The sequence below is a fragment of the Talpa occidentalis genome, unplaced genomic scaffold, assembly GCF_014898055.3.
Source record: "Talpa occidentalis isolate TD23 unplaced genomic scaffold, MPIMG_talOcc4v2.1, whole genome shotgun sequence".
NCBI lineage: Eukaryota > Metazoa > Chordata > Mammalia > Eulipotyphla > Talpidae > Talpa > Talpa occidentalis.
In genome coordinates, this window is record NW_026555331.1 from 17,343,681 (window position 1) to 17,487,859 (window position 144,179).

Genomic DNA, 144,179 nt, shown 5'->3' on the forward strand with positions numbered 1-144,179 from the left:
CAGACCACTCTGGCGTCCAATGAAAAGAAGGCAACTTAAATAAGGAGAGACTGATATCTTTGTCCAATCAATTTGAACTCGGAGCGCGCCCGCACCAAAAATGCCTTTTAGTAGCCAATGAGTAATTGCCAGCTTGTTTCAAAATTTAAGCCTGCTTGTAAACCTATAAATACCCTCTGTTTCCCCGGTTCGGGGCTCTGGATATCCGCCACTGCGTCAGTGTGTGTGGTGGGCCCAGACTCGAGCCTGCAATAAACTCCCTTTTGTTCTTGCAGCAGTTGTCCTTGATCTCTTGGGGAACGGTTGTTTGATCTTTAGGCACAACATTAAATATTCATTGAGTGCACACAGCTTTAATAGTTATGCTGAACAGTATTCATTCACAAATGAATGAGTCACAAATCATTTCAACATATCGCAACCTTAAAGATCATCATTAGAAAACTTCTGTTTTACATTATTATTCAAAATTATTCAGCAGTTAGTGTCCTTTGAATTGTATTTAATAATTTAAAAATATACTTCTCATTTTAATTTTTAAAAAAATATTCTGTGTAACTTGCAAGTTACTACTTTAGAATATCATACCTAACGTTTCTTAAAAGGAATAAAATACCATGAGAACTTCCATTTACTTTTAAATTATTATTTTCAGGGCCTCCCCAGTGGCACAGCAGTTGAGCACTGGGTTGCAAAGCTGCCCACAGTCTCTGCAGCACCAGTTCGATCCCTGGCCACCAGGTGAGGGTCCCACATGGCGCGCAGACCTCTCCTGCCTGCTCTGCTCTCCCTTCTGGCTCTGGTGAATTCTCTCACCCTCCCACACTTCTAACTGTACCCAGTGCTTGTATAAATAAATAAATAAATCTTTAAATTATTATTTTCAGTACTTGATAATGTGTCAGCATAAACACACCTATTAAAAATACTAAAATAAGTATAAGACAAATTATAGCTGAGTTATTGCTTTATAATAGATTTATTAGGGTGGGAAAAATCCATAATGGTTGCTAAAAATCCATAATGGTTGCTTCTGCTTTTGTACATTTATTAATGTGGTTGATGTTATTTGGAGTAAATTAAGAGTGCTTCTCTATTAAACGTACAGATAAGGCCATTTTACAATGGTGCCTGTTAAAAAGTTATCTTTGTGAAAAAAGAAATAATTGTTAGGGGGAAAAGGATGTCCTAAAGCTAATTCCATACAGGCTTTGTGGACTCCACCCCCACCCCAGGCCAAAGCCAAAGACACTGGGAACTCCAAATCCCATCACCACCAAAGGGAGGTGGCTGGGACCTGAGGGTGGGGTTCAGCAGCCAGGTTGGTATAAAGCCAGACATGTGGTCTTTGGAGGGGTCCCCCATTTTGACCCTCCGCCAGCTCGCAGCGTCCAGCCAGCTCTGAGAGTGCCTTTGGGTTTCCAGGTCGACGGATCGGGTAGGACGCATTAAAGACTTTATTTCCCTATTTTCTCCCTGAGTTGTACATTTTCCTTATTTCCTTTTCCCTTGTAAATACACCTTTTATGAACCTTTTGTGTGTGCCTGCAGTGGAGTATTAATAAGTCCCTTGTAAGTGCGCGGGTGAGGACCCACAGCCAGGCAACCCATCCAATATCGGGGCTGCCCTATGACAGCATGTGTAAGAGGAAGTAACTTTTTATTTTTCATGCTGAAGGCCGGATATGCCTCTGTTAAGTAGAGCAATGGGGGAAGGCATTTCAGATGGATGAAGAGCAAAGCACAGAGCTTAGCTTTGTGGAGGGATGAGAGACAGAGTCTGCTCAGGCACTTGAGCATCAGTTACTGTGGGATTTTGGAGGAAGCTGGGGAAATGAGCACAGGGGTTGATGGGGTTTTGTAGAGTGCGGGGTCCTTGAGTTCACTCTGGAAATGGTTTCACCAGAGCTCCCATTTTGGTGGCACGTGGCGAGTTCCCCAGGCGAGTTTCTCCATGAGACAGAGATATTCGTTATATTTAAAGGGCAGGTTTATTAGGGAAATGGAAAGGGACGGGTTTTGCTAAGAGAGGCCTGCATGGTTGCAGGCAGTCGGCCTTGAGGAGAGCGGCCTCCTCTGAGGGAGGTCAGTGAAGAGAAGTCCTGGCAGATCACAGGCAGGCAGGAAGCTGCTGCCCTGCAGAGGGAGAGAGTTGGTGAAAGGAAGCACCTGCACAGTCACAGGTGGGCAGACTGAGCGCTGCCCCGAGCATGTGCAGAGACTGCACTGACACAGTCCTCTTCTGTTTGGGAGGGGTCACTTCTCTGTGGAGAGGCCCATTTGTTGCTGGTTTGGGATAACCAGGAAAAACCAGGAAGGGACCAGAGATTCCAGGGTGGGCCCAATCTCCATATCTTTACCCTCAGGCCTGTGTGCCACTCCCTATAGCATCTGATCCTGCTTGGGTCTCATGCCTTGTGATAAGGCCCTGGTGCCTAAGGGTCACAACCTCTACAGCTGGGTTAATGGTCATGTTATTCCCCTCAATCACCACCTCCTTGTGTGAGTCAGGTTTTAGTCTTGTGAGGCATCCTTTCCAGTTTTTCTATTCTTGTCCTCCGTCAGGGTTCAGATCATACAAAGACATGAATGGAACATAAAGCCTTTGGATCTGTGCGTTGGAAATGGGGGTTGCAGATTTGACTCTAGAGAGTAATTAGATTTTGATTTCAGCGTCAGATCTCTGGAATGAGTGTGGAGAAGACTGGAGTCATGAGTGGTAAAATCTATCATAACTGAGGAAAGAAGAAGGCATAGAGAATGGGAGAAAAATCCCAGGGACACTTTGTGCTAAGTGTCACAAAGTGAGATTTTAACAGATTTAAGAATAACAGAATGGGGCCTCCCCTGGTGGTGCAGCCGTTGAGTGCCGGGTTGCAAAGCTGCCCGCAGCCTCTGCAGCGTCTGTTCGATCTCCAGCCACTGGCGAGGGTCCCACATGGCGCACAGACCTCTCCTGCCGCCCGCTGCTCCCCTCAGCAGTGTATTTCATCAGCCTGCCTGTTCTGTTCCTTGCTCTGGCTCTGGTGAATTCTCTCACCCTCCCGTGCTTCTGACTGTACCCAGTGTTTATATAAATAAATAAAAAATAAATAAAAATTAAAAAATTAAAAAAAGAATAACAGAATGTAGGAGGTGGGAAGGATGAGAGAGTTAAAGATTTTACCTGTGTGCCTGGATAAAATGCTATTAGCCAAGGGGAGAAATACAAGGAGAGGAGCAGACTGGGGCAAGAAGAACTAGAGCTTTAATAGCTACTTGGTTAATGCTGCTTTTCTTGGGAATCAGTGCAATAAAAATGTAAAACCATAAATTAAAACAAATTATTGCTCTTCAAATGCTAATTAGAGTTATCATTGTGTCTCAATCTTTTGTTAGATTCAGAGTCCTCTTTCTCTCTTCTCACCTGATGGGGGCGCCAAGGTTTCTTGAACCTCCAACCAGAGTAATCTACCAGGCAGGGCGCGTTTCTCAGTAGTTTCCATTCTAAACTGACAACTGCTCCCAATAGGGAGCCTCACTTTGTCCCGAGTTACTTAGGAACAAAACTGACTCAGGAATATACTAGTGCTACAGAACTGATCACTTTAAAGAGGTTAATTTTATGTTATGTAAATTTTACTGCATTGAAATAAATAAATAATACAGCAACACAGGACTTTTCCCTTGTAATCCCTCCTCTTCTCTGAGCAGAAATTGTGGTGGGTCCACCCACATGGCTCTGTTTCCCTGAGGGGGACATAAGGGGGTTGTGGAGTAAGGGGTTCACATCACATTTTGGGAAGCAGGACCTGGGAGAACAAGAGGCAGATTTCATTGGCTTGACGATGGGCTTGGGGCACAGGAATGTGGGTTAGGCAGGAGGTCACTGGGAAAAGAAGACAGTTGGGGGCAGGGGGAGACAGAAGTGCAGAGATGGTTGCATTTCAGCCCATGTGGAGAGAGGTCGTATTTATATTTTTTTAATTTTTAAAAAAGACTTATTTATATATTTATGCATACAAGAACTGGGGTACAGGCCGGAGCTATGGGGGGTGAGAGGATTCACCAGAGACAGAGTGGGGATAGAACAGAAAGATAGACTGAAATACACTGCTGAGGGGAGCAGTGGACAAGTCAGGAGAGGTCTGCTGCACAATGTGGGTAGCTCCCTGGCCAGCCAGGACTCGAACTTGTGCTGCAGAGGCTGTGGATAGCGTTATAGTGCTGTGCTTAACCCCTTGCACCACCAGGGAGGCCCTTCCTGTCTTTTTGGTTCCCTGTCAATGAACTCTTGGTTCTGGCTGTATGACTCATAGCAAGCTTCACACCTTTTTGTTTCTGTGAAAACTGACTCTGAAGGTAGTTAGCCATGGCCAACTGTCCTGCTGATAGGGTGAGGGGCCATGGTTTCAGGATTTGATCTAATTCTTTTTTTCTAATTCTTTTTTTTAAAGCTTTATTTATTTATGCATACAAGAACTGGGGTACAGGCCAGAGGTGCAGGGGGTAAGAGGATTCACCAGAGACAGAGTGGGGAACAGAACAGGCAGATCTACTGAAATCCACTGCTGAGGGGAGCAGCGGGTGAGTCAGGAAAGGTCTGCTGCACCCTGTGGATCGGCTCCCTGACTGGGGATTGAATTTGTGCTGCAGAATCTGTGGATAGCTTCACAGTGCTGTGCTTAACCCCTTGCGCCACCAGGGAGCCCCTGATTTAATCTAATTTTTGACTGGGTTTGTTGAGTGTGTTTAAAGCAACTAAATGGGGCCTCCTAGGTGGCCTAGGGGTTAAGTCTCAGCACTATCACTGCTATCCCTGGCCACAGAGGTGACCCACATGGCACAGCAGACCTCTCCTGTTTGGCCCCCTGCTCCCGTCAGCAGTATATTTCAATAGATCTGCCTGTTCTGCTCCCCACTGTGTCTCTGGTGAATCCTCTCACCCCTCCCCCCAATACCTCTGGTCTACATTCCAGTTCTTCTACGCAAAAAAAAAAAGCCACTAAATGCAGTAGATGTCATGCACATTTACATCCCCAGAGTCCAACTAAAAACCTGTATTTTGATCCAGGATCCAACATGACATATGTTATCACATATAATTCTCATAGCAACCTTGTGAGAGAGGTCTACTGTGATTGTCATTTTATAGAGCAATTTTAATAGACAAGTGTTGACTTAGGGAAATCGGAGTCAGAAAGAATATTGAGGATTTTCAAACAGCATTTCAAATACAGTAGTTAACAAGCTGACTGTGAGGATGTGTGAACACTTAATTTGGAAGATTATTGAACTGCTTGAAGGAGATGTGGTGTGTGTGCATAGAAGGGAATATGCAGATACAGTTAGAGTCAAGAATAGAAACTTTGATGATAGATGTAAAGGTCACATCATTTGTATCCGCAGACACGAGGATCTGGTGACTTTGATGTACAGCAATGCTGGATCCATGGAGTAATTTGTGCAGAACTGATAAGCCATTGATCTGCAGAAACCTGAGGAGACTTGAATATAGAAAGTTAGAGAAGGAAGGACTCTTAGAGGTCATATACTTTAACTCTCTGGCTTAAGTTTGAGCACTTCTTTTGCTAGGAAGGGCAGTCATCGCCTTCATACTGGTCTCACAATGAATGATAAAAAAAAATATCGTATGATTACTTAGAAATTTAGATTTATTAGGGAATGCAAATGTTCTTCAAACATCTCTCACACATTTCTCTGACATTAACTAAAACTTGAGATCAAAGATTGAGCCTATAGACAGTAGCTTAATATTTTGGAAGAAAAATAATGGTTATTAGCATAAAATAATATGTTACATAATGGATGGGATCTGACTATAGGATTTTATTTATTTATTTTTAAAGATTTATTTATTTATGCATACAGGAGCTGGGGTAAAGGCCAGAGATGCGGGGTGGGGGGGAGGTGAGTGAGAGTGTTAGGGGGAAAAGGATGTCCTAAAGCTAATTCCATACAGACTTTGTGGACTCCAACCCCACCCCAGACCAAAGCCATCAGGACATTGGGAAAGACAAATCCCATCACCACCAAAGGGAGGGTGGCTGGGACCTGAAGGTGGAGTTAAGCAGCCAGGTTTGGTATAAAACCAGACACGCGGGCTTTGGGGAGTGCCCTTTTGGCTCTCTGCCAGCTCACAGCTCTCGACCAGCTCTCAGAGTGCCATTGGGTTTCCAGGTCGGCGGATGGGGTAGGACGCATTTAAGATTTTCTTTCCCTATTTTCTCCGAGCTGTACATTTCCTCATTTCCCCTCGCTTGTAAATAAACCTTTTATTAACCTTTTGTGTGTGCCTGCAGTGGAGTATTCATAAGTCCCTTTTAAGCGCGCGGGTGAGGACCCACAGCCAGGCAACCCGTTTTATATAGGGGCTGCTCGGTAACAAGAGGATTCACCAGAGACAGAGTGGGGAGCAGAACAGGCAGACTGATGAAATACACTACTGAGGGGAGCAGCAGGTGAGTCAGGAGAGGTCTGCTGCGCCATGTGGGTTGCTCCCTGGCTGGCCGGGATCAAACAGCAGAGGCTGTGGATTGCTGTGCTTAACCCCTTGCGCCACCAGGTGTTGTAGAGCAACCCTGATACAAAACGGGGTGCCTGACTGTGGGTCCTCACCCGCGCGCTTAAAAGGACTTATCAATGCTCTACTGCAGGCACATGTGAAAGGTTAATAAAAGGTTTATTTACAAGGGAAGGGAAATGAGGAAATGTACAGCTCTGGGAGAAAAGTGGGAGACAAAGTTTTAAATGAGTCCTACCCAATCCGCCGATCAGGAATCCCAAAATGGCGCTCTCACAGTTGGCCACCAGCCAGGAGCGGTGAAGCCAGGAGGCGAGCGATTGCGAGCCAGCGACCCCAAGGCCCACGTGTTTGGTTTTTATATCCAACCTAGCTGCCCAACTCCACCCTCAGGTCTCAGCCACCCTCCCTTTGGTGGTGATGGGATTTGTCTTTCCCAGTGTCTTGATAGCTTTAGTCTGGAGTGGGGGTGGGGTCCACAAAGCCTGTATGGGATTAACTCAGGACATCATTTCCCCCTAACAGATGTTTGACATTATCTCATTCAATCCACATAGAAATGTAGTGAGTATCACTACCTGCGTTTTGTGTGTGAGGGTACAGAGATCCAAAAGAATTTCTTCAAAGTTACATAGATAATAAATGGAGGAGCCGGGCCAACCCGGTGGCACAGGCCGTTGAGTGCAGCGCTGTGAAGCTGTTTACCTCTGCAGTGTGGGTTTAAATCCTGGCTGGCCAGGGAGATAACCACATGGCGCAGCAGACCTCTCCTGTCTCACCCGCTGCTCCCCTCAACAGTGTATTTCAGTCAGTCTGCCTGTTCTGTTCCCCACTCTGTCTCTGGTGAATCCTCTCACCCTCCTGCTCATCTGGTCTGTACCCCAGCTCTTGTATGCATAAATAAATAAATCCTTAAATAAATAAATAAATGGAGGAGCCAAGATCAAAACATATGGCCTATTCAGTTTGTCTTGCCAATATTCAATCCACCTTGATCTAATATCACTTCAATTTAGATTCTTTTTTTTTTTTTAAAGATTTATTTATTTATTTATACAAGCACTGGGTACAGTCAGAAGCACAGGAGGGTGAGAGAATTCACCAGAGACAGAGTGGGGAACAGAACAAGCAGACTGACGAAATACACTGCTGAGGGGAGCAGTGGGCGGCAGGAGAGGTCTGTGTGCCATGTAGGACCTTCGCCTGGCAGCCTGGGATCGAATCAGTGCTGCAGAGGCTGCAGGCAGCTTCACAGCCCAGCACTCAACCGCTGCACCACAAGGGGAGGCCCACAATTTAGATTCTTTTTAGGGAATCAGTGCTTTCCCACAGTTGGGTTTCCTTGGGATGGGTTGATCACATCTGCAATGCCAGTAGATAGTGTCTTATCTATCTAATCCAAACAATTTTAGCATTATCCAGTCAACCATGAGACATCTTTGTCTCCTCTTCTTTCATCAGGCTATGAAATTTCAACCAATGAAAGAAGTGTTACAAGTTCTCACTCCTCCATCTAGCCTGAGTCTGTGCTTAATTTATCTACCTTGGCTTCTTTTTATGGATAAAATGTCTCAATGAACACCTAAGGCCAACTCTTCTGTTTGTGCGTTAGAAACCACAACTCCAGCAATTCTTTTCCTGCAACACCTCCTTCATGCTATTTTTTACCTCTGCCAATAGTGTAACAGGGTGATCCCCAGGAAAGGGGAAGGTTCCAGGTTCCCTGCCCCACCCAAAAGGAGGGTGGAGCTAAGCAGAGAGAGAAGAATCTGCAGAGGAGACTGAGGAAGGAAGAAGCAGGATGGAGCCAGAAGGAGCCCTGGAGGAGACACAAAGAGCTGAGAGACACATGAAGAAACTGCGCTTGCCTTTTGGTTGTGGACTGGGTGACACAGATGTGGGTGAGAGACCCGTGGGGAGGTGACATTGGCAGTTTTTGTCTTGATTTTGATTTTGCTCTTTTCCTTCCAGACTTGTCTGGTTGTTTCTGACCCTTTTCTGTGGGTCCCCACTGGAAGATGCCTTAGACTTGTGGCAGGCTTTGGGGTCTTGCTCTGGGCCAATCCTTCTTGGGTGGACTTTTACCCATGAGGGGACGGGTAACTTTGGATGCTTGATTTGGAAACTAGATTCTTTGCCTTTCCTGTATTGTTTCCTAATTGTATTAAAGTTCCTTCCCATTAAAGTCCATATATTTTGCATTGATATGGCGGATGGCAGAACCCATTTAGAGTAGGCAGGTTTGCAGGGTCTGGGGTACCCCTCTCCCTGCCCTGTAACAATAGCACACAGATTTCTACAACGTCCTTCACATTAAAAACTACAACAAAACACTTCTTTGCCCTACATCATTTTCTTTATGTCTCTTTATTGCAAACTCCTAAATGTCGTTACCTGGAATCACTGTCTCTAATTCATGTCCACTGATTCTCTGTTGAATGCAATCCATCCAAGCCATCACCCATTACACCATGAAACTGTTTTAGTCAATATTTCCATGTTGAGGGTGATTGCACATCTGCATTTGTACAGAACAGTCCAGGCCGTTAGTTATGAGACACAGGGCAAGCTAGGGTTATTAGGCAGTTTTAGGGACAGTGTAGGAGGGGACCTCTGAAGAATTTAGGGAGGCTTCAGAGATAAGGACAACCAAGGAAATGTAACCAATTCCACTGGGAAAAACAAACATCCCAGGACCATTTTTAATAATAGGGGAAAAACAAACATCCTAGTGTTATAGAGCAACCCCGATAGTAAACGGGTTCCTGGCTGTGGGTCCTCACCCGCGCGCTTTAAAGGGACTTATGAATACTCTACTACAGACACACGCAAAGGGTTAATAAAAGGTTTATTTACAAGAGAAAAGGAAATAAGGAAAATGCACAACTCAGGGAGAAAATAGGGAAATAAAGTCTTTAATGCGTCCTACCCGATCCGACGACCTGGAAACCCAAAGTCACTCTCAGAGCTGGCCGGACGCTGCTAGCTGGTGGAGAGCCAAAATGGGGAGCCCCCAAAGCCCACGTGTCTGCCTTTTGTATCCACCTGGCTGCTTAACCCCACCCTCAGGTCCCAGCCACCTTCCCTTTGGTGGTGATGGGATTTGGAGTTCCCAGTGTCTTTGGCTTTGACCTGGGGTGGGGGTGGAGTCCACAAAGCCTATATGGAATTTGCTTTGGGACATCCTTTTCCCCTAACACTAGGACCATTGTTAACAATAGGGGAAAAATCAAACATCCTAGGACCATGGACAATATTGTTAAGGATGGTCCTGGTTTTCTTCAGATGATAAGATAAAGTGTAGAGATGCTCACTTGGAGGACTAGACCATAAAGGTAAAGCGATAAGCATAACGAATGGGGAAAGAAAAAACTGTTAGATAAGGAATGTGAATTCCCCCACTTAGTACCCTCTGGGAGTTAGCCAATCAGGAAGAGAGACTGAAATTTTAACATAATGAGAGAGAGGAAGTATATATTCCTAAAGTAATATCCCGAACCGGCTCATCTCAGCCCCTCCCAGGTACCTTATACCTGAGAGTCTTTCTTTTTTTTTTTTTTTTTTTTAAAGATTTATTTATTTATTTATACAAGCACTGGGTACAGTCAGAAGCGTGGGAGGGTGAGAGAATTCACCAGAGCCAGAGCAGGGAACAGAACAGGCAGAGTGACGAAGTACACTGCTGAGGGGAGCAGAGGGCGGCAGGAGAGGTCTGCGCGCCATGTGGGACCCTCCTTCGGTGGCCGGGGATCTAACCAGCGCTTCAGAGGCTGCGGGCAGCTTCGCAGCCCAGTGCTCAACCTCTGCGCCACCAGGGGAGGCCCTACCTGAGAGTCTTTCTTCTTTGTCTCTTTTCTTCCTAAATAAAACTCTTCTTTCAAAGACAAGATTTGTCTCTCTCTGCTTACTTACTCCAAAAAGTCTGTGAATTCCTTTCTACGGTTTTGCGAGACAAGAACTCATGGTAAAGTGGCAGCAGTTGTTACACACGCCGGCATCAGTTATATCCAAAAGGGCAAGCTTATTTTCAAAGGGAGAGAAGAATAAAGGACACTTGTGGCCAGAAAGGGCTGCCCCCAAAGACAGATCTGCTAAGAGAGAGGCCTGCATGGTTGCAGGCGGGCAGCCTTGAGGAGAGCTGCCTCTGCTGATGGTGGTCAGCGCAGAGAAGCCCCAGCATGGCACAAGTCATGGACAGGAAGGAAGCTGCTGCCCAGCGGAGGGACAGAGTTGGGGAAAAGAAGCAACAGGATAGGTACAGGTGGGCTGAAGAACAGTTGCCCCTTCCCACAGCAGAGCGCACTGACATAGTCTTTCTTCCCTTTGGGAGGGGCTGACTCCTTCCTGGAGCAGTTTATTTGTTGTCGACTTTGAAAAAAATACATAGAATTTGAAAGGCGCCAGATTTATAGATGGCCCTAATCTCCATATCTTTACCTCAGGGCTGCCCCCTAAGACACTAACATCTGACTCTTTACTTGGGCCTGTGCCTTGGGGCCTAGGGATTTTTAGTCCCAATAGCTGGTTTAACGACTATGTTAATCACTTTTAGCCCCACCTCCAGCTTTTGGCATTGTGTGAGCCAGGTTTCTGGTCTTGTGGCGCTGCCTTTCCAAATTTTCTATCCTTATCCTTCATCAATAAAATATCCAAAAGCCAACTGAGGTTATCTTACCTTTGCCCATTTGCTGTTTGTTCACTTCTCTCCTGTCATAAGGACTTAACACTTGCTGTCATCCCTGGTGATAATTTCACTTCTCAAGGAAATTTTTCTTTATTTTTTCTCCAGTGAAAATTTTCTCCTTCTGTGTCAGTTTTTTAGGCTGCTGTAGCCAAGTACCATGGCCTGTGTGGTTTAAAAGAACAGAGATTTATTCTTTCACCTGCTGCAGGCTAGACGGCTGTTTTCAGGTTGTCCTCTGGACCAAGTCCCCTCGGAGGCCACGGCTAGAGTCCTTGCTTGCCCCTCCAGCTCTGATGGTGGCAATGTTCCAGGCTTTCCTGGGCTGGTCACAGCATCCTTGCAGTTTCTTCTCCTGTCATCACCTGGAGGTTCCCGGGGCGCCTCTCTCTTCACATGGCATGCCCAGGACACTGGTCACATTGGACTGGAGTCACCATCATGATCTTGTAACAGGGTGGTCCCAGGAAAGGGGGAGGTTCCCTGCCCCACCCAAGGGAGGGTGGAGCTGAGCAGGAAGAGGAGAAGCTGCAGAAGAGACTGAGGAAGGAAGGAAGCAGGATGGAGCCAGGAGACCTGGAGGAGGAGCATGGAGCCTAGAGACATGTGAAGAAACTGAGCTTGTCTTTTGGTCGTGGACTGGGTGACACAGATGTGGGTGAGACCCGTGGGGAGGTGACAATGGCAGCTTTTATCTTGATGTTGATTTTGCTCTTTTCCTTCCGGGCTTGTCCGGTTGTTTGTGACCCTTTTCTGTGGGTCCCCACTGGAAGATGTTTTAGACTTGTGGCAGGCTTTGGGGCCTTGCTCTGGGCCGACCCCATATGGATGGAGTTTTACCCACGAGGGGATGGGTAACTTTGGGTGCTTCATTTAGAAACTAGACTCTTTGCCTTACCTGTATTGTTTCCTAGTTTAATTAAAGTTCCTTCCCATTAAAGTCTCCTATGTTTTGTGTTGATGCGGCGGATGGCAGAACCCATGTAGAATAGGCAGGTTTGCAGGGTTTGGGCTGACCCTCTCCCTGTCCTATAACAATCTCACCTTACCTAAGTTGCATCAGTAAAGATGATTTCCACATCATAGCATATTCCTAGGGCTTATCTAACAGTGGAGTCTCCATAAAAAGGGGAGGGTCCAGGGCCTTCCCGGTGGCGGTTGAGCGCTGGGTTGCGAAGATGCCCACAGCCTCTGCAACGCCGGTTCGATCCCTGGCCACCGGCGAGGGTCCCACATGGTGCGCAGATCTCTTCTGCCACCCGCTGCTCCCCTCAGCAGTGTACCTCGACACTCTGCCTGTTCTGCTCCCTGCTCTGGCTCTGGTGAATTCTCTTACCCTTCCACACTTCTGAATGTACCCAGGGCTTGTATGTATGAACAAACAAACAAACGAATAAATCTTTTTAAAAGGGGGGGATTCAGTTCCATGCCCACCTAAGGAGGGGCACAGCTAAGCAGCTATGTGAAGACATAGAACACTCGGAGAGGCAAGAGGAATGACAGGAGTGGAGCAGAGGTGTTGGGGGAAAGGTTGTCCTGAACAAACTCCACACAGGTTTTGTGGACTCCACCCCCACTCCAGATTCAAAGACCAAGGCCATCAAGACACAGAGAGCTACAAATCCCATCATCACCGAAGGGAGAGTTGTTGGGGCCTGAGGGTGGAGTTAAGCAGCCAGGTTTGGTATAAAAGCAGACTTGTGGGCCTTGGGAGTCCTCTTGGCCTCTTGGTTCTTGGCTTGACTCTTGGCTTTTTGTCAGCTCTCGGGCGTAACTTTGGGATTCCAGATCAGTGGAACTGGTAGGATGCATTCACCAATTTATCTCCCTCTGTTTCTCCCGGAGTTATTCATTTCTTAATTTCCCCTTCTTTTGTAAACAAACCTTATATTAACCTTTCTTTGTGTGTCTGCAATTGAGTCTTAAGTCCCTTTAAGTGCACAGGTGAGGACCCACAGTCGGACAGCCTATTTCATATCGGGGTTGCCCTGTAGCAGAGGGACACATGAAGTCCCACTTGCTCCTCGGCTTTGGGCTTGCACCAGAGACATGGGAGATGTGGAAGGAGACACATGGAGCTGAGACTTGTAGAGACACTTGGAAAAGATGTGGATGTAAAACACGGCGGGAGGCTATACCTTGGCAGCTCTACCTTGATTTGTACTTTGATTTTGCTCCTGTAATCTCAGACTTGCCTGGCCCCTTCTGCTTTTGCCTATGGTTTCCTGCCAGATGGTGTCTTAGACTTGTGGCAAGCTTTTAGGCTCAACAGCCCCATTTTGGGCCAACCCTGTTTAACTGGGCATTTGCTCATGGGAGAATGGGTAACTGGTTGTTTAATTGGTTGTTTAATATCCTTTTTTTCTCTCTATGCCTACTAATCCTGTTAATGTTTTTGGCTTTTTTTTTTTTTTTTTTTTTGCATCAAGAGAATGCTTTGTCTTTCTGCAGTATATGGCAGAACTCATTTACAGTGTGCACCCACTTTAGGTGGGAGTCCTGGGGAGCCCCTCAATCTACACACTAACAATATATCTTTCTAGGAAACAATTCAACCTTTAGCACTTCTTCGATTCAGTATTTCCTGTCCTGATTCCTTTTTGAAATTTCCACAAGAATACTATTGATTTACTTATAATACATTTTATTTCTGTATTATATTACTGACTATAAACATAAACTTGACAATGACAGCAATTTTTGGCTGTCTTGTATCTTGCACCTTGACATTTAGAGCAGTGCCTGGAAAATAGTCATATACCTAAATAGTTGTACAATTATTGCTGGCTTGATTTTGATGTTTCTTCTTTCTGCAGTGATTCTTCTGAGTTTCTTGAAATTTGGAGTGGTGAAGGGGGTGACTGCATGTGTGTATTGAAAGAGCATATAGATTCTAACTGCTTTTGAATTGACAAGCTATTGCCCATTGGCCAAATCTGGTCTTCTCTCTGCTTTTGTAAATAAAATTATATTGTCCTAATCCCTGCTCTTGTGATTACATATTGTCTAATGCTGCTTTCACATGATAATGGCAGAGTTGGGTAGATGCAATAGAGGACATATGATCCACAAAAACTAAGATAATTACTATTTGGTCCTTTATAGAAAATAGAAGTGTTCCAGTACCTTTTCTTTCTGTTTCTAATGCTGTAACGGTGGGATTGTTGATCATTAAAGAGGATAAGATTTAAAAATTAATAAACATTTCTCAAGTGCAAATAAAATGAACGGGGAGGTTTTCAGGAACTCAGTTGATTTAGACCACTGGGTGTCTCTCTTCCCTAAACTTTACAAGAAGCTGTTGAGCCAGACATCAGCCAACTGGGGCCGTGACATACCAGACAAATATTGACAGTTGCTAAGGCAACTGGGATAAAGTATTGGCTCAAGGATAATATAGGCGCCAATTGTGCGTGCCATGCTTCTCACATAGGGGAGAGACAGGAAGATGAATGAAAAATATATTTCAAGATCTCTTTTCAACTGTGGCTTAAGAAAAACTCACAGCTGATGTTTATCTTAAATCCTCTTTCAGTTTTTTTGGAAATGAGCACCTTTGGGACTTGTGGGTCCTTAAGTCTGCTAAAATATGTCACAAGGGGGAAATTTGGGTGTCAATTTTTTTTTTCAGTTATCTCTGGAATTTACTGTTTAAATTGTGTTCTAATGACCGACTGTAAGGCTACGTGTAGTTTTTGGCTTGCCTGATCTTGTCACAAAAGCAGTTTCTACAAGACCTCCTTTCAGATATTTCTTAGTCAACATTGGAGTAATTAGCCTGCCCTTTCCTTTGCTTCCTGCAAGATGGTATGAGGGAGTGTTTAGTCTGTTTTCAAAGTGAGATTTTGCTGTAGATTAAGCTTAGGCTTTTGCCATTATGCTAGCACAAGTCTTCTTAATAGTGGTGCTTTTGACATTTTGGTTTATATAATTCCTAGTTTTAGAGATTGTCCTCTGCATTGTAGGATGTTTAGAAATATCCCTGGCTTCTACTGACTAGGGGCCAGTAGCAGCCCATCTGGATCAAAATATCTTTGGATATTACTAAATATCCCCCAGGAAGCAAAATTACCTCCAGCTGAAAATACTGTGCTAGTAAATCCTAAGCCATATTTTCCTCAAATTATCCTTAAAGCATCCATAGGTAGAGCTGAAGTTCCAAAACACGAAGTGGAGAGATGGTGGGAATACTGGATTTTCCAAATTGCAAAGGATAACCCCCTGTTTCCACAAAATTAAAAATCCAGAAATGAAAATATTGATGATAAACCCAAGACATCAGTGACCAGGACCTGCTTTCATTTAATGAGATACAAGATAAGATCTCCCAGAAGAAACTCTGAGGTGCCTTTCTGCCGGGAATATTTTAGGTCCTGCTATTATGTGCTCTTAGATAGTAAAACATCATTCAGGATGCTCTTTGAACATGCCCCAGCTTTGCTGCCCCCAAACCTTTGCAATGACCTAGTTTGGCTCTCAGAGCTTAGAGCAGCTGGGACTGATTATGACATGGCATCTAGGAAAATTCTACATCTGACATTTGTCTTCTAGAAAACCATCAGCCTGTCCACAGCCCCTGTGAACTGCCTAGTCTTTGAGTCCCTGCTTGAAGGCTGAGTAATCCCATTTTCCCCACTGAACAGGAGGGGCTGGCTGAGGTCATTATGACGATCTATAAGCAGCATGTTGGGCTGTAACTCCCAAAGGAGCTGGAAATATTGATTTGATGCAGGTCATGCTAAAGATCAAGCAGTTGTAATCCTGCTTTGTATATTATTTATTGAAGATTTAAGACAAGATGGCTTTACCAGCAGCATAACTGACATTTTCTAATTAATCTTTATGAAATGAGTTTGACATGTTTAAATGAGCTCATCCAAATATTATCAGTTATCTTTCTCCGACATCAAGTATAAATGGGAATGAAGCATAATTTAGAAAGAACAGAAATCTCACTCTTATTTCTTGATTTTTCTTGAGTAGGTCTGTCATCTGCAAAATGGGCTATTATTTATAAAGTCTATGAGAGTGTGTTGTATCACGTATTTTGCTATACCCTATAATGCAGAGGAATAGGCTTACTCCCGGTGTATGATGATGTCCAATTAATAAAGATTGTCTTTTCCAAGTTCTCTAATGGGTACTGCTTAAGAGCATTCTAGAAAACGCTGAAATCCACAAAAACAGCAGGATACTTTAGTATTCCTTTGGAAAATTTAGGCAATTAAAGGCTTACGTCATTTGTGGGAAACATGACTGATGGTTCAAATGAACTTATTATAAGTTATTTCTTTTGAGCTTACAGTTTGTATATTTTTTCCTCAAATGCCAACATCATTAAATAAAATGTGAGAGCACGAGAAATCTAAGGGATCTTAGCAAGTTAAATGGGCAGGAAAATCAGTACCTCAGTGAGTACTTACATGCATTGAATGGGATAACGTGTGCAAGGATATTTGGAATGGAAATCAACCTAATTAGAGCCAAAGCTACCTTGTTCATATAGGAGATAAATCAGACCAAGGAAAGAGTGAAAACCCCTCTCTCAATAATTCTAGGGTCACTGTTTCCACAAAGGGTGTGGTCAAATTCATGCTGAAAGGAGATGTAAAATGTTTCAATGTATAGAAAAGACTGTTCTGAGTTTGTTTGGTTTTTGAGGAAATATCAGTGCTTGCCTTGAGATACTCCCTTTTCTTAGATAAATTCACGAGGTATTAGCTGCCCCTCTTGATGACAAAAGATAAAACTCAGAGCACTCATTTTGTTTCACTACTTCTGATTCAGTCCTGTCCTTTCAGTCAAACAGGACTCTATAGAGTGGAACCTTTATTAGCCTCAGCCCAATGCTGCAGTTTGTACAAGCTAAGTAGAAAAGGAGGCACCTGCTTGGGGAAGGGTAGAGTGGTCTGAGAGACCAGACTAGACATTGGAGTGGAGCAAGTGAGGGCTGGATGAAAAAAGAAGAGAATATTAAGGAAATCTAGAGAATTGATTTAAAGCACCCTTCTTTCGAGGATTTTCTTTACTCATGAAACATGAAGAAGTAAGCTGGGCAAAGTTAATCTCGTCTCCTGTGCTGTTGTGTTGAGATCTACCCCACCTGTGATGTAGTTTTGAGATCCACCCCAGCTGTCCCTGTATATGCTTCCAGTAGAGTCCAGTGGATACTTGGCTTGAGGAAGAAAAGCTGGTTCTCAGGGAGAAATTATTTGTCTCCCAGCCATCTTATGGACTTTCTTTCTTTCTTTCTTTCTTTTTTTTCTTTTTATTCAAGCACTGGGTACAGTTAGAAGCGCGGGAGGGTGAGAGAATTCACCAGAGCCAGAGCGGGAAACAGAACAGACAGATTGATGAAATACACTGCTGAGGGGAGCAGTGGATGCGGTAGGAGAGGTCTGCGCGCCATGTGGGACCCTCCCCGGTGATCGGGGATCGAACTGGCGCTGCAGAGGCTGCGGGCAGCTTCTCAACCCAGTGCTTAACCGCTGCGCCACCAGGGGAGGACCCACCTTATGGACTCTTATGGCTTTCTTGGGAGAGCAAATTTCCTTTATCTTCTCCCTTTCTACACGGAGATTACCAAATGAAACTATTATAAGATTGGATAATGGCAGCAGATCAGATCCCCAGAATCTGGTAATAGTAGCAGAGAAGTTCCTTCCAGGTTAGAGAAAAATAACAATTGAATTCATTCTGAGTACCCTCTACCGATTAGAAGCAAATATCTTCTAGGACAGAAAAGGATATCTTGCCATATTTGAATTTCATAAGTGCTCAGTAAATGTTAAAGTAATTAATTCTCACATAATGATATACAACATTTTCTCGGGATTGAGTTTGGGGACTCCACCAAAATCATGGCACATTTGCATATCACCTTCATGAGAATGACCTTATACACAGTAGTTGCTTAGCAAATATGTTTTATTAATTAAATCAGGATAAAAAAAGATATTGTGTATTGAACTTCCTTTTACCACCATAAAGAATAATTGTAGCAGAAGTTATACTCTAAAATATTTGATAAATTCTTCTGCAAAGCATAGAAACATATCTAAAAGCAATATAAATGACAGTTATTCATTTATTTTTATTTTTTTAAAGATTTATTTTTTTTATGCATGCAAGAACTGGGGTACAGGCCAGAGGTGTGGGGGGTGAGAGGATTCACAAGAGACAGTGGGAACAGAACAGGCAGACTGACTGAAGTACACTGCTGAGGGGAGGGGAGCAAGCAGGTGAGTCAGGAGAGGTCTGCTGTGCCATGTGGTAGCTCCCTGGCCGGGGATTGAACTCGTGCTGCAGATGCTGGGACAGCTTCATAGGTTGCATCTTAACCCCTTGTGCAACCAGGGAGGCCCTGGTTATTTATTTTTTTATCCAAATGACTCACTTTGACCATTTCTGCACATAGTCAAAAATTTTAAAGTTAAACCATATTCCTTTCCTTTCTGTAACACAGTCCAGGTATATAAGGTTTATAGGGAAAATGTCACAAGATGACAAACACTGACTTATCCATATACTATTACTCATTAATCATCAGAGGGTTGAAACTACAATGCCAAATGGACTTTTTCAAATATCAAACATCAAAATGATGAAAAACTGTAATTTATATTCAAATGTCTTGGTGTTGTATAGACAGGTAATGAACCCTGGTAATAACTTATTCTAAATGGGGATTTAGAGTTTGCAAACTATTTTTGTACACATCTTCTCCCTAGAGTTGAAGAGAGTGCTATCTTTAAGCCACTATGGCATTAATCCTGAACAAAATTGGGGATTTAGTGGCAAGAAGGACCTCTAATACATGATATATGTCCTTTGTTAGTCAGACAAGGACAGAAGGAATCTACAGAATAAATTAAAATTGTGCTGGTTTTAAGTATAACAACTTGAATAAATTATCCAATTTTCATACCTTGAGAACTAGGTTGGGATAGAGTAGGACAGCCTAACGGGGCATGCTTATAACAATGAAAGCATGGCTGGGAGAGCATGGCTGGGGAAAATCCATCAAAAATTGGGTCAGGTTAAGGCTAGGAACAAAAATCAGGTACAGAAATAAAAGGAATATTGCTCAAATTCAGAGAGACATGAAGCAGTTGGTGTGGGCAGGTGTGAGCAGGTCTGATCATGAATAGGACTTTTAGCATCACTTTTGTAAAGACAAAACTACTTTATTTAAAGATTCAGGGGGTGACAGAAAGTTCCAGTTCTTATGTGTTGGGCATATAAACACAATACCCTTTTCAAACCATCTATTTCCTCTATCACATAGTTCTTTCATCAATTCATCTTTCTATATAGTTTTACCCCACATTTATTGATTACCCTTTTTGTGCATATAATTATTTAAAATTTTATAAAGGGGTGAAGAGAGTTAAATACAGTGAATTAGGAGTGACCCATGAGCTGTAATGATAGTAGTGATAATTTCAGGCTGAGCATGAGGCTACTCAATGGATTTTATTATCAATGGGAAAAGGTTTGTTCTTAATTCTGCTTATCTAGAAAATTCTCTTATGTTTGCTTCCCACCCTTCAAGTTTAGGGATGACCCAAGGGGTGGCTTCCTAACCTGGTTGAATGCAATTTAATAGTTTAGCCTTGGTTGGTGGCCATCACAGGGTACACAGACAGAATGTTAGAACTCAGTGCCATCCCAGGGAACCAGTGGATTGAGGAGTGCCTCTACATTCCAAAAATCTTTTGGAAAAAAAAAAAGAAGGCAAGATATTGATAAGTTGGAGAAAGGAAAGAGAAGGCAAACATGGAAACCAGGAAACAGCCTTTTAATATTCCTCAAGTGGTTCCTTGTGAGTTGTCATGCATCCACTACCCTTTAATGCCAAATCATGTAAACTGTAGGGGAATCTGAAATAGCCAAGAACATATAAACAGGCTTTTAGTCTGCAGAAGACACCAATGCAAAGAAATTTAAAATTTGGCCACATGCCTATAAAAGCCCTAGATGAACATTAAAAGCAGTTTTGCCTCTGGGCTTACCGCCCACTTATAAAATACTACATATATCTAGTTAGCTAGGGAGGGGGTGAGAATTTGCAACAAAAATCAGGGGGGACTGACTAATGCTATATTATTCACGGTGAGACTATAGAGTTCAGGGAACACCCATGACAACTAATGCCATTTCTTCAACCACACCCTCTGAATACAATAAATTTACCTTCTCTGGACATTTTTCAGGGCTATTCATCAAAGAAAAGAAAGACATAGGTCTAAAATAGTAGTAGAAAATCTGTGGGGGAAAAAGTGTGCGTTCTATAATATTTGAAAGCCTTATAATATTCAACAGCTAACTTGAAGAAATGTATAAATCAATACAAAATTTGGGGGAAAAGATGCCCAGTAAAATGACTTTGTGTCATTAGGGAGGGCCACAGGAAACAAAACTTGGACTTTCTTTGTTTCAAGCTTGAGCAATCTGCATTGAATTAAGTGCAGTGAGTGACGTATGTTCGGCTCTTTTGTTAAAGAATCTGTGTCTAATGTTGAAAGAGTTTACCTGTGATGGCCAGCCTATCATGACAGCAGGTATGTGTCAAATTTTAGGCCACCCAAAGTTTGGTGACAGAATAGGAAAGGCTAAAAAGGATAGATAATTTAGTTTGAGGAATCAAGGCCTTAGGAAAAGATCATAAAACCCATCAGGCTGTAAGTGTCAAGTAAAGGAATAAGGACGATATTGCTTGTTCATAACTCCACTCCTGGCTCCAGCACATTACTTGAGATGTGGTAGATGATCAAAGCATATTTGTTGACTAAAAGGACATGTGCTTTAATCTCAGTAATTGGTGGAAATTTCTAGACCATGTTTCCCCGAGAGATCTTGGTTTCAGAGTTGTTACCCAGAGTTCATGTTTTTGGTAGCCAAAGAGCTGCATGTGACCTCCCACCCACCCATACTCCCTACTCCCAACCATGACTTGTATTAGGGAAGTTCTGGGGGGACTGACCAATGTCCAGAGCACAAATCCTTCAGAGCTTAGTAGTAGCACATTCATCCAGTTGACTTTCTTGAACATCTAGTGCTTTTTTTTTTATTTTTTTAAAGATTTATTTATTTATGCATATAAAAACTGGGGTGTAAGCCAGTGGTGCAGGGGAAGGTGTGAGAGGATTCATCAGAGAGAGTGGGGAGCAGAACAGGAAGATTTACTGAAATACACTGCTGAGGGGAGCAACAGGTGACCCAGGAGAGGTCTGCTGAGCCATGTGGGTTGCTCCCTGGCTGGTCAGGGATAGAATGGCCAGGGATAGAATTTGTGCTGCAGTGGCTGGCAATAGCTTCAATAGCTTGATAGCGCTGTCTTTAACCGCAGGGCCCAGGGAAGCCCTCTAGTCCTTGTTTTTCCAGCTAGAGTGTATGCATCTCAGGATGTAGACAACAAAACAGAGGGAATAAGTGCATAAATTCTGGAATAGGAATGTAAGGATTCAGATCCAGGCTTTCCCCCATAATAGATTTATAATCCTATGCAGACTATCTTTGTCCTCTTGATCTGTAAATTTGAGATTAATAGACCCATGCTCATGGGATTTTTATATGGACTAAAGTAAATGGGGTGATATAAGCACTTAACTTATTGCTTGGTACCTAATAGTCTTGATAAATACTAACTCTTCTCTTTCTCCATCTCCTCCTTTTGTATTTTCTTCCCAAATTTCATCTATTCTAAATTAAACTTTAAAAAATATTGTTTACATTTCCGAAAGTGGCATGAGTCTAACAATTGCTGGTGAGTCTAACAATTGGCAGAATATTCCTTTTTGATGGACGAATGAGCAATAATTAGCATAAGCAATGGCTCCCATAATTAATTCAAATTAGAAATTATTGATATTGATGCTAATCTAACTATATGAAGTATGTAAGGAAATACAAGATGATTCAGTGTAAATGTCACACATCGTTGTCCAGCATCAACTTCACTTTAATATTTGGGGGTGAAACGTTAAATAAGCCAGACAATTTTAGTGGTGAACTTATTATGTACACATACTGATTTTCAATGGTGAACAAGTGAAATTTAGAGTATTATAATGCTGTGCTACTTCAATAAAAAATAGATGCCAATTAGAAATTCTAATGCTAATTTTATATTATAACAAACATGGACATATTAAAGAGAAGTGAAAATTTATCCGAATTTTGAAGAGAAAATGGGGCATGTCATGAAACTTTGGTGTGAAATGTTGAGTTTCTGTTGTAAATTTTCATTATGTTTAATTGTTTGGAATATTTTGATGGAAAAGTTCCAGAAGCTCTGGTAAAGCAATGGTGAGAGAACCAGACAAGGTCCCTGCTGTTGTAGAACTTAAGAGTCTAGTGGGAGCCAGACATGAAAGCAAATAACAGAGTTCAGGTATTTTAGCCACAAGAATAGTAATTGTTACAGGGAGCAGGTGGGCATAAAGGAAGGAGTGTCAGTTCTGCGGGGGTCAACAGAGTGCCAGTCAGGAAGTCTTCTTAGAAATGAACTTGAAGTAGGGCCTCCCTGGTGGTGCAAGGGGTTAAGCACCACACTATGAAGTAATCTGCAGCCTCTGCAGCATGAGTTCCGATCCTTGGCCAGCCAGGGAGCAACCCACATGGTGCAGCAGACCTCTCCTGTCTTGCCCGCTGCTCCCCTCACCAGTGTATTTCAGTACATCTGCCTGTTCTGCTCCCCACTCTGTCTCTGGTGAATCCTCTCACCCCCCGCATCTCTGTCCTGTACCCCAGCTCTTATATGCATAAATAAAGAAATCTTTTTTTTTTGAAAAATGAAATGAACTTGAAGTAGACTCTTCAACCAGTATAGAGGTTTGGGGAATGTTAGGGCGCACCCAATGGGATGCTCAAAGTCTTTATCCTTTTTCCAAGGAATTGAGATGCTCTGAACAGCATCCGGGAAGATTGTCACTGCTGAACTTGCAGAGAAACTACAATAGATCACACATTTATTGGGATCGCCTCTGTCTGGGTCTTCCAGGATCTTTAGGAAGGCCTTGCTTAGTGGACAAAGCTGGATCAGCTTGGATCATATTGGTTTGTATCGAATCCAAGCTAAGGACTTGGTAACTTTTCTCAGTCTTTTGAATCAATGCTGCAAACAGAGCCTGCTTCTGAGACTTCGCTAATAAAATATAAATACAAACAACGTCCTCTTTTGGATTACAAAGCCTGTACTCCCAAACCCTTTCAGTAGATCCGAAGGGCTGTTCCTTCTGGAAACTCTGCCCTTCCAATGGAACTGTGCCCTCTGTATGTTCTTTTGCAGAGCTTGCTGGGCTGAAATGCGGACCTTCCTTTTCCTGTCCACAGGAGAAAGATACACATCCTTTAGGAAGAACAGTACAACTTTGCCATCTTTATCCTTTGCCCCTCCTGATTATCTCCAGAACATCTGGCTTAATGTAACAGCAATTTTCATCCTCATTGGCTGGCTGCAGAAAATCCTTCATTATTTAGAGTTCAGCAAGTGCCGCAGTGTTATTGAAGCGGTAATTGAATTTGGTGAACTCTGTGGTCAAGACCACATAGCGATGCCAGCATGAACCACGCAGTGTGGTTAAGATGAATTCATTGCCAACAGTAATGAGTCTTCAAACTAAGCTCAATAGCACACAGCCAAAAGGACATACTCTCTGATGATTTGACCTTGACATTGAGCATTTTGACGTGAACTCTACTGGGAAGCATGGTTATGTGTACCTACAGGGGAGATACTAGTTGAGAAATCTAATACTGATCAGAAATATCCATTGGAAACCTTATTGATCATCTCATCAAGTCCAGAGAGGTATGTGACAAATTATTTCCTTGTGTGGTTAGAGGTGCCCTGGCCATCTGGTTGAATTGCATCTTTCTGTGGCAGAAGAAAAGAAAAACATATCCCCCAGAAATGTTCAATGAAGTGTGCCTTATCACTAAATAGCAATTAAATGCTGTCAGAATTTCACATTCACAGAAATGATATCAACAATCTCACTCTTTTGCAATGCTGTTTCTAAAAGAGAATATTTATGGTTTGGGAAAATAGCACAAAAGTGAAAAACATTGGAATTGTTTTGGTTGCTGAAAATATCCTTGGCCTCATACATGAAGGAAAGCGCTTTGGCTCTGAGCTCAGGCAGACCCGAGTTTGAATCCCAGCCTTTGCACTGACTATGTCCTTAATAGGCCATTAGTTTCTTTGGGTCTCCTTGCTTTCCTTTAAAATGAGGTCAGTGATAATCTACCTCTGAACTTAACACACATACAATAAAGGGCAGCGCTTGGCTCTACTAGATACTTACTAAATAGTGACTGTCACTTGCAGGCCTTCTCTGCCTGGCACAGCCAAGTGCTTATTATCTTACAATAAATATGTTAATACTTAGGGAGACCAAATCATGCCTGTTTGCCTGGCAATGTCCTGATTTTACAACTGAAACTCCTATATCCCAAGGACAAACTGCATTCCAGACACAGGAAAGGGGCTGGTCACTCTCTGGATATTATGGGCGCATCTTACAGTTGTGGAAACTGTAATTCAGAGGGTAGGTGTGAATTACCCAACATCCACAGCTGGGAAAGGGTAGGTATGGAATTCAAGCCCATCTTGAACAGCTTCCAAACCTGCGATCTTTCTATAACCCTCAGCTCTGCTCAATAAATATTGCTTTCCTTTCTGTATTACTAGAACATTCTGGATTTAGCAAATATTTTTGCAGATAGGATCACATTTTTCAACTGTCTTTCATTATAATTTCAGGAATGTGTGTGTGTGTGTGTGAGAGAGAGAGGGAGAGAGAGAGAGAGAGTAGGGGAATTGCTTTCCCAGTGATAATGAAAATGACATTAAAAGTCTGATATTTATTTCAAAGAATGTTCTGTCTTTTGCCAATGTATTATAAGGATTATTCATTCAGTCACTCAACATATGTACAGTGAGGTCCTACTGTGTGCTAGTACTGGGCAGCCACAAAGAAGGCTAAATGTTTGTGGTCAAGCTAGTCAATGTCATGGGGTTTTAAGAACAGTTCTCAAATAGTGTGAGAATTATGACAGGGAGGCAAGCCCTGTGAGGTTGAGCCCAGTCCATTGTTCAACCCCTATTGCTTCCCATGCACTCTTCCTGCCATGTAGACCTTCACTAGAAAAGCTCCACCCTTATTCCAGATCCTGACTTTTTTTTTTTTTTTTTGCTAGTTTTTACCTATGCTTAGAAAATTCTTTCTCTTAATCTGAGCCATTCAGGTGGAATAACACCTCTTCAGAAAGAACTTCCCGAACCATCTCTGAGTTAGCCACCCAGAACTCTCATGATAGCACCCTGTTAGGATGACCTTCATAAGGTTCGTCACTGTCGACATTTCTTTCTTGATTTTTACTGCTGTTTGTCTGTTTTGCCAACAGCTGTAAATTCTAGGGAGAAGTGACTTATTTTATTGTTTGTCTTATCTGAGGCTATATTCTCAGAAGCTAAAACAAAAGTAGTCAGTATTTTTTGAATGAACTAAATGAATGAACGAATTTGAGACGCTGGATGCAAAAGTCCCATTGCCAGAAGGAGTAGAGGCATGAAGGAGCTGTGCTTATGGGAATATCCAAAAGCCCTTATCTTTCCCCCTCTTGGCTATAAAGGAAGTATATTCTCAGTTAAAATAAAGCTAGTAAAGACACCACAAAATGGGGGAAAATAGGGCTTACTTGATAGGCTCCCTAAAAATATTTTGTTGCACAGTCTTTTCTAGTTCTCTTTATCACATGTTCATAGATGCTTTTGGGGTAAATATTTTGACAATTTTATTTTTAAGATTGTTTTGTTCTTCATCATAAAAGAGGCACTAGAATTTTTCTAGCCAAATCTGTGTTTTTGGACTGTGAGGTTTCCATTTTTGTCATGATGAGCAACATTAGGCTGAACAGCCTGGCTGTTCACGTGTGGGTATTGCAACAGGACTTTGGTTTGAGTTCTAGATCTCTATTTCTTTTAACCATTTATTTTTAAATCTTTGAAGTCTTTTCCTCTGTAAAATGGGGAAGACTGTACTTTGTAGGGCTACTGTGAATATTAAATAAAATAAAGTGCTCAACATAAAGTGTGGGATAATTGTTAGCGATCCTTGATAATTCCCTTTGAATAAAAACTTAGAAGACAAGTTTGTTTTCCAAGCTGTCTTAAAGGATACAGAGAAACTAGCTTAAGAGATGGGTGGCAGGAGGCTGCACATAAGGGAAGTGAAGTTGGGAATACAAGAATAGGAAATTTTTTAAAAAGATTTATTTATTTATGCATACAAGAGCTGGGGTACAGGCCAGAGTTGCGATGCGAGGGTGAGAGGATTCACCAGAGACAGAGTTGGGGAACAGAACAGGAGGATCTACTTGAAATACACTTGCAGGGGCAGGATGGGCACTGAGCAGGTTTTCTAGGATCCAAGCAGACCCGGTGGGTAAAGGAGGAGTCCTAGAGCCCTCAGTGGCTTTCTCAGCTTTACATGCATCGCAGCAACTGACGTACATGGCAGGCAGGAGTGTGTGGGGGGTGTGGGTGTGTGTGGGTGGGGGGCCAGTAGGCAGGCAGCCCTCCAAGCCCCCAGCAAGTCTTCACTCTGGGTTTCTCTGGCTTCTTTCCCCCCTTCTGCCCTGCCTCTCTCCTGCTGCTTCTTCTCTTAGTGACTATCCTATACGCCTCCCATGGCTCACAGAAATAAACAGGTTAGCTTGCAGCAATGTCACAACTGCAGGTGTCCCATCAGGCAGGGCAATCTTATTGGTGGGAGGGCAGAAAAGCCTGAAAAACCATTTACCCTACAACACTGCTGAGGGGAGCAGCGGTGAGTCTGGAGAGGTCTGCTGAGCCATGTGGGCTAGTTCCCTGGCCCGGTGGGGATCAGGATGGAACTTGTGGCCTGCTGCAGTGGCTGCGGACAGCCTCACAGTGCTGCGACTTAACCCTTTGTGCCACCAGGGAGGCTCTGTAAAATTTTTATTTAGTGGAAGAACTTATACACTCACTGCATCCACCAGAAACTAAAACACAAAGCTCCCATTAACTCAGAAACTCACCCTGCCCAGCTGGCAGCCCTGCCCAGGGCCCTGCCCTGCATAGCACTGGGAATAGCCTTTTCTGGCCACACCGCAAGATCAGGCTTATCAAAATAATGCTAGAAATTTAAGCTGGGTAATTGGGAGGATGGTGTGTCCTTTACTAGATAAGGAAGTTAGAGAGGTGAATTTCATTTAGTTCAACAGCAAGTTCAATTCTGAATAACTAGAGGAGTTTAGCAAGTTGCCCAGAAAAAAAAAATATCATGGAGGGTACTATGTTTAGTGAAGTAAGTCAGATAGTAAAAGAAAAACATGGTGTAGTTTCACTCATATGCGATATAGAGAGAAAATAAACAAATGAGCAAGCTAAATAAAGCAAACACAACTGTTTAGATTGCATGACTAAACAAATGGTTACCTGAAGGGGAGGGGATGTAGGGTAGAAAAATCAAATAATAGAGCAATGGTATAGTAAGATAGACACGGACATGTTGATTTATAATGACGCAGACCAGAAACTTCCCTAATGTTATAATGCAATGTTACTTAAAAAAATTATGAAAAAATATCAGGGCTTGAGGTATTCGTTTTAGTTAAAAGTGTGGAGAATATTTGAGATCTGGGCAGTAGAGATCACCTAACTCAGTAGTAAGACCTGCCTTTTGTTTCCCTTCTGCTAAGACGTTTTAAGCTCATCTAAAAATAGTCACTGATGACTTTCAATTGATGCTGTCATTGTGTGTCTGATTTAATTCACAATTTTTAAATTTATTTCTATTAATATATTTGATAAACAAGTGACAAGCACATGAATAACAAAGTCACACATTGATAAAGATAATGTTTATTTAGTTATATCTAACAAGTAGAGGAAGTAAAAAGAATATTTTATATAATTTACATTTATATAAATACTTCAAAGGAGAAAAGCTGAACACATATGGTGACATGAGAAAAACGTAAACATTTAAGTTTGCACCTTATCTTGTAGCCTGACAGATACATGTGTACATATATATCTTGTGGATGAGTTTGCATAATTATGGCCCAAGGATGAGTTTTGGACATGTCTATAGTAATTCTAAGCTCCTCTAAAAGTTGTGGTATCTTGTCACCACAGCCACGTCAATTTTGTTCTTTTTCAAAATTCCACTACAAACCCATTTGAAAGTCATCCAAGGTTGTCATCAGGTGCTTTGTGCCTCAGTTTCCTTATAAGAAGAAGAGTGGCTCTCTGCTGACATGCTCTGCTTCTTCTGATTGAAAAATGAGGGGCCCCTAGTGGACTCAGGCAGGCAATGTAGGAGGCTGGTCAGGCCCCATCATCTCTGTGTTAGGGGGAGTTTTCTGTTAGCTGCTTTCTACTGGAAGAAAGGAGTTCATTTATCTGAAACGGAGCATGTTATGGCAGCGTTCATTTAATTCACAATCATCGTATACTGTAGATACAGCACGTTTTCTACTGTGCAATTAAACAGGAAACCAATAGTCTCTGGATTTGAAGATGAAGAGCTCTATGTTTCCTCAGACCCTGGACTTGGAATTTAAGGGTTGAGCTATTTCATAAGAGAGCTCAGCAGAGAGCCCTCCAGTCAAATCTCAAAATACTTGCATGATGGCATGTTTTGAATGATCTTGGACTTCACTATGTCATTCCTTCCAGTGACATTTTCTTAAAATTGCACTAATGGATGACAAAATGAGTGCAATGTAATGCAGTCTACAACATAAAATTTCTATCTGATTTTTTTAATGCATAGCCATCTTATTTTGTAGCAAATGTCCCAGACAAGTTAGTCATTCCAAAGACAAATCCTGAGCTTACTTTGATTCCAAGTTTACAGTTAATCTTATCTTTCATTAAAAAAAAAAAAAAAAGACACATATAACTGACCTCATATGACCACAGAAAATACATAGGGCTCGGGGTGAAAGAATAATTCTTGGCAATTTTTGACTATTCATATGATGGTGGGCATGCCAAGTGACCATTTGCTTCTGTAGCTGTGCTTCTCGGAGGGGGACAGATTACATGCCCCCTCTGCTGGTGTTTGGCTTCAGGTCCTGGAGGAAGGCTTCATTGTTTTGAGGACAATTAGAGTGACAAGTGCAGGTCCGGATGGACATCACTGACTTCCTGACGAGCTCTCCTGGGGCGCACCGGAAGTCCACATCCATGGTTCTGGTGTTGTGGGGGGTGCAGCAGCGGCCGTCACTGCAGACACCACAGAACCTGGGCTTGTAGGTTTCCAGGCTCGTGCAGTTCTCAAAGTGCAGGTGGATGGCTTTGAGTGACTTCGTGGTGCGGAGGCACTTTTTTCCTTTCTACGAAAGAAGTAAAAGAGTGATGCATGGAATGGCTACCGTTCCTTGGAGCAACTTTTATTTACTGGTAGGGAGTAACCTGCTAATTGCCTCCTTACACCTATTGCTCTTTCTTCTTTGCTAAGGGGACATTCATTTCATTTGGGTAAGTGGTCAGCTAAAAGTAGTTGCTGGGCCTTCCTGGTGGAGCAAGAGGTTAAGTCTCAGCCCTATGAAACTATCTGCAGCCACTGCAGCATGAGTTTGATCCCCAGTCAGGGAGGTGGCCCACATGACACAGCAGACCTCTCATGTCTCACCCGCTGCCCCCCCTCAGCAGTGTATTTCAGTCAGTCTGCCTGTTCTGCTCCCCACTCTGACTCTGGTGAATCCTCTCACCCCTCTGCATCTCTATCCTGCACCCCAGCTTTTGTATGCATAAAGAAATAAATCTTAAAAAAAAATAAAAGCAGTTGCTTCCCCAGAATATCTAAGAGGTTTAATGGCCTTTTAACAAAGTTCTGACCAGTGATACACAAGCCAAGGGATTCCTGGAAATCCTTTTCCCTTCAGAGAGACAGATGCAGTTTTGTATTGGTTATGCATTCATTCTCTTCCCATCTAGAATGTGGATACTGCGCCTCATCAGATACAACTATCTTGTGATAAGCTTGAGGATGAAACCAGATGGGTAATAAAGAGACCTATTTTTTAATTCAAGTTAGGGTAACAAGTTTTGTTATTGTTTTTATCTAGATGCTTTCTTAGATGTTATAAAGAGGAAGGGAATACCTCTGGCATCATTGCAAATACTAATATTTCAAATAGTTTTCAGACCTTAATTCACTTAACCATACTAACGACATAAACTCATAAAAAGAACAATTATTCACAGGAGTGATTGTCCAAGTTTTGTAGATCAATAAATGGAGTCGCATAGGGCCAAAGTGAGCTGGAAATAATTAGACATGGAATTTATCTTATGCAAAGTCCATTCTTTCTATTGTACTGTGACCTTGGGGAATTTGAATGGAATGTAAGATTATTTTCCATCGAAGCCAAATAAGTGGAGAATTTACTCAATATTCCATTAGTAATGGTTGATGAGGAACACCAATACAGAATTGGCCATATATTTATTTCCCACTTAGATTTCTCCACCTACTAATTTGTCATAATTCACTGCTCTTTACCATCTTAGATACAGCTTGCAGAATGATGAGATTTGGAATTCTCTGAAAGCAATGGCTCTCAAACTTCGTGTGTATCAGAATCACCTAGAGGGTGTGTTGATACATAGAATGCTGGGCCTTATACCCAGAGTTTCAGATTCAGTGAATCTGATCTGGGCCCCAGGAATCTGCCTTTTAACATGTTTATAGCTCATGCTGTTGGTCTTGGGACCACACTTTGAGAAGCACTGTCTCACAATAAAGAACTTCTTGGTGACAAGGAAGTAATGTTAATAGTATGCTAATATTTCCCTACTTTCTGGAATACGTGCGTGTGCACACACACACATACTATATAGATAAATATCATCAAATTATAAGAATAAACACAAATTTTGGTAATAGAACAGAAGAAGCAAAATTTCAGGGGCATGACATGAGCCTTACTTAAATGAAAGTTAGTGTGTCCTTGACAATATTTAAGGATTCCTTGTTTCTTCTTGTTTATTTATGGATCGATCTATCTTTAGCTCTCCAATAATGGTTATAGATAACTTTTTTCTTGTTCATTCCGGCAACTGGCTTTATTTAGGAGAGACCCTGAGGTTCGTATCATCACAAGTGTATATCCCAACACGTCATGCAGACGTCTGGAGTGACTTAGCTTCACTATGTTGGGGGAATATCTGGAAGAATCAACTCTAACCAGACAATACATTACACAGAAGTGATTTATGGGAAAATTTTATCAATAGGGTAGAAATGAAGCAGTGTGATTGAAGTCTGCCATATTCTGAGGCTAGACTAGTTATTTACACAGGAGGAGGAAAGACCTGTAAAAGAGTGCTTGAAATAACTAAAATCAGAATTAGAATCATTCTAATGCTAGTTTTCAAGGTCTTTGTGGAATCAAATAGTCACTATAAATTGTACTCATTAGAAGTCATGACTTTCTGTCATTGATGATAAAGACCTAATCTGCCTGGAATTCCTCAAGTTCACTATGACTAGGGCTCATATCCTTTTTCATTTGTTTGTAATATTTAATGTATATTGCCAACATCCACAAAATAGTCAGCAACATCTGTGTGTGTGTGCACATGTACAGTGTATGTGAGTATGTGTGTGTGTGTGAATGTGAGAGAAAGATTGCATGATTCTTACAAGAAAACTTGCATGACTGTCTTACACATATGGAAGAATTCCCCAAAGTCAAGAGATGTGGCTTCTAGCATACACTTTTAGGGATAAGGTGTTTCAAGGTGTTCTTTCTAAATTGGTGGAAGAAACATAAAGTTAGGATGGATCTCAAAAAGTCATATAGCTAAGTAGCAGTGTTTGTAACTAATGCACTAAACACTAAAGACTTTAATTTTACAAATAAATAGGAACTTTAATGATGTCTGATGTTTATAGAGCACTTTGTAAATTCATTCTGTTTAATCATATGACAACTTTGTGCTAGAGAAAGCCATTGGATCCACTATTTGGAGGCAGGATTGAGGCTTATGAGGCATTGTCCCAGATCACGCAGCTAGTTCACCTGGGGAGCCAGGACTGAAAGTCAAGCTGTCTGGCTCAGGACTTGCATGAAACAGGAGATGATCTTGCCTCATTGAGGGGATATATAAGTCATTCATTGCACGGGACTGTTCTATTTTGGCCACAGGTTTGTACAAGGGTCCATGTAATAGCTCAACCTGGATATTACTTTGTTAGGTCTATGACTCTGGGAACAAGCCTGTGATGTCATTAGGGACCAATCAGAGCTTCTGATCTGCTTATCTTGTACTCAGTGTTACCACACCAAGTTGATATAATTCTAGCAAAAAAGGAAAGAAATGTGCTATTTTATTTGGCACACACCACCTTATGCTGGCAAGTGTACTGTTCCCACTAGGCTTTTAAAAATATTGAAAATAATTCCCAGATACTGATTCATTGATTCATCAATTGTTTATCCAGCACACAGCATATACTAGGTAGAATGTTGGGAACTGAGGAGTAAGTGAGTAAGGCAGAGTGTTGCTTTCTCCAGAAAACCTAAAGAGAGGCGAAAGCTGAGGCCAGAAATGACCTCTCCCAAATCAACCATGCTTTAACAACCATGTAGCTATTCCTAGTTTTCTTCAGGAACAGAATGAGATTTGCTAGATCTTTCTCAATTGAGGAAATTATTATATTACCCTTCCAGTCTCTTTACTGGTGGAACTATTGAGCTTCTTGGAGGGGGATTTAAAAAAGAAGGTAGGGGCTTCCCTGGTGGCACAAGGATAAGTGTCAGCACTACGAAGCTATCCACAGCCAATGCAGCACAAGTTCAATCCTCAGCCAGGGAGCTGACCCACATGGCGCAGCAGACCTCTCCTGTCTCCTCTGCTGCTCCCCTCAGCAGTGTATTTCAACTGGCCTGTTCTGCTCCTCACACTGTCTCTGGTGAATCCTCTCCTCTCCCCTCCCCACACCTCTGGCCTATACACTCCAGCTCTTGTATGCAAAAATAAATAAAATAAATCTTAAAAAAAAGAGGTAAACTCACTCCCTGCAGGAATCTCTCTGCCTTTTCTCTGAATGTCCAGGTAGAGCTTACCTCTGGGCCTGGCAGTATCACAGTGACCCTCCACAGCACAGGCCCCAGGAAACAGGGGCCCTCCTCTGTGAGGGAAGGCACCTCCAGGCTCTCCTACCTTATCTCGTGGTGGTCTGTGCTCTTGCCCACAGGGCCGCACCATGCACAGCCGGGTCTGCTTGGCCATCTCACACTGCTGGTTCTTGTTGGTCACCCGTGTGGACACCCCCATGCCGCAGCTCCGGGAGCACGCGCTCCACTCTGTGGTCTGTTCAATGCAGTTGACACTCGAATCAGAGACGGCCACTCCTACAGTGGCTTCTGACCTGTAGGCTATGGAGGTTGACATAAAGACAGCATTACTGAATAAAATATGGGGATCACGAAGTGATGCTTTGCAAGCATCATGAAAAAGAGGGGCTCATTCAATTCTGTATCTACTAAACTCAGGTGCTTTCAGGAGACAGGATTGGATCAGGTAGCACACTGCAGACTCTTAAGAAATGTTACTGTCGGGCCTTCCTGGTGCGCAGGCAGTTGAGCGCAGTGCTGTGAGCTGTCCGTGGCCTCTGCAGTGTGAGTTCAATCCCGGCGGCTTGGGAGATACCCACATGGTGGGGCAGACCTCTTCTGTCTCGCCCGCTGCTCCCCTCAGCAGAGTATTTCAGTCAGTCTGCTGCCTATTCTGTTCCCTGCTCTGTCTCTGGTGAATCCTCTCACCCTCCTGCACATCTGGCTTATTACCTGGTTCTTGTATGCATGAATAAATAAATGTTTAAAAAAAATGTAACTGTCCAACCTGTCTTTAAGAAGCTTAGTGGATGTCAGAATATAGAACAGTTTAGCATCAACAACCATTCCAGAAACCAAAAGTTTCAGGATGTGATTTTGCACAGAAATGGGATCATGATAAAATTCTAAGGGATGAGTAAGTAGGGCTAATGTAAGGATGATGATGAAAGCAATACTGTGCCTCCAGGAGGCGGGACTGGGTGTTTGGGTTAAGGGATATAGGCCCTTTGCTTAGGAAAAATTCTGTATTGACACTTAAAATGCAGGATGTGGAGCTCATCTCTGCCACATGGCAGTTTTTCCTAGCTGTAAGGCATGGCTTATAATATTCTGGCATCTGAAAAATCGTGAAGCTTAGCATATTGCTGTTATAAATAATCTGACTGATAATGGCTTCAATATTCTCTACTGGCTGTTAAGTTTTGTTACCATCTCCCCCCTCAGAAAAAAACTCCAACAATTTTTTTCTTATATAAAATAAAACAAAACCAAAAACAAAGATCCTCCCTATAGTGTCTGGAAAGGTGACAATTTCCCATGGCACTTGCTCACAGGTAAAGTAAGCCTCTTTAGGAAGACTGGGCTCGAGACCACACAGGTAGATAACAGCATCCAGCAAAAAATGGCTTTTTTAACTTTTCATCTTTGTCAAGCTACTAAGGGTCCAGTGAAACACACTAAATATAAAAAGGGCCATGTAACAAGACAAAAGCAGCCCTAGTGCTGAAAAGAGCCTGGCAAGGTCTTGTAAGGAAAAACCGTGCAGACGTCTCTAAGTTGACTGAGATTCAAACTCGTGATGTGTCTGATCTCAGTGGGGAATGTGGAATCCACCACCGAATGGCCAGAAACCGAGACAAGCGTCTCATGGCAAATCCGAACGGACACACCTGCTTCCTGCCTGGCTTTCTCCTGTTCCACGGTCACCTTCGAGTTTCTCACCTGGAAGAGTCAGGAAGTCCTGTAACGTGTCATTTGTGTCACAGACCCACTTTTCACAGCACTCGCCGGGCACCTTGACTTTTCTGGGGGCCGGGCACTCGGGGCCTGGCATCAGCACATCCTCGTCACAGCGGGGCACGCAGGCCACCTGGCCGTCTTGGCAGGTGCACTGGAACTGGCAGTTGGGCTGGAAGGTCTCTCCGCTTCGGTAAATGACCCCCGCGAACACACAGTTGTCTCCTTCTATGGCTAGAATGTTGGGGAAGCAGGGAGAGAGGGACAGGGCGGGGGAGAGAGAAATAAGAACACCATACATGGAGAGGCTCTATAAGATTTGCAGCAGGTGCTCGAAGTCCTGTCATTTTTTTTTTTCTAGTCGAGGCAATTGGGTTTCTTCTCCTTCTCAAGAGAGAGGTGTCCTCAGGGAGGACTCCAGCTGGAGAAGAAAACTTTGAGACCACCCAGTCCTGTCACTCAGGGCACAGCTGTCGAGTGACACTTCTGACGCTTCACAGCTGTTGTTCCCAATGATTAAGCCATTTTGCCAGAACCTTAAGTTCTTCTACTCAGCACTTTAGAATTAAAAAGAAAAACAAGGAAACTTCTTATTCTTCAAATAGATTGACTGGTCAAATGGGGAGGGCGTTAGAATTCCCAGGCGTGCCAACAGGAAATCATCGCTAGCTCAGAGAAGAAAGTAAAGCTATTCCAAGCCCTCATATCCAGCCAAGCAGGGACAGCCTCCAGCAAGTGGTGCGCTAGGTGGGAAATTGACCCCTGATTCATTGCGTTTCACCAGCTTGAACTGGCTGGTTGCCTGCATTTCATTTTACTCACAGCCCAGACAGGGCTTACATAGTCACCCCAGGAGACCAATTGCATTGGCGGTAATTGGACAATTACAGGTGTGCAAACAGACCTGCTGGGTTGCAATTGGGGGTACTGTGAGCTTGCGAGGAGGCAAAACTTCCATCATCCCCACCTGTGCCCCCTAGAAATGTCCAAAAGAAATGACTTCACCAGCCTTAACTCTGCTGTCTCCCTGTCCATCCACATTCTTATCTAGGGAGGCAAGTGATGGAAGTTTCTCACCTGCGGGTAGGAGCACCTTCCCTCTCTGGCTGTTTGGAGCTCCCCAAAACCCCAGGCAACCCTGATGGTGCCTGAGGCACAGTAAGCGCTCCATAAACATCACCTACATCATCATCTCATCACCCTCTGGGAAGAGGGAGGAAAAGGAGAAGCTGGGGATGCTCCAGCTAGCTGCAGGCGAGGTCACGGGGAGAGGGGCAGGATTACCCATGCAGATGCCAGTTTGGTTGCTGGGGTCGGCGCTGTGGTCACAGAAGAGGCCGCTGCTCTCCTGGCACGGATGCATCTCTGAGCAGCTCTCGCCGCGCAGGCGAGCGCACACCAGACAGCAGGAGCAGCGGTCCCTCACCACGCTCACCCCCGGGTCGCAGCGCGGTGCCTCCGGGCAGGAGCTGGGGCACGGAATGGGACAATGCCCGGTCCCAGCGACCTGGAGACCGACGAGACAAGAAAAAGAAACCCTTCACCAGAGACTGTCGAAGGTGGAACAACCCGGGGAACAAAGGAACCGGGGCACCTGGGGGCCTTACCTGTCCCAGGAGGTGGAGGAGCAGGAAGGCCAGGCAAAGGCACTGCTTGGGCAGACAGAGACTCATGGTCTTTGCACTCTGCATGCTCAGGCGTTTTCCTCCCGTTTTTTTTTTTTTTTTTAAACGGGACTTACTCCTCTGTAAAGATTGGCAACTGTCGCCTGCCTCGCTCCAGGCTTGCTCCGCGCTCCCGCCCAGAGGCACCGGCGCAGGTTTTATAGCGCGCTCCAGGGACGCGCACAAGCCGGTTGGCTGCAGCGCAGGGGGGAGGGGGGATCGCCTGGGTGGGGAACGGAATGAGCCCCGGGGTTGCCATAGCAATTGGCCTGGGGTGCAGCTCTCCTTAGGGCGCGGCGCAGGGGCCTGCGTGTGCCTGTGTGTGGCGACCGGCTTTTCCCAGGGCGCCGGGAGGGGCTGGGTGGAGCGCGGAGGCCAGGACTCGGGGCGTTCTGAGCGCGTGGGAAGGAAACGCCCGTTTCCTCCTGGAAGCTGCTTTGCCTTCCCCCAGGAGGAAGACACCGCCACTCCTCACGGATTCTCCTCCCTGGCCCTTCCAAGTCCGGCTGCGAACACCGGGGCTCTCCTAACGGGATGCCTTCAGTTTGGGGCCATCTGTGGGGGCTTGGCTGGAAGCCCAGGGATGCGGTCATAAGGGAAGCACATGCAAGTTTGTCACCGTTTAGGGCACTCTCTGAATGTGTGGAGAGAGGCGGAGGGGAGCGAGAGAAAAACCTAGAGAGAAAAGGGGGGTCCACTGGGGGAGGCTGTGGAAAAAATCGCCGTGCTGGGATGGAGGATGCGATGTGCCCAATGCAGAGTAAGTTCACTAATCGTTTCAAATTCTACTGATTCTTCAGCTCCAGATGTCACAGGTTTAGTAGAAATAAAAATAATACAATTTTCAGCACAGGAGCCCGAGGTGCGTATAAACCTGCTTCCAGGAAGAGCAAAGTCTTGAAACACCTGTTGTATCTGGCCTGACGTCATGCAAGACCTGCCAGCATCCAAGCACCTTTGGGAGGTTATTAGGTGGGGTCTCAGGGAAGGAAGGAAACAGCAAGGCAGGTATTTGCATTTCTTGGCTCACCCCGCAGCAAATCAAACCCCTCTCCTTCCTGGCATCTGCTTTCAAAAACCTTTTGTCATCTCTCATGAGGACAAGAACTGGACTGTTCCAGAGGTGACACTGCTTGATGGATTTAAAAGCAATTCTCCCTCTCCTGCACTCCAGCACTGTTGCTGCCTCCCTCTGGGATAACTAGACCCAGCTCCTTGGAGGATAGTTATGTTGGAAGGAGACTTTATAAGAAAAATTATATGGGCCTGTGATGTAACTCTAGACCTTAAAAAGAAACAAATTGCCTTGACCTCATCCACTTCCAGTATGAAAAAAATCAAAGGCAACTGGTGGAAGGGACCAGGCCTGCCCTGGCTCCCCCACCCCCACCCTGCCCTCCATGAGGTCATTTCAAAGTCCCTTCAGGACTGTTCTCTGAGCAGCTTGGAATGGCTCGCATGGACTTCCAAGCTTTTAATAATTCTGATTTCCTTGAGCAAAACCGGACTGAGCAGTATTCAAAGTTGTGTGAGAGACTGGACAGCTTGTGCCATATCTTGCATATTCACCTAGATATCAGAAAATGGGTTGTCTGGCCTAGTGAGCCTTCCATCAGAATAAACTTGAGCCTATATTTAAAAGTATAGGTTCCTGGGTCCCACCCTTGATGGACTCAGTGGGATTTTCTGGTGAGTGCTCTTGTTAGACAGCATTGATGTACTTTGAAATCAGAGCTGGCTTTGGGAAGCTGAGATGTAGAGCTAGCAGCACAGCTAATGGGGAGGTAAGAATATTGGCCATGGTTTTTCTAGGTGTGAATAGATAAAACAAGGAGAAACTGGCAGCATGGCTGTCAGACAAACTCTTAAATGTAACTTTAAGACAAAGTTGAGACTGAAGAAATCATGGCTGATGTGAGTTGCTAGTAAGACTTCTTGATCTCAAGTTATAGAAACCAAGCCGGAACTAGTTTTGGCAAGAGGATTTCAAGGAAAGGATGTTGTGTTTTCTTTTTTATTTAAAGATTTATTTATTTATGCATACTAGAGCTAGGGTGTAAGCCAGAGGTGCAGGGGGTGAGAGGTTTCGCCAGAGACAGCAGGGAGCAGAACAGGCAGATTGACTGAAATACACTGCTGAGGGGAGCAGTGGGCAAGATAGGAGAGGTCTGCTGTGCCATGTGGGTAGCTCTCTGGCCAGCCAGAGATCGAACTTGTGCTTCAGTGGCTGCTGATAGCTTCATAGTGCTGTGCTTAGCCCCTTGCGCCACCAGGGAGGCCCTGCTGTGGTTTTTCATGTAGCAACAGAAGGGGAATGTCTCTGTGAGGTCTCAGAGGCAACTAGGAGCAGGACCAGGGAGCCACCAGGTTTCCATTTCTCTATCTTCATAGTTTTCCTGGGTGCCAGGTTTAGCGTGACCCACCAAAGACCAGCTTCTTCCAGGCAAGGGAAGTGCCATCCTTAATTTCTCCCTAATTATGTATATACATTCTCTATAACCTTATCACCACAGAGAAAATGCCCCATTCCCTTGTGTTCAATTTGGAAAGTTCTAAGCAAGGAGTTGGATGATGAGCTCATCCTGGGCCAGTTGAAGGAGATAAGAAAGGTGACATATGGGGATTAGCACATAGTGGTAGTGGGGAGGAAGGACCTGCTGTAAGTGTTCCTGTGTAAGAATCTCCATAGTCAGCAATTGAAATTTGAGAGTGAAGCCATCTGATGATGGTTGGATCAGGTTATGTGCTTTGCTGATTCCAGGACATCGCTTGAATTCTCATAATGGGGTAGATTTGGTCCTTTGTGTAGGCCTGCTACCCTTTGCTTTTCTATTCTCTTAACTCATTGAATTACTATGATACATGTTTCCAACTCATTGAATTATTATGATATGTGTTTCCATGTCAGTCTTCTTTTTTTTTTTTAATTAAAGATTTATTTATTTATTCATTTATTTATTTATACAAGCACTGGGTACAGTCAGAAGCGCGGGAGGGTGAGAGAATTCACCAGAGCCAGAGCGGGGAGCAGAACAGGCAGATGGACCGAAGTACACTGCTGAGGGGAGCAGCGGGCAGCAGGAGAGGTCTGCGCGCCATGTGGGACCCTCCTCTGGTGGCCGGGGAGCAGCCGGGGATCCAACCGGCGCCGCAGAGCCTGCGGGCAGCATCGCAACCCAGTGCTCAACCACTGCGTCACCGGGGAGGCCCTCCATGTCAGTCTTCTTGTCAGGATCTTTGAGGACAGGAGCAAGTCATGTTCTCCATGGCACTCCCAGTGCCTACTTCAGAGATGGACAATTGGGGCCTTTTGAGATTTTTTTTTTAAAGATTTATTTTTTATTTATACAAGTGCTGGGGTACAGGTCAGGGAGGGTGAGAGGATTCACCGGAGACAGAGTGGGGAACAGAACAGCAGACTGATGAAATACACTGCTGAGGGGAGCAGCGGGCGAGACAGGAGAGATCTGCTAGCCATGTGGGTTGCTCTGAGACCGATGGGGATCGAACTGGCACTGCAGAGGCTGTGGACAGCTTCACAGTGCAACGCTCAACCACCTGTGCCACCAGGGAGAGGCCTTTTGGGATATTGCAAACCTCACTTTCAGTTTGTCATTTGTTCTTGCTCTGCTTAAGATGAGTGAGCAGGAGCTGGAAGCTGTCTGTTCTTCCATATCAGTAGAAGCTTAATTGGTCCTCTCACACATGACCCATCTGTTTCCGACATGTCCCTTCTCGTTGACTTTCCTGGCACTGAATGTTAGAAGGTTAGACTAGAGATGGTGATCTTCTCTTGTTTTAAATAAGCCTCCAGTCAGTAAAGTCTCTGGGGGAAGCCAGGGGATACTGTGTTCGAGAATTTTCATAACTATTGGTCTTGGTTGCCAACCATGATGGTGATTCCATTAATACAGTGGAATGAAGTGCAAGTACTGTTGTTAGTTTCCCCCTTTTTATTTCCTCTCTTCTCTTTCCCTCACTACAGATGTGCACCAGAAACTAATTTTTACTTCTCTGTCTCAGAGATGCTATGAATTGATTTATTTGTATTTTTATTACTTATCAATCAATACTCCTACCAAGAACACATTAAAAGAATAGTCTGCATTTTAGAAGGGTAAATTTTGTAAAGGTCTGTTGTTTAATATTTTTTATTGTTATGAGATTAAAAATATATTGGCACTTACTTCTACAGTTGGCAAGAGGAATATAAAACTCAGAGCCCCATATTAAAAATGAAACAGTGACTATGATGTTATCACTTCCAGAACAACTCCATCTCTCTCCACTCCTCCTTTGTAGACTCATAGACATTCATTGCTTCGTTGTTCAGTCATTGTTTAACCAAGCCACATGTACTTCACTTTCGTAATGTTCCTCATAAATCAACCTCACAGCTCCTTAATAATGTTTTTGCTCTTGTCTGAATTTCCTTCATCTGTCCCTCTTCTGGGGCATGTGGGAGCTGGTAGAACACAAGGTAATTTCCAGGATATGTTAGGCAGGCCAGCCCTACATGATGTGCAGTTATGTGGCTAATTTCAATCACACCCGCTTGCTTTTCTGACACATCTCTTGACTTCTTGCTTTTCCAGAAACGATGAGGAGCAGAGAAGAAATGGTGTTGGGAGGTGAAACATTAATCTAGAATGTTTTGTGCTATTCCCATTGGACACACCTTCTATTGCCCACATTTTAAAAATTTATTTTTAATGCTTGATTAAAGAGAATAAAGATTCAGGAGGTTAAATTAAAAGACATTCATTTAGAAATTCAGCAGAAATGTGAGATGTAAATTAATTTCCCCCACTACTAAATGACTTCCTTAGAGGAAAACGAGCTCTTTAGGCATCGAATAATGTTTTGTGAACTGGAGTGGCATCTATCAAACTAACATACATTCCCTATTGCCACCCCCAATTCCACGCCCCACCCTCAGATCAGGACTCAAATCATACCCAGGGGAACAAAGTGGCTGAGCAGTTCTTGTTGTGAGTTCTCTTTGACTTGGAACCACTAGGAAGAGTGAAACCAGTTTTGTTCCACAGACCAGAATTCTTTAGACCAATATTTGGTGGCAGAGACAAAAGCACATGTATACCGACTGATCCATAGTGGCCAAGGGCCTCTCGGGGGCGCTCCACACCTGCTGATGGTGGTTGAGCCAGAAGTCCTGGTGGTCAAGTGAACAAAGGAGAAGGGAGTTAGATGGCTACAGACATGGTCCCGAGAAACTTCAAATCATTGTTCCTGGAGAAAGAAAAATATTTAGATTATTTTTTGAGAAAGTCTTTTTACCAATGGTACCACAGAGCCTAAATAAACTTGTGTAGCTGCTCCCACTCAGTTTCTGAATTCTCAGCAGCAAATAATGAAGACTTTCAGGAGAAGCCTGACCAGTGGGATGTGTAGGACAGGGTGGGTGATCATAAAATGCAGTTTGTTTATTGATGACTATTTTACACTGTATAGCAGGAGTCAAAGATGAAAAAGATGAGATTTTATAAGCTAGTAGCAAAATAAAGTAAAAAATAATTACCACATAAGGCAGAACATGATCATTCCTATAAATACAAAACAAAAAAGCATGAATTCAATTTCTTAGTTGTGAGAACATGGGTGGAGTGGAGGCTAGGAAGGGGGTGTAGGAAAAGCTATCATTTCACCTTCATTGTTTGTCTTTTCATTAAGCCACACATTGCCTTGAAGACCAACATTGCCTTGAATTGGATAAAACGGGTAAGATTTTGAAACCTGATGTGGGTTGAACAGAGACAGTAGAGCAACGGCAGAGGATGGGAAAGGCATGGGACTGGTTCAGGAAATGAACAGTGGCCTAATTTCTCTGGAGCAGAGGAAGGTAATGTGAAATAGCTGCAGCAGCCAACTCTTGGAAAATTCTCAATGTCAAACTACAGAGTTAATTTTTTCTGTCTATATATCCATCTGTCTGTATGTCTGCCTGTCCATCCGTCCTTCTATCCATCCATCCACCTACCTGCCTATCTATGAGGAATTGCATAATCAGGGTTTTATTTAGAAACATTGTTCTTCAGGAATGTTTGCTTGGTCATAGGAGGAGGTGACCTGATGTAAGCATTACAGTTTTGTTGGCAGCCGTTTAAGGAGGGAGAGTCACCTCTCAAATAAGTGGAGAGGAAATGTACATGCAGAGGCGGTTGAAGGTGAGAGGTTTGCCCTCAGTGGCGCTCTAACAGACTGTGGACGGTCAGAGTGCTTTGGATTCGAATGGTTTTTGTTTTTAATTTTTTTAAAGATTTATTTATTTATGCATACAAGAGCTGGGATACAGGCCAGAGATTCAGGGGGTGAGAGGATTCACCAGAGACAGAGTGGGGGACAGAACAGGCAGACTGACAGAAATACACTGCTGAGGGGAGCAGCGGGCAAGACAGGAGAGGCCTCGCCATATGGGTTGCTCCCTGGCTGGCCGGGGATCGAACTCATGCTGCAGAGGCTGTGGATTGCTTTGTAGTGTGTTCTTAACCCCTTGAACCACCAGGGAGGCCCCTGATACCAGGTTTTAAGCTGAGATAACTATGTAGACTGTGACTGTGTTTTGGTGAAAGGCAAATAGCTTCCATGATAAAATGCTCACAGACTCCCAGGGTTCACGTTTTTGGAACTTAGACTACGTGTTTGGCCAGTCTGTGCCTCAGTTTCTTTCTCTGTCTGAAAGATAGAAATGATTAACATTTGTCCTTTCTGTCTAGGATTGTTGTTATGGTTGTTATGTGAAATAAGTTGATACATGGAAAGTCCTGCTGTTCTTCTCAGTGGGATTCTGAGAGAATTTAATCTTAATGCTCTAAGACATCCATTGCAATGAATTAATTTCTCTTTTCTCCATTGTGAATAATACTTGCAACCCAAGCCGCGGAGACAAAGGCACTTCTCATAAAGAAGATAGGAGGAACTTACTGTAATATTTGGGCTTGGAGTAGGTGATCTGAGGACAATTCAAGGAATTTGGGTTCTGTTCTGGATTGGGTGCTGACAGGAAGCAGAAGAAATATTACAATTGGTTATATTAATAATCTTTATTTCAGAGGAAGGAGGGATGTGAAAAGCTCAACTCCTCTTGCGGCTGCACAGTGTATTTTTCAACTGTCAGGCATGATTAGAGAGTGGGCTTGTCATGGAGAGTCCTTATTGGGTGTTCATAAGCTGTGAAATTCACAGCAGGGGAAACTCACAACCTGGCTGGTAGCAATAGCTCCCTGCGGTCAAGGTGGCTTTTTTCTTTCTTCCTGCTTCTGGCTCATAGCTTTGATTTTTTCTTTGAGATTAATAGGAGTAGAATTATCAAAGCAAAAGTTTAAGTAATTTATAGTTTTAGATGATCAGTTTGCTTTCCAGGAATGTATGATAGTGGGATAAATTTCCAGAAAGCCAGTACTTTGAATTGGCATGTTTTCTTAGGGTGACCCAAAGCTCTTATGCTTTTACTGGTTCTTTCTACTCACATTCTCTTTCATTTGGTTTTACTGCTGAATTTGATGATCACAGGAGATCATTCATTGCCTTCCCTTCACACATATTCCTTCTGTCCCCCAGGAGCTCACCTCTCTCTTCTAGTTGACTGAGATCAATGATTTTACCCAACATTGGGACCCACTTTCATCCTTGTTGCCAAGTTCTGTCTGTTTTGTTCTCCTCACCTATTATTAATTGTGAATTGGTTAAGTTCCTTCCTTCCAGTCATCTCTCCTGCAGGCTACTTGGACAAGATGCCCAAGCTTCTCTTTCCCTTTGTCTTTCAAAACTCTCAAGTACGGAGCTGAATTTTCAGAAGAATCCCTTCTTGCTGGTCCTAGCCTGTGAACGCGAGGTCATTTGTCAGTCAACTGGGACAGTGGCTTTCAAATATTTTTGACCATGATGCTCAGTAAAAATGTTGGCATTTTGCACCATGGGAAAATATGTGTGTGTGTGTGTGTGTATGTGTGTGTGTATGCATGTTCACACATACATATATCAACCCCCACATTTCTAGAATTCTATACCATACACATGTTCAAAATTGGAACAAGAGTTTCATAAAGCAAACACCTTTACTGCAAACCTCGTATTTAGATAGTTGCTGTTCTAGTCTCTTTCATTTTAAAGATACTTGGTGTGACCTGCTAAGTTAACATTTTAACTTCTTGGTGATAGAGGAGTGTCTTCTTGGTTAGGAGTCAGTAGGTGCTAATGTAATAAGTCCGTGCCTGCCTGCCTATCCTCACTCTCTTAGAGTTTCTTCCTTTCTCTTGTACCGAGAAATTTCAGCTCGTTTGGTGTAGCCCAGCTGAGTCCAGGTGTTCATTACTCAATCCCAGTGCCCAAGCTAGAACAGTCCAGAATCTCTGGTAAATTCATTCATAGCCATAAATTCAGCGTGATGTAAAATGATGTTTCCTGTCTCCTTATTTGGATACTGTTAGTCACCATCCTCATAAATGTAGTTCTGCTTCTTTGCCCAAAGCTTGGCAGTTATGTTACTAACTGTAAATCTATACTTCCTTCTTCTGTAGTCTTTCCTCCAAATTTGCTGAGATCTGACTCTGAGGAGTGGGGGTGGAGCAAGGAGGGGATCTGGACACCGGGGCAAGGTTAGACTCTCAGGTGAAAGGGGAGGCCTGCTTTTAAGTAAGGGAGAAAAGCCCTGTACCAGACCAGAAGGAGGAGAGCCTTCAGCTCATAAGGCTTTCTCGGAGGAGATGGTAGTCCCTGAAGATCCTGAGTCTTCCTATTTCCAATTCTACTTGATCAGTATCCTGCACTCTCTTTATCTCTCTGACACTGTGAAGTCTCTGATAGGACTTTTCCACTGTGAAAAGTTGAGTTTTATTTTGGTAATCTCAGATATGCATCTAAAAGAGGTGATTCTTTTAGGTCTAACTGTGAAGAGGTAGCCCTGTTCATCCTCTGTGATCTCCTCATACAAAATGCAACTCTCCCCCAAATAGATCGGTTCAGTGGTGAAATAGACAAATAGGTATTGTATATATTCTAAGTAATTTTCTAGCTTGTCTTTTGTGTTGCACAGGATTTTTAAAAATTATGTCAACAAATTTATAGATATTCCCTTTCTGTTTTTACATTCAGGTAATCATTGAAATTATTCTTTTTGGTTTAAACCTTCTAACTAAAAATCTTGTGACTTTTTGTTGTTAATTTTTATGAAGTAAAATTGTGCTTATTCTAAAATGTCAACAAGTGATACATAAAATATAAGGAAAAAGGCTTCAGCTCTACTTCTCTCCAATATTAATTTTCTTTTCAAAACAGTTTTTAAAATAATTTAAAGGAAATGTAAACTACAATAATATTACAAAATCTAAAGCAACTGAATTTTTTGCTCCAGTGTTTACTATCTGTTTACTAATGGATACATTTTTCAACACATTATTTTTATTGTAACTTTTGCTTTTTAAAAAAAAACATTTATTTTTATTTATTATGCATACAAGAATGGGGGTGTAGGCCAGAGGTGTGTGTGTGTGGCGGCGGGGAGGTGCTGAGAGTATTCACCAGAGACTGAGTGGGGAGCAGAACAGGCAGATCTACTGAAATACACTGTTGAGGGGAGCAGACCAGGTGACAGGAGAGGCCTGCTGCGCCGTATGGGTCAATTCCCTGGCCTAGGATTGAACTCATGCTGCAGAGGCTGCTGATAGCTTCATAATGCTGTGCTTAACCTCATGCACCACCAGGGAGGCCCTTGGGACGTCTCTTTGGCACATTGGATGTGCCGATTGGATTTCTATTTTGTAAATCCCAGGCATTACTTTTCCTTAGTTTACTCCCTTGCTTTAATTTACTCTCTCTAGTTTTGCCTTTTCAAGAGTATCTCTACTACTACATTTCTTATAAAGAGTGCAAAGAAAATAAACTTTTTATGGCCGACTATATATTTAAAGGTCCTTTTCATTTTGATTGGTAATTTGGCTGGGTATATGATACTACATTTGCATTTTTGGAGGCATATCTCTGTTGCCATCCAGCTTCCTATGTTGCTCTTCAGAAATTCAGAGACATTTTGTGTCATAATCTTGTACCTGGTATGTAGTCTTTTCTCTCTGAGTTTCAGAAACTTAAACTTTACATCATTAAATTTCATGAAGTTATGGTTTGTTTGCTCTATCTATCTATCTATCTATCTATCTATCTATCTATCTATCTATCTATCATCAGTACTATTATATGCCTTGTTCCAGTTGATATACTTTGGGCATTTGGAATTCACTTAGAGATATTTTCTTGTATTATCTGATAATTTCCTTTCTTTCACCTTCTCTGTTCGCTCTTTCTGGAAATCTTGTAAACTGAATATATGAAATGCCCTAAACCAGTGATCCAATTTTTAAGATACTTTTCAGCCCATTTTCACTTTAGTGTATTTTTACAAAATCCATGCATTAAACTCATATGCCAAATACTTATTTTATAAAAGTCAGATTTATTGATTATAATTTACATACAATACACACATTTCTGACAAAAGTTTTACAATCATTACTGTCATTTACAGAACAACTCAATTACACTCAGTGTTTCATTCACTTTCAGCCTTAGAAAATGTGGGCGGAGGGGAGCCTTCCTGGTGGTGCAAGGGGTTAAGAAGCAACCTATGAAGCAATCCACAGCCACTGCAGCACGAGTTTAATCCCTGGCCAGGGAGCTACCCACATGGCGCTGCTTCCTTCAGCAGTGTATTTTAGTCAATCTGCCTGTTCTGCTCCACTCTGTCTCTGGTGAATCCTCTCTGCTCCACTCTGTCTCTGGTGAATCCTCTCACCCCCCACACCTTTGGCCTGTCCCCCAGTTCTTGTATGTGTAAATAATCTTTAAAAAAAGAAAATGTACCTGTGGAGAATAAAATAATCATAATAAATAATAAATAAAAAAACTAGCAGGCAACTACAAATCAGAGACATTCTGCAAGGGAGGGGAGACAATGATGAATGCAATGAACTGATTTTCAATTGTTGAATCAGCTTTCTTTTATCCGATCATGATATATATTATGGTAGATTCAATTTGCCGGTTTTTGTTGAGGATTTTCACAGTAAAATTCAAGAGAGATAAGGCTGGTATCTTTTATCTCTGGTTTATTTCTTTTTATGGTTTTGGTGTCATGAAAAATCTGAAATCATAAAATGGACTTTGGAAGTGTTTACTCCGTCTCTGTTTTCTGGAAGAGTTTGTATAGTATTGTTATTATTTCTTCCATCTGTGTTCAGTAGGATTTAGCAGGGGCGCCATCTGGACTTGGAATTTTCTTTGTGGAAAGATTTTAAACTATAAATTCAGTCTTTTTTTTTAATTAGATGTAGAGATGTCTAACTTATTTATTTCTTCTTAGGTGAGTTTTGGAAGCTTGTGTCTTTCAAGGAATTTGGCAATTTTATGTAATAGAATCGTCCCTATTCTATTAATGTCTCTCAGATTTATGGTCATATCACTTTTTTTCATTTCTGTTCCCTTCTTTGTTGATCATTCTGGCTACAAGTTTATCAATTTAATTAGTATTTTTAAAAAAACTAACCTTTGGATTCTTTGATTTTCTCCATTCTTTTTGTTTTATTTTGTTTTTGACTTTATTGTTTTTTGTTCCTTATTATTCTCCCCACTAATTTTGGGTTTCATTTGGTCTTCAACTTATAGTTTCCTTTTTTTTTAAAGAGTTATTTATTTTTATACAAGAACCGGGGTACAGGCCAGTTGTACAGGAGGGTGAGAGGATCCACCAGACACAGAGTGGGGAACAGAACAGGCAGACTGATGAAATACACTGCTGAGGGGAGCAGCAGGCAAAACAGGAGAGGTCTGCGCACCATGTGGGGCCCTCGACGGCTGGCCAGGATCGAACTCGCGCAGCAGAGGCTGCGGACAGCTTCACAGTGCGGTGCTCAACCGCCTGCACCAACAGGGAGGCCCCAACTTATAGTTTTCTAAGGAAGTTTAAGTCTTTTATTTAAAATGTTTCTTGTTTTCTAAAATAACCATTTAATGCTATGTATTTTCCTCTAAGCACTAGTTTAGCTGAATCCCACACATTTTGATTGGTTGTGCTTTCATTTTGATTCAATTCAAAATATCTTCTAATTTCTCATGTGACTTCTGCTTTGACCTATGAGTTATTTAGAAGTGTGCTGTTTAATTTTGAAATGTTTGGGGATTTTCCAGATAGCGTTCTGTTATTTATTTGTAGCTTAATTCTATTATGGTCACAGAACATACTTTGTATAATTTCAACTCTTCCAAAATTGGCAAGATTTGCTTAAAGGCTCAAAATATGATCTATCTTGATGAATATTTTGTGTGTACTTCAAAAAAGTGTTTACTCATTTCAAAAATGGAAATAATTATTGAATTGCCTCAAGGGATTTTTATGAGGATTAAATGAGGTAATACTTATAACTGTTTAAGAGAGTTTGACTTACGGGAAGCACTCAAAAAATGTTAACTACTTTTATTGTTTTAGTTGCTTTCTTCCCCACCCAAGAACACAGTATTATTTAATTCTTCAAGCTCTTTCATGAGATTAACACTTTTCTCATAGAAATACTCCTTTTACTTGTTAAAATTGCTCTGCTAAAAGAATTCTACTTGTTGGGATAATTGTGATGTCTTCCTCTTCTCTCTGACTGTCATGATAATTTCTGCAGCATCTTACCAATAAAGGTCTTGTTAACTATTGGTTTGAAGAAAACTTTCAAAATCATTAATGTTTTAGTTTTATTGAATGTTTTTTGACATTCTATTATGTAAATATGCAGAAATTAATATTTTTTCTTTGAACTTCTTGTATCTTTTATAATAGATTTCTTAATATTAAGTCATCCTTGTGTTTTTGAAAAGGTCAAGTTTATTATGGTGTATATTGCTAAGTTAATTTATTTGTTTTACTTAGGATATGTGTGTTTATATTCATAAATAAAATGGGTTTATAGTTTTCCTTTTTAATATTTGCAGGATTTGAGGTTAGCTTATAAAAATAAATTGTAGAAGTCTTCTCTTTCACTTGTATTAAAGGTTTATTTTGCCTGGGGATTTCTACAAAGTGTGAAAGAGGTTACTGTGATTCTTATAAATGTTTCATAGCATTTGAAAAAGTTTTCTTTGTATGATTATAATATTGTACATATGTATATGTACTTACTAACAATATTAATTTATATTATTAGACTCTTTTGATCAATAATCCTTCATGTATTTACTTATGTCAAAGGAATATATTGATATGTTTTATAAAAATTCATGTATTTGCATCCTTTCTGTGTTTGCGACTTTTTTAACATATTAAGAATTCATTGTTGGGGCCTCCCTGGTGGCTCAAGGGGTTAAGCACAGCACTATGGAACAATCCGTGGCCTCTGAAGCACGAGTTCAATCCCCAGCCAGGGAGCAGCCCACATGATGCAGCAGACCTTTCCTGTTGATCCTCCTGCTCTCCTCAGCAGTGTGTTTCAGTCAGTCTGCCTGTTTTGTTCCCCACGCTATCTCTGGTGAATCCTCTCACCACTCCCCCCCCCACACCTCTGGCCTGTACCCCAGCTTTTATATGCATACATAAATAAATCTTTAAAAAAATCTTTAAAAAAAAAGAATTCATAGTTTTTTGGGGCTCCCTGGTGGCGCAAGGGGTTAAGACACAGCACTATGAAGCTATTTGCAGCCACTGCAGCACAAGTTTGATCCCCAGCCAGGGAGGTGACTCACATGGCACAACAGACCTCTCCTGACTCTCCCGCTGCTCCCCTCAGCAGTGTATTTCAGTAGATCTGCCTGTTCTGTTCCCCACTCTGTCTCTGGTGAATCCTCTCACTCCCTGCATCTCTGGCCTGTACCCCAGTTCTTGTATGTATAAATAAATAAATCTTAAAAAAAAATCCATTGTTTTTAAATGGAAATATATTTTATGTTAATTGTTTATGACCAAATGAATATTGCTTTTCCCTAATGAGGTTGGAAATAAATCTTTTTCTACTCCTAAATTTTGTTTATGGAATTATAATAATATATGTATAATAAGAGTAAACCTTGACCTTTGCATTAATATAATCATATTTAAAATATTTAAACGTGTTTAATGATACTTCCATGAAGACTAATTCTTTTATGCCTTTATGCCTATTGTTTTTTGCATTCTTCACTTCTATTCATCTTAGTTTTGCAAGAGGGATAGGTGAGCTGTGTATTTACTGAGGGGCCTTTGCACACTAAGAAATCCTTTGCAGTTGAAGTACAAATTGACTGGACACAGAACTCTTGGGTAACAAAATTTTCATTTTAGATAATAGTATAAGTAGAACTGTTTCAAATTTAACTATATACTAACTCATTTCATTTTTTTGTGAGATAGTACTTACTATTATTCCCATTTTGAAGATGGTATAACTGAAGCAAAAAACTTAGGTAAACCCAAGCAGTTTGTTTCAAAGCCTATATACATAACCACTATACTACATGGTCTATTAGATAGTCAATTGCAGATTGTTGTCTCTTAGAAATTTATAGACACTAATTCATTGTCATGTATCTTTTAGAGAAGATATTACTGAGACAAGTCATATTTTTTTTCATTGGAAGGCAAAGAGTTTTCTTCTTTTCTCTTCTTAGATGCACTATTAAATTATTGGACTCTGTGCTTTGAATTTTGTAACAATGTTTCTTTTCCTTCGGACTTCATATCGAAGAAGCATTCTAGTATTCCATTCATCTTATGGTATCTACAATACTGTCTCATTTTGAGATTCCTTTGTAAATAGGTAGCTAATCCAGTACTTCACTCATACCTTCATCTGGCAATTATTTATTAATTTTCTACCATGTGCCAAACTCTGTAAATACAACTATGGTGAAAAAATAGTCACCAAGCTATTAAACTTACAGTCTAATTAAGGGAAGACAGATTTTTGAAAAATGAAAACTATTGTAAGTTTAGGTATCATTTAAGGAAACATCTGAAGGATGAGTGAACTTAACCTGTGGAAAGAGTGGGAGGATACGTCAGGGAGAGAGAACACAACGACAAAAGATCCAAGCAGGGTCTGCTTGGTGAGTTCCAGGGTCTGTTGAAGGGCAATGAGCAATGGGACTATTGTTGTAAAATGAGGCTGTTGTGTAATTAGGAGCTAGATAACATTGCACCTATGTAGTTTACGTTACATTTTTGCTTATTAGCAAAGGGAAGCCATTAAAACCTTGTTAAGTAGTGGAATTAAATGATCTACAAATGATCCAACAGGAGACTTGACTGGAGCAGGAGGGCATGTAGAAAAACCAGTTAGGAGGTCATCGTGTTTCAACTAAAAGATGATGATGACTTGAACCAGACTTGGCAGTGGAGATGAGGGAAGGAGAAATTTTTTCAGAAACAATTATAAAGTAAATGCTTTATATTTATAATTTTTGGTAGAAGTAACAGAAATCAACCCAAACTAGCAGAACTAATTATAAAATTACAGGGATGCCTCCAAGGAAATGAAGGCATGTAACAGATTTAGAGAGTGCCTGGAACCAAGAAATGGAAAGTCTTAGGAAATTTGTGCAGTAACTTATTTGTATTCTTTCATTTGTGTTTCTAAACTTTCATTGTCTTCTACGCATGCTGGCTTAATCTATTCCCTGCACATAAGGTGGTAGATAGTAATGGGGACTCTCTTACATTTGTATAACTCTTCCATTAAAAAGAAAGCATGAAAAACTGAGTTTTTAATTTTTTACTTTCTGTTTTAAGCTCTTAATGTATCTTAAGTATATGAACCAGGTTGGTCCTATTTGAGTTTTTTCAAGAAGATTCAGGGGAGAGTTTTATGACAAAATAAGATTCTAAAGACCACCACGTTGCATGGCCTTAGAGTTAACAGTACATATAAGGAGGTTTCTGTCTAATGGTTTTTACTTTCTCATGAAGAAGTACATGGGGTAGCTTGCTGAGAATAGAAAAGGTGGTCGGGTCAAATTTGAGAAGACTGGTATAGTCTTTTTGCAGAAGGAAAGAAACTGATAGAAAGACTTGGCATAATTCTAGGTAGACTAGAGAGCCCAGTTGTGATTAACAACCTTAAATTTATAGTGATAATATCTGCAAATTGACATGATGGTAACAATGGTTCACGGACATTATGTATTAGCTATTAGATAATGACAATAAAGGATAGGCCGTACATATTAAAGATGAGTAGGTTTGTGAAGAGACTGATGGATAAAAAGAAAATATGGAAAGAATGGCATGCAAAAAGACCCTGAGGCAGGAGAGGTTTGGTGGGCTTTGAGGCACCTTGAGAAGTCTAGATGAGGCACTCTATTTACAAACTGGAGTCACCATTGGTTTTTCTTTTTCTTTTTTTTAAAGATTTATTTATTTATTTACAAGCACCGGGTATGGTCAGAAGCGCGGGAGGGTGAGAGAATTCACCAAAGCCAGAGCAGGCAACAGAGCAGGCAAATTGAGGAAATACACTGCTGAGGGGAGCAGCGGGCACGGCAGGAGAGGTCTGTCGCACCATGTGGTACCCTCAACGGTGGCAGGGGATCGAACCGGTGCTGCAGAGGCTGCGGGCAGCTTCGCAGCCCAGCGCTCAACCGCTGCGCCACCAGGGGAGGCCCATCCATTGGTTTTTCTTTAACTCAGCACTCAGACAGTGCTTCCAGTGCCCAATCCAAAACTATGCATAGTAAGTGCTCAATAAATACTTCCCGAATGAATCTAGCCTTGTGCATGTCCTATCTAGCAATTGTCCTTTAAATGTTCTGTCCTCTAGATGGCACCCTTCCATAGTTAACAGAGATAATGCAGGCTTTCATCCTTTTTTTAAATTGGAAAATTAATTACGTATCTATTTCCTCATCTATTAAATCATAGGTCTAGTAATAACACCCATCTTGTAGGTAGCTGTGAGGTTTCAATTGAGTAAAACATGCAAATTGCTCAGCTTTTGACTTATAGGCAATTCATACCTATTACCTAATTAATTATTACTGTTATTGTTGTTGTAGGTATTGTTGCAGCCTGTGAGATTACCTACATTCATGTAATTGTTTTGACCGGAAACCTTTTCAGCTTGTACTGGACATTTATTTTTCAGAGGATACCAAAACACCCTTCTTTAACATTTTAATTGCTCCCATTTCTTCTTTGAGAAACTAACCCTTCCAATTCTGAATCCATGTGTTTGGAGTGGAATGCGTAGCAACCCTGGATACTTAACACCCATACCTTCATTTTATCCCCTAATCGTAGAAGCAGGGGACAGGGAGTCTAACCAGAACTAACGCAATGAGCAATAATTTATCTCTCTTTTGTGGAATGTAGGACAGGAGACCATCATTTTTCCTCACAGTAACATGAATTGTGGTGGTGAGTTTGTACCTATGGGAGGCATTTCTGCTACAAGGAGAACTGTGAGGGTCCTCAGGAGGAGGTTGGGAATGAAAAAAAGATCAGAACAGACAGGCTTAAGAACAAAGTTCTGGGTAACAGCTTTCGAGTCCCTGGAGCCAATCCTGCCTGAAACTAATTATCTCATCTTTTTTTTTTTTTATATGAGCTAATATTAAATGTTGCATTTAATATTTAAAAGTTTGTCAGGAATTTGTTACTTGCAATATAAATCTTAACTTATACACAGTTTTTATTGAGAATGCATTTTGCCCATCTTGTATGTTAAATGTGTTCACAAATAGAATTTTTTTTCAGTAACCTTATTTAGAAATTTTACTAGTAGAATAATCATAATGCTATGCCATTAAGGAGTACCTATGTTCATTCCTTCCATTATAAATCAAACTCTAGGATTTTTGGAAAATTAGTGGCTTTTTTAATAACACTGTGAGTCTCATGACTATCACATGTTTTTTTTTTTACATAAAATTAGTTTTTATTCCATGACTTGTTTCATTTTTTAGTATAAAACAAGAACATTACAAAAATTTCCTATTATCCACTTATAAAGCCGACTTCAATTTTTTGTTATTTAATATCTATTATTTAATTTCTATTATATCCAAATCTTGAGAGATCATGGTTTTTATTACTCACAGAGGGAACATTTGAAGTGGAAGGAATTTTGGAGTCAGACAAAATGGTTTCCAATCTCAGCTCTGCTACTTGCTAGTTCAGTGAACTTGGACTAGTTCTTTAATTCCAAGCTTGTTTTTAGGTTTTTGCAAATTGAGACATATAAATTCAGGAGATGTAGTGAGGACTACAATGGCAGCCTATGTTAAACTCCTAGTGCACATGAAGATACCAAGAGTCTTTTTCCTTTTTTCCCAAGAGTATGTTTAGATATTTCTCCAAAAAGTTTAGTGTAAAGGGGGGGCAATAGATATATCATTCTCTGAATTAAAAATATTAAATGTTTTTATTTATTTACTAAGCACTCAGTGAAATGGAGTTAATGTATTTTTAGATGAGATCTTGTTCAATGCTAATTTGATGTCAGGTTTATGAATTACTTTAAGTGGTATATTTATTGCTGATTATACCTATATTTCTTAGTTCTCTCTACATTTAGAGTCATGAAGAGTTTAGAAAGTCATTGAATCCTCCTCATCATTATGTCCATACAAACATTTATTTGCTTATTTTTCCAGCTCCACTGGAGAATTTTGGCTTCATGTTTTTTCATTTTTTGACTTTATATTATTCTGTACTGCTCTGCGTAGCCATAATAAAGAAATTGAAAAAATATGTGTGTAATCATGCTGTAAACTGTAACCCATCCACTTAATATGAACTGAGAGCAAAGTAGCTCTCCCTTTGTTTTATTTTATTATGGAACCATTCTCAACTCTTGCATCCCAAATCTAAAGGAAGAGTTTTGTTCTTTGCAGTGTTTTTTGTATGAATGTCTTGACTGGGTTTCATGAGAAATAAATTTTGCTTTTCCCCTGGATCTCAGTTCTAACTCTGACAATCAGAAAGCATTTTTAAAATACCCCAAATATATGTCTTGCCCAATGGCCTGATGACCATGACCTTTTCATGCCAATTGGATCTTTTCTCAGTTCCCAGCCAGAGAGTGAGCCCGAGTAGCTAAGGAACTTCTTAAACAGAAGGATAAACATATCCAAGTCTGAGTTTGTCTGAACGCGTGTATAAGTACACCAGTGACTCTATTGTCCTTTTTTTAATGTTCAAGTTGAATGCATAGGGGACAAATTAAACTCCTGAAAGTGAAGGCAGAAGTGGAAGAACAAGGCTCTATGGTTTGAGATTCCTTTTCTTACATTTCTTCTTACATTTCTTCTTCTTACTATTATTACATAATAGTACCCACTTAGGACTAAGGGTCAAGAAAGTATGATGGTTAGATATGGGGGATCTGATGCTGCCTGGGTTTGATTCCAAAACTTATTAAGTGAAGGGTGTTGGGGAGCAAGCCTCTCTGTGTGCCCAAGACACAAAGATAAAAACAGGACTTATTTGTGGCTTCTTGTAAGGAGAGGTAAGATAAATAAAATAAAGGAACTTAGAACTGTACTTGGCATATTTTAAATGCCCCAAAATTGTTATTTTGGTTATTATTATTGTGTTTCTGGATATTTTAATTTAATAATAGTTTGCACAGAAATTTATATAAATTCAAAATATGCTGACTAAATAAAAGTAAATGTAATTTTAGGATTCTAGTAAATGCAGTCATGTGGAAATCAGTGAACAGCTCTCATATTAATTTACACTAATTAAAATTTTGTGTCAATAGTGGGTATGAGGTAATTAAAAAATTATTGCTGTAACTGATTTACAACTTTTTGTTTTAAAGGTATGGGATCATCCCCTTCAAGTATTGTTACCACAGAAATCTTTTCTTGAGAAATTTCTTCATAAGCCCAGGACAAAGCAGTTCACACACAAGGCCTCAGAGAAAAAAGTGAGAAAACATTTGCCTTCCAAACAGGGCTTCTGTCAGTCCCTTATCGGCTGTAACTTATTCTTTGTTCAAGTTATTCCAGTTTCTTTCTTAACTCTTTTTTTTAAGATTTATTTATTTATACACACAAGAACTGGGATACAGGCCAGAGGTGTGGGGGGTGAGAGGATTCACCAGAGACAGAATGGGGAACAGAAGAGGTGGATCTACTGAAATACACTGCTGAGGGGAGCAGCGGGGAGACAGGAGAGGTCTGCTGAGCCATGTGGGTAGCTCGCTGGCTGGCCGGGGGTGGAACTCCTGCTTCAGAGGCTGCAGATAGCTTCATAGTGCTGTGCTTAACCCCTTGCACCACCAGGGAGACCCACTTACCTCTTTTCTTAACCAAGATTTGTGAATCATGTCTACTTGAGGTTACAAGTTATTACCTGCAGTTTTCTCCTGGATGGAAGGAACCTCATTCATTGCCTCATTCCTCAGCAGCTTTTTTCATGGAGGCCAAAGGACCACAGGAACTGCTAGAAGCCAGCAATCCTGCTGTTCTTTTTGGATGGATGTTTCAAAAGCGCCGGCAGTGTTTGCTTTCCTTCCTCCCTGAGAGTCTTTTCCACCCTCGGTTTCCTGGTTCCCATGTAACTCTCAACCTCTCCATCTCTATGCACGGCTAATCTCAAGGATGTATTTTTGCAATAATTTCAACAATGATTGCATCCCTTAGGATTTGAATCTCAGGCTCCCACTGTGAGATTCTCCTTGGTTGATTTGATTCAAGCCAATAATTTTAGGTACCACCTCAATTGTCCCAATGTACACATCTCAGCTTATAGCAATTGTTTGTATTTCTGTCTCTTAGATACCATCATTCTCAGAAATATCTGAAGGTCAATGTCACCTCAACACTTAAACTCAGTATTTTTCTTCCCACTCCCAAGTTGCTTTTATGTTAGTTCTTTTCTTTTTTTTTTTTTTAAAGATTTATTTATTTATGCATACAAGAGCTGGGGTACAGGCCAGAGATGCAGGAGATGAAAGGAATCACTGGAGACAGAATGGGGAACAGAACAGACAGATTGACTGAAGTACACTGTTGAGAGGAGCGGCAGGCAAGTCAGGAGATCTCTGCTGTGCCATGTGCTTTGCTCCCTGGCGACTGGGGGATCGAACTTGTGCTGCAGTGGCTGCGGACAGCTTTATAGGTTGTGTCTTAACCCCTTTCACCACCAGGGAGGTCCATGTTAGTTGTTATTTAGATGAATGTGTCTACTGTCAACATGCTCACATTAGAAATTAGAAGCCTTTAGAGCATAGCAGACTGTTTCTTCAATATTTTCCATTATTTCCGCGGTTCCAATTTACACCAAAACTTACCACTGGTTTTCATGAGAGGAAAGAGTCATATTTTAGTAAATATCAGGTCTTTTGCACACTACTGGGTATTTACTAATGTTGAATAAATGTCTTGATTTGTGTTTTAAAATTCCAGACATTGTCATGTGTGGTCTGGACTATCCCAATAACCATTTAACTTGACTTTTATCGCTATCATTTCCTTCCTAGTCCAACTTTATCCTTCTTGTTGCCAGATCATCTACCTAAAAACTGAATTATCAAGTCCATTATCCTTTTTTTCTGTTGATTTTTGATAGCCTCAAGCACAAGGCCTCATCATCCCTCATGTGGCATCCTGGGTCTTTTTCATGCTGGTACCAGGCCTCCCTGTCAGTCACATTCTTTGCCACTCTCTTTTCTGCAGCCTCAGGCCCAGTTACTTCTTATTCCTCAAATAAGCTAGGTCTTCCTTCTTCTGTTTTTGCAAATGCTGTTCCCTTTGCTAGGAAGTCCCTTTTCCTGCCTAGCAAATTTCTCTTGAGTTTGCAAGTCACCTAGGAAGCTCTTTCCTCCATCATTCCCTCTCAGCCCTCTATCATACCTTTGTGTTTTAGTAACTCATTTCTGTCTATTTACCACACTTTGTGAGCATCTGGAAGACCCAAATTTTCATGTAGCTATCTCAGGATTCTCAGAACTTCTTATGTTGTGGGTATATAGTTGTCCTTAGGAAAGATTTATTAAACTGAATTATTATCATTAAATTATTATTAAATTATAATATTAAAAATTATAAATTATAATTAAATTATTATTAAAGTTGAATTCTAAGATAATATATTCTATTTAATTATGGACATATTTTATACACCATGTACAAGAACATTTACAAAGTTTGTGTTTATCGTTGAGCAGAGAGAGACTTTTATATATTTCTCCAGAAAACACAGGAAACAAAATATCAACTGAGGTATTTAGGGCTTTGTTAGCCAGGCACTCTTGGCTTAAGTTAGAAAGGCAGGAAGGGAGGAAAGAGGAAGGGACAGAATAAAGGGTGATTGATAAATATGATAGCCCTGGTTCCAGAAATGAGACCTTTTCCCATGAAGTTCTGAGTTATCTCCCCATTGGTCATTCTAGAGTGGCCTAACCCTCTTTTTCCATTCATATCTTCAACTTTTCCAAACTATTGACATGACTAACTCATTATGAAGCATGCATTTTGAGTTTCCACTCTTGTTTTTTACTCTACCATTTCCTTTGTCAGAATGTCTAACTCTCTGGTCATTCTCACCTATCAAGATAGTATCTAGCACTCAGTAGACTTTAAGATGCCACCTCCTCCAGGAAGAATTTCCTAACCCTCCTTTTGAATAAAAATGTCATTCCTCTTAACTTTCTAGCATTTTGTATCCCTTTTATGGCACTAAGCACAGCCTGCTCTATACTATGATTATTCATGTGCTTGACTCACATCACCTGTTAAAACTTAAATTCTTAAGGTCAATAAATCTCTCTCCTTTTTATCCTTCTAACCCTTCCCTAGCAATCAATGCTGGGTACAGTTTTGATACCCAATAAGGATTTTTAACATAAAATTGAAATGGGTTAAAGGCCTACATTTTATCATTCATAAATTTCTTAGGGTCCAAACTATCGGACATATGTGTCTATATCTTAATCTGTGGTGAATTATATGGTTTCTGTCTTCTTTCTACCATATACTGGAAATATCTATTTTCAGATCTATTAAACAGCAGACTGTTAAAAAAAAAAAAGCAATAGGAATAGTTGTAAAGTTATTTAATGTAGCAATCACTAAGCTTCTTAGCCCTGACAGAACATCACTCAGAAAGAAAATAAAGCATATTGTCAGGAGCACAGACTGGTTTAGAGCTACTTAGTTTAAATCCTGGCTCTGCCCCTTACAAACTGGGCAACCTGAGTAAGCTACTTAAACCATTTGCGCTTTCCTTTTAGTATCTATTAAATAAGTATTGTTAACAGGTTTACCTCATGGGGCTGGCATGAGAATGAAATGAGTTTATATATGTAAAGTGCTTAGAACCATATCTGGCCCGTGACTAATGCTTAATTGGTTTTAGCTACTACTGTATTATAGTATTATAGTGATGATTATTAACATTTGCATTTAGTTGTATATGTCAGTTAATCCCTGAAAATATGATCTCAACAAGATTAATATTGTGCCTTTATATTTCAGTGACCAACACAGTGCCCTCAGCAGAACCTGGAAGAAAATTCCTCCTTGCCCTAGAAGTGACCTTGACTTGCATGCTCCCTGTCATGGCTATCCAAAGAACTTTCTTTTCCTGCTCTCAACCTCATCTTTAATCCTGCTGGTTTTCATTTATTTTCTAATTCAATCATAATGAATTTTAAAATCCATTCTAACTTCCAAGAACCTCTGGAGACTTGCTTCATCAGTCTGACATCACGTTCATTTACATTTCTTATTTTTTCATTTCCCTGTATGAGGCCTAAGAATTATTCCAATAAAACACTTTAAAGATTACATTACACATACTGTGTGCTATTTATTCCTGGCTACAGGTCCAAATTAACAAGCAAGAAATTGTTTATGCCCTGATCAACTATTACAAACTGTAATGCTATATCTTTTATAATTGAAATTTGGATCTAGAGTTATTCTTTTGTAACCATCTAAACTAATAGTTTAAATGGAAAATATTTATGCTAAATCATAGCCAATTCAAGTTCAAGGGAATATTAGAAGCCATCCAGTTTGAACACTCTCCCAAGCTGGTAAATTCTTCATATACCTCCCCTCCCCGCCATGCTAAATAATCATCTGTCTTTTGCCTGGATTATCCCAGGAAGAGAGAAGGTATCATTTTTCAAATCATCATCTTTCTTGGTGGGAAATTTTAATTGGTAGGAAATTATATCTCATGTTGTATTAAGCCCATTGCTCTCAAAACCAACATAGGTTAGAGCAGAACTCCTTCTATGAGGGCCTGCAAATATTTGAAACAGATTTTATTCCCTGTTATGGTGTAAATCAATGATGTACGATGGGGCTCAAGAATTTTTATGGAAGACAAATAAATGTACTTTAATCCTATTATTTTATAGATGGAGAAATTAAAAAGAAGAAACTTGAATAATTTCCCCAATGTCACATTTTATTAATTCAACTACTATATACTCATCCAACTTCATAAATTTATGAATTTAATGTACTATAATCTAAAATTTTATAATCTACAAATAAATGATGAACACATAAAATTGAAGTCCTTGGTGACCTACAGCCAATCCATTTTCTTCTCTTTATCCCTAGAGACTACCATGAACCTATAGTTGTTATTTAACATGCAAACATTGTATCAGTTAGTGTTCTACCAGAGAAGCAAAACTACCATGAGGGGTCCCTAGCAAGGGAATGATAGAGATTAGATTCTACATGCTTGTGGGAACTGTTGAAGAAGTGGAAACCTGTTGCTTCTGCCTCTGGGCCGGAAGCCATTACAGCTCCTTGATAGGAGCTGTTGAGATCTTTGGCAGGCAGGAAAACCAGCAGCTATGGAAATGGGTAGAATGGGGACAAACTGGAGCACACATCAGCAGTGCACTCCAGCCTTGATGATGCTAGTGCCACAGAAAGCGCCGGTGCGCTTCCCTGAGGAGCTGCACCTGCACCTGGCATTGACATCAGAGTAGCTCCAGGCTTGGAGAAGCTTGGAGAATAGCTGTTCCACACCAAGGAGAGCAATGGTCAGACACGACATGCAGAAGAGAACAGCAGTGGCTCCCAGCACACACGCAGACCTGCAGAGTAAACTGACTGCTTCATCTCTTGCTTTTCTAATCATTTGAACTATTTCTTGTCACCAACCCTGATTTGGAAACATAAAGGAAGAGACATGTTGGGAAATCTAATTTCAGCTCAGCAGAATTGATGCAGTACAAGCCCACAGACTTATTTTATACTTTTATTTAACTGATATGTGACCATAAACAAAATGCGATGCAGTTTTTCATGTTTTCAAGATAAACACCAGTGATATCCTGTATTTCTTTCTCAGCAACTTTACTCCCTCCACACTGATTGTGAGAGTTTCCTATGTTGATAATTATTATGCTGACTCGTTTATGTTTTGTTTTAGTCTGCATGGCATTGCACGGGAAACTATAGCACAACGTATCAACTCATAAAGCCATTTTCTTCTAAAATTTTTTCAGTATTGCCTGTCATATTTTACTTTTTAAATAAAATTCATGAAATTCACATTTATGTGTACAATGAGGTGGACATATTTTTGGATGGATTAAATGTCAGTGCAATTTTTAAAATTCTATTTCTTCTTAAATTTCTCACTTCCATTTGTTTCCTTCCTAGTTCTATTTCTTATTTTAAAATATTTCTCCATGGCCCCTTTATTTCTTTGAAAGAACACTTTCTCTGCTTTTTATTTAACTTTTTGTGTTTCCTGTGGTTTGTTCTTGCTGCGTTCTTTCCCCAAGGGTTTATTTTGGCTGAATAATAATGCTACCAAGTACATATCCAACCAAGGTCTGTCTTTTTAAAGACCATTTCTAACTGTGCCTCTATGTCTATTTCCACCAATGATTACACACACCTCACACCTAGCAGTTACAAAACTGTCCATTACCTTCCGTCTACTTCTGTCTTCCCATTATGAGGAGTGTCAATGTTTCACTGATGATCTCATCATTCAACCATGGGTCCATACTTGAACCAGAGATATTCCCCAAACCAGAATCACAGGGTACTTCTTTTATCACATAACTGACTGGTTGTCAAGAAACTAGATCTCAGTCTTAAAATTGTTTGCATTTCCTTTCTTTTTAACTAATGAGGCTGATCTTTTCCCTTTGTATAATGGTCAAAACCCCCCAAATAAATAGCCCCAATCATGTGCCACTTAAGCAAGAGGAGACTTCCTGTCTTAACAAAAAGTCTGTTCCAAATGATAGCATATGAGTCAACCAAAGGAAAAGTTCCTAACACATCAATAATAATGGCTCCACCAAGCTCTGCCAATTCTTTGAATGTTGTGTAGTTGTCCAGGGTCCAGCATTTAACCTCTGCAGGTCATCCAAAGCTGTGGCTCATCAGAGGAGATGACTTACAGATCTTTTCCCTCACTCAATTTACTCCAAACAATTTCTCTGTATGCTCACTTTTATGTTTTCTATAAGACTGTTGATTTGAACTAAGCTTTGCATCATGCCCATCAATTTTAGGATCAGCAATATTTTCTCCCTTTATCTCCTAACTGGAGAGTGAGTGGTGAAAAAGGAGAATTAATGCAATGCCTACATTGTCTTGAAAGTGACATGAGAAGAAGATGAATGATTTAGTTCAGCGAGAGGCACACAAGAAGTATCCAAAAATAGTTGTAAATATTAGTATTATTACTTTTCCTAAAAGCTCTTGCTGCTTCTACTTGTGTGTCTTACTAAGAACTATATACTAGTTCTTCTTTTTTAACCTATGCACTTCTTGAAGATAAGCTCTCTGCAAATTCGGTCTTGTGATCCTTAGAAATCAGGCTTAAAGTCTACTTACACAAGGTGCTCATAACCTGGAGATTGTATTGAATCAATTTATAAGATTTTTTTTCCTGGGAGTGGTTTTAAGTAGAAAAGAGAATGTTTGAGGAAACTAGGCACAGAAGAATGAAGGGGGCACAGCCACTGTGGGAGATACTCAAATGTCAATCTTGTTGTTCGCTTGAACTCTGGATGTTGATCTCAAGATGTTCTTGACTTATTCTGTAAATGCTGTTGGTACAGCTGGCTCACAATCTGGAAAAAAATAGAGTTATATCCCTACCTAACTAACACCATATGGTAAAATGAATGCCAGATGGATTAAACATTTAAATGGAAAAATAAAGCCATCAAATGTGGGAGGAAAATAGGTAGGGATGACTATGTGAACTTGAAGCAACATTTTCTAAGCATGTCATCAAAAAGGACTTGATAAAAGATTCAAACATTAAAAATAGGGGAAAATTCCATTGTAAAATCCTAATGAAAAGAACAAATTTAATGATATTTACAAAATACATATCTAAGTGCTAATATTTTAATACATGAGATATTCCAATAAGCTAGAATAAAAATGACAAACCAATAGGCAAATGGACAAAGAGCATGAACAGCTCCTTCAAAAAAGAAAACAAGTTACCAATAAAAATATGAAAAAAATCATGTTCTACAGTTAAAAAATTGTCAATTAAAGCAAAGACATAGGATTGCTTAATTTTAAGTTGGCAAATGCTCAAAAATAAACACCAGTATTAATGAAGTTTTGGGGAAAATGTATTTCTCTAATTTTTTTGTTTCTCTATATCCCAAATGTAAGTGAAACCACGCAGTGTTTATCTTTCTTGGTTTGGCTCATTCACTTAAGATAACCCCTTCTCAATCCTTCCATACTCCCACAAATGGCATGAGTTTATCTTTTTGATCAATGAGTAGTATTCCATTGTGGTATATGTATACCACATTTCCTTTCTCCACTGATGATGATGATGATGCTAATAATAATAATAATAATATTAAAAATGTCACTTCTCTATTCTGCAAGGCAAATCATATACAAGTGTCATCTTTCTGGAAAGCATTTTGGCAACATACATCAAAAGCCTTAAATATGTATTTACACTTTGTCCCAGGAATTTCCACTCAAGGAATTAAAAATTTTGTACCCAAAGCTTTAACTCTAAGAGCACTTATCAAAATGTTGTCTATAAGAGAAATTACAATTTTTGTTTTCTCAAATGACTGGTGTTTTGCTGACATTTGCATTTTAGTTCCCTTGAGGGTTCTGGTATCACTGTGAGTCATTACATGATATTTGGTTTTATATATCAGCATCATGAGTTTGATTAATGTGAGTCTTTTCCTGAGAATCTATCTGGGCAGATGAAGGAAAAACATATTTTTGAGTCTACACGTTTGAGAATCCAGAGACTTGAATATGGCCAATTCTCTAGGGCAGTAGATTCCACACAGAGAGGTCTTTTGGAAAATAGCCAGACTCTTCCAGATGACAAATTCCCCTGCCTATCCATCTGGATACCAAGGATAATATTTTCTTTTATTGGAACATTTACAATGTATTTAGTTTTCTATTGCTGTAATAACACTCTAGTGGCTTAAAAAAGCACTCAATTATTAGTCCATAGTTCTGTAGGATGGAAATATGGGGAGCTTAACTTGTTTCTATCATTGGGATCTCATAGGCAGAAGTCAAAGTTTCAACTCAACTGTTTTCTTACCTGGAGACTATGGGGAAGGATCCATATCCAAGATCATTCAGGTTACTGGGGTCTTGCAATTGTATCACTGAGGTACCTGTCCCTCACTGACTCTTAGCTGTGTCACTCACAACTTCTCAAGGTCACTCTCCAGCCCTTGAATGTATGCCTCCCCATCTCTCGACCCACTAACAGCATCAAATCATTTCATACTTCAACTTTTTTTACTTTCTTTTCTGTCATCTGTCAGAGAAAAACTCCCTGGAATTTTTTTCTTTTTTTTTTTTTTTTAGAATCCTTGAGTTTACATATACATTCCAGAGCACATGAATAATCATTAAAAAACAGATTTAAAGACAAATGAGAAAAGTCACCATTTATGGCTATAAATATTTAACTTACAACTCTGAAATACTTTTTTTTTTTTTTTTAAAGATTTATTTATTTATTTGTACAAGCACTGGGTACAGTCAGAAGCGCGGGAGCGCAAGAGAATTCACCAGAGCCAGAGCAGGGAGCAGAACAGGCAGAAGGACCGAAGTACACTGCTGAGGGGAGCAGCGGGCAGCAGGAGAGTTTACACTGCTGAGGGGAGCAGCGGGCAGCAGGAGAGTTCTGCGCGCCATGTGCGACCCTCCTCCGGTGGCTGGGGAGGAGCTGGGAATCGAACCCGTGCTGCAGAGGCTGCGGGCAGCTTCGCAACCCAGCGCTCAACTGCTGCGCCACTGGGGAGGCCCTCTGAAATACTTTGATATAAACTATAAGACCCTTCCATTTTTTTAAATTGAATTTAAAATTTTGTGTATTTTCGATTGAGGTACCACTGGTTTACAATATTGCTTGTGATTTAGAGGTAGGGTATCTCCCCCCCTCCCGGTATTAATACCTCACCACACCACCAAAACACCCATAGCACTCCACCATTGTCCATTGTTCCCTCTCCTTACTTTGTTTTCTTCCCCCTTTACCCTAACCGTCTGGTAGTCCCAGTTCTACAGTCAGATTTCTAAGGTTTGTTACTGGTTTGCATATGGGATGTGAGTGTGTGTGTGTGTGTGTGTGTGTGTGTGTGTAGTTGCACCTTTCTGCATTTTGTCTTCTTCACTGGGGTCCCTGTCCACATCACTCACCCTAACACTCTTATCTCCCCACAGCTTGGATTGTGCTTCCACACTAAGCAGCTCTCCCCTTCTAGGGAACACAGGTATGAATCTCAGTTTTCACCCAAGGTGGATCCCTCTCCTCACAACCTTTGTTCACCTGAGTTGTATTTCCTCATCATGTCTTCTGTTCCACGCAGTCAGCATTGGTCTCTGATGTCCAGGAGGTGCTCCAATTTTGCCCCAAATCTTGGGATCCTCCAAGGCCAGCCTCTCTGAACTACCCTAGATTATTGTCCCAAGTGCAAAGCAGGGGAACTTCCTCTGATGTCATCTTACTCTCCTCCTACTTGTCTGCTGTGTTTTTGCCTTGAAGATAAATGATGAGATGACAAAGGTTTGACTTAACTAATATTGCACTTGAACATATTTGAAAGTGATGCTATAATTATTTAAATGCTCAAAACGTCCTGGTTTTAAAGATTCGTGTGATTCGTGACACCGAGGGATTTCCCTTTTGATGAACACAAAATCATGCAATTGACACAATTGATAACCTCTAATTATATATGAAGTCCCACTTGCCACATCACAATGGACATGATATCTCATCATATCCATGGGCCCAGGAACTAGGGTAAAAAAATCTTAGGGGGCCCTTTTGGAATTCTATTTACTAAGACACAACATCTCCATATGAACTGCAGTAACTTCCACTCTCTGACTGATAATACAAAACAATGAGGAAAGTTTAAAATGTAAGAACTAGCCAAATTACCACAATTTGAAATTGTAGAGTCAGAGGGGGAAGCAAAATAGGTGAGGACAGCAACAAACTGGAAAAGATACCTCTCATCTAAGAGGCAGATCTATCGCATTTCCAAATGATTTCATTAATATAAATAACTTGATAAATTTTTCAGACTAGTCTCTACTGCCTTACACTTTTCAAGAAAATACATCTAGAGGCTAAATCCAAATTATAGACCCCTAGTAGTTTTTGTTATATCACCAACACATTTGATCCCTCCCTCCTTCTTATAAAGACCATTATAGATTGGGTCTATTAAATAACACAGAATATTCTCCCCATCTCAAGATTTTTTTTTATTTTAATTGAGGTGACATTGGTTTACAACACTGTTAATGATTCAGAGGTATAAGATCACTTTAGAGTATGTGATCAGACCCACCCACCACCAAGGTACCTATAGTCCTCCACCATAGTGGAGTGGGTCCTTACTACTTTGCTCTCTTCCCTCCTCTAACTCTGGCAGCCTCAATTCCACAGTCTGATATCTAAGATTTGTTATTGGGTTGGATTTTTCTGATCCTTTGTTTTCTCTCTATATATTCCACATGTAAACAAGAACATCCACTATTTGTCTTTTTCCTTCTGATTTATTTCACTTAGCATGATCCTCTGCTTTATTTATTATTATTCATTATAATTTATCATTTATTTTATTATTATTATTATTATTATTTATTATCCTCCTTATTTATTTCACATAGCATGATCCAGTTCTCTCTTGATGTCACAGAATGCTGGCGTTCATCTTTTATTACAACTGAGTTTATTCCATTATGTATGTAAACAACCTCTTCCTAATCCACTCACCTGTCCTTGGTCACTTAGATTATTTCCATAACTTGGCTATTCTAAATAGTGATGCAGTGAACATGGGAGTGCTTATTTCTCGTTGAATTAGAATTTTTGCATTCTTTTGGGTTGATAATTAGGAGTGGAGCTACTGAATCATATAGTAGATTTATTTATAGTATTTTGAGAAACTGCCATACTATTTTCCACAGTGACTGTACCAGTCAAGAGTCTTGACTTAAATACACCCCCAAAGTTCCTTTGTCATAAAAAGTAACATGTTTGCAGGTTCTGGGGATTATGATTGATACCTTGGGGCCAAGATCAAGCTTACCACATTAGGTTAACATCATGAACTATTACCAAATTTCTCATACTCCTCTGCTCTGGGTAGAATGTTAGATGGCAACTTAGCTTGCTGAGCACTTAAGTAGCTTGGACATGGCAATACTATCCAAAGCCTTTTCCACTTATTTTCTGTAACTTAAACAGCAGTCAGTCTTTTAAAATTTTGGTTCTGAGCTTTTAAAAAACAGCTAGTAACAGTAAATATTAATTTTTTTTGCCTTCTCTTCTCTCATCCCTCAATTTTATGGTGTGTGGAATATTATTTTATACCCAAAACCATTTTTTGTAAGTATTAAATCTGAGGGTAGAAACAAAGGAAAACACCTCATCAGGGAATAATGAGTTTACCTTGCAGTCAGGGCAAAAAAAAATTCTCTGTGATCCAGACTTGCAGTAGTCTCTATCCTTCTTAATCGATTTTGCACTTCTTCACATGCAGACACAAAAATACTTGATCACAAAACAGAAGTGAGGAATCACAATGGCTTGACTGTGTGTTTTTGAGTGAATCAACATAAATTTGTTCCATGAGTATTTCAGTCATTTTTCAGAGATGGTAGAAATAAGTGAGAAAATTGTCAGATCACTACTTTATTCTGTCTCACATCTCCCATCTACCAGTTGGGAAGAACCCTTGTCCCCTTATTCTAATACTGTTTTAAAAATTTGAAATGTGTAACCTAATGGCCTTTATAACATTAGATTATATTCATGTATTTGTTTTACAAGTGCTGAAGGTTGACAGTTGAATTTTATGTACATATGTCATAATTTTGTGGTTCTATTCTCCTCATTCCCAGGATTTTGTCAATCTTTCACTCAACTCTGGATACCTAGCAAATATTTATTCTTTCAATAAATAGTCAGTGAAAAATCTGCCTTGTGCTCCAAATGGGCAGACTAGAAATTCATAAGCAGCATAATCATAAAATTTAAACAAGTACATGAAAACTTGGGTATAGAACAAACTGTAAGCGTAAATACTGAAGTATGGGATAGGGATAAGTAGTGTAAATGAAATGGTAAAAACAATGTGGGAAAATGGAACAGTTGTAAGGAGTCTAAGACCTTCAGTTAATGCTTTAGTACTACTCCACTATCTTTGATACAGAGATGTTTGCAAATTAAACAAACATCCCCCCTTGGTTCAGAGAAGATGTTGCAGTCAGAAAGGAAACTTATCAGCCAATCCAAGGTAGCCATCTCAAGTTATTTATATTGTATTTCAATGGACAACAGTGTCCAATATAAAATTAATTCAGTCTATCTAAGTTAAACTTTCTTTTTTCTTTTTTAAAGATTTATTTATTTAGGCATACACGAGCTGGGGTATAGGCCAGAGGTGCAGGGGGCGGGTGAGAGGACTTACCAGAGACAGAGTGGGGAGCAGAACTGGTGGACTGACTGAAATACACTGCTGAGGCGAGCGCCGGCGAGACAGGAGAGGTCTCCTTCACCCATGTGGGTTGCTCCCTGGCCGGGGACTGAACTCATGCCACTGCCAATAGTTTCATAGTACTAATACTTAATTCCTTATGCTACCAGGGAGGTCCATAAGTTAAACTTTCTTAATAACACATGTATTATACACACAATACAGTTTGTTTTGGGTAGGAGTAAAAAACCTCAATGTCTACAGTTCTAGAAGAATGATCCTTATGGTTCATTAACAGTCCTTTAAGTGAGCTGTACCCCGCTTTGGCCTTCAGTGGCAGCCTAGATCCACACTGTGGATAGAATCAAGAGCAAGAGATATAGTGGTTTGGGATCCTGAGTTTCTAGATAGACACCAAATGTTTAAGTATTAGGAGAGCGTAAGGAGTACTTGGGCCATTGCACTGGGAACAAGATCACAAACTCTTATCTTTTATCAGGGGAAGCAACTTCTATGATCTGTTTTCTGGGGGTTGTTGCAAATCACTCCTTTGTAAAAGAATTTGCATGCAAGCTAGCTAAACTCTCTTGTGTTGATCTAGATAGGATTCATGTTTAACTCTGCTATCCCCACGCATCTAGCTGTGCATATTTATCAATATGCAAATTAAACAAACATCTTAGTTCAGAGAAGGTGTTGCAGCCAGAAAGGAAACTTATCAGTCATTACTCACACAGTCAGACCTGTATGGAGGACATTCTAGGCAGTTAGAAATGTGCAATTAAAGACCTAGAACTGAGATGATGAATTCAATAGAATTGCCTGGAAGAGTAGTCAACTTTTGAAACAGAATAAGAAATGAAGTTTGAGATTTTTACAGTTGAGTGAGGCATTAAGATTTGACCTATTTCCTTGTCCTATTGTAAACATTTTCTTCTAAGAACAAAGGAGAGGAAATTCATATTTAAAGGAGTGGGCTGCAGGGTCTGAGACAGGAAAAACTCCCAGAGCTGCTGGAAGGCTAGGACATATTGAAATCTCTTATTTCATCCTAAGAATTCATGTGAAATTTTTGTTCTGTTCATTTAAGAAAATTATTTTAACATAATCATAATGTTTCAAATTTTTCACATTCACAGTAATTGATACTTCAGGAAAATTTTAAAAACATTTTTGAGGCAGTCAGCTTAGCAGGGAAACATGCAGACTATGGCCAGATGGACTTTCAGTTAATATCACAGCATGACTGAGGCATCCAGTCATGGATGGGGGCGGGAGGGGGGTGCAGGAGTTGGAGAGCACAAGGGACTATGGTGCAGGACCCTGGGTACTTTGGTGGTGGGAGAACTGCTGTCATCACCCCTGAGGGGAGAAATCCTATACTGTCAAAAAATTAACAAGAATGTAACACAACGGCATCACATGAAAAAATTAATGAGTTAAAAGAATAGATTTGCATTTGATAGGCAAAAGTGAAATAAAATCACAGCACTTAATAGCCACGTGGCCTAGGGAAATTATTTCAACTCCCTTTACACTAGTTTCTTTATTTTTCTAAAGATTTACTTATTTATGCATACAAGAACTGAGGTACAGGCCAGAGGTGCAGGGGGCAGGGTGAGATGATTCACCAGAGACAGAGTGGGGAGCAGAACAGGCAGACTGACTGAAATACACTGCTGAGGGGAGCAGCGGGTGAGAGAGGAGAGATCTGCTGCATTATGTGTGTTGCTCCCTGGCTGGGGATCGAACTCATGCTGCAGAGGCTGTGGATTGTTTCACAGTGCTGTACTTAACCTCTTGTGCCACCAGGGAGGCCCTGCACTAATTTCTTTAATTCTAGAGTGAGGATGATTATGTCACTATTTACCCAAAAGCAGCATCAGGAGAATTAAAGGAGAAAAAAAGCACTTAATGAACTAAAAACCAAGTTTTTAGTTTTGTACCAAACAAAAGCCCTGAAAAGCTCATATGTTACTATTATTATCATATAGAGGGTAAGTGCAAATTTTGGCTCTGTACTAGAAAAAATGAAGGCAAGAATGAAAGCAGTATAAACTGAAATAGGAACTCTACCATATGGGGGCAAAAAACATCTCCTTTCCAAATGATCCACAGTGACCATGACTTTTCCCATAAACCTCAGTGTGCGTGGCATAGCTGGAGCGGTAGAAAGACCTGATGTGCCTTTACAGCAATCAGCCTCCTGGGGGACCACCATGCTGAGGAACTCCTTAGTATTTGCAGGAAATTTCCACTATGGGAAAGCATGAATCAACTCCAGCAGGACTTCAAGAGGTGGGATGAGAAGAGCAGGTGTTAACTTTTTAGCAAAGCTTTGCTGCTCAGCTCTCATAAAACCTGCGTAGAATTTGTGCCATGGGCCTGAGACTTTAAAAGGAGCCTGTGTGGTCTTGGATTCGATCCAAAGGTAACTGCTTCTTCAAAGACTCCCTGGTAGCATAAGGAAGAAGTCATCACTCCCCCACTTTCCCACCTTGGACCCTTCATGCAAGTCTCAGGAAGCATATGGCTGGATTATTAAGTCTTTATAGCTTTAATATAGAAAATCCCATGTTGTCATCCTATTGGCCCTCTGCACATCGTTCAAAATAGTCGTGAGACCAAAGAAAGAAAACTGTGGCAATTATTGCATACAACTTAGTTGCATTTTCACTTGTCCAGCATTGCAGGGTACCAAGTCTTTTGAGGGCACAGATTAGCACTTTATCCATTTCTAGGTCCCTGACACATATCACAATGCCTGGCACATAGGGATTAATGAAAATAATTGTTAAATATGTGAATGAATGAAAGGTTGAGTGACTTAAAATTATGGCAGCTGTTCCTTAGAATGCACCCTCGCATAGGTAAGGATGAATTGTGCATAATTCCAATACCATCAGGAAAGGATTAATTTAGGGAAGAGTGTTCATTCTTCTTGAATGTTTGAGTATATATTTGATTGCTATTAGTAGCAGAAGAGCAGACCTGAGGGAGCCTGAAAGGATTCTTAGGCATTTTCCAGAAATATTAAGAAATTGCAATTCCTAGGGAGAATGGTTGGCCTCAATGCTGCCTGGATCCAGCACGTGCCAAGGCAGCTTGGGGGTGATCAATTCCCATGACTGTGTCAAGTATTTTCTGGCTTCAGGAATCACCTTGAGGAAGCTAGAGGCAAAAAGTGAAAAGGTACAGAATCTTCTCAGGAGTTATTTAGATTTTGAGAAAAGATTCCTTAAGATCAGAATCTTACCATCTAGAAATCCTAAGATTCTAAAGATTTCAAAGTTTCTTAGAACCCTGAGATTCCTTAGGAGGTCACATTATGAAGGAAGAAAATAAATAAGATAGAAAAGGGAGCAAAGGAGAGCTGATCAAATGGATAAATCTTATGGCACAAGGCTTTGCTTTACATGTCTAAATTTGAACTATAGAAGGTTTGAACAGGCTGGAAGCTTTGGGAAGATTTTATTTTGAATTATTCATTCTACAAATCAGGGGGTCATGCCCAAGGCATTTAAGCAACTTGTCCAGGGAATTAGTGGCAGAGCCCAGATTGTAAAGTAGGGTGCCCGATTTCTAACCCTCTCTGAGCTGGCTGCCTAAATCTGGAGCAGAAGGAGAAACCACTGCTGGGGTTATTAGGAATAGTATTTGTCATCTGGCTCATGGGAAAGCCAGACCGTTTGATGGTGGAAAAGAGGATGGAAATGCAAAATGTGAAGATGGAGCTGCCTATTTTATATGGAAAACATGAACCAACTATGGCTTGAAATATTAAAAATAGGTTGGATTCATTTTAAACTATTGGACATAGACGTTAGAGCTATAAACAAAATGTTTGGAAAAATTGATGCAGCTGTCTCCCTTTTTGTTGCATTAGGTAAATTAAAAGGGCTATTCCTTTCCTCTAGGAACTTGTTTAAAGGTTGCAGATATTAACCTTAATAACAGAGAATGAAACATACAACAAAAATTACTCCCATGACCTCTTGGCCTTGCTCTCTTTGATGAAGAACCAAGAACCCAGGGCTGGAAATGGAAGAATTGAATTGTATCCTGTCTAAGCTCTGCTTAATTCAACTTACGAACAAAACTCTGGGATTCAGTTTATTTATCTCTAAAGTGAGAGGATTAGATTAGATGCAGGGTTTCTAACAGCCTTTGTTAAACTTAACATTCTAAGCTTTTAAATATTTTTTTTTTCTTGAAGTCACATTGCATTATAACGTTCTGTAAGTTTCAGGTGTTCATCATTATAAGTTAACATTTGTGTATACTGCCTGGGGTTCACCACTAAAAGTCCAACTCTCTCCACCAAACACATGACCCCTTTAACCCAAATTTCCCACCCCCTCTTTCTTTTCCTCTGGTAACCACTAACTTGATCTTAAAATCTTAAAAGTTTATTTTTGCTTTGTTCATTTGTTTGGCTTTTTTATATACCCATGTGACTGAAATCTTAACGATATTTGTCTCTCATTGACTTATTTCCTTAAGCACAATATCTTCTAGACCCTCCATGTCATTGCAAATGGCAAGATGTCATCTTTTTATAGAGCCGAGCTGTAGTCCACTGTGTATAGATACCTATATTTTCTTTATCTGTTTACCTGTTGATGGGCACTTAGTTTAAGATATTTGCACATCATATATTCAACAAGGTATTAGCATACAATACATATATATGTATATTTCATAAAACTAGAAAAAAATGACCTAATTAAAAAATGGGCAGAGAATCTAATTAGACACATCTCCAAGGAAGACATAAAAGGGCCAGTAGATACATGATAAAAGATGTTCAGCATCTCTTCTTATTCAAGAAATGGAAATCAATACAACAACGAGATACTGCCTCATGACAAAGAGAATGGCTGTTATATAAAAGGCAAGAAATCACAAGTACTGGAGAGGAGGTGGGGAAAAGGGCACACTTTTACACTGTTGGTGAGAATGTAAAATTGTGTAAGCACTATGGATAGCAATATGAAGGTTTCCTCAAAAAATTTAAAAATAGAAATTCCATGAGATCAAGTTTTCCCACTTCTGAGTATTTATCCCCCAAATTCAAAAATCTTAATTTGAAGAGATATATGCATGCCCCTATTCATCGCAGCATTATATACAATAGCCTTTTAAAAAAATGAATGCACCTGTTTGTTTACTGACTGTCAGCTAAGAATCAGGCTGTGGAAGGTGTTGTGAATACAGTGATGAATAACATGGATATGATTCCCACAGTCATGGAACTTAGAGAGCAAGCAGTTCACAAAGAGCAAGTGGATAACAACTGTATTTAAAATAAGTAGATAACTACTAATAGCTGGATTAGAGAGCAAATGTCAGGGATGGAAAGCTCCTTTGGGTTGTGTCCATGGAAGCAGGACTCAAGACTCAATATAAACATTGAAGTCACCATAGGAAGAATGTCCCTGGCAGAGAAAGAAGACTATGCAAAGACCTTGAGTTCAGAAAGAGCTTGCTATAATTGAGGACCTTGAAGAAGGTGACTGTGGCAGGGAGGTAGTGATGAAGGGGGTGTAGCCTTGAAATGGGAGAGAGAGCAGTCTTGTGGGATCTTTCAAGTTTGGATTTTATCCTAAGCATAATCGGAAGTCAAAGGGAACTTTAATACAGATGATTTAATTCATGTATCACAATGATTACTTTCCTTTCTTGTGCAAAGAAAATGGAGAGGGACAGAGGTGCAGAGGAGAACTGGGAACAGGTTACTGCAGTAATTTAGTTAAGTGAAGCAGTGGCTTGAATGGAAGTCACAGAGTGGACATGAAAATGAGGGTGTAGACTTAAGATATATTTTAGAGATTGTATGGACAGGACTTATTGATCATTATTACCATGTGGCCAGTGAGTGGGAAAAGAGAAATCAGGTCACAGATGATTTGACCATCAGTAGATGGTCCCATTTGCTGGGGAAGCCTGGAGTAATGGCGGATTCAGAATGCAACCAAACAGCAGTTCTCTCTGGTCTACTCAACATTGAAATGTCTCTTAGACTTGGGCAGGAATTTGCCAAATAGATAACTGGTATATGAGTGTGGAACAGAAGAATTGTATAGTTATGGAATTGTCAGAATATAGATTATAGTTTGTGAGGCTCCTTAGGGAGAGAATAAAAATAAGGTAGAATGCCCAAGGATAGTAGAGTCATTGAATTGTCTGCTGCAGAGGCTTAGAAGGAATGACTGGCAAGCTGGGTGGAGTAAAATCACGTCAGCAAGAAGAGAATATTTCAAGGATAGAGCAGACAGTTGTGTTAAAACTGCTGAGTAGTTGAATAAAATGTAGACTGATAAGTGTTATTAGGTTTGGAAATGTAGAGATAATTGGTGACATAGACCAGAGAAGATGCTTTTATAGCTCTGAGATGCACATTATGTTACAATGAGTTGGAAAATAATCAAGAGACAAACTTGTGGGATAAATGTGTAGAAAAGTTTTATGATATTTTGATGTGACCATTAACAGCAGAATAATGTCGTTAGACTTGTGGAATCAAGAGATGCTAAAATTTTTTAAAAATGACGTAGAACAATAGAACATACAAAAAAAAAACTGATTATCAATAGTCTTAAGTAACAAGAGATAAGTAATGCAGAGAAGGGATTGCCAAATTATGGTCCAGGGGATCCATCTGGCCTATTTTTGTAGACTAATGACAGCTTTTGAGCTTAGAATAGAATTTACATTTGCAAATATTTAGAAAAATAAAATAGAGTAATATTTTGTGACATGTGGAAATGAGACAAAATTCAAATTTTAGTGTCTCCAAAGAAGCTTTCATTAGGAACATAAAAAGCTGTTGGTAATTATGATTGAAGAAATAAACAGTATTGGGAAGAAATTTTTTATATGGAAAAACATTTTTCCTCATTCAAAGAGAATAACTGACAATTTCAAACTCTCCTTTCTCTCTTCCAACTCTTAAGATTTTTAAATATTTTCAAACCACAAAACTCAAGTGTGTAAAAAGTGTAAGTATTAGAAACACCCATTAGCTTATTTATTGTCTGTAACTGCTGTCATGCACTGAGGTCAAGACTGACTGTATGGCCAGAAAAGTCTAACAGACCTCTCAGGAGGAAGTGTATTGACCCTTGATCTAGTTCAAAGGATTGATGAGAAGATCTTGAGTAAGGAATGAGGCTGGGTCCCAGAGAATTTACTCAGTTGAACCAGATGTTTACCGTGATTGTATGTCCATGAAATGTCTTGAATTTGGTGACTGTGAGAGAACATCATCCTTCTCTGCTACCTCTGGTTTTTCAATCAAGGAGTTGGCATTATGTAGGCGTGGAGTTACTCTGAAAGTCCGACCTCAGTCCTTCCTTTTTTCTTAATTAAATTTATGGATTTTTTTTCTTACATCTTTGTTCATTTTGGGGCAGTGTTTGGTTTCTCCCCTCAGGTGTAGTCCCTGTAGTTGTCCCACCACCACAGCACGTGCGATCCATCACCACAGTCCCTGGTGCTCTTCTCTCCCCTGTTTTGAATTCTCTCCTTCCCCCTCCCTTGCTATATGCCTCAGATCTATTGGCAGATGTCTTCTTTTTCTCAAGAAAGAAATGTCACATTGAATAGTGGTCTAGCTATAAAAACCATGACTTTCAAATTAGAAAATGAAATATAATAATGCAATATCTTTAAGCCTAGAGCTATTTTTTGTGCTGGGGAAGGAAAGAGAGACCCAGAGAAAGTAAATAACAGCTTGGAGCAGAAGAGACCTCAGAAAACTGATACCTACTCAGAATTATTAGGGGGTGGCAGGAGGAAGAGCCTTTATTCTATTGAGCTGTTATATTCCAGTCTGTTGAACACTTGCTACCATATCTCAGTTTATTCAAATAAAATACAAATGAAAAGGGAAAACAGAGCCAAAAGAAAGTAGGAGAGTTAGGGCCTCCCTGGTGGCACAGCAGGTTGAGCGCAGTGCTATGAAGCTGTCCGCAGCCTCTGCAGCATGGGTTTGATTCCCAGCCAGCCAGGGAGATTCCCACATGGCGCAGCAGACCTCTCCTGTCGTGCCCGCTGCTCCCCTCAGCAGTGTATTTCGGTTGTCTGCCTGTTCTGCTCCCTGCTCTGTCTCTGGTGAATCCTCTAACCCTCCCATTCCTCTGGCCTGTACCCCAGCTCTTGTATAAAAATGAACAAATCTTACAAAAAAAAAAAAGAAATTAGGAGAGTTACATTAACATCAGACAAAAAAACATAATGGATAGATAACAGTGGGCACACTACAACTATTTACATTCTAGAGAGAATTCTGGCTATGATGTGGTTTGAATGGGAACAAACCCAGAACAATATCTAGAGTAGAAAGATCAAATAAGAAACCATAGTAGCAATTCAAGAAATAAATGATGGTGAACTGACCTGGAATGATAGAAGAGGAGTTAACCAATTTAAGCTATTTTAAAATGGTATTTGATGTTATGCAGACTGAGAAAGGGGAAGACACAAACATAATATGTGCTTCTGGCTGGTTGATGGTGATGCATAGATGTTTGAAGCACAGGAGAGAGGGCCGGTTTGTGCACTGAATGGATGGATTTGATGAGCTTGGTTTTTGGTGTGTTGTTAAAAGGAACTTGGAGAAATTTTGGATATCCAGGTCTGGAGCTCAAGGGAGAAAAGCTAATAGGAAGTGTGACTTTAGAATCAATTGACTTTCAGTTGGTAATTAATACTGAGGGACTGGAAAAGATTTTCCCCATAGTATTTTATATCATGAGTGAGATATTATATTGGCCTCTCCCACCTTCAGCACACACACCTTTGAAATGGACTTAATAGAAGACATCTTCTCCATCTTCATTTCTTCTAGGAAAATATAGTATGTATGAACTTTCCTTATTCCCAAAGGCCAGAGACTCCCCGTGGGAGAGTTTGTGTGTGTGTGCATATGCTCACATGGGCATGTGTAGAAACTGAAGCTGTGTCTGCCCAGAGCTTTCAATATGATGAAGCTGCACTGTCAGAGATAAAATGGGGTGTAGGCTGTTGTTCTCAGGGTTGGTGCAGAGCCTCATCTAAGTCAGTAAGTAGTTTTGCCGGGTTGCAAATGTGGACAAATGTGGAGAATTCCTGCTCAGTATAATTCCATGAAGGTGAAAGATCTTTGATCAGTGGAGGGGCGGGGAGAAAGGGATTGGGCTTGCTCCTGGATTGTGTGGGCACCAAGTTTCAGCCTTTGGGACCCCTTTGCTGATGACTTTCCTGCCTCAAGGTATACAGAGTGCACAGTCCTGCCAGCCAGGTGTTTGAGTGCACAGGAGTATTAGGGAAGAAGCCATCTTAGGGGTCACATGATGACTACAGACCTTGATCACGTTCTCCCTGAACCATGGAAGTCTTAGTTCTGTTACCAACAAAAAATGGGGTAGAGAACTTCAGAAAATGATACTCATGCTTTTGCTATTCTTAGTGAGTGGATACACAAACTGGATTTCATGTGACTTCAGGGAGAAAAGACCGTATTTCTGCCACCTATATTTTCAATGGAACATGTGCTATCCACAGATAAGGAGTCTAGGCACAAGGAAGTATCTCTTTCCATATCACACATACACCACCCTTCTGCTTTTAAACCCAGATTATTTTCACTAAGTAGATGAAACAGAATTTAGAGCTTCTAGCCCATGGGACTTTTCTCTTGCCTCTGCCCTCCGTTGCCCTCCACTGAGTTACTTTTGAGTTTAAGAGCGTTGTGTCGCTGGAGGGTTTAGAAAAGTTATTCAGGGGGAGGACATTTCCATTATCAGAAGAAATTCTCAAGAGGACTCACATGAAGTGAAATCAGCTTCCTTTATATAGGGTTTAATTTCGGATCCATGAGACTGATATTTGTGAAAATTAGCTTTCTCTGGCCTACCTCTTACTACCTGTCATGCCTAGTTGATTTCAGCTCCACACCCAATTTTGTAGAAACCTGAGTGATTCATGAAGCTTAAAACTGAGCTGTATTCAGGGGTGTCCTGCGTGACCCGCGTTTCATGGGCTGCAACATCAAACGGGAGCTCAGTTGCCTGGTTTCTGTGATGCTCTCATCTGCCTGAGACTGATTGGAATGTGCATTTGCTCGTGGTGGAAGGGAAACATGTTTCTCATTCAGCAAGAATGTGGTTCCATCCACAGAGTTAACAGCATGGTTACATTTGAAGTTCAGTCCTAGAACTTTGCAGCAGTAAAAATGGTCGTGATTTATAGGAAAATGTCACTCGGCTGTCTCCTCTATAAAAGCATTTTACAACTCTCATTGAATATAAATCAGAATGTATGCAGCCAACAAAATGATGGTTTTGGCATAATGTTTTCAAGACAAAAAGAAAAGAACTAGAATTGTCTTGGCTTTTTTACTGAGGACAGATATTACAGGAATTTATTGCTGGTCCAAAATCAATATTCTTGTCTTTAAAAATAGGTATGAGTAAATTTATGTATTGGTGAAATTCCAAATTAATTAAAGCTGTCATTATAGAGTTTACCCACAGAGCTGAGGGTGCCATGCTAGTATGAAATTTAGCTAAAAGAGGTTTTGATTTAGCTTTTGTCTTGCTAAACTGTATTTTAAATATATAACTCCAACTTTAAACTGTATTTCATTTTAAGGGGGAGAAAATGGGTGGGCCTCCAAAGGACTGATTTGTTAAATTCATCTTGGAGATACATAAGAAGTCTCACATTACACTATTTTCCAAGTCTCCAAAATATGCTAAAAATGAATAATCCAACAATTAATTTCTATTTGAAATGGCTATTCCCATTCTCTCATATATTTTTGCATTTAGAATATTCAAAGTAGAGATCAAGATAAAGAAGGGAGGTGTTGAAGGAAACTGTGATCCTGGGGAAATCTTGGAAGACAAATCCAACTTTGTAGAAGGGTGGGGGGGAGACATCTTTGGGGTGGAATGCATCTGGAAGAATGAGCCCATAAAATACTACTAGAGGTTTCTGAGAAAGCAAGTCAGACAAAGGGTGGAAAAACTGACTTTTCTTCCTGGAACCACCCTCTCTACCACCCCAATTCCCAACACCTGTCGTGACCAGACCTCACCTGCCTTTTGGGTGTCATGTACTGGGGAGAGAGAGGCAGGTCAATAAAAAGCATCAATCAAATGTACTTTTTAGGAAATGCTGAAGGAATCAGAAAGGCTCATCCTAGACAAGGGGAGTCTTCAGGGAGCAGGGCACCCGCCGTGTGTTGGTGAAGCTTCTGGTCTGTTCTAATGTGAATGCGAAGGTCTCACCTCCATTCATGCATTTCCCAAGGTGTTTATGGAGTATTATATGCTGGGCAGAGTCTTAGGTAATGGAAATGCTAGGAGATAGAATTTGGGTTTAATGTAACAAAAACCATTGTTCTTCTTCGGTAATCAATAGTATTGATTCTAAGTAGAATTCTATGAAAACTTTTTCAACATGGTTCCACTGGTTGGATTGGTCCATGTCCCTTCTTAGTTTCTGTTCATGTGGACATGTAATTTCTATGGTGCAGACATGACATTATATTTTACATTTAAATATAAGAGTAAACCTATAGTTTTCTTTTTTAAGATTTATGTATGTATGTATGTATGTATGTATGTACGTATGTGTAGAAGAACTGGGGTGTAGGCCAGAGGTGCAAGAGTGAGAGGATTCACCAGAGACAGAGCAGGGAGCAGATCTACTGAGATATACTGCTGATGGGAGCAGCGGGCAAGACAGGAGAGGTCTGCTATGCCATGTGGATCAGCTCCCTGACCGGGGATCGAACTCAGGCCATAGAGGAGATAGCATTGAGACTTAACCCCTAGGCCACCAGGGAAGCCACCTAAACCTATAGTTTTCTAAGAGTAAAGATGACGAATTTTTTGGTAACAGGCTGGGCTGACTTAAAATTGATGTTTCCTACTATGGAGTCCTTTTTTTAAAAATCACTAGATCACTGACTGACTGCACAGAATACAATTCAGGAACAGCCACACGGAAAAGATACACTGGGTGAGTGTGGGGAAGGGGTCAGAAGTGCTCAAGGTCTCGCCAGGTGAAACTGCTCCCCAAATCTCTGTATGTTCATCAACCTGGAAGGTCATGTATCGTGGAGTATTTTTTTTTAAAGATTTATTTATTTATACAAGAACTGGGGTACCGGCCAGAATCGTGGGAGGGTGAGAGGATTCACCAGACAGAGTGGGGAACAGAACAGGCAGACTGATGAAATACGCTGCTGAGGGGAGCAGAGGGCAAGACAGGAGAGGTCTGCCACGCCATGTGGGACCCTTACCGGCTAGCCGGGATCGAACCAGCGCTACAGAGGCTGCGGGCAGCTTCACAGCACGGTGCTCAACTGCCTGCGCCATCAGGGAAGACCCTGCATCATGGAGTATTTTAAGGAGAATTTAGATGATTCCTTGGAAGAGATACTGTGGAAGTTATTCTAATGTTTATGACAGAGGTGGGGCTTGTTTTGAGATAATATGAAAAGAAGTGTTGTGTTACGAAAAGAGGCCTAGTGACTCAGAGGTCTGGTATGAGAGTTTATAAAAATGGCTGATATTAAAGCAAAATCAGAAGCAAATTCAAAAGTCCCTACCTCTGTCTTCTCCACTGTCTTGTACTGTCTCCTAAGTCACAGCTCAATGATTTTGAAAAGTTTGTTCTATTTTTCTTAGTTACTTTCTTGACAATAACATGGATTTTTCATCCTAATAGTCTTTTAATAATGACTAATTCTTCTCACATGGAAAATTTAGTTAATTTAGAACATTTCAAATATGCTACATCCAGATTAGACTAAAATTCTCCCCAAATGAGAAAAAAACCCTGGATAAGATAGTGCAGGATTCCTATTTCTCTTCCTTTTTGGAAAGTGAAAAATCATGGTAAAAAAGAGAACAAAATTGAACATTGGAAAAAAACAATGTATTTTATCATCAATAAAAAATCTTTGTAAAGTTTTCTCTTTGAGTCAAGTTTATGTCCTGTGACCTCTATCATGTGATCGAAGCTACAATTCTAAAAAATAATATTGCATAAAATTTGCAGGGTCATACTAGCTATATTATCTTAGACTCTTTGTACATTGCTGAGGCAATGTACAATATTAGCCACAGCAATATTAAATGAATGTATTATCCAATTAATAATTGTTAGACATTATAATGGGGAAAATGCATATAAGGAAACAGAGAGCTAAAGACAGTAGAAAAAGCCCATTGGAACAACAAGGCAATAGAAAATATCATTCTTTGTTTGCTCTAATATCATGAAAAGTTAGTTATCTTAGTTTGCTTTATTGAAGGACCCATTTACCGATGAGGGACATATAGTTACCGTTGAATTCTGCCCAGTTACGAACACATTAGGCATCGGGTTCTGCACACCACACGTTTACAAGGAATACTGGCAAATGCAGCATACCCGGAAGTGGTTCTTGGGGTGGTAAGACATCTGGAAATGATTGAAAGAACTGAGTACTTTAACATGACTTAAAGTAGTGACATGAAAGTTGTCATCAGATAATTGAAGAATAGACAGATTCTACCCATGCTATCGTAGATTCTTCAACTAATCTAGGACAGAACAGATAACTTAGGCCCAGTATATTTTCTAATGGCGCATGTTATGCAAAGATGGAAGGAATTTCCTTTTGAAATGTCCTTGTCACTGGATGTGTTCAAGAGGATGAATAACAATCCCACTGGGACTATTGGAGAAAGGAGTCTTAAAATATTGGAAAGCAAAATTAGACATTGCTGCTTCCTTTAAATTATTATTGTGTAACAGGAGTTCTATAAGTAAACTTGGTGGCCAGAAATTCTTAGCATTTAGAGGTCTGTAGGAGGAGAATACAATGTAGAGAAAACTGGAAGGCTGTGGGAGGAAGGAGAGAATTGGATGCCCCTTGCAAAGGGGCTGAAATTTAGACAGTGGTTGTGCCTTTGATGGTGGAGCGAACACAACTCTAGCCTGGAGTCCAAATTTCTTAGATAGTGTGTGCCTCCATTTTTATTTAAGGAGGTTTTCTTAATTTCCTTATGGTTCTTTGGGAGTAAAGCATATAGGAGGGCAAATGATGACATCAACAGAAATAGCAGGTGTGTGCAAGGGAATTTTCCTATCATTTTCCTATCACAGCCTGGCGTCAGAAGCTATTGAAAGTGGATATTTCAATAGCTTTCTAGACATTTCCTTCTCTAACAAAATGCTGGCTGGCTGAGACAACAGGATCTAGCAGATCAGATTTAATGCAGGTGATGACTTCCTTGGCATTGATGTAAATTAGCTCCTCCCTCTAGCATCTCCCTGGGTGCACAATGGCCTCCCCACAATCACATGGGCACCTCTATTTCTACTTTCTCCTGCTTTCCCAGTTCTACCTCTTGTCTTTCACATCCTTTACTGATCCAAATGTGAACTTGTATCTCCTTTTCCTTTCAGATAATTCTCATTCAAGAGTTGTTAGTGGGGTGGATTTTATAAAAAATTGTGAAGATAAAGGATTATTTCATAGAGGTACATACCTAATAAATGCTGAATTTAGGCAAACCCTGTTCTGAAAAATCTCTGGATAATTTGCCCCTGAAGAGTTCTCATAGATGGCATTTCTCAGAGGCTACAGACTCCTGCAAAGTCTCTCACACCTGCCTTTTCTTCTCCTGTCAGTCTCATTGTTCACTCCAAATCCAAATTAATTCCTATTTTCTTCTTAAGCACACCGGTTAAAACCATGACCCCGCCTTCCCCAGTTCAAACAACCAGTCATAGTAGCTATCTAACAAAGTAAATTGTTTTTTTCCTGAGTGGATTCAGTGGCTTTTTTTTTTTTTCGGTTGAAGTAATATTGCATTATAACATCATGTAAGTCCCAGGTACATCATGGAAAATCAACATGTGTGTTGCTTGTTATTTTAAAAATCAGTTTCTTTCCATGGTTGTCTGAATGGGGACCTCTGATCATCGTGTCACTGACTGTGATTGCTGGTCACTGAAGGTGATCATCGAGGTAGGGGATATGAACTTTGAAAGCCACTTAAATGCTAATGACCTTGGATAGTTGACACATCCTTCCTGAACTCCTTTTATTACCATGAAATCGAGATGACTTCCATCTCAGAAGATAAGTATGAGGATTATTTGAACATATGTAGACAAGTCATCCAATTAATACCTGGCATATGTCAACCTTTCAATTAAAGTTCATTTTTATCACCTTGGAGTTCATTTCTGTTTTTTTCCAGCTTTTTCTCAATGTTTTATAGCCATGTCCTGATTTATAGCTTAGAATATTGGACAGTAGCTGTGATGTTGAACATACAAACAGGTAAGAAATAAATGTGGTCTATGGGTAAATTGTAATCTTTTCTTTATATATCTTCAAACCAGACTCGGGAGCAATTGAGTGGTGGACCCAGATTCTAACAAAGCTGAAAGAAGCAGAATAACCACTGATCAAGAATTTACTGAGAAGGACCCTGGGTGCTCTTAAATTCTAGGATCATGTGGAAATATTCCACATACTGTTATTAATATGTTTCCTGCATTTGTGGCAGCTGATGCAATACATATATATTTGATGATCTGGCAGGGTGGGAGGGGCAGAACATATGTTCAGAGAATGATGTCAAGCAGGGGAAAAGACTGGAATCTAAGCCAGCAGCAGCATTTTGGAATTCTATTAACAATCTGATAATGAGAAGAGTGTGCTGTTTACAGTTAAATTTCAAAAATTATGTCTGTCACTCCATTGGCAGTATTTTTGTATTGTGCAGTATTATTTATTTTCAATGAACAGACATAGCATTTAACTTAGGAAGATACATGTGAAAGTAGTTCTATTGCCATTTAGGTGCATATGATTTAAAGGCAACTGCTGGGCTAGGGGAGGTGTATTGAGCATTTCCCTTTAAACATAAAAGGAAATTGATAAGTTAGTGCTATATTTTTGCCAGACAGAGGCGTATATATCAAAGCCAGTAAGATCTCAGAGAGTCATCTTTAAATGTGAAGGACACTACAATTTTGATGACATCTAGTTCTCTAGAGAAAGACACAGTATATGGAAAAGCACCCGCATCAATTTCCAAAAAGTTATGATATCTGTGTGTGTGTGTGTGTGTGTGTGTGTGTGTGCTTATACAACAGATCATAGAGAAGGAAACTGGCATAATTCACATTCAAAAATAAACAATGAGATTTAAAATGATTAGATGTTTCAGTTTGTATTTCTGAGAGATTAAGGAATCAAAGAGCCACAAGAGTGAAACCTTTGTAATTTTAGTAATATTGGCATGCATATTTAAAACTTTTTGCTGTATTATGTTTGCTGTATTGTTAGAGGTGCTCTGATAAGTGTGGACAGCAATAAAGGGACTATAGCACTCCATTTAGAAGCTGGAGTCCAATGGAAAGTGTGTGTGTGTGTGTGTGTTTCTGCAAACTGTTAAACATTATTTTAAAAACCTTTTACTGTTTGAACAATTTTTCTATCTCATTTACAAGCATCTCTCTAGTTATGCGAACTAGGGATCAAACTAGGGATATTGAAACACAATTTACAACAAATGCTGCTTCATTGAAACTTTCTGTTTATATGTTTACTGTCCAAATCCTCCCACCAGGAGAATGCTAGTGTGCAGAGGGATTTACTGCTCACACTATGGAATTCTTTGGCAGTTTTCATTTTTAATAGAGCTTTTCTGTCTCTTTCTCACAGAGTGACAAGATGCAACATCAGATCAATTTGGATTTTCATGCAAATAAAATACACTAAATAGGATATGAAAGATCTGGCTAAAAAATAAATTTTTGTTGAAAGGCACTGTGTTGCTTTCAAGAGTGAAACGAAGTTCAATTTTATGACAGTGGTTTCCAAAGCCCTGCCCTGCATGTTTACAGATTGACGGAAATAAGGTGGAGAAGACCAGCATCACCAAGCCCACCACACACATTTCAGGTATCTGATAATATAGGTCGATCCTTCTTTTTAATATATGCTTTTTCATTTTTATTTTTTGGTTTTTTTTTTCCCAACATGAATTAGCATTTAAATATAGAACTCTACATTTAAATAGAGAACTGTGTTGGAATAGATACAATAGAAAATATCCTAATCATTACTATCCTCTTTCACTTAATTTGTTGAGTTCCTTGGCAGTTTTCAAAACTGTTCTCTAAAATCTTATTCACCCCAATTGTCAATTCAGTATTGTGAAGGTATGATTCCAAACTGCTGTTGAAGATACTTTAATTCAGAGAAGGGGAGTCATCTAATTTATATAAAATTTATTCAAAAACAAACTGGCTGCTTTCCTCTGGATCTTATTTCCTGGCCATCTGGCTTGGGTGATAGTAAATAAACAGGGATGGTTTTGGTGAGTGAGGGTAGGTTTGGATCTGTTGTGAACTCTGTTCCCTCCTGATGACTCCAAGGCTCCCTGTAACCTCCATGCGGGTGTCAGAGGTTGTACAAGTGAGTGTCATCTCCACTTCCCTCTTAAAACAGGCCCCACGTCTTCATGTTTTCATGTTGAGGACTGTTGCTGACCTCAAAGGCATTTTATCTCATTTTATATAGACTAGACTTTGCAAAGAAACTCCTTTATGAATAAGCAATTGTGCTTTCTCTCCACTAGTGGAGAGAAATTAATGTCTATAGGGATTCAATGCCGATAACTGTACAATACCATCAAGAAATAAGTGTCCTAGAAAAGGACACACTGCCAGAGATGAAGAGGCTGATTTAACTCTTCATTAAACAGCTGGGTTTTCCTCTCTTTTTCCTTCACCCTCAGGGGATTTGGGCATGAAGGGCTCAAATCAAGTAACGCTGCATTATAGCATTCTATATAGTTAAGGTGTTTATTGTTGATAACCAATGTGTAAATAGTACACTAAGGTCATCGCCACAAGTCCATTCTCCTGCATGTCCATTCTACCATGTCCTCATTTCCCTGATTTCCCTACTGCCCAGCCCTCTTCCCTTCTGGTAACTGCCGATTGGTCGTACAGTCTAGTGTAAGGAGATGTTGGAGGGTCAAATAAAAGTTTCTTTGTCATCAAAGATAACTGGTCTGGTGTGTGTTTAGGGGCACTGATTTGCAGAGACCTCAGGACTCAGTTCTCAAAGAGACGTCCTGATTGGGGAGGTTTTGAATATGTAGAGATGACAGACGAGGGATGAATTGTCTTTCGCTATGTAAGAAACAATTTGAAACTCACTATTTTTTGTACTCACGGGTTTGCACGTTGACTATGGTTGGTTTGATGATTCAGAGAAGCATTCAAGGAACTCAGAGGAGACAGGCAGGAGTCCTAGAAGGCTCCTTGGTGTTTACTTTCGAGCTCGAGGAGTATGGAGTTGGCAAGTTGAGGATCCTGCACATCCAGAGGGAGATCTGAGTCTTTTTCAAATTCAAAGCAGATGCTTTCATCTAATGGGGACAGCCTGCCCACCCCACCCCGCCTTCCTTCTCTCTCTGGAAATCAGAATACTAATTGTACATATCCTAGTCGAATTTGGGATTGCATCCACAGCAGTTCCTCAAAAGCTTTCTAGTTACAGATTTTATGAAAATGACATAAATGTTTGTTTGACATGCTCACCCATCACTCACTGAAGAGAGCAGTTTACACAGGTGTACAGATTATAAATGACACACGATCAGGACTTTGTTCAGACTCATGTTTGTCTTCACTTAGAAGCTATGACACAAAGAAGCAAGTAGGAGTCCACCTGCGGAGATAACCAGTGTCACTGATATCTACCTCTGAAGGTTATGAATCTGCCAAGGGAGCATTTTCTGCTCTGGTATGTATTCTTTGACTTTCATATCCTGCAATTTCTCTCCTGGTTGCAGTACCACCAACCTGGAATGAGGTCTGTACAGGTGAATTGTGTCATTTCATTCAACATCCTCTGAAAAGCATTTTCCTGCCTAATTAGCTCACCTCCATCAGTCCGATGCTGTGCATTTTTCATTGCATCTCACCAGGGAGAACATAATGTCAGTAATAATCACCACTGTTGATGTTTAATTCATTCATGATGGTGGTGTCTGCCAGACTCCCCATTGTAAAGGTACTGTTTTTCCTGTTGTAATTAATGAATAATCTGTGGGGGATTTTTGAGAGAAGACTTTTTCTTCGCTACTTAATACAGCACATCCAGGGTTATAAATAAATGTTGACTTGATATTGACTATCTCTCCATGCTGAAATGCCACACCTAACATACCCTGCTTAATATAACACGTGTTTTTTAATAAGGGGCAGGAGGTTTCTTAAGGTGAAAACTAAATCTTTTCAAACCAAACCACCAGCCTTCAAAAATCAAGGTGACTTTATCGATACAAACACATAACATACACGTCATGGAACATGCCATCTTTATGTTAGAAAGGATTCAAAAGAGTGTTGGGCCAGAAAGCCCTATCCATTGATTGACACCTTTCATGTTATCCCTACCCCTTCATGACATCTGATTCTATCAGAAAGGTGCACAGAGGCAGGAACTAAGTAGATCTGGTGGTTGTCAATTTCATTTTTTGCCCATTTGAATTGTTAAGAACGTTTTGTTTTCATCATATTGACTTCATCTCCCCACAAACACCTTCTTGGGGTACCAACTAAATGTTATTGGATTAAAATCAGCTATAAAAACTCAGTTTTTGTAGCTGTGATACACCATACTGTGAATCCACAGAATAGAATATTCATGCTTTTAAATTACTTGTCTACCTTTTAGTTCTCTCTTTAACTAAACTGGAAATACCACTAGGCCTCCAGGGTAGAATATGGGGCCCTAAACAATTAACAGATGCTGAGGGTTATAAGAACACTGAGAATTGCTGTGATTGGTGTTTGGGGAATCATAGCCAGGGCATGCAGCCTGAGACAGATGATTTTGATTTCCTACCTCTCTTTGATGTCCTTGCTGACAGATGATGTGAAACTAGCTCCCCTGAGCCTAGTTTGTCTGAATTTACTGGATTTGCAGGTGTTTGGCTTCATCCCATTAATGGAAAATGATACAAATGGCCTCTCAAGGCTTACTCAGTATGGAAGGAGCTCATGTATCATAGAAGACCAGAATGCTGGAGTGAAAAGTAACTTTAAAGGGACTCCAGTCTTCCCTCTAATTTTATCTTATATTTTTATTAATTTTTCCCCTTTCTTCTAGACCTCAAGTATACTCATTGAACTAATCATATCTCTTGGTGGTTCACTGTTCTTATTAGTGAACCTAATAGTAACCTATTAGTAAAGCTCACTCTTATTTTATTTCCTTTTATGATTTTCTCTTTTAACACTGATCTCTCTCCATTCTCCTCTTCCCTGGACACTCACTCTAATGTCCTTCAAAATGTCTTAGGACATGATTGTTTTCCTTTTGTGTATGTATGTGTTTTAAATTTGCATAACTACAAGGTATATGAATTTAGTTCTTTTCCCATCAACATTTGGTTTGTCTATTTGAATTCTCTGTGGCTTCTGACAGCTGCTTAGTAAACCATTGAACATATTCACCACTTTCAACTTGGGTGTCCATCCATCCATGCCTGCCTAGGTCATCATCACACATTGCTGAGATGATAGTTCTTCCATCATGTCTCTTTATGGGCATGTGGATAATTCCCCTGGGACATATAAGTGTGTGTGTGTGTGTGTGTGTGTGTGTGTGTGTGTGTATACATACATATATATATATATATATATATATATAGTTACTGCAGTTCATTACTATTTAAATTTCATTAAATACCTCAAATTGCCCTCTGGGGGACTTCTGGTGAGTTTCCCTCCCCACACATTCACTCATGGGTGTGACTTTAGCCACACCCTGTCCACAGTGATTCCATCAGCCAGGAATGCCAGGGGCACTCAAATGAGAGCTTTCTATTTGTGGTCCCCACAGACATTTCTCCAACCAGAACTGATAATGTGCCTGGATACACCTCAGCAACAATCATCAGGGAACTTTAAAAAAACAAGGTTTGTTACTCTTAAGTCCTGGAGCTGACACAGCATGTCCAGGGCCACACAGCGGTGTCTCAGGTAGAGAGAGCAGGCTCAGACCTGAGGTTCTGCCCTTACTGGGGTTGAGAGTGGGTGACTAGGACTTATGAGTTCCTTCTTTTTTTTTTTTTCCTAACAACTTTTTATTGAGGTAAAATTGGTTTGTAACATTATGTAAGTGTCAGGTGTGTGGCACTGCAGTTTGATGTCTGAACATCAAACTAAAACCTGGTTTCCATTCCTTGTTGTACAGGTGACTCCCTTTACAGATGAATTTAAAGCATATGAGCAGAAAGGGGAAGGTAGGGTCACTTAGTAGGTCAGTTATCTAGGTTACTTAAGGCTTTCATTCATCGGTGGAATGACCTGGCTCTTTATCTAGCTGTGTAGCTTGTAGTATGTTTATTCAAGATAGATGTCCTTGAAGTGGATGCCTGCCAGCTTAATGCCAGGCATTTGTATTGCAATTTAAAAATCTAGTTGTCAGAAACCTACACTAAAGCCTTCTTCCTAATTTTTGTCAAATTAATGTTCATAAAGTAGTTTAATATTCTAACATTTCTCTTAATACTTGTGTTTTATTTATTTATTTTTTTAAGATTTATTTATTTATTTATACAAGCACTGGGTACAGTCAGAAGCGCGGAAGGGTGAGAGAATTCACCAGAGCCAGAGCGGGGACCAGAACAGGCAGACTGACGAAATACACTGCTGAGGGGAGCAGCGGGCAAGACAGGAGAGGTCTGCCACGCCATGTGGGACTCTCCCCGGCCGGCCTGGGATGGAACCGGTGCTGCAGAGGCTGCAGGCAGCTTCGCAGCCCAGCGCTCAACTGCTGCGCCACCAGGGAGGCCCAATACTTATGTTTTATACATCTCATATGCTTGTTCTCTTTGAAGGTTTCATTGTCTGTGAATTACCTGTTTATAATCTTTGCCTGATTTTCAATTTAGCTCACCACTTTTTAAAATAAAATTATGTTTATTGGAGGAAAGTTGTTCTACATCATTGTATCTTTGGTAATTATGGGTTCAAACCTTCACATTCATGATTTTCATGCCACACCTGCCACCAGTACACCATTATTCACTTGTTTTTGTGTTCCCCCCACATGGAACACCTATTATTCTGAAAATTACCGATAGTTTTTCTGAGAGTCTTTCCAGGATCACTTACATCTGCACGGACTAAGAACCAGTGCTTTCTTAAATTATGCATCTCACATGCTACTCTCCAGCCCAGACTCTGTTTTACAGTTAATTTTATGTTTGCTTGGAAAACTCTTACCTCAGTGTCTGCCTGGTTTGCTCCCTTAATTTTTTCAAGTCTTTGCTTAGAAAGCCCCTTCTCTTTCTAACTGTGGATGCATTTCTATCCATATTCACATTTCTTGCTTTATTTTCTCTTTACCACTTATAACTACATAACACAGTCTGTGATATATATCAGTTTGCTTTTCTGAATTTTACTTGTCATGAGGGAGGAGGGGCTGGGCAGTCAAGGGGCTAGGACATCTGCATGGTGGAGGCTGAGCAAGATATATTAAATGGCAGTGTGTAAACATGCCTCCAAATATATAGGGATGTAAATGATTTACAAATTAGTAAAATTTGAGGTCAAAATGTACTTCTATTTCTCCTGCTAGAATGTAATATCTGCAAGAGCAGATGTTTTGTCTATTACTGCTATGTATTCAATGTATATGTCTCTGGCATGTAGATGTTGTCTTACAACTCATTGTTGAAAAGTAAACAAATAAATAAATGAATGACTATTATTAATACTCTTGTTTTGTTGTAGATAAAAAGAATACATTTAACATTTGCCCCATTAAAGGAGATTCATGATACGTTTTTGACATTTTACCTCCTAAATTAAAGAAGAGCTGGTATATCCAATATTATTTCTTACAGTAAATAATAGCAAATAAATTCAGTTTTAAAAGTCCACTTCTATAGCACACAAAAAGGATATTAATATCTGTGGGAAAATGTGTCAAAATATTAAGATGAAATGCAAAAGCGACAGAGAGGTTATCTCTGGATTGTGGTATTATAATTTTAATCATATACAAAATCTTACTATATTAAAAATAGTAAAATCATTCAAATAAAAAGAACATAATCTCAATAAATAACCTCATTGCTAGGCAATTAAACTATTCATCAGTTTCCAAGAACATTAAGTTCCATTTTATTCTACTTATTTCCAGCTACCATTCCTTTTTTTGAGCAAAACTTTGTGCCAAACACTAGGAAAGATACAAAGATGAATAAAACACAAGCCATGTCCTTAAAAGAGTTTATAATCTGATGTGCAAAGGAGCAAAGTGCTGAGTGTGCACCAGCCATGGAACTCCTGACTCTCTGGGTTCTAAATTGGAATGCTGGCATCATATTTGAGACTTTAAAATTTCCATCCAAGGAGTATGCTTGATGTTTTGCCTCCCTGGACCAAACCAGAGCTCCTGTCTAGGATAAGACTGGAGAAAGCACTTCAAAAGCCAGAAGAGGCATGGAATTTTCTTTGCAATGGAAGAAAGATTAGAGACTGGGGAGGTTGGTTAGCGGTGACTTGACCAAGATGGACTGACTGGTGGTGGAGGACAGAGTGATGACAGAGGGGTAAAGCAGGGTTCATGAGGTTGTCCAGACACATCTGAGAGTACTCTGTCCTTGGAGGGACAGAGAGGATACGGATGAATTGAAATAAGCTGGGAAAAATGTGAGGGCTGGGTAATTTTGGCAAATGTTAAATTACAAAGTCTTTGAAACTCTGTACTACGCAATTATGAGAGGTTATTTGGTGATTTTCCTCCCTCCAAGCACAACTGCAGACTATCCTGGAGGTAGGAATAATCATAGCCAAACTACAGCATGTTCACTGTATGGTAGGCAACAAGGTAGGTGTTTAAACATACTTGGACATGTTTATTATCACAATGACCTTTTGAAATAGGTAGCATTATAATCTTCATTTTATAGAGAAGAATGAGATACAAAAATGTTGAGTAACTGTCCCAGTATCACAAGCTAGTAAGGAAAACAGGTAAGATTCAGATTCAAAGAATCTGGCTTCTGATTTCACGCTTTTAACCACTTTGCTCTCCTGCCTCTCATAACTATGTACAATTAATTTAAATATCACAGAGAGAGACCATCTATAACTCTCTCACCCATAGACATATTCTTTCTTTGAATAGGGTCAAATTCTTCTTTTTCCCCTCATTGATATTCATGCCATACTTGAAGTTTCTTATAAAGTCAGCCATCAGACTTCACATTTTTACAAATTGTTATTGTTTTAAATTAGAAGTTGTTATTGTTTTAAATTAATTTAAACTAGAAGTTTTAAATTAGATAATAGGGGTATGTATAAATACCACATTGACAGGAATGGGCCATGTTGAGTGTCTAGCGATGACTAAATGCCACCTCAAAGATAAATCAGTTTCCTATATTTGCATAAATGTGCTTTTGGTTTTTATGTTTTGTTGATTTAGTCACTTCTTTCATCCTCCATGACTCCATTGCCACCTCCAGTATAGTCCCCAGAGTTCTCCTGTCACCATATCACCTATGAACATTCATCATATTCCCTTGTGCTCTTCCCTCTTCTGTATTGAATCCCCTTCCCTGCCCATCCTTTGCTGAATGCCTCAGCTCTACGATTAGCTTGCCTGTTTTATCTTTTTCTTGACCTTTTGTTTTGTTTTCCTATATTCCACCTAGAAGTGAAACCATCTGATATTTTTCTTTTTCCTTCTGGCTTATTTCAGTTAGCATAATCCTTTCCAGCTCTATCCATGTTGCCACAAATGGCAGCCATTATACTCATGAGGAAGTTGCAGCCAGATGCATGAGCAGACATGAGACACACAATAATCCAATATAGTTGTCTTGCCAACACCTCACTGGTCAGTACCCTCAAAGAAGGGTGCCATAAAGGGGCACAATTTCAGGCTCTTGCTAAGAGTTAGGAATTTAAAGGTACTAGGAAGGGGGAGTCTCTATATTGTCTTCATCTTTGCTGCTGTAGTCACTCTCTTTGTGAAGCCATCATGCCATTTCAAGGGAGTCTGATGACAACTATTTTTTCCAAGTCCCTGACAAGGATAGATTCCATATATATGACCATCTTAGGCCACTGATCTTTCTGTTACAAGTGGATAGATGAGTTGTCCTGTTTATGATTCTGCCCATTAGCAAGACTTTTTTCTCCACTATCTTTCAGGTTATGAGTGACCTTGAAATGTATGTTAATGATCTAGACTATTTCCCCCATAAGTTGTGGGAAACTATCAGTGGTTTTAAAAAGGGAGAATTTGTGAATTGGAATAGCACTTATGTTGGAAACATAAGTCTTTTTTTTTTTTTTTTTTGGAAACATAAGTCTTTTGACAGATTTGACAGAACTGAGAGTAGTAGTACAGGTATCCCCCTCTATATTAATGCTCACGATACAAAAGTTCACTTCTTGTAAAACATTTACCCCAGACTTACTACATTAATTGAAATCCATGCTAAGGAATCTGTATCTATGTGCTAGCAAAATTGTTTAGATTAGAATCTTGACTAGAAAATTCTGAGGGCACTCCGGTCTACTCTGTTTGGACAGGATGGTGTCTCATGCTCATGTTTTTAAGCTGTTTTGTATATCCGACTATCATCTGTCCAACTTTACTAAGTAAAAATGTTTTCAGAGATAATTAGAAAATACTGAAGAGAGGGATTCTTTAGAAAAGCTCATATACATAACATAAGTAGTGGAGGTGATGAAGTACATTGAGCAAAGCGAAGGCATTAACGATCTGAAGTTAATGCTCATGTCTGTGCCTCTTGTGCATATGATAAGAAAACATTGCAAGTGTGTTGTTGATGCTGGAAGGCTTTACTGTGTTACTTGAGTCCAGCATAATATTTTTTAATAAGCCAGGAAATAGCTTATGTAAGGGGTTGAGCGCTGCACTCAGCCCGGGGTGCCATTTAGCACCGTGTTGGGAAAGCAGAAGGCACTAGACATCTGAAGATCTGAGGCAGGCAATGGAAAAAAGAGTGATTTGATGGGGGAGTTGAGTTTCAAAGCAAGTCAGGAATGATTTGAGAAATTTGAGAAACTGTTAAGACTTTATTATTTGAGGCTCATTGGCAGATCCACCCTTCATACTTACAGAACCCAGGGGAGAGTTAAACAGAGGGCCCAGCCTACAACCCACCCAAACTTCCCCCAACAGCTCCATGGCACACTTGAAAGGATATCACACACAAGAGCAGGACACTCCAGACCACACTTGAGAGTTCCATCCACGGTTGGCTCCCAAGTCCAGGCTCAATAAAGAACTGAGGCATGACCCCACAGGTGGCAGCCAATCTTTGCAACAACAATTGAGAGGAAGGTCTGTCTATTAGGGCAGAGAATTCCAGGATCTTAGGTTAACTGACTTTAGTCTAACATGGGTCCCAGACACTGGGTGGTCACATCTATTTGATCTCTGGGGCTATTGGTTCTGTGAGGAGGGTCAGTGCTAAGCCTGAGATCTAAGGGCAATATTGATCCTGGTTGAATTCAAGCCGTAGTGTTTACTAACAAAATGAATTCATCTTTCTCAAAGAGATACAGAAAACCATTGATCGGGGCCTCCCCAGTGGCGCAGCGGTTGAGTGCTGGGTTGCAAAGCTGCCCGCAGCCTCTGCAGTACCCGTTCGATCCCCAGCTTCTCCCCGGCCACTGGGCGAGGGTCCCACATGGCGCGCAGACCTCTCCTGCCGCCCGCTGCTCCCCTCAGCAGTGTGTTTCAGTAAATCTGTCTGCTCTGCTCCCCGCTCTGGCTCTGGTGAATTTTCTCACCCTCCCATTCTTCTGACTGTACCCAGTGCTTGTATAAATAAATAAATAAATAAATAAATCTTAAAAAAAAAACAATTGATAGCCAAGAAGAGCCATGAATAGTAATGAAGGATGTTTAGGTAATGCAGACAAAACTATTACTCTTGTTTGTGAATGTGATCATAATCTGAAGAGGTATAGAGACAGCTGAATGGATGTCCATATGGGAAGACACACTATAATACCTCACACTATTACACCACTGATGAGTCGCCATTCCTGGGTCTTGTCTATGATTTGAGATGGTCATCTGCCTTTGAAGTGTTGGTGTTACTAAGTCTGATTGATAAGTTAATGATCTTTAATTTTTCACTCATTTTTTCCCCACTGTCTCACTCTAATCTTTACTTACTACTGGTGACTATAAACTCCATCTCTGTCTTTTTAACAGCAAACCTCACTTAAGGGACTCTTATATTAGTACTAAATAGTTTCAATTGCCTCTTCAAAAAAAGGGGCAGGGTAAATATTATTTGCTTGCATTATGTATCCCAAACATAGCACCACAAATTTCTTATATATGTTATAGCTCATATGCATTAGAGTATGAAAGGAAAACATAATTTGTATGAATTCTTATGGTTTCATTGTGCACTGCAGATAAACATGTCAATTGTGTCCATTGAATGTTAGATAATTAGACAATTGTGTTTTTGAATACTCTGCATCATGTAAGATTTCCTGACCCATTACTGAACAAGTATCTACAACAGGGTGATTAAGAAACATGCCAAGGGGCCTCCCCTAGTGGCGCAGGTGGTTGAGCTCAGTGCTGTGAGGTTATCCGCAGCCTCTGCAGTATGGGTTCAATCCTGGCCCACCGGCAAGAATCCCACATGGTGTGGCAGACCTCTCCTGTCTCGCCCTCTGCTCCCCTCAGCAGTGTATTTCAGTCAGTCTGCCTGTTCTGTTCCCTGCTCTGTCTCTGGTGAATCCTCTCACTCTCCCGCACATCTGGCCTGTACCCCGGTTCTTGTATGCATGAATAAATAAATCTTAAAAAAAAAAAAGAAATATGCCAGGGTGTGAGGGCCTTCTTCATGGCACAGGGGTAAAAGACAGTGCTATCAAGCTACTGTCAGCCACTGCTGCAGGAGTTTGATATCAGGCCAGGGACTTAACCCACATGGCATAGCAGACCTCTCCTGTCTCCCCACTGTTCCCCTCAGCAGTGTATTTCAGTAGATCTGCCTGTTCTGCTCCCCACTCTGTCTCTGGTGAATTCTCTCACACCCCCACACCTCTGGCCTGTACCCCAGTTCTTCTATGCATAAATAAATTAAAAAAAAACTTTTATAAAAAACAAAAGACCCTTGCCAAGGTCGTCCAGTACTCACACAGTGCTGCCTTCACCGAAACTCCCTAGTGGGTATTGGTAAGAGATAAAATAGCAAGCTGGTTACCAGTGTAGAGTGTAGGAGTCAATCAGACGTGAGTTTGGGTTTGTCATTCACTAATCCTTTGACTTTGGGCAATTCATCTCACTAATTCTTTTTACTCACTAGAAAGCATCTGAGTCCAGTGGGTTTTGATAAAGAGATGTAACATAATGCCTAGAAAAATCTTTCCTATATGCACCGACTTTGGATCATTGACCATTCACAAGGAGAGACTTTAGGATAACACAAAGGAACAGCTAATGCGAATGATAAGTTATCAGGAAAATGTGCTTGGTTGGTACTCTATGGATTAAGTTGTGGAGTTGGCTTTTATGTACAGGTTGGCTCCTGGCTAATTCATACTTGGGTAATATGCCTGTGGCTCAATTTCAAATGAGCTCTTCTCTACAATGATGACAAAGCAGAAACTGACTTCCTAAACTTCATTCTCTTCTTCAGAGTGCAGGTTCATTTCTACTTCATGAGATGAGAAAGAGTAAACCTGCCCGATGGGTGAGGTTATCTCATATTTTAAAGTTTCAGACAAGCAATTATCTCACAGTGGATGTTCTGTCAGTCCTAAGTGCTGTCAATCCTATCAGGGCTAAGCCGGACATGGTACAGAGTTTCAAATGATAAGTCAATGATAAATACTTCTCTTGGCCAAGCTTGCCAAGTTCAATCAGACTCAAGGGGAATTGTGAGCAAAGAGCAAGGGGAACAACTCAAACATTTCAAGACTTTCTAATACAACTTCTTTTCATTGTAAATGAAATAAGATAATGTTAATTGTGGAAAGTTGAGAAATAAGATTTTCCATGTATAATATAAATGTAAGGCCATTTTCCATAAATAGGCAACTCTACTTATAATCATCCTTTTCTAGATTTTCCTTGAAATATGCACTTTCTTGAAAAAACATGATTTATTTGGAGAGATAATTTCATAGATATTTTTCATGGCTGCTGTGTATTTCAGGCTCTGTTGGAAAGATTTTTCTGTGTCAAGCTTGAAATTTAAGTCAATATTATGCATTTTTCCCCCCTTGGAAAAACAGGCTCACTTCCCTGGATGCAATACTTGGCTAATTTCAATCTCAAAAAAGAGCTTATGGTGATCACCCGGCACCTGAGATTAATTCCAGGGGACGGCATTTTATACACTAATCATAAAATATGAGCTGAATTGAGAATCCTTCCCCCTTACCCCTCTAGAAAATAGCATGGCTCTGGAGAGGATTGATTGATGTGTTTTGCCTTGTCCATAGTTCATATTAAGACAGGAAATCTCCTGGTATAGAGTTCAGGCTAGAACACATTTATTTTTGATAAAGTTCAAGGGGATTTTCTCAAAGTAAGTTATAAAACATATTTAAATTTTGGAAAGCTAGAAATTGTATCTTTATCTTTCAAACAAAAGAGTGATTTTCCCATTAGGTAACTAACTGGCTACTTGACATCTTTATGAAGTCATATTCTTCCTCTTAGCACAACTGATGGAAGGATTCACCTGTCACGTGCCATGGGCAACCAGAGAGCTTTCAGACTAGGTTATGCCAGATTGTGGTCATGCAAATCCAAGGATTTCTATTTTACCTTCTAGCAAAAACCTAAGGTAAATAAGGCAATATGTACATGACAAAGGGGTATGGGAAACTTCTCTTGGAGATTTTTTGCGCTACAGAATGAAATAAATCATTTAATGAAAAAACTCTCTTACATCTTAAAGGCCCTTCTAAAATCTAATTTTACCTGGAAATAATTAATTACTCTTGGATGTTAAGTGGGATTCATAGACATGTGGGGACAAACAAGAAGGTGCAATGATGGAGAAATTTAGCTGCTGTGCATGCTGTTTGTTAAGCTTTTGCCCAAATCTGAGTCTCTGTCTGCTTCTTGAAAATTCTTGCTGAGCCTGGAACACAATGGAGAAAGATACAGATTTTTTTTTTTTAATAAAAAAGTGTACATTATCCCAGATCAGAATCTTTCACTATGCACGTGTAGGAAGAATTATATGTAATATTGAGGGGAAAAAACACAGACTTCCACAAACTGACAAATTTATCAGATGAAACCTTTCTCTGAAAACAACCAAAGTAGCTGAAAGTAGCTGTAATAAGGGGAAAGAAAGACAAAAACAAAACATCTGAAGTTATCTGAGAGCTAGGATTTGTGGATGCAGGGTCCAAGAGAGAAAGGAAGGGCAGGAAGCACAAGATTCGGCATCATTTTTCTTTCAGGGCCTTTGAAAATTTGAAAGCAGCAGAATGGTTGAGCTGCTGAACAGAGATTTTGGCTAAACATAAGGTTGGACGGACAATAATTGGAATTTAGAGCCTTTCAAGATGTGAGAGTAAACCAAACACAGACCAATCCTCCAAAGAAAGTAACTCAGCCTCACATTTATTCACTCTCAAAATGGAAACGAAACAAGATAAAAGACAAAGCTATTCCATCTCTCTGTTCTATCAGTAATCAGGGAGGAAGTGACCTCTCTTACCAAGGTCAATCCACCCTCCTCGGCTATTAGTTACTCCCTTTCATGTCTCTCTTCAGATAGCTTCTCCCTGTCCCACACCTGTGACCACACCATATTGCTTTTTCCGATAATCTTTATCCCTCTGTACATACCATGCCATGAATTCAGAGGGAATTGTTTCTTGATGTTGGCCTTCCCAAAAGGGATTTGCTAAGTAATGGACAGGCACTTCAGCAAGACACCTGGGCTTTCTTTTTCTCTTTTCTAGTTGATTTTTTAAAAATGTATTTCTGGATATCAGAGACTGCTAACTATTTAACTAAACTCATTAACTTCCTTGTAAAGAATCTGTTCTTTCTTGATTATTTAGCATAGTGTGAACCATGTTACACTGTAGATCATTCCAGAAAAATCTATATAACACTGTGGGATACTCACCAACACACATTTTGGCTGAATGTTAAGTGACCAAGGATTACAATCAATATTCAGACTATGCTGAGGTTTTGATTAATATTACTTCATGGAATGAATTTCCAGAAGAATGAATTTACACAAGAGTAAATACTGATTTTTCAAATTTTATTTTTAGCATTCACAATGCTGAGAGTTAGGTGTTGGATGTTTGACTTTATTATACAAAATAATAAATTCCCAGATCTCTCAACTGAGATCAAGTCATTCAACCTTTGCAATCCTAAACAGTTCTCCTTTTTCAACTGGGTTCAAAGCAGGAGGAAGTTGTTCCTCCTACCATCATCAGTGTTGAGCTCTGCCATCATCAGTGCTGTGGGTAGTAAAATGGCCCATTTTATGAGCTTTCCTCCTAAGCAGACTTGCAGCACATAAAGTACATAAGATTGCTTTTTATTCTAAGTCACATTTTGAATGTCTACATGTGAAAGTGAATATTGTGATATTAATAGTAAACTTCAATGGCATGCATTGCTCATAACTAATATTGTTATGATGATTAATGGTAATTCAGCTGTTCCCATAATTATTGAATATCAGCAGCTTAAGGCTCCAGAAATGATAATGAAGTAGACTTTTGAATAATCATCCCTCTAAAGGTTAAAGCAGAATCCCAATACCTAATTTTTCAAAATTTGAAGGCCAAATCAAATTCTAGTACATGCTTAACTGTGGGTCATTTCTAATATGGTAGTGCCCATATTCTCAACATCTTCGAAGTAATTCATATTATTGTTTAAATATAGATGTTATAAAGGGAACCATTTCCTGTTTTAGAAAGTTTTCAAAGCATACATCCTGAGTCTTGCTGGCTAGTTACAGTGCCTGTTGTATTAATTCTGGTCTATGTGTGTGTGACAGAGAGAGTGTGCATCTAGTAGTGGTGAGGTTATGGTTCAATCACTGAGTGGTCTGATATAGTAGGAGACCAGACAGTAAGGAGAATGACCAGTGGGAAACTGAATCTGGTTGAAGATGATCAATGTCTTTCTAACTTTGATATCTAACAATTGCTCTCCCTTCTGTTATCCTGTCAACCTAATAATAAAAGATTTCATAAAGAGCTTGCAGTAGTTTATAATTTGTGGAATATTAGAGGAAAAGTAAAATTTCCAAGTACATAAGAAGGTAACTTGAGTCATTTTGCTTTTGCACTATTGAAAATTGATATCCAGAAGTTTTATATTAGAGACTCAGAGACATTTGAGTTACACAAGTAAGACTTTTTAACAACCTGAAGTGTTTTTGAGTGTGTTGGCACTGTAGGCATATAAACATAATCTAGATGGCAGCTTGGCAGATACATTATATAAGGAATTCATGTTATCTAGTTGGCTCTGTAAGAGGTAATCATTGGTGAATGGCTTCCAAAAATCAGAAAATTCTGTCCTATTTATGCAAAAAAAAAAAAAAAACTTGGGTCTCTCTCTCTCATATTGGCCCCAAGTTATGTTCTGTCCATGGTGTGTCCACTCTTACTAACTTCTCATCTTCTCTCCAGAAACTTCACTGGGGTTGATTCTGCCTGCAGGAAAGCCTGGGTGGTGATCTCTCCCCACCACAAACACCATTCTCCATGAGATTGTTAGCAACAAGATTTACAATATTCTGGGGCATCCCTAGTGGTGCACGGGATAGTCTCAGGGGTATCAAGCTATCGCCAGTCACTACAGATGACTTCCATCCCCAGCAAGGGAGCTAACCCACATGGAACAGCAAGCAGATCACTCCTGGCTCTCCTGCTGCTGCCCTCAGCAGTGTATTTCAGTAGATCTGCCTATTCTGCTCCCCACTCTGTCTCTGGTGAATACTTTCACTCCCCGCACCTCTGGCCTAATTCTTGTATGCATAAATAAATAAAATAAATCTTTAAAAAAAAGATTTGCAATATTCTACTGGCATTTAGAGATTTGATATAAAGCTCCAGATGGAGACGCCTACATGAATCTACAGGAAGAAGGACTAAAGAGAGTCAATGCAGCATTATCTTATATGTTAAAAGCATAACAGAAAATGTAAACATGTCAATAAAAGTTCATTTACTCCATTTTGATGATTCTCAGCCCACCAGATGCCCTTTGATGGTAGCTGAAAGTTTATATTCTAGAGTTTATCAAAGAATTCTAGGAATATAAGCAAGATGGACACTTCCCTCCAGACTTAGGCTCTGTTATTTGTTTTTATTTGAAATCAAATAATATTGGATTGTTCTTGCTGTGCTCTGATGTTGATTGATTGGATGTCTCAATCAAATGTAATATCCGAGAGGGAGGGGCATTGATCACTGCTGGACTCTAGTGCCCAGAAAACATCAGAAATACAGTAAGAACTTAGAAAACATTGTTTGGGGAGTTGGTAAATAGTGATTGCATTCTATCAGTAAGGAAACAGATCGCCTAAAGTGAACTAACAGAAAACTGTGTTGAGACATGCTTGGAAGGAAACACAGCGTGAAGTGAGAGTGTATCTAAGGTGATTGGAGGTGGTGATTTCTAAAGGAGAGTTAAACCATGGGCAAAGGCAGAAGAAAGCACTACAAGATGGGAACGAGCTCTAGAAGCCCTAGGAAAGAAAGACCTTTGATGTTCTGGGAACTTTAAAATGGCTTGGCCTGGGTGGAGCAGAGTGAGGGGGAGGAAATATCTAAAGTATAGAGAGTAGACAGGAGGGCTAAGAGTGGAGAGGGTCTTGCAGGCCAGGGTAAGAAACTTGGAATTATTCTATGTGCTCTGTAAGAATATCACGGGGAGGGGCGGAGCAACATGGCGGCGAGGAGACGCTGCGAGTAAAATCTCCCATGAAAAAAAAGTTAATAGGGAGGAAAAGCGGCAGGTCCCAGTGAGAACCGGGACACGGAAGATAAACGGGTGACGCCAGCAAACTGCCCGAAGAAGAAAGTGGCCATAAAAGAGGACTAGAAGGGAGGAAAGCGCAGAACCCTGCTCCCCTCCCCAGCCCACAGAGGCGGCACTCTCTGACCGGCAGAGAGGAGGAAACAACAAACTAAAACGACCAACAAGAACAAACTACGCAGCAAGCGGGACTGGGAGTGGAAAGGAACTATGGCAGCCACCACACCCCGTGAACGGGAGCTGCGGAGAACCCTGCAGGATTCGTCGCGGCGGTGAGCAAACGGCTCCGGGCGCCATTAGAGAACAAAGAGACTCTGGAGGAGACCTGCACTCAGCCCCGGGCCGGCCGGTAAGCTTGCGCGGGAAAGCGGCGCGCTTGCAGGTCCCCGCGCCTGCGACCTAGGTTTGCGGGGAGACGCGCGGGGACCCTCACTGAGGTGAAAGTCCCTCACTGAGTGATCAGGAACCAGGCGCCCAGACACGGGAGCTGGGTGCAAAAGACTCCATTTTTGCGGACACTGAACTGGGCTACAGCCCGCGTCCTGGACCTGAGGGCTTTGGAACTGAGACCCAGGGCACAAAATTTGGGGCGTGGGTTCTCCATGACGGTGGGGCACAAGGCAGACACAGCAACCCAAAGCTGTTGAGGTTTTCCCTACCATTCCCGCTCTGTTCCCTGTCCCACTGGGTGGAAAAATCAGCTCCCCAAGGGCTCTAGGAGAGATCTCTGGCGCCACCTAGTGACTTGAAACCAGCAGAGGCTCCTGGAGGTGCCAGTGGCCAGCTGGGAAGTTAGGCCATGCCAGGCCCCTTCCGACCAGTAGTCTGAGCCCACAGGGGAGCGGGCACCCACAGCTGGTGCAGACCGGGCAGGCAGAAGAGTGTGCCCGAGACCGGACGCGCAGGGAGTGCGCCCAGCATTGCCATTTTAGAACAGGGACATTTCTTCAGTAAAGACTGCCTGCAGAAGGCTCCCTCAGGAGCCAGAGGTGAGCGGGGAAGCTCGCCCATGCCAGACCCCTTCTGGCCTGCAGTCCAAACCCAGAGGGGGATCGGGAACCCACCGCCGGGGCAGACCAAGCGCACAGTGGAGTGCGTCCCCACATTGGCATTTTAGAACAGGGACCTTTCTTCAGTAAAGTCTGCTTGAAACAGACAGATGGCCCCTGGAGGAGCCAGAGGGGAGCGGAGAAGCTCACCCAAGATGCCGGCCAGTCCCAGCAACACAGTGTCCCAATGTATACGACAAATTAGAAAACAGACAGTAGGGAGTAGAAGAACCACACGCAACCTAACAACTCCTCAGGAAAAAAGCACACCACAAAAAGAAAACCACCCCCCAGATTGCAACGACAGTAACTTGGAAGAACTTCTGAGCCTTCCAGAAAGAGAATTTAAAATTGCCGTGATTAAAAAACTGACAGAAGTCATAAAGGAAAACAATGATCAGAAGAAGGAAATTGAGTCCCTAAAGAGGGAAAACAATGGTCAGAAGAATGAAATTGAGTCCCTAAAGAGGGAAGCAAAAGAAACGCAAGAGATCAAAGAATTAATGGAGGAACTAAAGAACTCTGGGAAAAGCAATGAAAGCAGAATAGATGAAATGGAAGAACGAATAAGTACTCTTGAAGACACAGAAATAAAAAGAACCAAAACAGAAAAGGAAAGAGAAGTACGAAGGAAAAAGAATGAAGAAAGACTTTGGGAACTATCTGACTCCATGAGGAAAGGAAATATAAGAGTTATAGGAACACCAGAAGGAGAGGAGAGAGATGTAGGAACAGAGAAAATATTCAAAGAGATAATTGAAGAGAACTTCCCAAATGTGAAGAAGGAGCTGAAAAATGATATACAAGAAGCAAGAAGAACACCAAACTTCCACGATGAAAGGAAAAATACAGCAAGACACATAATAGTAAAGCTCCCAGGAATCCAGGACAAGATAAAAATAATGAAGCTGACAAGAGAGAAGAAACAGATAACATTCAAAGGAAAACCAATCAGACTGACATCAGACTTCTCTGAAGAAACACTACGGGCAAGGAGAGAGTGGAAGGACATAGTCAACAGACTCCAAGAAAACAGATGCCAACCAAGAATACTCTATCCCGCAAAGCTCTCCTTCCTATATGAAGAAAGAATAAGGACCTTCCCAGACAAACAGAAACTCCGGAATTTCATTACGACTAAACCCCCACTCCAAAAAATACTACAAGGAATCCTAAAGCCAGAACCTCAGAGGGACGAATAACAACGAAAGAAGACCAAAACAAAAAAGTTATTAAAAGAATAAATAAATAAAATCAAAGGAAAGACAAACACAATGGCAAATACAGATGCTAACATATCAATATTAACTCTAAATGTAAATGGACTAAACTCTTCAATAAATACACAGAGTTGCAGCCTGGATTAAGAAACAAAACCCAACCTTTTGCTGTCTCCAGGAAACACATTTAGCTACAAAAGATAAAAATAGACTCAAAGTTAAAGGATGGAAAACAATCCTACAAGCAAATGGACCAAAAAAGAAAGCAGGAAGAGCTATACTTAGATAAAACAGACTTCAAACTCAAAAAAATAAAAAGAGACCCCAACGGTCACTAGATTATGATCAAGGGGACAATACTTCAAGAAGAAATAACACTCATTAACATATACTCACCAAACGAAGGAGCACCAAAATATATCAGACAACTGTTGTCATCTATGAAAACAGACATCAGAGAAAACACTTATGTAGTGGGAGACTTCAACACACCACTATCAACAATGGATAGATCAACAAGACAAAAAATAAGCAAAGAAACTAAAGCTCTAAATGAGGACCTAGAGCATTTGGGCTTAACAGACATCTATAGAACACTAAATCCCAAAAAAACGGAGTACACATTTTTCTCAAGTGCACACGGCTCATTCTCCAGGATCGATCACATACTGGGGCACAAGACAAACATCAACAGATACACCAAGATTGAAATCATACCAACCATCTTTTCTGACCATGAAGGCATCAAACTAGAAATAAACCATAAAAAGAAGGCAAGGAACTTTCCTACCTCATGGAGATTAAAAACCACACTACTGGAAGACCACTGGACTAATGAGGAGATCAAAGAAGAAATTAAAAAATTCTTTGAATTGAATGACAAGGAAGACACCAATATCCTAAATGTATGGGATGCAGCAAAAGCAGTAATAAGAGGAAAATATATAGCAATAGAGGCTCACATCAAGAAACAAGAAAGAACTCAAAGAAACAACTTAATCTTGAAGCTCAAAGATCTAGAAAAAGAACAACAAAAAAACCCCAAAACCAGTAGAAGAAAAGAAATAATAAACCCAAAGCAGAAATAAATGAAATTGAAACTAAAAAAACAATCCAAAAGATCAATGAAACCAAGAGCTGGTTCTTCGAAAAAATCAATAAAATAGACAAACCCCTAGCCAGGCTCACAAAGGAAAAAAGGGAGAAAGCACAAATAAACAGGATCATAAATGAAAGAGGAGAAATCACAATGGACACAGCAGAAATCAAAAGAATAATCAGTAACTACTATGAACAGTTATATGGAAACCAGTTCAACAATCTAGAGGAGATGGACAAATTCCTACAACTCTACAATCACCCAAAGCTAGAGAAAGAAGAAATAGAACACCTAAACAGACCAATTACAATTAGCGAAATTGAAATGGTAATCAAAAACCTCCCCAAAAACAAAAGCCCAGGACCTGATGGATTTACAAATGAATTCTACCAAACATTCAGAGACGAATTAGTGCCTATCCTTCACAAACTCTTCCAAAAAATTGAGAAGGAAGGGACAATACCAAACACGTTCTATGAAGCCAACATTACACTAATACCAAAACCGAACAAGGACAACACAAAAAAGGAAAACTACAGGCCAATCTCCCTAATGAACACTGATGCAAAAATCCTCAATAAAATTTTAGCTATCAGAATCCAACAATGTATCCATAAGATAATTCACCACGACCAAGTTGGATTCATTCCAGGGACACAAGGATGGTTTAACATCCGAAAATCAATCAACGTTATCCAACACATCAACAAAAAGAAATATAAAAACCATATGATAATATCAATAGATGCTGAGAAAGCTTTCGACAAAGTGCAACACCCATTCATGATAAAAGCCCTTGAAATTCTTGGGATACAAGGAACACACCTCAACATCATAAAGGCCATATATGACAAGCCAACAGCCAGTATCATTCTTAATGGTGAAAAGCTGAAAGCAATTCCATTAAGATCTGGAACAAGACAAGGATGTTCACTCTCACCACTGCTTTTCAATATAATACTGGAAGTCCTAGCCCGAGCAATAAGACAAGAGAAAGACATACAAGGAATCCAAATAGGAAAAGAAGAAGTCAAACTATCACTATTTGCAGATGATATGATAATATACATAGAGAACCCCAAAAATTCCACAGAAAAACTAATTCAACTCATCAATCAGTTCAGCAAAGTGGCAGGATACAAAATCAACACGCAAAAGTCAGTAGCCTTCCTATACACAAACAATAAATCTGAAGAAGAAGAAATAAAAAAAAATCCCTTTTATTATCGAAACAAAAAAAATCAAATATTTGGGAATAAATCTAACAAAAGAGGTAAAGGACCTATACAAAGAAAACTATAAAACACTGTTAAAAGAAATAGAAGAAGACACAAAGAAATGGAAAGACATCCCCTGCTCATGGATTGGAAGAATAAACATTATTAAAATGGCCATCCTATCAAAAGCGATATACAGATTCAATGCTATTCCAATCAAAATTTCAATGTCATTCTTCAAAGAAATAGAACAATTATTGATGAAATTCATATGGAATCACAAAAAACCCCGAATAGCCAAAGCTCTCCTGAAAAAAAAAGAAGGGAATGGAGGCATCACGCTCCCAGACTTCAAACTCTACTACAAAGCCATAATCATCAAAACTGCATGGTATTGGAACAAGAACAGACATACAGACCAATGGACTCGAATAGAAAATCCCGAAATAAACCCACAGATTTATGGTCAACTAATCTTTGATGAAGGAGCAAAGACTATGCATTGGAGCAAAGAAAGTTTGTTCAATAAATGGTGCTGGGAAAACTGGGTCGCTACATGCAAAAGAATGAAGCTTGACCACTACCTCACACCATACACAAAAATCAACTCAAAATGGATTAAAGAACTAGACATAAGACCTGAAACCATAAAATACATAGAAGGAAATATAGGCGAAACACTACGTGATATTCACATCAAAGACATCTTTACAGACACATCACCCAAAGCAGTGATAGTGAAGGCAAAGATAAACAGCTGGGACTTCATCAAATTAAAGAGCTTCTGCACAGCAAAAGAGACAATAACAAAAACAAAGAGAAACCCCACCAACTGGGAGAACATTTTTGCACACAACACTAATGATAAAGGACTGATCACAAAAATCTGCAAAGAGCTGATGAGACTCAACAACAACAACAAAGAAAATAATCCAGTCAAAAAATGGGCAGAAGAGCTAAAAAGAAACTTCTCTGAAGAGGAAATGCGAATGGCCAACAGGCATACGAAAAAATGTTCAACATCACTTGTCATCAGGGAAATGCAAATCAAAACTACCATGAGATACCATCTTACACCAGTGAGAATGGCACATATTAAGAAAATTAGCAACAACAAATGTTGGCGAGGGTGTGGAGAAAAAGGAACTCTCCTGCACTGCTGGTGGGAGGGCAAACTGGTCCAACCACTATGGAGAGCTGTGTGGAGATTTCTGGACCTACTAAACATAGAGCTTCCATATGATCCAGCAATTCCACTCTTAGGTATTTACCCAAAGGACACAGAAACATCAATTCCAAAGAACACCTGCACCCCTATGTTTATAGCAGCACTGTTTACAATAGCTAAGCTTTGGAAACAGCCCAAATGCCCAAAAATAGATGACTGGATCAAGAAGATGTGGTACATACACACCATGGAATATTACTCAGCATTCAAAAAAGATAAACACATGCAATTTGCAGCAACATGGATGGCGCTGGAAGGGATCATGCTCAGTGAAATAAGCCAAAAAGAAAAAGAAAAATACCGGATGGTCTCACTCATAGCAGGAATCTAGAAAACTTAAATAAGGGACCAGGAAAATGAATAACTATAAGAAAGTGAAAATCAAAATCAACAAAAAACTATGAACCAGAGACACTTTTTAGGGGGTGGGGGGTGGAGGGGAGGGATTGGGTCAAAATGGGGGGTTGCAATTGTATGGGGAATATAAAAATAAAATTTATTATTTAAAAAAAAAAAGAATATCACTAAAAGGTTTTATGTAGGATGTGCCACAGTCTGATGGAGGTATTTAAACATTTGTTCTAACGAGTACATAAAGGAAACATCAGCAGCCAGGAGTGCTGGGGCCTGGGGAGAGGGTGATCATCACTTAGATTAGGCTGATGGCCACTGAAATGGAGAAAAGCTGGTGGTTTTGTAATGCATGTTGGAGGTAAAATAGATGTAGACAGGGGTGAACAGCTAAGCTAGGAATGAGACCTTGAGTCACTTTTTCTAGGAACTCTCATGGTAAGAACTCTAGGCTAGAACTTCCTACAGACACCATGTTAAGTAAGTGATGAGAATTTCCATCACAGTGTCCAGGCATATCAACATAATGTGCCCCTGATCCAATGCTTTGAGAAGGGACAGCATTATTTTTGTGATATCCTTGCTCAAAATGAATACTCTCAGTCACTCATGTCTAATATGAGGAAATATCAAACTCAAATAGAAGAATACCCTCAAAATAAACGACCAGTACTTCTCGAAAGTGACAGGGAAAAAGATGAAGAAAGACTCAAGAACTGTCACAGCTGGGAGGAAACTAAGGAGACATGACAGTGAAATTCCATGTAAGAATCTAAATTGGATCCTGCAGCAGAAAAAAGACAGAGTAAGCGACCCCGGAAAATTTGAATGAAGTCTGAAGGTTAGTTAATAGCACCGTAGCAATGTTAATTCCCAGGTTTCAATAACTGTGCTCTTGTGATTTAAGACTTTAATGTTAGAGTCAACTGGGTGAAGGGTAAATGGGAACTCGCTCTTCTATTTTTGCAATGAATTTGTAAATCTAAAATTATTTCAAAATGAAAAGTTAAAAATATGCACTTAATCTTTTTAATTGGCTGGAAGAATAAGGTCTCTTTACCTGACATCCTCAATTACCTATCATCTCTTCCAGATTGTCAGCAGATTTTCCCTTTCCTGGTCTAGATTTTCCACTTAGGTAAATTCATCTTCTTTTTCTAACTTTGACCAATGTTTCTTCCTGATTTGTTGTATAGCTACAATTCATTTAATGGCCCTCTAGTATATATTCTACAGAGAGAGCCTCCTGATTTATGGACACAACTTCCTGCTCCCTGGGGATATAAACTGTGTCATTATCCTCATTCTTGATACACCCGAATGTTTATGGGTGAACTCACGAAAGCCTGAGATGGTTATTTATCTATCCTTAGCCTTGTATGAGGCATTTTTAAGGATAACAATGTCAAAATCTAAATCCCAAAATTTTAATCACAAGAACAAAACAAAGGCTGATATCCTAAACTTTTAGCAGGCAGCTCTCACTGAGGAATGCAGAGCATTTTATGGCGTTGAATTGTGGTAATTAGGCCGGGCCTGTTGGGAGAGTACTGTAAGGCTTATTTTATGAAGGGATAAAATGCTAAGCCCAGAACTTGAGAGTTTCATCCAATAATTACAACAAACTGGCAGCAATAGAGATGGTGAAGTTTGTTTTCTGACATTCATTTTCTTGCCTTCATTACGATTTCCAACCACTCTCTTTTCTGAGATTTGTTATCTGTAGTTGATAGGGCAGTGGCTAAGGATTTTGAGAAGTCAGCAGAGATATCTTTGCTCCATTGTGTCTTTCAGCTGCGGTTGAATGAGGTGTGGAGGTAGGTTATGGATTTTGTGGTTTTTACTCTGAACTACTCAGTTCCTCTACTCAGAAAGTCATCTTCCAGTTCATCTTTGCAACCCATTGGTTCCTGTCCTCAAAGAGACAGTTTATTTTTCTTTTCTCTTCTTTGGTGAAATGCACTGTATTATAGGAATGACTTCAAAGGGAATAGTTGGATCAGGCTACCCTGAAAAATCCCTAGTAATCTGCCATAAATTTAAAACTTCTTAGTACAGTCAATATTTTTCAAATACTAAAGCTAGGAAATGTGGTGATTTAAAAAATTTAGCAAATATATTCCCCAAAAAGACCTCTTTGCTTTCTCCTCATTCCTAGCCACTGGGTTAATCTAAGGAATCTTTCTAATCTTAAAAATGCTGATCATAGGCATGCATCCAAAAAATTCAAAAACACCAGCTTGAAAGGAAACTTGCAATCCCAGGTTTATTGCAGCATGCTTTACCATAGCTAAACTATGGAAACAACCTAAGTTCCCCCAGACAAATGAGTGGATCAACAAGATGTGGTATATATACACCATGGCATACTACTCAGCAATCAAAAATGATTATCTCATGTCATTTGGTGCAACATGAATGGAGCTTGAAAGGATAATGCTAAGTGAGATAAGTCATACCAGATGGTATCATTAATAAGTAGACTATACAGTAACTAAATTAATAGATAAAGACAAGTTGAAAAACTAACCCTTAAAAGCTGACTACAGAATTGAAACACCAAATAGGGAGGCAGGTGAGAAAGGGAAAGAACAAAGAAGGGAGGAAAGCACAATGGTCTGTGGTGGTGAAGTATGGGTGTATTGGTGACAGGTACACTATGGTGTTGATACCTGTTGGGGGTACCCCAATATTATCTCAGTTAAAAAAATTAATGCATGGTAAGAATAGAGTGAGCTAATAGAAGCTCACTGCAGACTGAAGAGTTGGATATCTGGAGTGGGAATCTTAGAACACATAACTGAACAGACCTACCAGTGTTCATTTTGTGTCAACTGGATATACTTACCTCATCTAAGAAAACAGTGTTGGTATACCAAGGATTTTGACACTGCAGATATTATGATTTAATATCTCTAAGGCAAATAAATACCTTCAATTTTTAAATAGAGGGTTAACATAAGAAGAAAAGTATATACGAAAAGGAAATCTACATCATGATCATTGCAGAGATGGAGTTTCTTAAATGTAAACTAACTGCACTAGGGCCACATAAGAATCACCAGCAATCTTGCAAATACAGATTCTTCAGTGCTACTATCACATGTCCTAGCTCAGTGATTCAGATGCTAGAAAATCATTACCTTAGAGGATAGGAAGATAGATCTGTACTAATGGTTTACAAATTTGGAAAACAACCTTTATTTACTCATCCTTTCATCAATCCATTAACCTGTCTGTCCATTCAATATGCATTTATTACATCTCTCTGCACAAATGCCTGCTGTATGTTATAATGGAATTACATGCTAGGTGTATGATGTTGGTAATATATATTCATGGCCTCAGGGGCATTCAATCAAAGGGGAAGATATATAAGAAAATCAGCAATGATGGTTCAGTCTGCTAAATGTAAAGCTAGACCTGCACAGGTGAAATGGAACCTATAAAAACAGCACTTAACCCAGTCTTGAGGAGTTGAGAAAAATTTCTCAGGGAAGTAAACTCTAATTTGGGTTCTGAGGGACAGTAGGCATTAGCTCAGTGACAAAAAGCTGGTACAGAGAAATGGGATGATGGAAAAGTGTGTGCCAAACCCCTCAAGTGAAATGAACATGACAAAGAGATTTCCAGACACTTATACAGCAGAGTACAAGAAGGGAACTTATGAAGGGTGAGACTGAAGAGTGTAGAAGATGTCATGAAGGACAGTGATCACATCAGTCTCTTTACCTAGGACTGTCCTGATTTACATGTAGTCTCAGATTAATTTGAATGGCCCCTCCATTCACTCTCAAAATGTGATGCATTTTGTGGCTGGATGACACTGTAGGTTGACCCATGTACAGTCAATGCTAAGAAGTCTGGCCATTTGGTTCCAGGAAAACAAGTCTTCGAAGGCTTCAGTAGAAGGGTGAATTGACCTGATTTGTCAATTTCACTGAGGCTGCAGAATAAAGATCAGATCATAGCAGGACAGGAGTGGAGTCAGCAATGTTGTGTGAGGGTCAGTTAAGTCATCCTGGTAAGAGCTGAAAGTGGTTTGAACAAAATGATGGCCATGGAGGTGAGCAGAAAGGAACATATTCCTCAAATACTAAGAATCTGACTGGATTTACCATTTAATATGTGATCTTAGGTAAGTGCTGGAATTTTTCCCTTTTGTTTATAACAAAAGTTGTAAAAATTCCTCATTAGATTCTTCTAAGAACTAAAACAGCAAATTGTTGAGAATGCCCAGCACCCATTTCATAGGGCCCTAAATCATCATTTTCCCTTTTTCTGCTAACCAACCCCCTCATTGTCATGGTGAACACCCCCTGGTCTCTCATCAGTGGTCTCCAAAACTATACTCTTCAAAACAAGACTGCCCCAACAGAACAGTGGTCGATGAGTTGTCTTCTTCAATTTCCATCTTTTCTCAATGACTTTGCTTAGGAAAACCCTCTGTTGGGAGGCCATAGGAAGTCCATATGCAAATAAGGTAATTATTCAATAAAAATGGCCCAATTTAGTGTAAGCAAACAATGCTAAATACGATCCATTCTCTTGGGGGCTGTTTAGAAATCAAAAAAATTCCTTTGGTTTATAAACTCATGCGGATGTGAAGGCAAATTTAATCTGGAAATTTCATTTACATTTAGCTCATTACCATGTCATTCTTTTGCAGTAGTTTGAAGTTTAAAAAAGCTCTTGAGATCTATTTATTTGAAAACATAGTTATTTAATTTTTAAACACCCTTATAACTCTCCTTGTTCTTAAAATTAAGAAATTATGATTTTATAAACACAAATAAACAGAAAAGCCTAATGCTAGAGTTCAGTTGCAACATAAATTTATGATGCCTGATGCCTGTGTGATTTTCAAATTAGTAAAATAGATTCATACATGCATCCTGTAACTGGAATATCAGCCTTTGGTAAAATGAGCACTAATGTCTTATATGTAAAGTAGAAAACTATTTCATTAATATTATTGAGATGCATATTCCTTCATTTCACCTCAGTTCTGCAAGTTATTAAATTTCAGAGATACCAGGAATACCCTGACCTTTAGAAAAATAATCATTAAATCATAAACTGACAGTGTTTGAAGAGATTTTATAAAAGCTCATTTTATTGGTTAAGGCACTTTTGGTTGCCAGTGATGGATAATCCACGCAGCATGGGCTCACACAAAGGGTAAGTCTGGTTTATGTGACTGAAGACATCGGAGGTAAAGGGGGTTGCATGATTGGGAGAATTTAGAGACTCAAACAATGTCATCAGAATTCTGTGTCTTTCTAACCTAAGCTTTGGTTTCCTCTCGTGGCTTCATGTAATAGCAAGATAGCTTTACATAAATAATTCAAGAGCCATGTGCTCTCAGGTAGCACTGAAGTCTAGCATGAATCTCCCTCTCTCAGAAATCATTTCTGAACTTTCCAGAGCTCTTACTAGATCAGGAGTCATTTCTGAAGGTTTCAGTGGATGAATCTAGCTCCAATTACATGCTACCCAGGGAACTGGAATGTTGAGTCTGGGAGGGGCGATTCCAGAGGAAAAGTTGAGGTATTGTTCCTGGCAGAAAAGACAACAAATATTGAACAGTAAAACAACCCAACAAACAAAGTCCAACAAAAATGTCCCCTCCAAACCTACTGTACCCGTTCATCTGATGTATGGATCCCAAGTTGGGAAAATGATGTAACAGCCAGGATGGAAGACTTGGCTTTGTCATAAATAACCTAGGTGATCCGGCCAAGTCTCTTGACTTCCCTGCACCTCAGTATCCTCGTTTCTACAAGAAAGGGATTGAACTTAATGCTGAATTTTCTTCCAGCCCTGAAATGGTAATGATCCCAAGCTTGCCAAATGAGAATGGGAAGATTCTCCTGGCCTAAGATTTCATGGAAAACGGAAGCAGGCCCAGGTGCAGGGCAGAAAAGGGAGCCAGCAGACCCTGGCCATAGAGTGAAGGAAGTGAAGAAAATACCCAGGGGAGTGAGGTCAGCTCCAGGACAGGACATCTCTCTGCAAGCCAGGGAGCACCCTCCAGTCCCTGCGGAGCTCTCTGTGAATGAGTGCACTGGCCCAGTGGTGATAGTTGCCATAGAGAGGGATAAATAGAACCCTGTTTGGTGCAAAAACTTGGTTTCTGCCAGAAATTTTCACACTCAAGATAAATATTATATATGGCTCCCAACAGCCATGCCTAATCTGAAAAGACAAAAAAAAAAAATGTTTCTGGAATGTTATAAGCACTATAATTCTAAATGTCCATAATCTCACCTTTAAAATCCTTGAAGTCATAAAATCCTTGAAGTCATGTGTTTTGGAATTCAATTATTCTTGGATTTTAGAAGGCAAACATGGAATATGTGTCATATATTATGTTTTCAAAAGTGGGATACAAAGGCCTCCCTGGTGGCCCAAGGGGTTAAGTCTCAGCACTATGGAGTTATGGGTGGCCATTACAACATGAGTTTGATCCCTGGCCAGGGAGCTGACCCACATGTCGCAGCAGACTTCTCCTGTCTTGCCCACTGCTCCCCTCAGCAGTGTATTTCAATAGATCCGCCTGTTCTACTCCCCACTGTCTCTGGTGAATCCTCTCACTCCCCTCCCTACACATCTGGTACTGTACTCCAGCTCTTACATGCATAAATAAATCTTTAAAAAAGAGTGGGGTACAGTGTGGCACCCTATAAACATTTCTTTAATAAAGCACATTAATATTCACATTAAGAGATAAAGACAACCAATAATTTCCTATTAGTTCAGGTCAGATTTTTTTTTTTGGGCACTCGGGAGTATCTAGGTGTCAGATTTTATTAGGAAGACATGTGGAGGGGCGGGGCGAGGGAGGAGGGGGGCGGGGAGGAGGGGGCGGGGCGAGGAGGAGGGGCGGGGGAGGAGGGGGGCGGGGCGGGGGAGGAGGGGGCGGGGAGGAGGGGGCGGGGGGGGGGAGGAGGGGGGCGGGGCGGGGGGGTCTGAAGCACAGAGCATAGTGGAGCAGCAGGCACAGAGAGAAGAGACCTTCTGCTGCACCACATGCGCTCTAGCTCCATGCCCCCTGATGGGGCTAGCTCCCACGCTCCTTGCGGGTAGCTCCCTGGCCAGGGCTTGAACTCAGGCCTCAACGGTGAGAGGCGCTGAGACTAACCCCTAGGCCATCCTGGAGGCCCCGCCAAGGGCTTCGTTAAATGGAGCCTTTAACCTTTATTAGGAGGCTTCAGGAGAACTACTGACAGCTGCTTCTCCAGCAAGTCAGAAGAGACTACGGCTGCCCTTCCCTTCCTCAGTGATCATCACTGTCTCCTCCCAGAGCCCGTGGGCGCTGATGGAAGATGGCTTTCAGCGGCACCTCCATGTCTTCATTGGTGACAAGAGGGGGCAAAGTATGGGGATTTTTCAATTCTAAAACAAGTATTTTTCATTGATGAATCAGAAGAAAAACCTACACAGTTCAGAAAGTAATCAGGATTGTACTGATCCTGAAAGATTTCTTTGGTGATGATCATGTGTAAAATCAGTATTTAGAAGTTTCTAGAGATTTAAGTATGCAGACTTCTGATGTCCTCATAGAATAATGAATGCTCTTAGTGAGCTGAAGAGACTCAAAAAAACAAAGTAAATAATCCAGTCGCAAAATGGGCAGAAGAGATAAAAAGGAACTTCTCCAAAGAGGAAATGCAAATGGCCAACAGGCATATGAAAAAATGTTCAACATCACTGGCAATCAGGGAAATGCAAATCAAAACTACCATGAGATACCATCTTGCACCAGTGAGAATGGCACATATTAAAAAAACTAGCAACAACAAATGTTGGCGAGGGTGTGGAGAAAAAGGAACTCTCCTGCACTGTTGGTGGGAGTGCAAACTGGTCCAACCACTATGGAGAGCTGTGTGGAGATTTCTGGACCTACTAAACAAAGAGCTTCCATAGGATCCAGCAATTCCACTCCTAGGTATTTACCCAAAGGACACAGAAACATCAACTCCAAAGAGCACCTGCACCCCTATGTTTATAGCAGCACTGTTTACAATAGCTAAGCTTTGGAAACAGCCCAAATGCCCAAAAATAGATGACTGGATCAAGAAGATGTGGTACATACACACCATGGAATATTATTCAGCATTCAAAAAAGATAAACACATGCAATTTGCAGCAACATGGATGGCGCTGGAAGGGATCATGCTCAGCGAAATAAGCCAGAAAGAAGACGAAAAACACTGGGTGGTCTCACTCATAGCTGCAATTTAGAAACCAGCAAAGCACCTGTAGTCCATGACCTTAGTCTATCCTTTGCACTTGTTTTCTTCACGTTGTGTAGAAGAAATGGATTAAGTAGAAGAAGCCATACATTTCTGGGCATTAAAGAATAGTTTGAGTGGCTGTTCAGAATCATCTTGGAAGGTGCAGTGATTTATCTCTCCATATCCTCCAGATATTTCTTAGCTCGTAAGTGTCTTCTAGTACCACCGTCTCTTCTCCCATCAGTATACATTCTGTTTGCCTTCCTTGCTCCTAGAAGCTGCCCAAGGACATATGACGTTCGTTATTAAAAATGCCACCTGCCAACATTCTAAGATCTTTCCAGGCCCTCCATGGATGGCAGTGGTTTCATATCACACTTAAAAAATCTCCTGAGGTGTGACCTCGGGGCGCCCCAGGCTCTCCCCACCTATCAATTCTTTAATGTGGGAACTGAGTTTAGCAATTGTACAAGTGAAAAGGTCTGAAGATTTGATTTATTCAAATGAGTTCACACTGTTCTAAGACCCTTAAAAAGCTGCCACTAATTCAGGATTTCATCCATATTAAGGGGAAGCTGAATAGTTCTATTCAATTACAGCCAACATGGTCTGTTCTGTTCTGAGCATCTCATCTAGAATGGGACAGATGTGAGGAGCCTCTGCAATGGTTTGAATGGTAGTCGTGTCAATCCAGCTGGAGCAGAAGCATGGATAAGCTGGTGAGAGGCTTTAACTTGACCTTCATACATTCAACCCTCAGTACAAGACAGGGGCTGTGGTTCCGCTCATCCAAGAGCTTCTTGAAAGCATTGTTAGGTCCACATCTCTGCCTCTCCTCATCTCCTTCACACACATCTCTCAAGTCACAGGATGTAAATTCTCCCCCAAATGGCCACTGAATCTACTCAGAGCAACCAGCTGGTGACACCTGGCACACCACAGGTTACTAACCCTGGAGTACAGGGGTGCCTAATCCAATGCCTCGTGTTCTTATGAAAATGAGAAATGTGGACACAAAGACAGATACCAGGACACGTGGAAACTGGAATTCTGGTACCACAAGCCCAGTAAATGCCAGAAGCCTGGACATCCCAGAGCCAACATGGTCCCGCTAACACCTCGATTTCTGACTTCTGGCTCCAGAAATGAGACGGTAAATTTCTCTTGTTTAAGCCACCGGTTTCGGACGCTTTGTCAGGGAGCCCTAGCAAACTCACACATGGCCCTCTTGTTGTCTCTGCTCTCCCCACTTCCCCTACTGCACTACTCCCCCAACTACTACTACTCCAAAGTGCTGCCCCCTCGCTGCAGAGGATGCTGGGAGTAGAGCCCATGTCTCTGCTGAATGTCCCAGCTGCATGGCGCTGCCCACTCACTCCCAAGCCCAGAGGATACCCAGCTGGGAAGCAGGGTTCCCTCAGCACTGGGGGTCAAGGGCCATGCTGCAGTCCCCTGAACAGCAGCCCAGATCCACCCCCAGCCCCAACAGAGACTTACAGAGATGATGTGCCCCTTGAGGCCGTGGGCAGAGTCCACGCACTAGATCACGGCGCTCAGCTGGGGGTAGCCCACCCGGGTCTTGGTGCGGGTGGTGCACACGGAACCAGGCCCAACTCCCACTTTGATTATATCTGCTCCAGAAAGAATCAGCTCTTCCACCATCTCGCCTGTCACCACGTTCCCTGCCATAATAGTGTGTTCTGGAAATTTCGCACGGACGAGTTTCACGAATTCCACAAAACACTCTGAATACCCATTGGCCACATCCAGGCAAATAAACTTGACCTGTGGCACAGCTTCCAGGATGCTGCTCATCTTCTCCAGATCGTTCTTCCCACTGCCCGAGCTCACGGCTATGTGCGGCAGGCGTTCTGGGTGATTCGCGGCAAAGAGCTTCCAGTCATCCAGGGTATAATGCTTACGAATGGCTGTAAACATGGGATGCTGTGACATCACCACTAAGGTCCCCACGGTGTCCATGTTGGTCACGATGATGGGAATCCCTGAGTAGGTCTGCTTCGAGTTCCGAAACGTGAAGGTTCGCTCCAGATCCACCTCGGACCGGCTCTTGAGGCTGCTGCGCTTGGGTCGGAGCAGGACATCCTTGAAGTCCAGCTTGAGGTCCGCATCGATGCGGGGCATGGTGCGGAGGGTCGCGCTCGGCCGTAGCGGCGGCGCCAGCAGCTCCTCCCTCCAGGTCAGATTCTTGAAAAGCAAATCAACACTTAGTTTCCTGTGCTGTTAGGAATTACTTGTAAATGAAAAATTGTAAATGTGTAGTTACCAGAGTTGATTAAGATCATTTTGAGTAATGTAGGGAGATGAAATCTGGAAAGTCAATGAAAAATGGAATTGATTTTCATTATTAATGTCAACAGATGCAGAATGTATGTCCTTGTCTTTCCTTCTGTGCCTAGTCTTCACTAGGTACTCAGTAACTATTTGTGAGATGTTCTCTATCCACTTTGGGGTCATTGGCTGCATTCTCATTGTTGCCCTTACCTCTATAATGAGTGACCCACATCATGTGGTCCTGCACAGCAACTGGTGGACCCAGGACTAACATGGCTGTGCTAAACCACATTGTATCTAAATCTCTGGCTAATCCTTCTTGGTTTCTTTCTTGAGCTAAACAGCTCAAGAAAGAGCTCTTCCTCCATCTATTCCTCAAGTGTTACTGCTCCTCTTCCCATTTTCCTCTGTGCATTTCTCAAGGATGAGCTAGTGTAGATCATCTCTAGGCATCACCTACCATTGTATCTCATCTCCAAAGCTGTATCTCCAGCTCACAAGTTTCTTCTGAGATCAGGACCTGTGGACAACATTTCTAAACTCAAATGTGCTCATGGGATCCAAATAAACACTATTACTCCCCCTTCCTTCATTCCCCGCCCCCTCACCCCAGCTTACTTTAGTGAAAGGTAGCACCATCCATTGAGGTTGAGATAGAATCCTGAGAGTAAGTTCTATCGACTGTCTAGTTTATATCGTCTCTCTACATTTTTTTTTTATTCTCCATCAGTTAGCATGGTATTATTTTAATTCTGAATTTCACTATCTCTTGCCTGAACTACTCAGTGGCTTCCTAAATAACTCCCCTATTTTCTGTTATGATTCCCTACATGTATTTTTCTAAAACTTAGCAGTATTAGAGAAATCCTTCTCAAGCAAAAATCTGATCCAGTCATGACTCTGCTTCAAACTTTTTGCTTTCCTTACCCTCAAGACTGAGCTCAAACCTCCTAATATAAGTACTGTGCTCTAGGTGACCTAGGCTCTAATTTATGGACTGATTTCTGGTCCCCACACTTCACATCCCCACTCACAGGAGATTTTTATCATTCTCCTAACGTGCTCAAACATCACTTTGCCTTATTCTTCTGCACATGGTATCCTCACCTTCTAGAACTCACATTCTCTCTAATGCCTAATTAACTTACGTTTGTGATTTGGGCTTGGCTTAGACACCTGTCCCTCCAGGAAGTTGTTCTGATCATGCCCAGTTGGGATCAGTGCCCTCACCTGTACAACTCCAGTGCTCTGCTTACAATCGTATTATAACACACTTCATAATAACTATTTTTATTCATAGGGCGTAGGATTACTAGTTTTTGTGAGCTGGGGCCAAAAAATTCATACCCTCATTGACTATAAAAAATGCCTGACTCATAGCATCCCTCAATACATTTTTATTGAACAAATGAACATGCACATACACACATGCTCACTCTCCACATATGAAGCTTTCGCATGACCTATTCCTTTCCTAAAATGTTGAATACTGACCCAGCAACTCTAAAATTTTTTTTTCGTGATTCTAATAATCAGTATGTCATTCAGCCAAGGCAAGATTATTCTGCCGTCACAATCTCAAATCTCAATGGTGACGCGGCTCCAAGCTGTGCAAGTCTATGGTGTGTTTGGAACCATGGAGCGTTTGGGACAGTGAGGCCCTGCAAACACCGAGGAATGAAGACTTGTAGTTTGTTTTCCATATTTTGAACTTCACATATGAGTGAGAGCACACAATTTAACATCACAGGTTGATTTTTTAAAAAGGGACTTCTAGGGCCTCCCGTGGTGGCCCAGCGGTTGAGCGCTGGGCTGCGAAGCTGCCCGCAGCCTCTGCAGGGCCGGTTCGATCCCCGGCCGCAGGCGAGGGTCCCACATCCGCTGCTCCCCTCAGCAGTGTACTTCGTCACTCTGCCTGCTCTGCTCTCCACTCTGGCTCTGGTGAATTCTCTCACCCTCCTGCGCTTCTGACTGTACCAAGGGCTTGCATAACTAACTAAATAAATAATTTTAAAAAAGCTAAGTTAAAAAAAAAAGGGACTTCTAGATGAATATGAATTCATTTCATTCATTCATCTTCTATATCAGCACTTGAAGCCTTAATTCTCTCAGCTTCAAAATCTCAAACGCTCCCCCTGACCACCACGTATGTGCTCCAGGCGCCAAATCTGTTATAGGACAGGGAGAGGAGCAGCCCAAACCCCGCAAACCTATCTATTCTAAATGGGTTCTGCCATCCGCCACATCAACACAAAACATATGAGACTTTAATGGGAAGGAACTTTAATAAAACTAGGAAACAATACAGGAAAGGCAAAGAGTCTAGTTTTTAAATGAAGCACCCAAAGTGACCCGTCCCCTCGTGGGTAAAAGTCCATCCATATGGGATCGGCCCAGAACAAGGCCCCAAAGCCTGCCACAAGTCTACAGGATCTTCCAGTGGGGACCCACAGAAAAGGGTCAGAAACAACCAGACAAGCCCAGAAGGAAAAGAGCAAAATCAACATCAAGATAAAAGCTGCAATTGTCACCTCCCCATGGGTCTCACCCACATCTGTGTCACCCAGTCCACGACCAAAAGACAAGTGCAGGGGCCTCCCGGTGGCACAGCGGTTGAGCGCTGGGTTGCGAAGCTGCCCGCAGCCTCTGCGGCGCCGGTTCGATCCCCGGGTGCTTCCCGGCCACCAGAGGCGGGTCCCACATGGCGCGCAGACCTCTCCTGCCGCCCGCTGCTCCCCTCAGCAGTGTACTTCGGTCCTTCTGCCTGCTCGGCTCCCCGCTCTGGCTCTGGTGAATTCTCTCACCCTCCTGCGCTTCTGACTGTACCCAGTGCATGTATAAACAAAACAAACAAACAAATAAAATAAATGAATAAATAAAAACATGCCTCTATTAAAAAAAAAAAAAAAAAAAAGACAAGCGCAGTTTCTTCACGTGTCTCTAGGCTCCATGCGCCTCCTCCAGGTCTCCTGGCTCCATCCTGCCTCCTTCCTCAGTCTCTTCTGCCACTTCTCCTCTTCCTACTCAGCTCCACCCTCCCTTGGGTGGGGCAGGGAACCTCCCCCTTTCCTGGGGACCACCCTGTTACATTTCCTCCCTGTCCTGACTCCTCTTGCCCCAACCACCCTCTACAGCATTAATTCTGTATAGTCTTTCTTTCTTCAACTTATCCCCACACATCACAATGCAAATAATCCTATTAAAATATTCCTTTGCATTGTTTTTCCAGTGCTAACAGAATAAAATATGAAACCTAGAGCTTATGATCCAAAGCCTGTTATAATTTACCCTGACCTTCTAGTGACCTTATTTACTTATTATCTCCCCACAAAAGCTTTCAACTAAGGTAAAAGGGCTTTCCTTGAGGCTGCTCTTTCTTATCTGTACTGGGTTAGTAATGAGAATCCCTGTCTAATAGGGTTGTCTGAAGACTCAAGGAAACCCAGGCACCCTGCAGGGACATACAGCTGGCTCTTGGCAAGTGCCATAACACCTTTCTCACTGTCTTGTTAGCAATCCCTGATGAAGCATCAGTGACTATGCAGTTTGTCAGTATCAACCTTCATTTTTTAGGATTCCTTGAGAATAAAGATTATGCTAACTAACAAGCAGAGGGCAGTCCATGTTGAAAAACTAGATAAATAGTTGAATGAATAATCCAGTATGATTAACCAATGAATACAATAGTTCAATGAATAATCTAGTTCTTATGCAAATGACAGTATGCAGGTCAATTGCCCTGAGTCTTACTGAGTTTCACCCTGTATTTCAAAGGTTAAGCAGCTACATAAAGGTGCTATTTTTTATAGATTGAAGACTTTGCTTTTTTTTTTTTGAAGTGGCCAGGGATGGTGCATTATTATCCAGTATGCTTTGTAGCATTAAAATGGTCAAATGTTGTTATACCCACTACTGATGCACTTGTTAATGGGGAAGGTCTGCTTCTTGATCCTTATTCTTATATATATACTTTATATAATGAATCCTTACTCAGCTGGCCCGAAGTTGGGCAAAAAAGCAATGCTGTTTTGAAGACTACTGGTCTAGGTGTCTGAAATCTGTTTTCTGAGTTGTGTTTAAAGCTCATGGTGTGATCCATTCACATCAGTTTATTTCTTGGTAGAATATGAATAAGATCTGCCTTCTTAGAAGACTGTTGCAAATAATAAATTATATTAATAAAAGTGTTTTGGTATATTTGAATTGTCAGTTTGATTTCTGCATGCAATTTTATAAATTGCATATAAAATACAAGTGCAATATCACAGCTTGTAAGAAAGACATTTATTTTATTTATGATAATTACTGAAAATATTGTTTCTTTAGGAACAAATTAGGTTTCTTTCTAAGAGGGAATTATTGTACATAATCAGAATCAGCTCCATGAGTCAATACAGAGAATGTTTTCCAATAGTATTTCTTTTTACACTTGGTATTGGCATTTCTGAAAGAAAAGAAGGAGTATAGAACAATGGGAGTTTATATAAAAGAGGAAATTTAAAAAATATGACATTTGGGCATCAGCAAATGACAACAAAATTTGAATTTTTCCCCTGACTATTGAAAACTGGGTTGTCAGATAAAAACCAGATTTACTTGGGCTGTGTTACCAGAGCAAAAGCAAAGTCTCTACTACTCTTTGGAGGTAGGTCACTGGTTACTAGCTGACTAATTAGGTCAAAATAACACTGGCAACAACAATAGCAGCGGCAGCTCTTGCTTCAATTTTCACTACTCAGTAAAAACATAACATCGCTCATCTTCCAGACTGGAGAAAAAATTGACCCAGAAATTAAAAGACTGGCCCCAAATCTCACACCTGAGCCAAACTATGAAACAAGACCCACCTGGCGCCCAAGTTCATGTTCCTTTATGGTATCAACCAGCCAAGCTGATTGTGAGAATCAAAGAAAGTTTGAGAAGGCAATGAAAAACTAGTCATTTGACCTCAAGATGCAGCACTTCACCTATCCCTTTTGATTACGTGTGAAATGCAGGCTGACCTTAAGTGTGTGCTGTTCTTCACAACTCAATAGCCAGGGAAGATTTCAGTGTGAAGGCTGAGAGAGGTGCGTGACCTCAGAAAGAATGCCAAACTCTGCAAATGGAACCCAGTGAATCTGTTCCAAAATTACATGAAAGGTGTTGAAGAGATGACTTTTCATTGTGATACAGCGAGTGTCTCGAGGACTCTAAGACACAGGCTTTTAGCTTTTAGCTCCAACCCCACCCCCTTAATGGAAACTGGTGTGTGGTTACAGTTATTACTATTTATGCTCTTTTTTAAAGTATCAATTTCTTTTTCCTTTTTTTTTTAAGATTTATTTATTTATGTATACAAAAGCTAGGGGTCAGGCCAGAGATGCAGGAGGTGAGAGGATTCACCAGAGACTGAGTGGGGAGCAGAACAAGCAGATGTACTTAAATGCACTGCTAAGGGGAGCAGCAGGGAGGCAGGAGAGGTCTGCTGTGCCATGTGGGTCAGCCCTGGCTGGGGATCAAACTCGTGCTGCAGTGGCTACCGATAGCTTCATAGTGTTGCGTCTTAATCCCTTGAGCCACCAGGGAGGCCCCTAAACTATCAATTTCTTTAAGCAAAGTTGAATGAACACCTGATCACCTAATCAAATTTTCAGTGACAGATCATATAAAACAATTTTTTTTAAATTGCATTTTTACATATTTTTTAAAATATTATTTTTTTTTAATTTTATTCTTACATCATTTATTAATTCTTATATCATTTTTCATTTTTGCATAATGTATCCATTTTCATTTTGGTTATATTCCCCATACAATTCCCACCCCCTTATTCTGACCCTAATCCCTCTTCTCCCCCCAACCCCACTGTAGCGTGTCTCTGGTCAATAGTTGCTTGTTGATTTTGATTTTCACTTTATGGCATAAAATTGCATTATTTTTATTGAGGTAACATTGGTTTACAATAATGTATATGATTCAGAGGTATAAGGTTCACACCCATTCAGGTGTGTAACTGTAACAGGGTGGTCCCCAGGAAAGGGGGAGGTTCCCTGCCCCTCCCAAGGGAGGGTGGAGCTGAGCAGGAAGAGGAGAAGCTGCAGAAGAGACTGAGGAAGGAAGCAGGATGGAGCCAGAAAGAGACCTGGAGGAGGCGCATGAAGCCTAGAAACACGTGAAAAAACTGCGCTTGTCTTTTGGTTGTGGACTGGGTGACACAGATGTGGGTGAGACCCATGGGGAGGTGACAATGGCAGCTTTTATCTTGATGTTGATTTTGCTCTTTTCCTTCCGGGCTTGTCCGGTTGTTTGTGACCCTTTTCTGTGGGTCCCCACTGGAAGATGCTTTAGACTTGTGGCAGGCTTTGGGGACTTGTTCTGGGCCGATCCCATTTGGATGGAGTTTTACCCACAAGGGGATGGGTAACTTTGGGTGTTTCATTTAGAAACTAGATTATTTGCTTTTCCTGTATTGTTTCCTAGTTTTATTAAAGATCCTTCCCATTAGTCTCATGTGTTTTGTGTTGATGCGGCGGATGGCCGAACCCATTTAGAATAGGCAGGTTTGCGGGGTTTGGGCTGCCCCTCTCCCTGTCCTATAACATAACCACCCCACACCCACCACCGAGGCACCCATACTCCTCCACCATAGTCTATTGTGCACTTGCCCCACTTTACTCCTCACTTCTACCCTCCCCTTCAGTAGCCTCAATTTAGAGTCAGATGTCTAGAGTTTGTTTTGGTTTAGTTTTACCAGTTCCTTTGTTTTGTTTCTCTATAGTGCACATATAAATGAAATCATTGATATTTCTCTTTCTCCCTCTGACCTATTTTGTTTAGACTAATACCCTCCAGTTCTATCCATGTTGATGCAAATGGTAAGAATTCATCTTTTTTTCCAATAGCTGAGTAGTATCTCTCTCTCTCATCTATATCTATCTCACATCTTAATCCCCTCATCTGCCATTGGGCATTTGGGTGGTTTCCATAACTTGGCTATTGTAAATAACGCAGCAATGAACACAGAAGTGAACATGTCCCCTCGAATTAGTGTTTTTGTATTTTTCAGATAGAGACCAAGGAGTGGATGGCTTGATCACACGAGCAATATAGTTCTTATATTTTGAGAAAATTCCATTCTGTTTTTAAAAAATTGCATTATTTTTATTGCAGTAACATTGGTTTACTGTTTTCCAGGGGGGCTGGACCAGTCTACTTTCCCACCAATAGTGCATAAGGTCTCCTTTCTCTGTACACTTTTACCAACACTTGTTTCTGCTCTTTTTGAGATGGGCCATTCTCAAGGGTGTGGGGTGGTATCTAACTGTGGTTTTGATTTGCATTTGCGTGATTTTAAGTGGTGATGAGCATTTTTTCATCTGCCTGTTGTTCATCTGTATGTCTTTTTTGGAGAAGTCCTCTCGGTGCTTTTCATGATCAAAGTGTAGCTAGTGCCTTAAAAGGGGCCATAGCTCTCAGCTCTTAGTTAGAACAGCATGCTGTTGGGTTTACACATTTCCCCAAGGAATGGGGCTAAAAAGCACATCAAACTAAAATGGAAAATCTTTCTGAATTTTCCCACCCTGGAGCTTCTCCTCTTAAGTCTCTAAAACGTACTCACACTGCCCTCTTCTGGATGGACAAAAGAACAGCTAAAAAAAAAAAAAGTCAGGAACTTGGTTTCATTGCATTGCATACTTTTGGATTCAGGTGCATTTAATAAAAATGGAAATTGTCAAATGAACAAAAGAGAAAAACAAATGAGGAAAAGAATTTTTACTTGCAACCCTGCAGTAAAAGTATAAACCCAGACTAATAATTCCCTAAAAAGGCTTTCCAGTTTTGGACTGAAGTCTTAATTTCAGGGCATTTGATCCAACAGTGATTTATTGTGGGTGACCTGAGCTCATTCAGGTCTGGATAGGGTTTGTCTCAGTTCTCATAAACAGTAAAGCAGGACTCAGCAGAGCCTAGGTCACCCGTGTTGTACTTATTTTCATGCATTTATGCACTTCAGAGCCTGGTGCCCCATGCAGTACCCCAGTGGTAAATGAAAAGGCTGGTGCATACAAGAGCTGGGGTGCAGGCCAGAGATGCAAGGGGTGAGAGGATTCACCAGAGACAGAGTGGGGAACAGAACAGGCAGATTGACTGAAATACACTGCTGAGGGGAGCAGTGGACGGGGCAGGAGAGGTCTGCTGTGCCATGTGGGTCACCTCCCTTGCCTGGGATCAAACTCATGCTACAGTGGCTGTGGATAGCTTCATAGCGCTATGTCTTAATCCCTTGAGGCTCCAGGGAGGCCCGCATAATTATGACCTTTAAACATGCTTCCTGGCCTCCTGTTTCTACCTCTGGAAAAGGGTGTTCATAAGCATATATCTTGGATTACTGGGAAGATTCAGTGTCGTCCAGTAGTCCTAGATCAGTGACTGGCACATAGGAAATTCTCAGCAGATGTTACTTACTAATGTTACTTTGTAAAAGAGGGGGGACTTTTGTTAAAAGTTGGGTTCACAGAGGAGCGATAAAACCACTCCTTGATATCAACACATCTAACATTTAGAGAATCAAACCGCATTCATTTTGAAACACTCTATAGATCTTTGTTGCTCTCCCCAGGTACGCCTTATAGAAGTTTTTCCTGACTGGGACCTACACAGCACACAAATGGACATTTTTGTTGATGTTTTGAATCAGATTAAATTCTTCATTAAATGTATCTTTAGGTCAAGAATGCAATAGCTCAAAATGTCAGAAGTGATTTGAGTTTATTCCAGGTTAATTGGAAATTTTTTAAATCCTATTTAATTTTTAGATTCCATGTAATTTTGTAAATTGCATTATCTAGCAATATCTTTTAGATCATGGCTGACAGGAAGGGAATACTTTACCGGTGAGACTAAAGGAAAAAAAAACCACAAATTCAAAGTGCTCAGGCAGTGGCCTTCAAGGACTTTAACCCCGTGAGGTCCAGTCAGTCAGTTCCCATACTTGCTTTTCATCTGACATCATTCTAGTAGTCCTGACAAAAGAAGACTTGGTGCATATCAGAAATGTACCTTTGTTCTTGCATCTGTTAGCCAAATTTTAAGAGGAAGAGGAACTCACTTGAGTAATTAATCATTTCAGAAATAAAAAATGATCCTTGTAGGCTGGGTGGGGTTGCTGTGTTAGAATCCTGGGGCATAAAATACCTGGCAGCCAGTCAGGGATTATGTGACTTGGTAGAAAGAGAAAGGAAGGTTGACTTAAAAATAGAACTTGCTACTCTGATTGCTTGAGAATGAATTACTGTTTGCTGCTGCAATGAAGCACTAAAATTCTCAGACTAAAGTGATATAGTCAAGACATTTGGACAAACTCTTCCAGGGCAACAGAAACATTCCAACATCTACTCAAGGTAGAAAACAAACATATGGGTAAAGAAGGAGAAACTAAGATATTTGGGCAGGTGCAATATTTGGTTTGAGTGCAATAGTAGCCTTGAGGCTTGAGTCCAAACGGCTTAGCGTGGCAGAGGCCTTCATAACAGGGCTCTGCTAACAACCCTCCTTACCACTCCACGTCATCCCTACATCCATTACCATCCCACACTCCAAGCTACAGCCATAATGAACCACTCTGTTTTCCAAACACAGCATTTCTTTCTGTTGGACTTTTACACTCGTGGGTCTTTATATCTAGTATGCCCTTTTCCTTATTATCTTGATTGACTCCAATTCATCCTTCAGATGTCATCTGTCACTTCCACCAAGAAGCAATGTAATAACCTCTCCTCCCACCCCCAGACCAGGTTAGCTAGTCTTTCCTTAGCATTCTACACTTATATCTGCAATTAATTTGTTCTTTCTTAAAACTGAGTTTATTTGTAGGTTTCCCCTCCTTATAGACAGTTGCTGGATCTTATTCACCATCACAGTCCATCTCTTGTACAGTGCCTGGCCTAAAACAAGTTCTCAGTATATATTTTAAATAATTTTTAAAAATAACTCTGACTTTCTCTGGGAATAATGCTAAACTTCCACTTGAACAGTTCACTTGGGCGTTGACTTTCACCTTAGTGGTGAGGTCACCCTTTGGGCATTCCGTTAAGGAATGTCAAGCCTTTTTAAAAGTCAACAACCACACTAGAATTCATTTAAAGAATCTCCGCCAAAGTAAAATTTATCATTGTTTGCATACAGCTGCCCTGACAAAAGTTGGCATTACACTTTAAATACAAGACAGTGCGATCCTAAAGCATGTTATATTCTGAAAACACTTGTACCAAATATATGATAGTGGAGTGCAGCAATATCTGAATGTTGAAATGTCTTTAAAAAAAAAATATTTATTTATGCATACAAGAAATGGGGTACAGTCCAGAGGTGCGGGGGTGGGTGAGAGGATTCACCAGATACAGAGTGGGGAACAGAACAGGCAGATCCACTGAAATGCACTGCTGAGGGGAGCAGTGGGCGAGTTAGGAGAGAGCAGTCTGCTGCGCCATGTGGGTAGCTCCCTGGCCAGGGATCAAACTTGTGCTGCAGTGGCTGTGGCTAGCTTCATAAGTTGCGTCTTAACCCCTTGCACCACCAGGGAGACCCAGCATGCTGAAATGTCTTAGAAGGCTTTCATATGTGTTGTCTTATTAGACTCAGCCCCTTATAGGTAGGGGTTGTATTTTCCAGTCTTATAGAGAAGGCATTTATGATTGCTTTAAAGTTTTTCCATGATTTTTCAGTAAATAAATGGGTGGCAGAGTTGATAACCCTGAATATTTTTATCGGCTCTTTCATCTAAACTTCAGACTTACATATCCAATTTCATTCCAGTCAATGTCAAAGGAATCTCAAATTTACAAACAAACCTGCCATATCTGTTATGGGTTGAATTGTGACTCCAAACAGTTATGGTGATTTGCTAACCATCACAGTACATATGAATGGATCTATTTGGAAATAGAGTCTTTGTATTTGCAGTCACATTCAATTTTTGGGATAGGCCTTAATCCAATTTGACTTTATAAGAAGATGCCACACTTCTGCTCAAATCCTTCAGTGGCTTCCCAACCAACACAGATACAGAGCCTTTTCATTTGGTTGCAAGGCCCCATACGAATGCTATCCACATTACTGCATTCTGCTCCATCATATCCCACTCACCCATGGGCTCTCTTCTCTCTGGATCCATTACCCTCTTTGCTGAGCCACCATCACACTCCACATGCTCTCAATCTGGTCCTTTGTGGGGTCTGGATTCTGCTTGGAGGGCTCACATTTAAATGGTTCAAATATGGTTCTTAAGGAAGACTTCCCTGCCATGATACCAAACAAACAAAGACCCAAAGAGAGTGAAGAGGCAAGCTTGTCAGTACTGCAGGAGGAGCACTCTAGAGAGACAAGGTATTGACCTAATGCCCTGGGCATAGCCTAATACAAGTATAAGCAACATACTCTTTCTAAAAACGTGAACTTTCAAACCATTTATATTACATATAACATATATTATATCACACACATACATATAAATATTGCCTGTCCTGAAACTCTGGATCCCTCCAGTATGAACCAAGATGTTGGTTCACTTAGTAACAAACTTTAAGCATGATGGTAAGGATAGAACCTTGATGATGACTTAGAATTCCACAATGGTGTATGCAGAGATGAGAATTTCTAGTTTACATGTAAAGATCAAATGGTATATCTCAGTCTAGATGATGCTTCTGATGTCAATTCTAGGGAATGGTCAGGAAGTAAGGTGAATTCCGGAAAGGTCTGACTCACTGTAAAAGCAAAGGAGCAGGTGGAAGCCCCATGTTTCTTACCAGAATTAATGGGCCAACGACATAAGCCAACAGCTTTTCTGGTCTCTGCTAAGTGGACTCTATCTGGGCATGTCACATGGCTTTGGGTCACACACCAGACTGTATATTCTCCCTCACTCTCTCCCAGCTCTTCCTTTTCTCACTCCCTGTATAAATAAATCCTGTTGTGTCTCATCGTGTGTCCACTTTTGGGGTGTCTCATGCATTCTTAAGCCTGTGGGTAAGGACCCACAAATTGGGTCAATGCCCATGTCCCAGGTTTGTCCTGTGTCAACTTCAGCCTAAATTATTACAGCTAACTCATGAGTGCCTGGTTATGGCAAAAAGATACTAAAAGTGACGTCTTCAATAAGCAATTATGCTATTAAACATTCTGCTCAAAACTTCTTTGGGGGAAACAGGGTTGCCTTTTTTTTTTTTTTTTAACATATATAAGAGATGTGAAATATGGAAGAAATGAGAGACACACAGAACCTGGACTTTGGAGTCAGACTGCTAGGGTTTAAATATCAGCTTTCCCTGCTGCTGGGTATGTGACCTGTTTCTTAAGATCTGCATTCTACAATAGAATAATAGTATCTACACCTTAGAGTTGTAGTGAGGGGGATCAAATGAATTAGGTTTGAAAAAAATGCTTAGAATACAGTCTGACATATATCGAACACTATATAAATGCTTTTTCAATAAGAGTATGATTCTCCTTTAAAAGTCCTTTGTAACATTACTTCCAAAGACTTACCTCTTTGACCTTCATGAAAGAAAAAAAGATTTACTGATGTTTCCTGAGAGACTGTCACTTAAATAGAAATGTTTAAAGGAGAACTCTTTTATGAGTCTTAATGCTCCAAATCTCTCAAATTTATATCAAACCTTTAGCTAAATTTCAAAGTGATTTGTATAAAAAATAGATGACCAAAAAAGATTATCAAATGAATACTTTATTAGAGTCATAACACTTATAAAATAAATTTCTTTTCATCATGGAGTTACCAGATTTTAAAACCAACCAACACATTCTCATCTTTACAACTAAGATACATAAAGAAGCTCTTAAATGCCATATATTTTTGTTCAAGTGCTTTGTCATTCAACTCACAAATCTAGAATGTGATTAATCTACAAATGTAAGTATTCACAGTTAGATGAGTGTTAGGCTTGGTTCTTAATGATCAAGAAGCAATCCATGTGCAAAAGTGCCACCAAAGCATTTTCATGAAATCATTTAATTTAATGCCACCAAGCGCGGACCTGTTATACCTTGGAAACAAAAATAAAAATCTCACAGCTAAATCTAGTACGCTAACTTTAAACGATTCCCACTAGAATATATACCTTTATGGCACATTTTATGACTTTGTAATATACAGTTCATAATACAGGTTGAAGTGTGGCAGATGGACCTAGAAAAACTAAGGGAGTAGGATAGTATAGAAAATATAAGACATGTGTATAAAGTCATAAGACCGATTTTCTCAAGCCACATATTAAAACATATATTTTAATCTTTATAGTTATATCACAAACTAATCTCTAATTGTTTTTTTTCTTTCTAGGGGATTGATACATAAATAGCATTTGATCACTGAGCATTGATTACAATATTCATTCTTGATTGTTCTATGTTCCATGAAATCTAACAGCCCAACTTATACATGGCTTAGGGAATGATTCAGCCAAAAATCAAAGAGCTGAAAGTATAGAGTGATCGAAAGCCCTCTCCCCACAGGCAGCCCTTTGGGCACCCTGGACAGTGTGGCAGCATTTGGAATCTAACTCTACCTTGTTCTCCCATTCAAACTACTCTGACTCTGTTCCACAGCCAGGATGTCTACAGGGGTTAAAATATGGTATTTTTCCCTGTGCTATCCAGCCAGATACAGTTTTTGTGATAGGTATTGTTTCAAAACTGCTTTTGTGTATGTTACCCAAGCAAAACAACACAGATGTAGGGTGATTATCAAAGCATGTAAGACTCTACAACTTTAAGTTAAATTTAATACTCTATTCAAATTTAACTCAAACATCAATGCAAAATAGCTAGCAGTAAACAATTAATTCTTCAGAGAGCTCTATTTGGTAGAACCTCAAATATCCACACACAAATATTCCTGTATTCATGCACAGGGCAAACAAGTATATTCTGAAACATAAATAAATCCAAAATAATATATAAGTCGCTAAATACCAGTTCCTGCAGTGATTAATGGTCCCTGGAGACCTCATTTGAAAGATGCCAAGTAAGAGATTTGCTCACTTGTCAGGAGACCCTTAGTTTGATTAAGGAACTAGGGATCATTTCATAAATTACTTTTTCTTATGCCCAAGACTCTGCTTGAATTAGCTTGAGAAACTATACACTCCTTCAAGGATAAATATCTGACCATTAACACAAAGGCAAAGTGATTATTGCATAATGAGACTAAATATTATGTGTCTTATCTAAGTAGTTTCATGTCTTTCAAAATTAGTCTGGTGGAATATAGAACATAGAACAAAAGTTTTATACCAGAAGTCAGCAAACTATAGTGCACAGCTCACAGGCCAAATTCAGCCTGGGGCATGTTTTTGTAAAGTTTTATTGGAATCTAGCCACACACATTCATTTATGTATTGTCCATAGCTGCTTTCAGGTAGTAACAGCAGAGCTGAATAGCTATGACAGCAACTGTATGGTCTGCTAAGTCTAAAATATTTACCATCTGAAACTATAAAAAAAGAGTGTCAGAACTTGTTTTACACTAAAATATTGGATTCATCAAGAAACCTAGTTGAAATGTGCTATTTTTTTTTTTTCAGGAGTTTTAGGTACCTACTAAAATTAAGGTTCAGTTGTCTTAGCAACTATAGAATGAGATGAACAATATCTATATATTGAATATTTTATAGATGTTAATGGAAGTTTTCTTTAGAAAAACAAAGGGATGGATGCAAAATTATAGGTTATTTCTCTGTTCTACATCATAAGACAATTAAAATTCCAACCATGATATGAACAAAAACTTTTACTTAGATTCTCTCTCTATCCTGAACATGTTACTTTTGGAATGTTGTTCTCTCTGAGCGAACAATATCCAAAGTGACCAGATGACGATATAAGTAGACCAACGAGACGCACACACGGGCAGTTTCTAAGGAGTGTTACGGTCGCCATCTCCGTAAGGCCAAACCCAAACTGCAACCATAACAAGCTGTCGTCACAAAGGTAAAAATCTAAGAGAAAAGAAACAAGAATTTGTATCAGATTTACAACGTGGACTTTCAGAAAACACTTGTCCTCAGGAACAATTCTCTGGTGATAAAGAAACCTCACGCTTCTGAAAATGTATTTCCTCTCATTTATGATTTGTTTTCCTGTTTTAGCCCTTCAGATGATTATCCTTTTTGCAAACATTCTAGCCCTACTAATTTTCTCCTATGTGGCCATCTTCTATAGAACATCTGTTCACATACTGGACTCACTTGCTCCTTATTTACGAGGTGTCTAGTGATCTTAAAGCCAAAGAAGATGCAACTCTTCAGAAAATACAAAGTCATTCATTTGACAATGGGAAGTGATTTGGGCTGAACCAGAAAAACGCACAGATATGAATCAGGCTGGCATGGAAAATGGACCTTAAGTCTGTGCCCAGCTCTGAATTACTGTCCTCTGTAGTCAAACAATGATTTCTTTAGCACCTGCTAAGATGCAATGCACATCATTATGCTTGATCTATATAGACTAACAGTAGATATTTCCCTCACTCTTTTGGGGTTTATGATCCATAGAATACTACAAGAAAAAGCAATTCAATATGATAAAACATGATTTATTACAGGGATCGTTTAACAGGATCAAACCTTAATTCTGAGAAGGAATATCACAGCTGAAGTACCATTTTCTTCCCTTCCCACACTTCTATTAGTTATCTCTTTGATATATCTCTTTTAGTGAAATGGAAGTTTCCTCTCAGGCATTGCAAAATGAAAACTGAGGGACTCAATATAACGTCACAAGTGAATGGTTCATACATTTAAGTGTTGTTAATACTCAGAAACTAGTGATATAGTGGAGAACATGGATAAAATAGGACTTAATATAGAGCATGAAATATCTAAAGATTTATTTACCAATGCTGCTCCACTTAGGGGGAGAGAGAAAGAAGGAGAACAAGGACAAAGTCACAGAAGAGAAACCATGGCAACAAACCCCATGATGGAGAACACTGAGAACTGGGCTTTTAAGGCAAATAATTTTAGAAATTAATGACATCCACCATCATTCATCAAGAACTTGATGAACACAGGATCTCAGGACAACTACAAATAAATCTATCTGGGACTATCAAGGGTCCAAGAGAGGCAATAAGAATCTAACCTGTACCACTGAAAAGGAGGGAATGATAGAAGAAAAGGAAAATCCAGTGGGAATCTATGACTAAATGGAAGGAGACATGGAAAAAAAACTTCAGTTCTAATTCTCTAATCTTAGCTTTGTAAAACTGTTATAACCTGTATCTTTCAACTGTCATTTTTTGAACACCAGGATTCTCTGAAAGTCTCAGAGAGAATGAGGTGGCTAGAGGTAGCCTCAGAAGAAGAGAAGATAGGCATCATTCAAGACCTTCTTCTGCTACTACAACCAGGGCATCTGTGCTTTTACCATCCAAATTTATTGAGTTTTAAAGTAAGCTTTCATTAAATTTAATTCCCTAAAAAAGGAAGTATAAAAATCACTGAACTAGAGTGAACACTTTAAAAACTAGAAACAAGCCTCTTTCTGTTGCATCCCATCCTGAGTTTAATTCACTGTAGCCACTCGATGAATTCTGATGAATCCTAACAGTATTAGGAAACTCATGATGGTAGGTCTTGGAACTGTCTCTCCTTTACACTTTGAAACCCAGACTCTAGACTGCGTTATCTAAAGTGACATGACAATTACCCACATGGGGCTATTTAAATTTCAAATTAGATTGATAAAATGAAAGAACATTAACAATTCAGTTCTTAAATTATAATAGCTACATTTCAAGGATCAACAGTCACTATATTAGAGAATGCATATCTAGAACATTTCTATACTTTGAGAAAGCTCTATTGGCTAGCACTGCTTCAGATAGGTTCTAATGGCTATATGGGGAATACTTGGCTGTTTATAAGGTATCTGCACAAGACAGTAAAACATCAGGGTCACTACCTTGCTGTGTAGTCATATTAAGTATCAAGACATTGCAGGAAACAGTGTGAACTTCTGGCATCTTAATTCAAACAATATCACCCTGGAATGCATTTCAATTGTCTCTCATCTATTGCAATGGTTGGCATCTTCACCGCCACCTCCCTCACTTGGACTTTACTCAATGGCGGCACCTGTGCCTTATTCAGCAACTATCCCTAATACCCAGCAACTTAATTCTCACATGATTAAAGTGAATTGCAAATAGGTGTTAAATACCAAAGAACACAATTTTCTTACCATATCTGAAGTTACAAGAAGTAAAAGCACAATGAATTCCCTTTACAAAGTAGGCTTTGTTGGCCAAGTCCAACTACTATCAGTGACGAGCAATAGTCTTACATGAATGCCAAGCTCAGTTTTGTCATCCACAACACTCCGGATAATGACAGTACTTTGCTCATGCAGATAAACACTTACTAAAGGTTTATTGCTAACGGTTATTATTAAAGAAAAATATTGCTGCCTGAGGAGTTTCTGGGAGACCTTAGCACTGGAGGGGAAGCACAACTCAACTCACTCCTCAGATACTCACTGTGGCAGCTACGTTTATGTTATACTGGTTTTCATCCAGGAGTGGCTGCAAACCCATGGTTGTATTGCAGTGCAGACTGTGCAGGGATGTGGCTGCTGCTTCCAGTAAAAAGGCGCCAAAGTAAAAAACAAACACTGTAAAATGGTAAGCAAAATCCTGAAAAAGGAAGAAAGGAAAGACATCTACAATCAAAAACAATGACAATGTTCTCTTCCTTATTTTATTCTATTTTTTAAAAAAGATTTATTTATTTATGCATACAAGAACTGGGGTACAGGCCAGAGGAGCAGGGTGATGAGAGGATTCACCAGAGACAGAGTGGGGAACAGAACAGGAAGACTGACTGAACTACACTGCTGAGGGGAGCAGCGGGGTGAGTCAGGAGAGGTCTGCTGCGCCATATGGGTAGCTCCCTGGCTGGGGATTGAACTCATGTTGCAGTGGCTGCGGATAGTTTCACAGTGCTGTGCTTAACCTCTTGTGCCACCAGGCAGGCCCTCTCTTCCTTATTTTAAATGATGACGTTAAAGTTCCAGAAGGTTAGAACCTTTAATCAAACAATCTCTAACTGCATTCACCATTTATTTTGGCTGCTTTAACAATGTCAAGTCACCAAACCACAAATAAAAGTCAACTGACTCACTGTACCTGGCACAGAGACACACCTTCTGTTTTATCATGTTTTATACTAAGATATGTAACTTCAGTTAGGATTACTGTGTCAGGGACATGAATATTAATATAATATACAAAGGAATAATATATGCTATCGACTGAATGACAAAGCTCTACAGTAGGAATGCCCCGATCATGGTTAGGTCACATACTATTCAATCTAGAAGCTGCTGGCCCGACATCATGATGGGGTGGCTGGCTGAAGACACAGCTTAAAGACCCCACTCTCAGGCTGCTAGGCGATCTTTTGAGATACATGACATATACTGATACTTTGGTGCTTAGAAACTTGAATCCTGCTTTGCATGGGATGTGTGCAAGAAGATCTTCCATAAAACTCACTCATTGGTTTGGAGGATGCAGATCAGGCATTCTAAGCCCGTGGCTCTCTAATGTTACCAGGCATCAGAATAGCAGCCAATGGGGCTCCACCCCCAAGTATCTGATTCAAATCTGGAGCCTAAGAATCTGCATGTGTAACAAATTCCCAGGTGATGCTGAGGCTGCTGGTCGGGGACTGCCCTGTGCAACGCCCCTGTCCTGAAGCTTGGCCCTTGCTCTTTTAGTGTCTGCTGTCTGTGTGGCTGTCACCTACCCTGCCCTTCTGCCATCTTCCTGAAGCTCATCCAGCCTGGGTGCTGCACACTCATCTTCTTTTCCTCAGGGAACATCAGGCTCAAGCTGAGCTTGAGTTTCTTCAGAACAAGTGACTTTCCTCCACATTGTTATCTCCAGCCCATGGTTCCCTCTTCTGCTCAGAGTCAAACGCTCACTAATTAGTTAACAAAAAGCTACACTGGGCCTCCCTGGTGGCGCAGGAGGTTGAGCGGAGCACTGTGAAGCTGTCCGCAGCCTCTGTAGCACCCGTTCGATCCCCGCTGGCCTCGGAGCAACCCACATGGCGAGTAGACCCCCGTCTCGCCCGCTACTCCCCTCAGCAGTATATTTCGTCAGTCTGCTTGTTCTGCTCCCCACTCTGTCTCTGGTGAATCCTCTCACTCTCCCACGCATCTGGCCTGTATCCCAGTTCTTGTATAAATAAAATAAATCTTAAAAAAACAAAAAGCTACACTGCATACAAGAGACCCCAGTTTACAAAGAGCATCATGAAAGTGGGACCACAGCCACTTTGAGTTTTAGCTTTCCCATCTGTAAACATGAGGACAGTAGCACCTGTGTTCCATAAAGAATTGTTCTCAAGGTCAAATGAATGAGTGTGTGGGCAGAAAATACAGCTTAGGACATTAAGATATTAAGTGATGTCAAAACAGGCAAATGATCACATGTGTGTCAACAACAGTTTCAGAGGGTAAAGGGAAATGCACTTAACTCACAGAACTTTCTTTTTGGAATGTTCATCTATGATCTATCTTTAATACCTGCCTCCACAAAATGGGAAAATAAGTATGGCATCTCCTTTGAAGATTAGACAACATGGTATTTATTCTCTCTCCACAAAAACCAATAAAGAAAAATCTTTCTAAAACCCAAATCTGCCTCTATCCTCTAAATTACACATTTAATATATTAGCATTTTTTTTTTTAAAGATTTATTTATACAAGCACTGGGTATAGTCAGAAGTGCAGGAGGGTGAGAGAACTCACCAGAGCCAGAGCAGGGAACAGAACAGGCAGAAGGACCGAAGTACACTGCTGAGGGGAGCAGCGGGCGCAGCTGGAGAGGTCTGCGCGCCATGTGGGACCCCCACCAGGGGGATCGAATGGGCGCTGCAGAGGCCGCAGGCAGCTTCATAGCCCAGTGCTCAACCGCTGCGCCACCTCAACTGCAGCGCCACTGGGGAGGCCCAATATATTATCATTTTTAATAATTAAAATTTTAGCATTTAATATATTATATCTTCTACCTTTATCTCACAATTTATACCACACCCAGAAAGCATGAGGAAAATAATGAAAATAGTGAAAATGATGACTGTGAATGTGAGATTAATCTCACAATCAATGAAAAGTAGAAGTTATAAAGATTTCAGGCCATATTCCACAACAAACACTTCTAGAAAATAAATTCTCTATCAAAATGCCTCTTGCTCCTTCCTTCATGCACAGTGCACAGGTGACAACAAACTATTAGCACAAGGAAAACAACTTTTTGGGAGCGCAATTAATGCCTAATGATTCCAGAAGCAGCAATCGAAACTGTCACTATTTGGTGATGACTCTACGATATATGTGGCTTAAAGATTTTTTTTGGCTGAAGATGTACAAGATAGAGTACACACCTTATCATATATGACCAAGTGATTAAAAATGGCTAATCACAGAAAGAGGCCCAAAAGCGAGGGGAAAGAAGCCCTTCCCTAATATGGAGAATATTCAAGCAAACTCCTTGAAGGTAAGAGCTGGCTCTTAGGAAGCATGCCCACCACTTGACAAGACATTGCATTGAGACAACCACTGTGAGGTGTGTGTTATTACCACTTTTTCCCTCAGTAAGACTGGCTACTTCAGCTAAAAACAAAACAAAACAAAATAAACACAGGATAATCTTTAGAGGTGATCTGTGGAACAGTCTGCCAGTTCTTTTCAATTTCACTTGTCCCTTTCATAAGTTGGTTTAATTTAAAAAAATACATTTTATGATCTGATCAGTGGATATAATGCTATAAAATGGGAGGAAACACAGATTTAAGAAAACTAATAAATTAATAAGAATACTAAGGACTATACTTAATACCAGACATAAGACTTAACATAAGCAAAAGGGGGGAAAAAAAGATGATAGGGATGTGAGTCTAATGAGACCAAGAGTGTTATTGGAAAAATATTTAAATGTTGGTGAGGCAGGTGCATCAAACAATTAGAAAGAATGCTGAACACTGCAGGATGCTGGGACTCACGACTTTTCCAGGTATTAACCCTTTAGTTGCTAGGTTGTTAGGTGATTCAGAAAAGTCCCCGAGGCAGGGACAGAGAGATTGGGGGCACCACAGTTGGGGAGAGGCAGCACAGGACAGGGCAATGTCTATGTGTAATTAGTACAGATGTTCCAATAGGGCTACACTGGTATTCATTGGCTAAATATTATCTTTAGTATCTTTGATAATAAGAGCTCAGTGGCTCTTACCAACATTAGAGATTTATTCATGCACGTTATTATGGGAAAGCCAAGCATTCAGAAAGAGGACACTAAGTGTCTATCTGTAACTCAATTAGGGACCTTTCATCTACATCATCTGACCAATTATTAAAAATAGCTGCCTATCACTAATGAAAAAAATCAAAGGGAAAATGTCAGAACACACCATTGCAGCCACCTAAGACAACAGAGGACTCTCGAAGTTTCATACTGCAAGCCTCAGCATGTTTAATGGATTATGATTATTTATCACTTACTGTAAGTCAGACAAAGAGAGCACTTATAAACATTCATTCTGTTATTCTTTAATGGTATCTCGTGAGGTAGATATTATTACTGCCATTTTATAGAGGAAGAATTTGAAAATCATAAAGGGCTAATATTTTGCCCAAGTCTACAGAACTACTGAACAAAACAGACCTAACCTCAAAGTCTGTGCAAGACTATAAGCACCGCAGCATCCTGCTCCTTAGCCTTACAGGAACCCTGGCCATTCGCCTTGGTGGGTTTACTTGGGAGCCACATTCCCTGGGCTCCACTAGATAATGGTCACATGACAGTTCTCTTTATGCTCTATAAACAAAGGAACACATATTTCTCTCCAATATTTCTCCTAAAACAGACAAATAAAATGTTATCATAGAGGCACATCTTGTAGATATTACAGGTATGGGTGCAGACCAGCACAATAAAGTGAATATAGAATAAGCAAGTCACCTGAATATTCTGGCTTCCCAGTAAATACAAAGTATGTGTATGCTGCACTGCAGACTATTAAGTGTGCAGCATCACTGTCTAATAAAGCAAGGTACATACCTTTATTAAAAAAAACTTTTTTACAAGCAAGTTATTTACTTCTTATTATAATCTTGGGCTCTCTTTGCCCTGGAAAAGGGGTAGGGGAATCAAAAATAATTGCAAAAATGCTAAGATTCACCTGAGCTGTTGTAAAACTGGTGCCACTGCTGTGCCCTGTGGTAAGAGTCAATGTCACCTATGCACCGTGCAGGAAGGAAGAAGCAAGAGGGATTCTGATAAAGAATTTATTTTCTAGAAGTGTTTGTTATGTAATATTGACTAAATATATATATAGCTTCCAGTTTCATTTATCATAAGACTAAACTAATATTTGTGGTAGTTGTCTTCAGTATTTTCCCCAAGCTTGGTAGATTTGAAATGAATGGGAAAGTAAAAGCACAATATTGAATAGTATATATTGAAAGCTAGAAATTCACCCCACTGTAAGTTGGGGAGAAGAAGCCAATCTGGGTTTCAAAATGATTTTTCTTTATTGGTTTTCCTGTGGAGAGGAAATCACAGCATGTTGCTACCTTTCAACAGCAGATGCCATCCATACTTATTTTTTCTTTTTGTGGGCACTTTCTATGGGCAAAAAAAACCTGTAGGTGGGGTATGCCTATACTTGAAAGGAATGCATACATAAAGTCTAACTGACTGAAGGTCTGATTTAAATTTCTAGCCATCAAAACGTGATGGAGACCCAGTGGGTTTTAGCTTCACTAAAGTTCTGTGCCCGTGGATTGAAATTCATGCTCATGAGGCCCTTCTGAGCTAGTCCAGAAGATGAATAAACACAAGCATGAGAGGCCCTGACATGACAGCGGGAGAGCAAGCTGGTCCAATTTCATGGTCTCATATTTAAAAACCGAGTTGACCGTAAATCCATTTCTTAAAATTTATTGATTCTTGTTAATTTAGGCGAGGAGTCAAAAATACAACACTCCCTTTTCTAAGTATAGAGACTCACATACTTTCCTAAGTATATAGACAAACTATATAACTAGTTTTTTTTTTTTTCTTTTTAAAGAATATATATACTTAAATATCTGGAAGAGGAACCAATGGAAATTTCCAAGTTATTGTCACAGCATCCATCTCCCAAAGGCATCTGATGAAAAGTTCAGTAACTTTAACTTAAGCCATTTCTTGTATGAAATGAGTCTTTCAGTGAAGGTCATCTAACAGAAGGCCCGCTCAGCTCTCTCCACACCGACTTCCCGAGCTGGGACCCTATCTCCAGCAAGTGCCCATGGGCTGCACAGCGCAGCCTGGCAACTGACCTTTCCTCTGCCACCAGCAGTAGCAGACAGAGCTGGAATCACACATTTCAGGACAGAATGAAGCATGTGGTATGTTTCTCTCATTCTCCAGAAACAGACTTAAAAATCCCTCACCAAGAAGTTCCAGTTGGCATCGATCTGCGTCACCATGCCGGAGAGGAACACGGCCAGGAAGAGAAGGGAGAAGACAAAGGCCGTCACGGACACGAACATCACCCATCCTTGCAGCAGAGGTAGAGGAACGTTGGAGGAGGCGACCAGAATCCAGACAAGGCCCCCGAAGAGCTGCAAGTCAGAGAGAAAGGGAGAAATGAGCTTATAACAGAATTGGGGGTACCTGCACAGCCGGAGCCCCA

At 40.5% G+C, this 144,179-nt stretch overlaps 3 protein-coding genes and 1 long non-coding RNA gene across 4 annotated transcripts in view; 1 reads left to right on the forward strand and 3 right to left on the reverse strand.

Moving 5' to 3' along the window:
• Window positions 1-28,102: 28,102 nt before the first annotated feature.
• CCN3 (cellular communication network factor 3) lies at window positions 28,103-36,829 on the reverse strand. Its single transcript, XM_037524057.2, has 5 exons — window positions 36,656-36,829; window positions 36,333-36,555; window positions 35,034-35,282; window positions 33,418-33,632; window positions 28,103-29,579 (listed from the first exon to the last, which is right to left on the reverse strand). Exons 1-5 carry the CDS (start codon window positions 36,737-36,739, stop codon window positions 29,283-29,285), a joined length of 1,068 nt encoding a protein of 355 aa, XP_037379954.1. The 5' UTR covers window positions 36,740-36,829; the 3' UTR covers window positions 28,103-29,282.
• Window positions 36,830-37,125: 296 nt separating this feature from the next.
• Window positions 37,126-60,464, forward strand: LOC119256857 (uncharacterized). The gene is made up of 3 exons (XR_005127972.2): window positions 37,126-37,472; window positions 56,497-56,604; window positions 60,158-60,464. It is a non-coding gene; the product is annotated as an uncharacterized LOC119256857 (long non-coding RNA).
• A 59,180-nt stretch (window positions 60,465-119,644) lies between these two features.
• LOC119249398 (GMP reductase 1-like) lies at window positions 119,645-120,330 on the reverse strand. Its single transcript, XM_037516723.2, has one exon. The coding sequence runs from the start codon at window positions 120,279-120,281 to the stop codon at window positions 119,679-119,681; it is 603 nt and encodes a 200-aa protein (XP_037372620.2). The 5' UTR covers window positions 120,282-120,330; the 3' UTR covers window positions 119,645-119,678.
• Window positions 120,331-133,156: 12,826 nt separating this feature from the next.
• The window catches only part of MAL2 (mal, T cell differentiation protein 2), a 24,839-nt gene continuing 13,816 nt past the window's right edge, over window positions 133,157-144,179 (reverse strand). The window contains 3 exon segments of the mRNA XM_037502371.2: window positions 133,157-135,430; window positions 137,971-138,126; window positions 143,938-144,108. Coding sequence (XP_037358268.1) covers window positions 135,359-135,430; window positions 137,971-138,126; window positions 143,938-144,108 — 399 coding nt within the window. The 3' untranslated portion in view covers window positions 133,157-135,358.

Excerpts from the sequence above, each read along its gene's own strand:
- CCN3 (XM_037524057.2), bottom strand. The coding sequence starts at position 36,739 with ATGCAGAGTGCAAAGACCATGAGTCTCTGTCTGCCCAAGCAGTGCCTT. Across the intron at positions 35,283-36,332 it reads CCAAACTGGCATCTGCATGG|CCATAGAAGGAGACAACTGT; the intron begins GTAATCCTGCCC and ends CCAACATTCTAG. Across the intron at positions 29,580-33,417 it reads ACAGACCACCACGAGATAAG|AAAGGAAAAAAGTGCCTCCG; the intron begins GTAGGAGAGCCT and ends CTTCTTTCGTAG.
- LOC119249398 (XM_037516723.2), bottom strand. The coding sequence starts at position 120,281 with ATGCCCCGCATCGATGCGGACCTCAAGCTGGACTTCAAGGATGTCCTG.